The sequence below is a fragment of the Petromyzon marinus genome, chromosome 37 (assembly GCF_048934315.1).
Source record: "Petromyzon marinus isolate PM22_M1 ecotype Great Lakes invasive population chromosome 37, UKy_Petmar_22M1.pri1.0, whole genome shotgun sequence".
Taxonomy (NCBI): Eukaryota; Metazoa; Chordata; class Hyperoartia; order Petromyzontiformes; family Petromyzontidae; genus Petromyzon; species Petromyzon marinus.
The window spans coordinates 16,306,686-16,443,364 of record NC_133703.1 but is presented as its reverse complement, the minus strand read 5'-3'; the positions used below and the strand labels follow the sequence as shown (position 1 = coordinate 16,443,364).

The 136,679-nt window shown below is 48.1% G+C and overlaps 1 protein-coding gene across 2 annotated transcripts; it reads left to right on the top strand.

Moving 5' to 3' along the window:
- The first annotated feature begins 16,192 nt into the window (after positions 1-16,192).
- On the top strand, positions 16,193-109,382 carry LOC116949690 (axin-1). 2 transcript variants are annotated; one of them, XM_076072336.1, is made up of 12 exons: positions 16,193-19,641; positions 20,168-20,368; positions 48,684-49,742; positions 56,029-56,175; positions 73,933-74,029; positions 84,302-84,442; positions 88,681-89,282; positions 90,326-90,430; positions 91,167-91,469; positions 93,004-93,117; positions 96,705-96,908; positions 104,757-109,382. In XM_076072336.1, the coding sequence occupies exons 3-12, from the start codon at positions 48,805-48,807 to the stop codon at positions 104,881-104,883; spliced, it is 2,778 nt and encodes a 925-aa protein (XP_075928451.1). In that variant the 5' UTR covers positions 16,193-19,641; positions 20,168-20,368; positions 48,684-48,804; the 3' UTR covers positions 104,884-109,382. The 2 variants fall into 2 exon arrangements, with proteins under 2 accessions (XP_075928451.1, XP_032823165.2); XM_032967274.2 differs by lacking the exons at positions 16,193-19,641; positions 20,168-20,368 and adding exons at positions 41,541-41,634; positions 42,329-42,741.
- The last annotated feature ends 27,297 nt before the right edge of the window (positions 109,383-136,679 follow it).

Below are 136,679 nucleotides of genomic sequence, written 5' to 3'. Positions count from 1 at the left end.
AAGTCAAGGAACAACATTTTTTTTCGGCCGATTGAAGCTATCAATGAAGCAGCGTTCGTCTGTGTTATCTGAATTGGCCCTGAGCCAGTGGTGGCAATTCCGCATTCCCAGGGCAGCAGATGTCACTTTTTCCACAGGACAAACAATTTTGGCTTCCCGCAGAGTGGTACTAATTTCATTAAGCGACCATGATTTGAACTTGCGACCTTGTGATTGTGAGTCAAGTGCTTTAACCGATGAGCCACCTGGTTTGATAGCGCTACAGCGTTCTCCTAGTAACCCGTTGTGCTTAAGCAGGACTTTACATGACTTAACTGCATTAGAGAGGTTTTTGGAATGCTCAGAAATCATGTTCAGCTACTTCATAGAATTAATCAACTGCAAAGTGCTCCGTTTCGAGTATTCCCTCCTAAAGAGAGCTATGTAATTAAACAATCGGCAATGCACAGCTTACACTCGTTTCCTAAGTATCACCTGGGAGCTGTACCCGAAAATGTAAGTGATGCGAGATGCCGGCCTGTAAATGGGGCGGACACACTTTGTATTATTTAAAATAAGAGGTCTTCAAATGATGCTCAGGTGCCAGTTCACTGTCAGGACAAACGAAGCTTTGCCCATTTCGCAAATACATTACTGAAGCATCGTAGAGGTTCGCCGTACAAGGTGAAGCATTACAAAACAAGCGGCGTCGTTAAGCGTTTTGGGGATCGCCCTCCGCGTCTCAGATTCTCACTTGGTGTTGCAAGGCGTCTGCGGACCGCTGCTCTCATTTGCTCACGTGGTTTGTACGCGGGGCATTGCACACTGGTGTCATATCCATGGTTTAAGAATGTCTGGAGTATTAATGATTGTAACCGTCTCTCTAGGTGATCTCACCAAGGTCTGCTTTTTCAAAAAAATATATATATACCTAAGTGGTATTCTTAGTTATTTCGGTAAAGTCACGTTGAAGGGAAACAATAAAATAATAAACCGACACACCTGATGACGACCGTTTGTGTTATGGTCGAAACGTCGTGAGAATTTTTTTATAGTTTTATATATTTTTTATTATTTTATTGTTTCCCTTCAACGTGACTTTACCGAAAGAACTAAGAATATGAATTACTGCAGTCACGAAAGCTTTAAATCAAAATTTTTACCTAAGTGGTCTCTCGCAAAATCGGTTCAATAAATACACAAAACGCACATCAGCTGAACACGTTCGTCATTTACACCGCCTCCAAACAGACAAAACAACGAATGCAGTATTCCCTCGTTTTTCACGAACTTGCTCTCCGCGAATCGCATCCGGAACGCTACACGACTGCATCGAGAGAAAGTGATGAGGTAAAGTGATGAGATAAGGTGATGAGATAATGTGATGAGATAAGGTGATGAGAGGTAAAGTGATGAGATAAGGTGATGAGATAATGTGATGAGATAAAATGATGAGATAATGTGATGAGATAAGGTGATGAGATAAGGTGATGAGATAATGTGATGAGAGATAAGGTGATGAGATAATGTGATGAGATAAGGTGATGAGAGGTAAAGTGATGAGATAAGGTGATGAGATAATGTGATGAGATAATGTGATGAGATAATGTGATGAGATAATGTGATGAGATAAGGTGATGAGAGGTAAAGTGATGAGATAAGGTGATGAGATAATGTGATGAGATAAGGTGATGAGATAAGGTGATGAGATAATGTGATGAGATAATGTGATGAGATAAGGTGATGAGATAATGTGATGAGATAAGGTGATGAGATAATGTGTTGAGATAATGTGATGAGATAATGTGATGAGATAATGTGATGAGATAATGTGATGAGATAATGTGATGAGATAATGTGATGAGATAATGTGATGAGATAATGTGATGAGATAATGTGATGAGATAATGTGATGAGATAAGGTGATGAGATAATGTGATGAGATAATGTGATGAGATAATGTGATGAGATAAGGTGATGAGATAAGGTGATGAGATAAGGTGATGAGATAAGGTGATGAGATAAGGTGATTAGGTAAAGTGATGAGGTAATGTGATGAGATAATGTGATGAGATAAAGTGATGAGATAATGTGATGAGAGGTAAAGTGATGAGATAAGGTGATGAGATAATGTGATGAGATAATGTGATGAGATAAAGTTATGATGCATAGCATCATCATAATCTAAGGTAGGTTAATTTATGAACTTATTTAAAACGATAATAGTTATTTGTATTTACATTGTTGATTACAACCAATTTTTCGTGTTATGATACTTTTCATGTATTTAACAGCTTATTTACGTATTTATTTAAGGTATTTCATGAAAAATGCCAATATCGTACCCGCAAAATTTGCTCTTCATGAGCATCTCCGGAACGTAGGAGGTTTTCGCGACTAACATCATCCATAAATAGTTTTTTTGGGGGGTTAGATCGCATAAATAAATAAATGTGTCGTTAAAACCCGCCACCACCCGACACAGCCGACTAGTAAGGGTTGTCACGTAAAGAGAACGTGGCCAATTCGTCACTGGTACGGTTGGCACGGCTATTTTAATACACACAATGGACAGGAAGACAAGATCAAAGGGCTCGCATAATGCGCATGCATAATGTACGTTGACTCAGTAATCCCCCCCGTCACTTTGCACAAGAACGCAGAAGCGTGGTCACCACATCTACGCCTCTATGTAAGGAACGAAACAGGTGGACTTCTCCACGAATCTGGCCGTCGCCTGATGAAGCTGGTTGTAATTACTGGCGAAACGTCACGGTACTCAGATTGTAAACGCTGTGGCTTGCCTCTCCAACACACAACCGGCGTGCTGTACTCGTGACGAATTGTACCACGCTCTGACCCCCCCAAAAAAAACCCTCTATTATGGACGAGGGAACGCTGTACAGCGGGCCTGATGTGTCGGGGAGTTAACCTTCTACAGAGGAGAGCGCGAGTAGAGGGCCGAGAGATTCCCGTTTTGGTTGTCCCGAGATTTTAGTTTGCCGTCCTTCCCTCGCGCATCCGATTTGCACGTACGGTGCGAAAGAAGTGCAACATACAGACGTGCAACACAACTCGCTGACTCGACAGCGTCTGCGCCGCGGCGCACGCTGCTCCGTCATTTTACAGCGCAAATTCCGTTTCTCCGTTTAATTTTTTTTCTCATCGCGAAGAAACCCGCGTCGTCCTCCCCCCCCCCCCCCAAAAAAAAACAATATTCCCCCCACCCCCCGTCCTTTAATGAGAGCCTCTTCAACCAGACCCACGGCACGCCGTCTCCCACGCCGGAGTGCGTCTGCACCCGGGCGAGCGACCTCTAGTTGTCGTGCGTTTATTGAATATTTTATTCGCCACTCGTTGTCTCCATTGTTCCCACTTGCGGCCCCGCAGGTGGTCTCCTTGCAGAAGAGAGCAGCTGTTCTGCAGGAAGAGCTGTCACCCTGCCAGCTCAAAAGGTTTGTTGCAACTCCCGTTTAAAAATAATAGCGTAACACTGCTCCACCGTGAAATCCGTACAGTCAAGTTTTCAGCGCTATGATTGAAAACGCGTTGCCGTTTGGCAGACCCGAGTGGATGAGTGGATGGAACCGTCAATGTCACCACCACCACCACCACCACGACCACGACCACCAACATCCATTACAGACGCCATTATTACCACCGCTCTCAGCATCTCCTTGAGCATCATTCACGCAGTTTCAATGTGGATTTATAAAGCGGTTGAATGCAACCGCATCTCAAGATGCTGTACAGAAACTGAGAGGGCTTCATAGACAGAGAGGAAATAAGCAACGTCTTGAACCTGGATTCATTAAGGGCAGAGAGTCAACAGGCACGGATCACTTTTGGGGGGGGGGGTGGAAGGGAGCTTCCATATGATGTGGACAGCAGAAGAGAATGAGCAGTCTTCCTCCTGAACGGTACTTGGCTGGGGGGCTTCGATCGAAAGCCTTTATTACGGGAGTGGAGGGTGTGTGTAGAGGGGAGTAGAGTGAGATGAAAGGGAGAGGTGAAATGGGTCGAGTCCAGGGAGGGTCTTGATGATGGTGAGCACAATTTTTTTAAATTGATCCAGGATGGTATTGGGAGCCAATGGCGGGATTGGAGGGGGCCTGTGTTGGGGCGATGTGGGCTCACTTACGGACGCAGGTGAGAAATCTGGCAACAGAATGTTGGAACATCTGGAGGTTGTTGATGAGGGGTTTAGGGAGGCCGTGGAGGAGTTGGAGAACTCAAGTCAGGATGTGATGAAGGCAAGAATGAGCCAAGTCACATTTATTTTGTCTCGGTTTGTATTCGTTTTGTCTGGTTAACTCAATCTCGTTTGCTCCATCACCCTGAACGTAACACACAGGGACAGCATTTTCTCCTGACTTCCTGAAACGGTAGATAATGGATTTTCATACACACGAGCTCGAGAATAATTTTAAATTGCTAAGTCGATGCATTATTAAATGCCTATGTTTACCACCATTGTAGACATGATCACATGACACTGTTTATCTGCCATGGGCCAAATGCTGAAAATTGCCCCACAATTATTGAATTACTCGTAACCCTTGTGATTAGCAGGAAAGGGGGAAGTCACTGTGTTTTGGTCCAAACCTCCTTCAGGCAGTGCCTTTGTCTGCAGCAGAAGAAGAAGAAGACGACGACTTCGATGGTAATGATGATATAACACTTAGGGGTTCGGATCAAAGGCTGTCGCTGGCGAGAGAGACACACGGTGTTTTTTTTTTAACACCGGAATATTTCAGCATTCCACGCTTGATTGCAAGCACGTGTGAGGCCTCAGCAAACTCTGCTTCGGGCGCACAGGTGTAGGTGCAGGAACCTGCGTGTGTGTCTCTGTGCCATTTCAGCACCTGGACCCGCGATGTATTTATTGCAACGTGAAGGTTTAACTGCGCACTTTTTGACATCATCCAAGGGCTGTTGTTCATGACTCTCCACGGCTACGTACGGGATGAAAGAAGTTCAACATTCATACATATGTAGTGTACGTAAAACTACATCGGTGCAATATCTTGTATCTGCACATACCGCTTTACCAGTATTAATGCATATCTCTATTGATAAGTTGTGCCTGCTGCTTAGAAAGGTGTTAGGATTTAACATCGCCTCGCAGACATGAATACTAAGGCTCAATTCTAGATTTGAAGCTTTCGTGACTGCAAGGATTCATACTCTTTGGTTCTATTCGGTAAAGTCACGTAGGTAAATAGGTAGGTAATTATTTTTTACCTACGTGACTTTGCCGAATAGAACCAAAGAGTATAATACCAAGGCTTGCAGAGGCAGACTATGATACCATGAGGATTCCTGAGCCAGATCTAGGGCGCATTTAAGATTCTTAGGGTTTATTGTCAATGCCTGAGGCATAGTAATGGGGAATTATTTATTATCTGCATAACTCGCTTAACTGCTGTTTTAACACAATACAACGTACTATGGGTTCACGTAACATATGCAGTATATATTCTTAGTTTTTTCGGTAAAGTCACGTTGAAGAGAAACAACAAAATAATAAAATATATAATATATTTTATTATTTTAATATAATATATTATTATTTTGTTGTTTCTCTTCAACGTGACTTTACCAAAAAAACTAAGATTATGAATTACTGCAGTCACGAAAGCTTTAAATCAAAATATGCAGTATATATTTTCACTCCACAGTAAAGGCATATTCACAGCGGTGAGATGTGAATGCTGCGTGCTGTCGAAAAATGCCGTAGCACGATATAGCACACGACTGCATCTGCACTGGTCGTGTGGAGGAGCGCCGCACGTGGCACAGGAGCCTGCACGTTCGGCTCAAGGGCACAAGGGCACAAGGGCACAAGGGCATTCCCTAAACCTGGCACCAAGGCCTTGCGGAATTAATGAACTCGGCTGCATTTCAAGAAGCCAGAGGTCAAAGCATCTTCCAACTCAAACGGGCAATGGGGGCAGCACTGAACTTTCCTCGGCGGCTGTGAGCCAGTGGCGAATCCGCGGGGGGCCCAGTCGATGGACAGGATGAACGCTGGCGAGTTCCACCAGGACGGTGTTTGTGCGTGCGACGATGTGCTTTGGCGACACCCGACCTGCCATTGAAATCACAGCAGTACAACATACACACATGAAACACGGCGGCGAGTTTTAGCTCTTTTACTGCGGCGTCACCCAACTGGGTGATGGGAGTCGACCCGTGTTGCCCCGGTTTATATTTAGCGTGGTATTGAATGTGACGCACGGCCGCGGCGGAGGCAAGTTGTCACCGGATTGACGACCTTTTTGATGTGGAGTGTCTCCTCCCCCCCCCGCCGCCACGCGCACACTGAGGTGACAACCCCTGCCTCGCTCCCTCCCCGAAGTCGCTGTTAGCCCTCCACTGTAAAGACTGATCGGGCACCAATACCTGCTGCAGAACTACATTTAATAAATAAACTGCACTACTTTTGCACGGCAAGAAACTACCTGCCAGGGCGGCCTAAATGTCACGCATTGCGCGTGGATTTTGGCCCTGGGCTCTCTCGACTGCAATAAAGACACACAATCATAGATTGTGCGTCTAAGCACTACCCCTATAGGGTGTCGTTTTTGGATAGGGTATTGCGCTGAATTGTGAGGGGGTATATGGTAGTTTGCAGGGTTTGGCTTTAGTTTCCCCACTCAGGGCCCCCTCCAGTATTTCCAGCCTCCCGTAGTACTTGGAAACTGCGACTCGCAAGTCTGATCACTGAGCATTTAACGCGCTCATCGCTGAACCAGTTTACACAAAGCTAACGTTCCAATTCTTGGATCCGCCTTATAACGTTCAGCGGGGGATTATCAATTTGCACCGACTGTCACACAAGTGAATGCTGCAGAGATGTTTGACATTATTGTTAGATTATGCCACAGTGTGTCAGCGTGCCAGTCACAATCGTGCCCCCCATGATGAACACACGTTTGAACTCTCCAAATTGTGTTCCTCTGCCTTTGGAAGGTGTTCAGATAGCTGCTTCGTGAAGCCATATGCTTGATTCATTATGGAGTAATTAGCATTTATATTGGCTTTCAATATGGCCATCTATCTACAGGCCTCGTTCTTTTGTTGTGTGCATGTTCCCACATTCTTTGCCAGATAGTTTAATTGTACATTTTCTTGTACGATTTTCCACGGCTTGGGCTTCAGAGACATTTGCATGGCATGAATGTGTTATCATTTATGGTCAAAATATTGATGTAGCTGGTATGTTGCGTGATGTTATAAAATATTATTAAATGCTGAGAGTTTCGTGAGGGATTTAAAGCCATACAAATGCGAAATGCTCTCAAGGTGTTTCATAAAAGTCCTCAAGAAACCGAAGCTATTCACTCCCCCAATGTTTCCGCTTGCTAATTTAATTCCACGTTGCGCTGATGAAAGGCAGCGTAATGGAATGAGACACGAGTGGAATATTGGCCAACATATCCAGCACATACGCAATGTATCTCCCGTGGAACATTATGGCTTGTTGAAAAGTAAAGTTATCCGCGAGAACAGGTGTTCAGTTCTTTTACCGTCCGCTCGATCGCGGCTTTTAAAATTGTAACGTTTAAGCGCCACTGATGTGACGCGGTCCTCAACGCGATATTAAGTTTGTGCCTGACTGTGGAGTATTTCCATGGAACGCGATCCTTGGCGAGGTCAGTGTTTTATTTCATTTTTAAATCAACTACGGCTGCTCTTGTTATTGCTTCACCAAAAGCCATTGACGGCCTCGCAGTGAGGTGCACTGGCTCATAATTCACATCTTCCCTCCCCCCCCATTGGTCAATGTTTCCACTCGCATAAAAAGCGATCAGTTATTCAGCACGTGGGTTGTTAGTGTACTGCTGGCGTGGCCTGTTCGTTTGTGGCATTATAGGGTCGTCGAGAAGATTCGTGGTGATTCCTTTTGCAAAACTAAGGGCTTGCAATCATTTCAACTTGTAAAACGCCGCACAGTACGTACGTATAATAGAGGGTTTTTTTTGGGTTCGATCGCGTAAATATATAAATGTGTCGTTTAAAACCCGTCACCACCCGACACAGCCAACTAGTAAGGGTTGTCACGTAAACAGAACGTGCCAATTCGTCATTAGTACGGTTGGTACGGCTATTTACGGTTGGTACGGCTATTTTCATACACAATGGACAGGAAAAACAACATCAAAGGGCTCGCATAATGCGCATGCATAATGTACGTTGACTCAGTAATCCCCCCCCCCCCACTTTGCACAAGAGTGCAGAAGTGTGGTCACCACATCTACGCCTCTAGATAAGAAATTAGAAAGTTGGACTTCTCCACAAATCTGGCTGTCGCCTGATGAAGCTGGTTGTAATTACTGGCGAAACGTCGTACTCAGATTGTAAATGTTGTGGCTTGGCTCTCCAACACACCGGTGTGCTGTACTCGTGACGAATTGACCACGTTCTGTTTACGTGACAACCCTTACTTAGTTGGCTGTGTCGGGTGGTGGCGGGTTTTAACGACACATGTATATATTTACGCGATCTAACCCAAACGAAAAAACCTTATGGAAGATATTAGTCGCGAAAGCCTACGTGTTTAACTTGTATGTATGTATGTTGAACTTCTTTCGCACCGTACATAGCCAACCGTGCTAATCGGAGGTACAGGGGAAGGACAACAAACGAAAAAATATATATGCAAACAAAAAAGTATTCACTCATCCCCGAAGAGAGATTGACTCGCAGGCACGAAGAACCACAGACAAACGGGAAAGCCGTCTGGCAGCGAGCTGGCACCAACAATTGCCCGAACTTAGCGTTCCCCTATATACTAACATGTTTTCAGCCAATTAACGAGTGCTTACGTGTGGGAGGAAACTGAAACACATTATAAAACCCACGCGCGTGAGGTGGTAACACTCAGTATACGCATCAGTCACATTCAAGTGTTGTAACACTGGGGCCATAGGACAACGTTAAGCTTTGCTGGTGGCCGTGAGTCAGTGATAGAGATACAGCATTCCTCCGCCACAGACAAGTGTTTGTGTAGAATGTCTGATGGGATGAGTCAACTGTTAATTGTTTTTTTTAAACGTGCAGTTTTTTTTTTAAACGAAGAGTTCAATGCTCTCTCATAACATTGTCACCAAACCGAATATGATATAATATGCCATCCTGTAATGCTATACACCATATTTAAGTTAATAATGAACAGGCAGGAAGTTTGCCTCATGGCCTTACAGACTAATGTTGTACCAGCAGCATTTCTAGACAAACTCTGGACTGGTTTCAACTTTAATGAGCCTTATTCAGCAGAATCAGGCTTATTAATGGGGTCCATGCAGCGCAAGGACAGAAAAACTATAGGTTGGATGATCATCGGTAATTAATTTATAATCAAACAGGAAGTTAATTACCCAAGATCCTCTACAGCACGCAATGCGCTTCACAAAGTTATAATCCTTTATGCGTAAAGTATATTTAATATAGTTATCCCTGATTTCGCCTTCAATCATAAACAGTTAAACTTGAGGATTATGGATTGCAGATTATGGCTTGGATTAACGGTCTGTGGGTAGTGATAGAAGTAAAGTTAGAGGTTATGGTTAGAGGTTCAAATCGTAGCCAAAGGCCGAAGATAAAAAGCGAATTAGCCGATGGTTTACGCAAGTTATCCAATTTTCGAGGTGGCACGAGCGCGGTCACGATCCAGAATAAACGTTTGACATTCACGGCACGTGCCCGTACTGAAATGAAAGGCGCAAACTTTTTTTCTGGGTTTGCCGTGGCGACTTTCTAAATCTGCGTGGAATGACGTTTGACAGTTGGTGACTCGAGGCCCGTAGCTGTGTGCTCTTGCCAATCCTTGGTATGCTGTGAGCATTCCCCCCTTGCATTGCCTCCACCTCAACCTCACTCCCGCGCGCAGTGTTGGTGAGTTTTGCATTACTCTAAACAGATTACTGAGTTTGCAATCTCATTCCAACCACCACCCCGCGATTTCCAACCCCCCACCCCACGATGATGAACCCTTTCCCGTTTCAAGACCACTGCAAGTTGCAGGGAGGGGGTCCCCCGTTCACCACTGAATCTCGGAACGCGCAAGCGACTCAGCATTCATTTGATTTAGAGGGGCATAGCGCCGCTGTTTTTGAAGACGTTGTGCTCACCGCAGAAAACTATCGCGACACGACCGCACTCTTTGATAGCTGGCGCCAAAACATGCCACGCCCTCCCGCATGGCCTTATACTTCCGATTCCATTCCGATGACGTACACTTTGACCCAAGAATGGATACCTATTTATTATGTCGTTTTTTTTATTGTATCTCGTTTTTTTTTCGTTTGTAGATTTTTTTAATCTCGCTCCATTAGCCTGAATGTAATGTTATAATATAACTTCAGAATCGGAAGCTGTGTTTAGACTGCAGGAATCTGATGAGCTATAAAGCTCTTCACAGATATCCAGTCGGGGTGGGTCAGCATGTTATTTGTTTATAAGATTCTATTGTTTTCTGATGTAAGCTTCCGTGCATGTATCGTATGCATTATAATAGACTTTAATTTAATTGATACATTGTTAAAATTCCGATAAATTAACAAGGGCAAGTACTAGTAATCTCTTGGTATACTTTTGCAGAACTGTGTTTAGTGTTTAATCGCATTACCATTACTAAACGCTTGACAGTTTACGACTGTTTAACAATTACTTATTTTTAGAAAAAACTTTACACATTATCATTGTCTGCTGTCATCTATCCACTGCTGGATGAAGGCCTCCGCTAGCCATTGCCCATATCTCACCGTCTCGTGATGCAGCGATCCATCAAGCTCCTGTAACAGCAACACCGATTGCTCAGCTCCGTCTCCGTGGTGTCACGTCCTCTAGGGTGTTGGCATTCTCTCGACTTTGGCTGCCACTTTTTTCAGTTTTTTTTTTCCAGTTTATTTATTTTGGTATAGCCCTGTGAGCCATTCGGCTCTTGAATCGGGTGCAACCACAACAAACAAAAAAAAACAAAAACACGAACAGGAAAGCATCTTAAAGTGACTATGTGACTGCAAACAGAAAATCCATGAAAAAGACAGCAAAATATTCATGAAAAAAGCACCGTACACCAACGCTGTGTGCAAAAAATCCCAGTGGGATGCAAGTCAAACAACAACAACCACAAGAAAACTTAGATTAAGGCCATCAGTCTACAGTGACGGAAAAAAGCGCCTGATCCCCTGCCGACCCTGTACGCCTGCCCACTGACAAAGAAACGATCAGTCTACAATTCCAACGGTAGGTTCACTTGAACAGTGAGAGACGGAACAACAACAACAACAAAAATCCAGAAAAACGCACGTCAAAAATGCCACAAATTAATTTGCACTCCAATGAGGGAAACAAGTATCTGACCCCCCTCTCAATCAGAAAGTTTTCTGGCTCCCAGGTGTTTTTTTATAGAGGTAACGAGCCGAGACCAGGAGCACACCCTTAAAAGGGAGTGCTCCTAATCTCAGCTTCTTACCTTCGTCGGATGATTCCCCGAAATGAATAAGGGGGCGGGCATGGGGTTTGGAGGAAACGACGGTGCTAGCAGCTCTCGTTACTGTGACGACAGCAGCAGCAGCCTGGCTCAAACGAATAAGTGTAACATTTAATGGTTAACTAATCACATTACGTTATGATACAAATTATAAAATGGGTCATTACGTGACTAAAAAGTGCTGAGTGACTGAATATGGGTGGCCCACGTGACTGCTTTGCGTTTAGTATGTTGCCCTTCCCCGCACCTCCGATTCGCACGGCTGGCTACGTACGTTGCGAAAGAAGTTCAACGCATACGCAGGAGGTGATCAGTCTGCATTGTTAAGGTGTGGCTTTTAAAATGCATAGGCACCATTAATCGTGGCTTGGCGCCATAAATCACCACGATTATTTGCAGACGTTTTACCTAAAGGGACGCATGGCGGCTGATGAGCATGGAAGGCGTGTTTGTGTCTACGTGTGGCGGGAGCTGAACTCATGTCCCGAGGCTTGTAAGGCTAACACCTCGGTCCACCGAGTCGTCGTGCTCGTGCTGAGGAGGGAACGCGCAGCCCTTTTTTAAGGGCAGGTGAGAAAAGCCTCTTCTGAGACGATGCTTCTTTTGGGGCACATGGTTGCGTGCCCTGCACCTACCTCCCAGGCGTCCTTTGCCAGCTGCTTTTGAACTGGTAGTCAGGTCGCGAGCAAGCGAGATGCTTTTGAGAATATCGAAGCCGAACGGGCAGCATTATGAATGCCGGAAAATCCAACACGCGAGTAAGCGTGTTGGATTTTATATGAAATATGTGCGGTGTGTGTATGCTGTGTGTACAATAAGTACTGATACGAGTTCAAACCGTGCCCTTCACCATCTGTGTATAGAATTGTAGATACAGTACGTGTGTAGTTGCGTGTGCTGGATGAAGGTTTTCCCACCCCACAATTATGTTTTTATTGTATCACCGTTCTTCTCAATGCTGGTCAGTGTGGGTTGTGGAAGGGGTGGCCCAAGACTGGTTGAGATATCAGAATCAAACTCAGGTGCAATGTGCCAACCAATGTGCCTATCACTCCACGCACAGCTGTATATATGTGGAGTGTAGTAGTTAGCGCATTATGCTACAAACCCAACGACCTGGGTTCTATTCACTCTCACGGCCACTACCAGTGACGATTTTTTTAACCAGTCCTGGACTTCCCCTAGGTCGACTCAGCCTCAAACGAGTACCTGGTGTGATGTGTAAATATCGCCACTAGAAAGATAAAGGCGGCCGGGCGTGGGTGCTGGCCACCCCCCCCCCCTCCTTGTTTGCTGTGCCGGCCTTCATAGGTGCTCGCTAACAGCACTTGCCCCAACAGTCTGTTCAGGATATAAGGGGGATCTTTGTCTTTGTGTGTATACAATAGATATAAACATAAACTAGACTTGTGCTGTGTTTAGGTCAACTTGGCATGACATGAATATTGGCGAAGTGTGTAAACACTAGGGAGACAAAGATAGCCAGATGTGTGAGGCCCTACCTCATCATCATGTTATACGCTGGCCTTAATAGGTACTCGCAAACAACACCTCGCCAAACAGGGGATGACTGGCCAGTTGGCATTGCCGTTTTTAGCGATTGACTCACTATGGTAAGGTTGAGAGTCAAAAAGCAATTTACAGGGGCAACTCAGCCTATCGTCCTTTGAATGTCAATTAAATGAAAAATGAGCACCACAGTAAAATGAGTACCGAATAAAGACGGTCACTGCATCGCGTGCTTTCAGGCGCGCTTCTGCGGCCGTCTGGAACGCTCTTCCTTCCACTCTTCTTCTTTCGTATGGCATTTATGGGGACTGCAACAGGTTGCAAATTGATGTCGAGATTTGATATCCATTCGACTGCTTCAGGGGTAGCCGCATGGATTTGTTTCAGATCGCCGTTGAATGATCTGATTGGGGCAGTCGTTCACGATACGTTGCACGTTCTGAGATGTCGCACCATGGTCACGAACTGGACTCTCGTTAATTTTCCGTTCATGTAGAAAGTGTCCACATCTTCCACAGAGACACTATATTAGGAAGCGACTGGAGATATGCACTTTTGAATCGAGATTGAACACTCACACTCATTTTTGTGTTCACTTTGTTGTCCTTCCCCCGCACCTACGATTAGCACGGTTGCGAAAGAAGTTCAACATACATACATACACTTTGTGAGAAGTCGACATTGCTCAACCTATGGAGGGACTGACCACTGGCTTGGGAATATGGAATTTCACCGCCACTGGATCAGAGTTTCCAACGGGGATGAGCGTTGATCCACTGCTTGTTTGAGATGGGAGACACCGACTTGGTTCGCAGTGTACAGTGTTGGGAACAAATAATGAATTGTTTAAAAATACAAATGTTATGTATTTAAAATTCAAAGCATAGTTTAAGACTTTTGATCATGCGTCTATCCTCAGATGCACAGCTCAGCTGCCCACAAGTGTAGACTCTCAATAAGAGGCATTCCATTTTTTTGCGGGGGTGTTTGCATCCTTGATTGTGGAGTATTCTATTTGTTATTAGGAGTATTTATTGCATTCTTTTCCCGTCCAATGGTCGACATCTGGTAAATGCAGAATTTATGTATCAGCACATCAACTTGTAATTTATTTAATACAATCCTTGATCTGAGAATATGTTTTTTTTTTAGCAACCATTCATTATTTATTGTTTTATATTTGCATAGTACTCATTAAAAACGTTGCTCTAAAGTACGGCACGTTTTAAGAGCAGCTGCCCTAGAGTTGTATACACACCTTGGCAGTTCATTCGTTATATAAAAAAAAAATGTAAAGTGAACAAATTAAACTTAAAAAAGGGACGCTCAGAGGAGTGTGAGAATGAATCAAAGTGAGGGAGAGGGAGAAGCATTCAGTTTCCCACAGAAGAACCACACCGACGACGATATGCGGCGCCGTGAGAGAAGAGGAGGGAGCGAATACCCCACCCACGTGATTTCACTGCTGCCATTCTCTTTGTAGGCGCTTACAAACAAAACAAAATCCCCATCCAGGTAACGTCACTTTTCCTCCTTCCGTTATCTGGAGGCTAGGAGCCACTGGCAGAGTGCACTCTCTGCAGTCGCTTCTCTCCGGCACCCATCGCTTCGGCTGGATGTACGCCACACATGTTCGTCCACTTCTTCCCGTCGTCATCGAAACCACGTGGTTGTGGAGGCACTCGAGGAGGAGGAGGAGGATGATGACGAAGTGGTCTCAGGTGTGAAAAGCAGCAGAAATTTCGAGAACTCGGAGTGCGAGTATGTATGTATTACGTAGAACTTATTTTACACCCTACGTAGCCAACCGTCCTAATCGGAGGTGCGGGAGTGAGAGGAGTTGGGCGGGCGGGGGTAGGCCATGAAGGAGGAGTTTGGCGAGAAGAAGACTTTTTTTAGGCTGGGGATGATTTTATTGAAGTTGTGTATCGTGACAGACTGAGGGATGTCACGAGTTGGTGGTGGGGAAGACACGAGGACGGGCCGTCCGTCAGACACGAGAATGCCATTCGTGATTTTCACAACCTTTTCGTAGGGAGCGAGTTGTTCACACTCGGCAACTGATGGGAAGGTGGAGGAAGCTGGGTTCTCGGGGCCCAGGAGGGACTTTCACAGTTACTGACAATGGATTGAGTGAGGCTAAAATATAAAATCCCAACCGTGGATCTTCGCGTTATTGCCTTGTATGCTCACCCTGCACTGCAGTCAGTTTCTCATCCAGGTGAGCCATCACAACACGTCTCAATGGGTTTCCACCTGGTGGAATTAATTTATCGGTCATCGTCACAGTTTCGGCTGCAACCGCTTTTCCCGATCTTGAACTAAAACTTCTGCCGAGCGAGGGCATTGATTGGCAATGGGTCACCGAAGCAAAATCACGAAAGGGATGGAACGAATTGAATATTTAATTGGTATCTTAAACTTAGGACCTACTGTTTTGAGGATGCGAATAGCCCCGTGCCATTCCGGTGCATGGGAATGATATGTTGAAGTGGTGGGGTCGTATACAGATCCGGACTCGTGCCGAGTAGCCAAGGGAATGTGTGAAGGGTTTCAATTGAGAGGGCACAGCATATACCTTGTTGTTCTGTATCCAAAAAATTGGTTAGTAGCTCCCCTCCACGCGTTCTATGTTCCAAGGCGCATGGTTACCAATGTTGGGTTGATGTCCGGGCCCACGAAAAACACGTTAATGCTCAATAAATGTAACCTCTGGCCTTTACCAAACTTTCCACCTGCGCAATGACTAAAACACGTCTTCATCTCCCAGGGCTGAGCATCCATCGATCCAGCAGCATAAAGTGCCTTCGGAGTACATCCAAATAAATAAACACACATTCGTAATAAAAGCCGGGGGTTCATTTTTTAAACTAAAGGAAAATGTAATAAGGAAAGAAAGATGATTAATGGCTTTGTGCGGTGTAATTGTAAACTTGACGGCGTGGTTAGTAGCGAGCCAAAGCCGTCGGGTTCCAACCCCCCCGCGCGCGCGCGCGCGTGCGCATGCACGTCGCGACACGCTCGTGCACGTTGTGACGACGTGAACGCGGGTTTGATGTTGGAGCGGTTTGTCCGACACGCGCTCTCGGCGGAGGGTGCCGTGGGCGTTGGGAACGGTGGGAGGAGGAGGAGGAGGAGGTAGGGGTGCACGGGGAGGCTGGGTGGGGGTGGTGGTGGTAGGGGAAACCTGGGCCACTTTGCAAGGCATTGTTTCGTCCAGAAAACATTTTTTTTTTGCTGGTGAGCCGATGCCCGGACGCTCCCAAATCCTATTACCGGCCACATCAAAGTGGGAGGGGGTGGGGGGGCGGCGACACGCCTTAACAGCAAAGCTTCGTCAGCAACTAAGTTTTTGTTTACAGTACGCAGCTTAATCCAGTTTTAGTTGCTGCATCGGCGGGCCCTGCGGATGCATTTCCTTCGCAAGTGTGGGGGTGAGCGAGGGAATGAGGAGGTGTGATAAAGAGGATATTGTGCACTTCATCCTGTGTCGGTTAGATCAAAGTATAATGGTCGACTAGTGTGAAAGCTTTGCATGCGTCTAAGTGATCCTATATACATTTACGTGGTTAGCAAAATCAGTATGAACTTAAGAAGAGACAAAAAGGGGACCTCTCGCTCTGTTGAGCCTGTTCGTGTGCGTGTTGCAGCGACCTTGCTTTGAGCATTCGATTATTAAATGGTACGCATGCCGGAGGATGTGTCGGTTGTTTTATTTCTTTCTTTCTCCACAACCAAACCAATATGCCAGCGATTTAAGATCACTTCAAATGCATCAGTGTCTTTCATTAACAAGGATTCGTTTTTTTTTCACAACACGTATCATACACGACGGGGGTTTGATGTGCATTCTAGACTCCAGACACCTAATTACGGCTTGTTATCACTCAATCGTGGAGCTGAATTGGGTTACTCTTTTTCAATTACGGCGACTCGTTGGTTTTAAGCACGCCTTAGTCGATTGATTTTTTGCTTATTGCCTCTTTTTAGGCGTAATAGATTTCATGTTGCATATTTTATAAATAGGTCTCAATTATTACGCAGTGTAGTAATATTCAAGAAGCATTTTGTGTTGTGATGCTTGTTGGGCGGCGCTGCGTTTTATCCAAGTGTGTACAAGAACGCAGCGAATTCTGTATTCATGTTTACCCGACAAGCCATACACCGTTGTCCAATTTACAGGAGAGTTTTGTTATTTTCGTTTAATAAATAACAGCACAGGCGTCCAGGTTTATGTCCTCTGGCACAGTACTATGAACAGCACATTTTCGTTTTCAGGCTAAGTCGAACAATTGAAGTGCACACGTGCAAGGCATAATTCTGAATGTTACAAGACAATTGTCCGGTTTCATGTTGAATCATCTTAACAATGTTGGATTCATAATTGTCAAGTTAAAGTTTCGTAAGCTCAAAGAATGGTGGGACAGCACTCATTAACTAACAGTGTAAATATCACATCGTCACGTGGGCTATTGTTTATGCAGAATTACTTATAGCTGTTGACGTCGCACAAAGTGGTACTCACTTTGTCGACTGTAAATGGATGATGGGCTGTCAAACACCATCAGTATTTTAACTCGCACTCTTCTGATTTGTGGCCACATTTCCGCAAGTGGACTCATCCCGCGATGGCGAGATATTAACTACCTCGCCTGGTATACAGGAGGTCGTGGGTGCAATCCCGACCCTAACACTTGTGTATTTGTTGTTTGCATGTTCTCTCTGTGGTCAGTGCAGGATTAAGCTAGTGCGGGGCCTGTAGTATATGTTATAAAAGGTTCCCTAAATATTAAGAAAAACACACAAATATTAAAACACAAATTTAAAATTTCATAATAAAGTAATTGTATTTTTTCATTTGCTATATACAGCCAGATCAATACGAACAAAATCGCTAACCTTAAACACCCAGTCGTTCATAAATGTTGAAGGCAGTATAGTACTATAGTAATAGAGCAAGTGCAGAATCACTGAACCGGAATTGATAGCTTAAAAGCATTTAGCGCGGGGCCCGCAGCATATGTAGCTACTTTTGCTACTACGATAATCCGGCACTGCCTGTGGTCGTGTGGATTCTTCTCTGGGTCCTCCGGTTTTTCCCCTCCACATTTAGAAACATACATTTGTCTGATATAAGTTTACACATGATAAGCTACTACGTTGAGCTTTGGTTTGTGACCAGGGTCGCTTCTGCCAAAGAACTCTGTAGCTTGGTAGGCCTTACCTGGTAAAATAAAACACCGTTTAGTTTAATGCACACAGTACATAAGGTAGAAGTGCAGCTCTGTGGCCTCAACTAGAGAAGCACTATCAGAGGGTGTTTTGGCCTACTCTTCCACACTGGCCAGACATCTTGCAAGGGGTGGGAGTTACCCACACATTACCTCACCACGTGTGACCTACCCATCTCATACTACTGGGTGGACAGACGCACGGGGCGGGATTAAAAAAAAAACTTTCCCCATTGTTTCAACTGTCACGCCGGGAGATGGAATCCAACTGGTGACCTTTAGATCGTAAGTTCAGTGTGTTGCCTATTACACCAATGGCGGCATCCTCACTCGCAGTGCCACAGGTGTAATCAGATTGGTTAAATCTGCTGTAGCGCTGAGTGCATGATGAATCTCTCAAGAATTCTCTGTAATCTTGCGTCCATTGGAAAGGCCTTTGGAACACTAAACATATCCGTGACAGAAATTCCATCTTTAGTAACATGTGTTTCTGTGTCTGTTATAACTACATTAGTGAGCCATCGGTCTGGAGTGTGTAATATTGCGGACGTGTGGGTCACAAGTCTGTCCGTCTGAAAAGGATAAAGTTAAGGTCATTCATGGCCATACAAAGAGTGATTTTTCAGGTGACTTAAGAAGAACAAAGACAAAAGACATCCTGGCTCCACGGTACCAAGGACTGCACAAAAATCTTGGCCTATCTCCATAAGTATACGTGTATGCTTAAAACATATAAAAGCCATATATAGTCAGGGACTTGAAGGTCGCATGTTGACTGGAAGTAGCAGAAGGAAGACGCGATGGCAAGGTGTGGTTGTGTCAGTGACATTGGTTGTGACGACGACTCCGGCACCTTGACCTTTTTGCTTCGTTTGCAGCCTTCCAATTGGATATCCTTGGGTGAATCGTTGATGTCGGTGGAATGTGCGGGGATGTGGGGTTTGCACGAGAAGGCGCTGTCCTTTGTACCCTGCGCACTTTGAGACGGGTGCGCTGCGGAGGGCACTTTCCAAACAAACTAATCAATGGATGAACGTTGTTCTGGGTGGGGTGGCGGGCCCGCGACGCTTGCCGCTTGAATGCACCGCGGCGGCGGCGTCAGACGTGCAGGGCGAGCGACGGACAAGGCAACGGGTTGCCTCCTTTGGGGGCCACCGGCCCGCGGTGTGGCCCCAGTTCCTTACACGAGCAGCCCGGCACACCCCCGCTTCAGATGTCAGCCTGACTTTTAAAGTTTTCCGCGCACCAGCTCCAAATTACATTATTTGGCAGCTCGGCAATTACGAGGCGGCCGTGTCTGGGAAATCGGGCGCAAGCATCGCCCCTCGCGAGCTTGCGCGCACACGCCGAAACATGAGCTCATCGATCTCGCGGGCCACGCACGCCCGACACATCAAACACACTGGACTGCTTAAGCAACAGGTGAACCATCACAACACTCTTGGCCGTATTGTGTGCGCGCGCGCATGTGCGCGTTTGGCCTACAACACCTGGTATCGCCAGGTGGTCTCCCATCCAAGTACAGTACTAATCAGGCTCAATCCTGCACGGCGTATGAGTACAGGCGAGCTCCTTCGTGCGCCACGCCTTTATATGTGCTCGTTAAACAGCTCGCCGATAGCCCGTTTTAGGCTGTGTTAGGGGAACATTGTCTTTGCGCGTGTGTGTGTGTGTGGCCATGGCTGGCATCGGTGGCGTACATCTCACCCCTAGGCAGGACGGGCACAGTTCTTTCCACGCCACACCCTCGCGCTCTTTGTCGGCCTTGAAATGAGTACCTGGTGCGGTGTGTAAAGATCGCCACTAGAGGAGATAAAGGCAGCCGGGCGTGTTGCTGGCCACCCACCCCCTTGTGTGCCGTGCCGGCCTTCATAGGTACTCGCTAACAGCACTTGCTTCTACAGTCTGATAAGGCTATACGGGAGATCTTTGTCCTTGTGTGTTTTAGGTGAAGCCACTCATCAACACGGAGGATGAAGCCACTGCATCCGCAAGGGAATTGGAGATTCTGAAACGTCTGGCCTTTAACTTTACTTACACCTCAAGCCATGCATCGTTACTTCTCCTCCTCCTCCTCTCGCCGTCTCCTCTCAGTCAAAGGACCATGCACCCTCGAAACAAGCTGCAAGCCACGCCACACATCGCCAAGGTGATTTCGTCACTTCGGCCTCGGCTCCATCCTCCAACTGCACACTATGATTTGTGTTGTCTTCCCATTGGGATCATCACATCCTCGCTTTAATGTCGAACGCATTGATGTACACGGTTTTTTTTTACATGCAGCATTTCTCAACCACCGATATTAAAACAAATTAATATAAGAGGCTGTAAGTCATTTACTCTTGGCCAGGAAGCCAAGTGAGCTATTCGTAGAGCTTTACACAAGAGGAGCACACTGGGTTGAAAATACTGTTCCACATCATTGTGATTCTCTGTGTGCTTTATTGAAATGCATGTTACTCGATGTTGTTAAAAGCAAAGTCCCCGAAGATACGGATATCTCTGAACACTGGCTCAGCAATCCCTTCACAAAGTCACAAAGCGTCCCGCTGCTCAAACGAGCAACGTGGCAGGGATTATCTGCTTTGGTGGCCCTGAGCCATTGGTGGAAATTCCACATTCTCACAGCAGGTCCCGTTCGCTTGCTCCATGGGACGACTAATGTGGACTTCCTCATTCATCCGATCGTGAAGAGATGGCAGGCTAAGCTCACCTTCGACTGGGATTTGAACTCACAAAAAATTAGTCTGGTGCCCAAAGCACAGCACTGCCCGGCCTGATGTAAACAGTGCATTGAGAGCCTCCAGATATTGACTGTTGGTAGATTTATTCATAGCCTTGCCTGATAAATACAGACGTATAAAACAGGAAATGGTGCATGTGGTTGGGGACACATTTATCCTAATAATGTCGTTCACATAAAGAGGCCATTTTATTCAAATTAGCCATAGAATTGGAAATTGTCAATTAAGAAAAATGCTGTAAAATTTCTACTATTTTTACAGCAGCAATTGTTTATTTGAAAGTGCAAATCACGAGCTCTCATGCGCTTGACTAATATTTTGTGGTTTGCTATGCTCTGTTCCACTATGCAGCTGAAAATGGCCATTTAGCAGGAAGGCATGCAGTCAATTACACGCCAGCATGCTTGAGCAAGGGGTGGTTTGTTTTAATGGCGGTCCAATGTGCTCAGAGGTGCCGTAGAATTTCCAGTTATATATTTCCCAGCACATCTCGTTTGCTATACATACAGCCTGTATCTGGTGCACCGGCATATGACTGAAGCATGCCCTTATCCGCAAAGTCCATTTTCATTTCTCCAAAGAGAAAAAAAAACACGGCTGATGATGTAAACTGACCCATCACAATCCTAACTGGGTTCCGTTCACGTGGATTAAAGGAGGGCCTTGCCCAATGTACATCTCTCCGACTTCACCACTTGTCACACCCAAATCGGCTGCCCTTCTCTTCATTGACACTCGTGTTCTGAGCTTGAATTCCAACTTCATCAGCATCAAAAAGGCGTTTTGCGATGAAAGCCAATTGTGCCGAACCACAGCGTCCACATTGCACCGTGGACACTGTGTGCTATTTCGCATTACAGTACATCCAATTGTGTTGTAACGATGGGGATTTGTTCAGAGTATTCTGTATAGTGTCCGACTCAAAATTGACCAATGACGCTCCACCTATCTCCAGTGGCAGCCCGAAGCCAGTGGTGGAAATTCCTAATTCTCATGGCAGGTCCATAGGATGACCATTTGTTAACTTCTAACAAAGCGTGTCCAGCGTTCCGTCCGCAACACCCACCAAATAAAAATGCTTGCTCATGACCATAAGCATCACAGCAGCAACATTGTAGGCACATTTTAAATGTTTAAGTATCCAGGGGTATTGGGCTCCCACGTGAAAGAGTCTCGGATTGTTAAGCAAATGCCTTATATGTGACGTATCTCAGAGTGCAAATTCATACCTGTCAAAAATGCAATGCTCCGATCTAACACGGTCACATAATTGCAAGCACATTGTGTGTTACGTTTGAAATGTTTTCATCTAGCAGCCTGCATAGGCCGTGGTACGTTCAGCTCAACATGAATTTGTAGCTTTGGAGCTTGGACCAACCAAGAAGGGTAATTTCTATGGCATTTTTGGATCTTATCAGAACTCCTGCTGGAATGTTCAAAAATCGTAACCCTACCTGGGGCAGCTTGTGTTTATAAGTTACAGGGTTCATTGGTTGGAGGGGGTTTTTTTTGCACACATCTGTCTTGGAGTTTGTGGAGTGGTGGATTATCATAGGGCAAGAGCTGTGTGTGTGTTTGTCATTGTATGTTGGTGATTTGGCAGAGTGCACTACCCATCATCACAAGGACCTGGATTTCATTTCTGGTCATGAATATCAATGGGAAGTGGTGTGTAAACTTGTCCTAAGTCTGCCCTAGGTTGACAAAGCCTCCAATGACTGTTTACACACTGTCAAACACTGTTCAAAAATGAACTATGCAGTCGTTTTTATTCTACGGAGTGTACAAACATCACACAATGGGGAGACAAGAGGGCCAGATGCTGTGCTTGCCACGCCACACCAGCCTTAATAGGTGTTCGCTAATCGCATTTGTTCCTGCAAAGAAGGCAACTGGGGATTCAGCTGTGCAGAGTATCAGCAGAAAAGCACACACACATGCAGAAGGGTTCATCCAGCAATTGATAAGAGAATCGTTGCTTGTGGATGATGTTGTGTAAGGCACACGTACCAACACAATGCTGTCTGCGTGAAGGATGTATATTTATAGCCACAGATGTTGTACAATTTAAACCGATCACAGCGTCGACCGGCTCAAGCAATGGGAGCAGGGATTATCGCCGTGGTAATCCTGAACCAGTGGTAGAAATTCCACATTCTCTTGGCTGGTTAGAGTCTCTCCACAGGACATGTGCTGTTCACTTCCCAGAGAGTGATGTATGTTTCTTCAACATTGGATGGGTGAGGGGCTGAGTCGACCCCCGACAGAGATTTGAACTTTTTCACATTCCGGTGGTGGATGAATGGCTGAAACCAAAGTGTCAACCGCTGGACGACATCCAAGCACTGCATATTAAACAGCATTGGAACCTCGCGGTTCCGGAGATGTTGCACGAGTGTAGCGTACAGTTATGCCTGTATTACATCCATCTTTTTGACACTGATATATACTAACACATTTTTTGACAAATGTGTAGTTGGCACCTGCCTCTTAGGGATATGATGACTTACCCCTCCACCATTTGCCATCGAAGAAAGGTCACGATTCTACTCAAGAATTGTTTGTTTGACGGTGGTGAATGCTAGCAGCCTCCAGTGGCTGTAGGGATCACACAAATCCATGATCTAAAAAGATTAATTATCTCAAATATTTATAACAAAAAATCGACAGGAATCGATTAATCCAATGCATTGTTACACAAGTCAGAAAGTTGTCATTCTCTCCGTCCAAATTGCAGTGGCAAAGCGAACAACTCACGATGATGGGATGACTGAGTCTAATCTCGGGAAAGAATCGACACAGCCCATTATACTGAAGGGATAATCACCACTTTGTGAGAAGTCAGCAGTGGTCGTCCTATAGGTAGACCGGCATTTGTGATCGGAATGTGCAAATGATGCCAGTGAATTCGAACAACCAAGGAAGACGGGGATCGTCCCCATACTCTCCATACTCAATCGAACAGGAAAGGGAGACTTTAATTTTAAAGTGGCAACTCTTGTGCGGTGGTTGCAAAACACGTGTGCACGCGTGTCGAACTTCTTTTGCAACGCACGTAGCCATCCGTGCTAATCAACGTGAAGGAAAGTGCACGGCGCGTGAGTCGCCTCGCATGATACATAAACCTCCGATGAGCACAGTTGGCTACGTACGGTGCGAAAAAAGTTCAACACACAGACAAAACTGGCGTTGTGTTTTACTCAGAACAGGCAATGCATGTGTGTTGCAGAGCCGACCTGCTAAGCCTATTCGCATCAGAGCGGTGTGTGTAACCGGGCTCCGTGTTCTATCGACTCGTGTAAAATCAGCTCCGGCACTGTTAATGCCTCTTGGGATCTCAGGAATGCGTGACATTACGCAAAGGTGACATTAGCAGGTGTTTGCCGAGCGCGGGCTGCACGCATGAAGGTCACTCGCTGGCCCAGCGGCAGAAGCCAAGAGCAAAGCGTGGATTTCACTCGTATCTCTACACCATTGAATCATCATCATCGTGCAAGCACACGCATATTGTCATTTACATTGAACCGCACATAATACCACCCCAATCCATGCCTTGCTACGCTCACGCTCAAGAACCCATTATGTTTATGTATTCAATCGGTTGCATTTATTCATTTGAGCACAAAGGGGTCATTTGTTGTTGGTGTTAATGGACTTTTTTACGTGCTACTGTTTTAAAATGTACGATTTGTTTTTTTTTCATTTCTCTTATACGAATGTTTCACAGGACATCACAACGTGTTTTTGTTTACAGTATTTTTTTAAAATTTGGTTTGCATTCATTGACTTGTGTGATCGGTGTTAATGGCTGTCTCATTTGCGTGTACGCCTGGTGCTTGTGATTTCGACCTATAACCTCGTGAAGTTAATAAACCCCCGCCCATATAAAAAAAAAACGAGTGCACTCTTCCTGCACAATTGCAAGATGTTGCATTTGGAACATTCCATTCTGCACAGAAGGGGAGTGAAACTTTCATTTCGTATCAGGGCTCTGATGTCACATGCCCCGGTGTTCCATCCATGCATCTGTCGTCGTGATGTGGCGTGTGTTATTGTGCAGTTTTATATTATATGCTTGTTTTAAATGTGAAATCAAGGGTGTGTATTTTCCAAATGTGATCATTTTACCTATGTGAATGCAATGTTAATATTGCTTTGTGCAGATTTAATGGATATATATTTTTTGTAATGATTATATACGTTTTATTTAATTTCGATTAACATTCTCTATGTTGTATAATATTTCAGAGTTTGCTTAGTTGTGGCACAATCATTTCCGCTCATTTAAATTAAGAGCTTTGTCAAAAATGAACTGTAAAGTGTAACCACATGTCTGTTCATGCTGTTTTGTGCAATTTTAAAGGCCATTTTTTTTAAAACATCAGTTTTCTACCTTACATGAATGTCTGAGTATATGAATATATTGCTCATCGTGCATTTGCCAGGTGTGCGTTTTATTTAATTGTACAAAATCAATCATACGTTTCGCTAAATCATACATCAAATACACTGCCGTTTATATTTGACATCAGCGACAAAAAAAACTGACATTACCGCTGTAAAGTGTTAAAAAATGTAATCGTCTGCTGGATAAAATAAGCATTGAGTGGTGCTCACCTCCACTGGCAGGCCTGAGTCAGTGGTGGAAATTCCACATTTCCATGGTGGGGTCAATTTCCACATTGGCCAACAGCTGTTGATGTTGCACAAAGCGACCCTCATATAATCTATCCTCAAGGGACGATAGCCCGAGTTCAAATCCTGAATAGGATTGAATAGGATTTGAACTTGCAATCTTCTGATTAGGAGTCAAGTACCACAACCGCAGCACTAGCCCGCGGATGGAATGTACAATATATAATAACCAGCCATTATCAATCCACTGTTGAATGAACGCCTCCCAAGCTGCTGTCTCCATTTACTGTGGTCTTGCAAAGCAACAATCCATCGAGCAGCTGAATGAGCTGATTTCATCGCTCCATCCCGGCTGTTTGTTCTCTCCTTTTGCTGCCATTTCTTTATTCATCTCAACCATCAGCCACGTAAACTTAAGCAATGCTTTATTATTTTAAACTAAACTACTTGTTTATTTTACCTGGCAAGGTCCACTGAGCTATATAGCTCGTTTTCAGAAGAGACCTTGTCACAAATAGCTCAACGAAGTGGCTTATCACGTGGACATTTATAGCCACCAAAATGCTCGAAACGCGTATTGATCCTAAATTTGGAGAGAAAACCCGGAGGCTCTGAAGAAAAATCCACACGACCACAGAACATGCAAACTCCAAATAAACAGGCATCAGGCTCGGGATCGAACCCATGACCTCCTGTATACCAGGCGAGGTAGCTAACATCTCGCCACCACTTAATATTTTTCATTCAACTACCCTTTTCTGGAGTCAGTTTGATGTCTCATGTTCTGCAATCCATGTCTTGTCCTGTCTCTGTAATTATAAACACGTAATGCTCCATTATTCTTCCCGCACTTTCACGTTTTCATTCCGATTTTCCATATAATACATTGTACGCGTATTAAATTAGTAGATCGGCAGGTCACGTGGTGGGGTAAAGTGTGGGTACACCCACAAGTTGTCTGGCCAGTATGGAAGAGTTGGGGCAAAAATACCTTTGACTGGGGCCTCCCTGTAGTGGAAGCTCTTCTGCCAGCAGTGGCGTGACCAAAAAATTGCAGGGCTGCACCTTTATACATATACAATCCATGCCTTTTGGCCCAGTTGATTCCCCTTCAGCTCAACACTGGGACATCTATTCCCACAGGCATTCAGACAGGGACAATCTTGTAATTTAGTAATTGTCGGTGATTATCCAAATTTGACCATGACTTTGACATATAATGGCCTACTTTTGCAAACAAATGTCATGGCAACATTTATGTCTGTACACGCTAGCAGATGGGGGTTACTTATTGATAGTGTGTCTGTGGGAAAATTGTTACCCAAATGTTGTTACCCAGATTTCGTGCGAATGCCTACATGCTGAATTTGATTAGATTATTATAAACGAGTATAACAGGGCTAATATCTTCACATGACCACAGGCATCCCTCGTTTTAAGAACGTCCGGTAGACGAAATTTCGCGTTCACGCGATTGACAAATTATGGACACTTTTAGATTTACTAAATCGAATTTCCCCATTCACGAAATTTCACACGGCACGAAATCTTCAAACAAGAAGAACCCAGGGGGCTGCGTCATCCATCCTCGACAGCATCACGTTATCCCTGCAGTGCAATAGTAACGCCTTCACAACATCCAGTCATTCCAAAGAGCAGATGCGTCGGTGAGTTCCCTGAAAATGTCAATTATATTCGTATTTAATTATTATGCAATCTTTTAATATGTATGATCGTTTTTACTATGCTTGGATTGTAGAAAGTGATATAGGTGTATATTTTTTTTAGGTTAGGAGTTGGAATGACTGTCCAAAACATATCCTTAATCTTTAGTTTTAAATTAATGGGAAAAGCCACTCCGATTTATGAAATTTCGTATTTTTTTAAAAACGCATCCGTTTTGTGTAGTGTCTTTAAACATTCACACCGACACGTAACAAGTCAACTGCTTACACTTTATATTCTTGGTTCTTTCGGTAAAGTCATGTAGAAGGGAAACAATAAAATAATATTTTTTCTTGTTGTGGTTTTTACACCTGATGATGATTGCTTGTGTTGCAGTGGAAACGTGATCATTTTATTGTTTTATATATTTTTTATTTTATTGTTTTCCTTCTACGTGACTTTACCGAAAGAACCAAGAATATGAATCCCTGCAGTCACAAAAGCTTTAAATCTAAATGCTTACACTTTATTCACCTATTCTTGCACCAGTTGTAGGCACACCCATAATTATCTGTACGGTAACATATACTCAACTTCTCCCCGCTCCTATCCATTCTGCACCTCACTTATCCTGCACTCAGCAGCTCTCCTCTCAGCGACTCCGCACACAGCGTCTTCGCACTCAGCAACTCCGTACACAGCAACTTCGCACTCAGCAACTCTGTACACAGCGTCTTCGCACTCAGCAACTCTGCACACAGCGTCTTCGCACTCAACAACTCCGTACACAGCAACTTCGCACTCAGCAACTCTGTACACAGCAACTTCGCACTCAGCGACTCCGCACAGAGCGACTCCGCACACAGCGACTCCGCACACAGCGTCTTCGCACTGAGCGACTCTGTACACTGCGACTTCGCACTCAGCAACTCTGTACACAGCAACTTCGCACTCAGCGACTCCGCACACAGCGACTCCGCACAGAGCGACTCCGCACACAGCGACTCCGCACACAGCGTCTTCGCACTGTGCGACTGTACACAGCGACTCCGCACTCAGCAACTCTGCACACAGCAACTTCGCACTCAGCAACTCTGTACACAGCGACTCCGCACAGAGCGACTCCGCACACAGCGACTCCGCACACAGCGTCTTCGCACTGAGCGACACTGCACACAGCGACTTCGCACTCAGCAACTCTGTACACAGCAACTTCGCACTCAGCGACTCCGCACACAGCGACTCCGCACACAGCGACTCCGCACACAGCGACTCCGCACACAGCGCCTTCGCACTGAGCGACACTGCACACAGCGACTCCACACTCAGCGACTCCACACTCAGCGACTCCGCACTCAGCGATTCCGCACGCAGCAACTTCGCACTCAGCGACTCCGCACACAGCGTCTTCGCACTGAGCGACTCCGCACACAGCGTCTCTCACACAGCGACTCCGCACTCAGCGACTCCGCACTCAGCGACGTCGCACTCAGCGACGTCGCACACAGCGTCTCCGTACTCAGCGTCTCTTACACAGCGACTCCTCACTCAGCGACTCCGCACTCAGCGACTCCACACTCAGCGACTCCGCACTCAGCGACTCCGCACTCAGCGACTCCGCACTCAGCGACTCCGCACTCAGCGACTCCACACTCAGCGACTCCGCACTCAGCGACTCCACACTCAGTGACTCCGCACACAGCGACTCCGCACTCAGCAACTTCGCATCTCCACCGCTGCCCTCACCTACGCTCCCTCAGACCCGCTCACCCGGCTGTCTCGGGCAGGGGGTTCAGCCAACACCCGCCCGGCGACGTGTGAGGGTTGAGGTCCCGTTGACGGCTGGAGCGGCAGCGGCGAGATGTCTTCACTCTTCGTCCCCAGCAACAACTCCCGACTCTCACACCCACTCTCGCTTATAACCCCCTGCTCATCACGAGCTCTCACGTGCTTCCACTCAAGCCGCGCCAGGCCGATGCCAGTTGCCCAATTAATCTCTTGTCATCACCCGTCACCTGCCGTCTCCTAGGCGCCAACCGCCGGTCACATTCTAGCGTCTGTTCGACCTCGGTTGCACCCGCTTCTCCCCTTGATTATTGGCGGTTTATATGCTTGGTTCTTTCGGTAAAGTCACGTAGAAGGGAAACAATAAAATAATAAACATATAAAACAATAAAATTCCCACGACGTTTCGACTGCAACACAAGCAATCATCATCAGGTGTGAAAACCACAGCAATAAATTTATTGGCGGTTTGTCTGTGCAAACCTCATGTTGCCACACACGCCTCTCTGTTCGACCCCAGTTGCACCGCTTAACTTTACGCACCGCGCACTTCTCCCCTCGACACCTGTACAATGATGATGAAAGCCAAACTTATCAATAGGCCCTCTCGTACAGCAACACTGACATGGTGAAACACTGTTAAAATCATACCGGCATGTAGGCTTTTGGGTTGCTATTTCAGCTGCACTCACTGTCATGGTCAGCATAATGTCCAACGTGTGTTGGAGAGCCACGCCACAACATTTACAATCTGAGTACGACGTTTCGCCAGTAATTACAACAAGCTTCAGGCGACAGCCGAATGAAAACCTCTCATGGATGATATTGGTCACAAAAGCCTACGCGTTAAACAACAACAACAACAACGTGGCACAAACCCGAAAACACAAAGAACCGTTGCAATCAATCCACACAAACTGATGGAGTTCGACAATATTGTTTCCTGTTGAGCACAGAGAAGCTTCTCTTTGCTAGACCACAGAGGCTAAATAATGTATCGTGCTCTTGTGTTTCGTGACTTCTAAAATTGGCCCACAACCGCAGCTGCCTCGAGCGAGCTAACGCCGTTCGTTGTATTGTCCTCTTCACTGCGATAGAGGCTTCCACACACACACAGTATTGGTAATTACGTTGTTACGCTTCCTCGTGTGTCTTCGGCGGAGGTTGGCGCTATCAACTTTCAAGTTAACAATTTGCATCGCGTTGTTTTTGCCGCAACATTAAACAAACTAAAAGGCTCATCATCGGCGTGGGGCATTTGCCCGGGGTTCCCTTAATTGGACACGGCCGGTTGATCAAAGCGTTGCGGTTTGGGATGGGGCCGTGGGGTTAGTGGAGTAGAGAGGGGTGTGGGTGGGTGGTGGTGGTGGTGGGGGGTGGTGGGAAGGGAGAGAGAGAGAGAGGTGTGGGCCAGAGATGAGGGGCTACAATTTCCAGCTGCCATGGGTCGGATGTTGATTCTCCTGCCTTCCTTTTCAATGAGCAGTTATTGATCGCGGGACAATGCCTTAACAACAGTGTCATAAACGCGCTGCATAATACATCAAAGGACTTTGGGGAATCTGGGCGTAACATCGTTACATTAGCAAATAATAGCGCCAGAAGGGCTGCTTTGCCGAAGCCTCAAAGGAGATTCGACACAATGGGCGTGCGTGTGCGGCATCTGTCCCATCTTTGCAACAACAACAAAAAAAGTCAGATCGCTGTGTTGCCTGCACAGAACCCATCCATGTGCCAGCCGTCACACACGGAGAGATGAAAAGTACGGATGATTTGACTGTGTCAGTCACCGCCTGCAGATCAGCCAGCCCGAGACGCTCCGCTTTCTGTGATCTTTAAGGCCATAATTGCATAATTGAATTAAATGGATCGCTTGCTTTAGCGTGCGCCCTCCTCCCCCCCATTTTTTTTAACGTGTCACTGACCAGAGCGAGTTGGCTGGCTTCAAAGGCCGGGGAAGTAGGGGGTGGTTTATGTGGCCAGGACGCTGTGGGGGATACAGCAGGGTGAGTAAGCTGTAGTAAGGCTGTGACGCGTTGCGGGAGGTTGTGGTGAGCGTTTGAACTCGGGACGGCGGTGATGATGAGATTGCGGACAATGGGGGGAGGCGTTCCGTGGCTCGAGTTGTGTGAGACATTGGGGCTGTCTGCCTCGAGCGTTCGGCTGCGTCCGTTGCTGCTTAGATGTGTGGTTGGCTTGAGGTGCTGCGTCAAGCTGTGTAAGCTTACTACGGCTACTATACATGGCAGGTGTTCGTGCGCACATTTTAGTTAAATGAGATGATGGACTCCCCGGCCAGAATGGAAGGAGAAATTAGTTCATTATCTCGTTTCATCTGTACGTGAGTCGTCTCTCGTTTTGCGTGGCCAAACCCCTCACGAGTAAATTGCAAACATTTCCCATTCAGCTTCGATGGATTTTTGAGATCAGTTGTTGCCCATTAAGGCCTTCCTGCATGTCACACGAAGGGGTGGGTCATCTGTCCGTGTCTCCCCGGTGCAAATGTTAAGTGGTACTCATTTTAGGCTAAGTCAACCTAGGGGGAGGGAGTGGGTGGTGGTGGTGTGGTGGGGTATTCCCACTGATTTAATTCTAATTCTGTCTGGTGTTGTACAAAGCCAGGAATTGAGTCCAGGTCAACACCACCATCATCCACACGCGCACGCCACACAACTGAAGTCTTTGTTTGTTCTTTTAAGCAGGCGACACCCCCCCTCCGACACTCCATGCCCTCAACCCCCTCGTCTCCTTTGTTCACTCGCCACTCTCACAAACCCCTGCATGCTCACTTATCTGCGTGGCCTTTTATGTCTGTATGCACGTTGAACTTCTTTCGCACCGTACGTAGCCAACCGTGCTGATCGGAGGTGCAGGGGACACACACACACACAAACTAAACACAAAGCAGTTCTACAAGTTATATGAACTACAATATTGTCCCGAACTCCTAACCCGTAAAACCTCAAACCCGAACGCATACACTTTAACCGCTACCTCGAGTCATTATTTTGTTATTCGGGTTTGTTTGCTCAGGAAAGCCTCACTGCTTTCAGGAAGGTCCTGCCAAGTTCTCGTACTCGGGGGGGGGGGGCGATATTGTTGAATGTAATCTCATTTCAGTAAATCGTAGGTAATTTTTTTTCTGCATTGCGATGTGATGTCTGTGTCTGCCTCCCCGCTTTGCCTTAGAGGGCGGACGCCCGAGGAGGTTGCCAATCCATGATAGCGGTTTTCTGTTGCTGTTACATCGTGTCAATATAAATGTGTCGTTTCCCTACCACCACCCGACACAGGCAATTAGTAAGGTTTGTCACGTACACGAAACATCCCAATTAGTTGCTACTTCAGCGCACCGGTGTGTTGGAGACTAAGCCCACAACATTTTACAATTCGAGCACAATGTTTCGCTGGTGATTGCAACCAGCTTCACCAGGCGATTTGCCAGAATTGTGAAGCGGTCATCCAGTCTCGGTCTTACATAGACTCAAGGTGATGTCAACACTGTGAGCCTGTTTGGTGCGAAAACCATAGGGGGGTTAACGTAGTCATATAAATTACAATGCATTGTGCTAATCTAAGACTCTGTAGGCTGCGAATGTGTGAAAACCAAAACCCCCATTTGCTGATTGGAACGCCCTAACGTGTGTCGCCTGTTTGCCTCCGTCTTTTAAATGGTGCGTACACTATTTTATCTTGTTCACTATTGACTAAGCATCCCGTGTGCACTATAAATTGGTAAACAATTACATATTCACATTCTCGTCGCGTTCCCAATTACAGCCACTTCAACGTCTTCTTCATAATTACGATCATCATTAGGGCCGTGATTATTGTAAGCACTTTAATTGAAGCCTGCTGGCAGTCAGCATCGCAATATCGTGTTCGGTATTATACCCCCCCCCCCCCATGTTTGTTACCGCAGCCCTCGGTGTATATACATATACACATCTACACGGAGAATGTATTATCTCCCATGATAATCGCTCGTTCGTAAACACGATACAGCGGTGCCTGAATGCTCGAGTCGTATTGCATTTCCTTGCGAGTTCATAGAGCAACTCAAGAGTTATCTGTGCTCACATCTCGCACTGAAAACCGCAATATTCGTTTTGGAAGCCGCCTTGAATAGCAACGATTCGCGTCAAGTGGAAACCGATCTGACTCAGATGGGCAAAGGCATATGGCGTTGACACCGAGTGCCTACTCTCCTCGGCAACATGTGGATGACATATACATGGGTCGTGCAGTCTTTTGGCTTTCGCTTAGCAACAGATTTGAAGAATACGGAACTATCCCATGGGCCGCACGAATGGAATTTTTTGCCCCTGGGAGGTATTTCAGGAAGGAACGATTTTGTTGAAGCTCATTGAGCATATGCAGTAAAGTAAGCAAACTAAACTGCGCAAAGACTTTCTTACCCTTGGAAGTGATGTCACAGGCTCTCTCGGGAAACGCGAACGAATCTGCATCAAAACTTTACATGCACATAACCTACCTTCATATGCGCATACCAAACCAATTCCATTGGACACATCAACCGAAATGCATTTCGAAAGAAGGAGTTTGCCTGTTTAGTTGTCATCCGACAACAATGAAGCTATAGTAACTAATACTCGCTAACATTTCAACTAGTAACCCCCTCCAAAACGGCGCTGTTGTTATGCGCTGCAATGCATCGACTCTTGTTCGGTAAGCACTTCATTGTTAATTCGATACCCTTTGAGTCTTTCGGTAAAGTCACGTAGATAGAAAAATAATGAAATCATTAAAAAAAATCACGACGTTTCGACCGCAACACAAGCAATCGTCTTCAGGTGAAAAAAAATACAGCAGGCGGACTGCTGAGGCAGGAAGAAATTTAGCGTCGTGATTTATTATTATTAGTTTATTATTTTTCGATCAACGTGGCTTTAATTCGATGTTTGTCCATTGTCCGTGAATTCTAGCGTCGCAATCATGAAGACGAATGAATAACGTGTAAACATTACATGCGACGTGCAAGCATCGGGGAGGCAAAGGCGCTCCTGCGTGGTTTTGGCTACACGAACAGACCCCTTGGGCGAAGATTATCCGAACCGGTCCTGAGCCTCCCCTAGGTCGACTCAGCCTCAAATGAGTACCTGGTGCGATGTGTAAACATCGCCACTTGAGAGACAAAGGCGGCCAGACGCGGCGTTGGCCACACCACCACCTCGTGTGACGTGGCGCTAACAGCACTTGCTATTATAGTCTCTTCAAGCTGTACGGGGCATCTTTGTTTCTTCGGTGTGGAGAGTTCAGAAGGTCAGGATGTGGACTAGAGAACCCCCATGAAATATAGCAGCAGCAGCAGGCAGGCCGGAGCAGAGGATGAGGATGGGGATGATGAGGCGAGACGTTGCTCCCTGGCGAGCGACGCTCCTCGCTAATCTATAGCCGTATCTCTTCGGAGGCGGGGACATGAAAGCGCCGCTCACAATGCGATTATTTATACAGCCTCAGATATGGCCCGCCCGCGGGCCCTTTGTGGCCCCGTGGGGGGCAGAGGGGACGCGTTGCCCACTGAGAGCTGCCGAGTCTCGTGAGATTAAAGATGCACCGCTTCCCCATCCCCACCTCCACCCCCGTCACTCCAATGTTGCCTGCGGTGCCGTGTTGGATGATTGCCTGCTGCTCTGGAGGAATAGACTCGGGGGTGGGGGGGGGGTTAATGCTATTATTGTTGTTGTTATTATTGTGTTATTGTGGAGGGGGTGGATGCGTTATGCGTTTTGGCTTGGCTGGACAAGCAAATATGCTTGAGGCTGGTTTAAATCAAGGGAGCTGCTGAGGGACAGATGCTGTGCGGACAGCGGCCACGTGTCCAGGGGGTTGTGGTTCACAGTGCGAGGCTGAGATGGACAATCGTGAGTGTGTGTTATGAGTGCACGTGTGTGTGTGTGTGCGTGTTGAACTTCTTTCGCACCGTACGTAGCCAACCGTGCTCATCGGAGGTGCGGGGGAAGGACAGCAAACTAAACACACAAAAAGGCGGTTCTAAAAGAAATGAGTTTTCAGTCTAGATTTAAAAGTGCATAGCTCCAGTGGCTTTATAATATCGGAAGAGCGTTCTAGATGGCCGCAGAAGCGCATCTGAAAGTGTGCGATGCGGTGAACCGATTTTGTTCGATGTCCAGCCAAACGCCGCTGTATATGGGAGGGGTATATTCATATTCTGTGACTTTTGTGTGCGTTTTATTGTACCTTGGATGTATGTTGAACTTCTTTCGCGCCGTGGTGCGGGGAAGGACACCAAACTAAACACACAAAATAAGTTCTAAAGAAATTATTTTAAGTATAGGATGTACTGTAGTGTGTATACGGCGCGTTAGTGGTAAGATACACACTTTAAAAAGAGTAGACATTGCAGGGGTTTTCACAATACTAATAAATACGATGAAATACTATATAATATCAGGGGACCTTGTCTAGGAAATGCTGATGTTCAGTTTACCTGCTGCGTCTCGTGCTGTATAATCAATTCATAATGGTTAGGGGCAAATAATAAGGAACAACAGTTTGAAAGTACGTGCATTGATGTGGAGAGACGCACGCGTGGCGTTCTACTGAGAGCAAGCGAGGCACACTAGGATTCGAGAATATTTCACAGGTTCGAGAACATCGTTTTGACTGTTTAGAAAAATGTGCGTCCTTGGGCCTGGATACGTATCATCGCGGCTCGATGGGATGATGGCCGGTGATGGAGACTTGGTGATGGGACACAAGCACCGAAGAAGGCAAACATTTCATAGGCAATACCGGCGAGACAATGCGTGCGAGACATGCAGCGCAGACTAACAATACAAACGACAGACGAGGCAGGCAGTAACGGACGAGGCGTGCAGTTGACGAGACAGCACAAACATGACAGGTGAACTAGTGCAGACACTCCCCAGACACCCAGTATAAGTGAGGCAGTACAGACGACACGGGCAGTACAGGCGCCGATAACACGGCACACATGAAACGGTACAGACGACTAAAAACCCAATCGATTTTTTTTTGCCATCGATTGGTGACAATAGCATCTGGGCGTGGAAGCGGCTCGTGGCATTGCCCATTGTTATACGATTGCCTGCTGAGCTCCTCCGAGCGTGTGCTCGTTCGGGACTATAACGGGGCTTGCAAAGTGTATTCAGGTGCGAGGGTCATGTCTTTGTGTGAGCGTCTCAAAGGTTACGTAAATACAACCGAAGCCACGTGGCATCGTGACGCTCGCCCTGGCCATGCCACGCCACCGTATGCAACTGTTGCTTGAGGTCTGCACAGCCTTTGTGTATAGTTTGCGTGTAAACTCCTCGTGAACAAAAAAAAAATGAATCAGCTAATGATGACGACACGCTCTATCCACCGCTGGACGATGACCTCTTCGAATTTTTACAGCAGCCTCCGTTGTCTCGCTGGAGACCATCTCGCGTTAGGCGTGCGCTCCTCATGACTGCGCTGTTACATCTCTCTCCAATGTGTTTGGGCCCGTGGTCACTGAAAATGAATTGACCACGTAGCATTTTGGGACATCGGTTAGATTCCATGTAATACTGCAAGTCAAATCGCCCTCCCCACAGAGCCACGTCCGTACACCCGTGTATGTTTCGTGCGGTGTTTATAGTGTCCCGGTGTTTTTTTGCCGTAATGCCTGTGCGCGTACACGTGTTAAAATAGACTCGCACCGAGGGTTTCTATGTAAGCTATTGTCGGATCTTAACTTCCAGTTTGTAACCAGTTTTTCTTTCTCAGTAATACATGGCTGGGTGGGGTTTAAAAGCGTGCCATTATTGCCTCTGATCACACGAGTTTGAAAGAATAACACGTTTTAAATTGCGTCTCTTCCGACCTGCGTGGCTCACACGTTTCATCTTGAGTAAACTTAGACTGTAACCCCATTGTTACTTTCATTTTGCAAGCGACGAACAAGAAACGTGGATTTTCTGAGTGAACAGACGTGGGTGGACGTGCAATGAATGAGCATTATACTGCGTAACATCCAGCATTTAACACAGAACCCGATCCGGTGGACACGTCAGTTCTGTAGCATTCAATCGATAATTATTAATCGATTTACAATTACAACATACACCCAACCTATGCAAAGCAAGTAGGAACTATGCACCTGCAATAGGCAGTATGAAGATCCTCCGTACGTCCTTAACAGGCGGTTGGGAGCAAATTATGTGGGCGAGCACCTTTGAAGGCCGGCACGGGACACGAATGGAGTGCGTGGCCAACCACGACGCCCGACCGCCTTTGTCTCCCCAAGCGGTGATGTTTTACGTACAGCGCTATGCTCAGCACTCATTTAAGTCTGAGTCGACCTGCAACACACTCCGGGCGTGCGCAAGCTGTCTGAGGACAGAGAGAGAGAGATATGGAAAGAGAAACAACCCCCCACACACACAGAACGCAAACGCCCTGTTATTTCGGTTGTATTTAATAAGCGACACGTACGCACACGCCGGCCTGATCAAAGGCTCACAAGCCCGGGAGATCGTATCGCAGGCTCTTGCCCCGTGTTGCAAGCCAGAGAGGACTTTACGGCACTCCGGGAGGGGGGCTGGGGGGGGGGGCTCCAGTCATCTCGCGATAAAAGTTCGACCTGCGTGTAACTTTTAGATGCTTATTTTTTATTATTATTATTTATTCACATTGTAGGGGATAGTAGTGGGTGGGTGGGTGGTACAGACACTTTATTTACACCCAAGTGGCCCAAAGTATTTGCACATATTTTATACAGCATCGCACAAACAACCCCAGTTCTCCAGCAAGCGACACACACACCCCACTCCCCGCCGTTCCCTTTGATTTAGATTGTCATTTTAATCAGAAAGTGATAAAAGGAAAAGCAGAAGCCACTAACAATGTGTAAATATTGACCCGCGGGGGGGGGGGGGGGGCGTTTTATAGCCGCTGGGTGAATGTAAAATCCACTGCCAAACCGACAGTACTGTAGTTCATTGTTCAGTCGACAACTTACGTTCGCCAACCACACCATACATATCCCAATGAACATAGAACGTAGTTCCAACCACATGCCAATGTTGCATGTTTACCGGGTATTATTTCCCCCCTCTACGTCGGGAAGACACTTCAAAGCTAATCGGATATCTCCGGGATCAATACAGATTCTGATTCTGAATACCCTATGTGTCAACATTGCACACTATGAACGTCTGTGCTTGGTTCAAACGGGTACATCTTATGTTGCAAGCCAGCCATACTGCAGTAGAGCTTTCGTGCAAGTATATCATGAAATACATTCATACCACGGAGCGCTCGTGAAGTAATGCATACCAAAATGCATCATGCGCCTCCTATCAGTCAAATGTGGGGAAGGAGGCTTCCTGTGCACTTAGGTTAGGTAGTGCATACACACTTAGTGCAAGACTAGTGACAACAAACATAGCGTACCTTGCATACAGTACTTGCCTGTATTTCGTATATTACGTGCACCGGTATTGCCATTCGCATGCATGCGCCAGTATTTTGCAAGCGTTGCAATGGCAATGCTGTTGTATCTTGCCTGCTTTTTTTTTGCGCATATGCGTGTACAATACTTATTGTTCGACCATACTCGTCGTATCCACACGTATCTGCTGCAGATATCACGACATCGGTCTGTCTTGCGAGGGGCAGCGCGTCGAACAACTGCAACTGCAGTGTGCGAAGTGAGGCCCGCACGCAATGAATGCCTCGAATGAATGGGAGCACAATTTGATTAAATATAAAGCGTCATTTGCATATGCCTCCGACTGGCAACAGAACACAGAGGAGGAGGAGGGCTGGAGTGCTCGCATGGGAACCCCAGACTTGCCTTTCAATGGCATTCGCAGCATGTCAGCTCTTGTTCGTGTTACACAAGTCACCAACCTCAGGGGTCCGAGGTTTTTGCCCCAAAATATCTTTGTGTGGATCACACGAGAGTGTGTGTGTGTGGGGGGGGGGGGACGCATGTGTTTTACAAGTGGGATTGATTGACTCTTGAGAGTTGAGACTCATCGGCACTGCCCAGCCGATTCGAACAATTGTCATGCCGAATGTACGTTAGAGAGAAGGCACGATGGCCCTGTTTTACAAAACAATGCCGTATTGGGGGATCTTAGTAGCATCGCCGCACTGTGGGGACACTATCTCAGAAGCCGGTTGTGATAGGAGCAGCGTTGACCCACACGCGCCTTTATCAACACTGTGCATTGACCAGCGTGGTGAAGTATGGCCAAATAACCCTCATTACCGACACGGTGGGGTTTTTTTTGTTACAAAAGGTTGTAAACTATTATTTTAATACTATCCATAATGGAGGTTTTTGGGTTAGATCGCGTAAAGATAAAAAAATGTGTCGTTAAACCCGCCACCACCCGACACAGCCAATCATTAAGGTTTCTCACGTGAACATTACATGCCAATTCGTGACTCATTCAGTTAACCGGTGTGTTGGAGAGTAAACCCACATTTTTATTTTTATTTACGTGATCTAACCCAAAAATCTCTAATATAGATAATATTGGTCGCGAAAGGCTACGTGTTATTTTAATTCTGCACTGCGATTTATCAAGAAAACATTCGACATACATACCCACATTGTTTTGTTCTGCCAGTTAATTATTTTTTTTTGCTATTTTTGTTATTTCCCTCCATGTCAATTATCCGCGCACAGAAAAGCATGTCCATACACATGGAGGCCATATCAGAGTTAGGTCATATACGCGTGCACACACGTTTACACGTGTCGAAAAATGAACTTACATTCGGCCTTGAACACATACTGAAACGTGACAACCTGCACGACACGAATACACAACAGCAGCCTGGCTTGTCCAATTATTGTACAATGCGCAACATCACACACAGTCACCCACACGTGCTCACACAATCGTGGACACAACACATGCACATCGCGTACAATGTGTGTGTCAGGCTACGCGCCATGTACACAAAGAGCATGGAACGCACACAATTAATTTAAACTACTTCGCACCTTTGGGGAAGACACAATTCGCCAATCCACACACGTTTTCACGTTAACAAGAACGGCCGTTTCTGACCTCACCACGGCGCTTGTGCCAGGTTAGGTGCACCTTTTCAACTTACACACGCTAGCAAAACATATTGTGCGTAAAATAATATACATTTGTCTTGCTGCGTGTATATATACGGATATATCTCGCTGCATACAAACAAAATGTTGTACAAAATATATCTTGGTGTTGTTTAGAAACATGCGTTTAGAGTATTTGCCTGCTAAATAGTTCCACATGAAAAGCCACTTTAGCTTTCATTTGTGGCCAGGTCGCTTCTGAAAAATGAGCTACATAGCTCAGCGTGCCTTACCTGGTAAAATAAAAAAGTAGTGTTAGTATCAAACAAACACACCACCTTACACAAGCCACTGGATGGAGGTGGAGGGGGGGGGGTGCAAATATCATCCATTTGATCTCAAAACTTCACACATGCACGTGTTATCCGCCAGAGGGCGAACATTTAAAAAAAACACACACAGGCCCCACACACACACACAAAGGACACACAGACAGACACACAACAATAAGACGGCAGGCAATTGGCTACGCATAGCACAACCTCGACACGGGTTGGGAGATAAGAGCAGTGGGGGTGGGGGGTGTGGTGTTTGGTGGGAAGGCGGAGCAGAAAGTGTCGAGATGCGAGCAGAGGACGGGGACACACAGAGACACACACACACGGACAGAACCACAGGGGGTGGTGTTGGTGGTGGTGGTTGCTTGGTTAGGGGAGGAGGACACGGGGGAGCAGGGGGGGGTAGAGGACTCAGTAATCTTTGCGTCCATTGGCGCGGCTCGCTCAATGCGGCTTTGCTTCTCCAACTTTGCTGCTGCTGCTGCGAGTGGGAGCGGCGAGGTCTGAAGGCTTCTTCAAGCGCCGCCGCCGCCGATGCCGATGCCGCTGCCGCTTTCTGATCTCCGTGCGCCCCTTCTCGCCAGCACGCCGCCGCTGCCGCTGCTGCTCGCTGTCCGCCCAGTGGGGGCCGATCTCGTGTCCGCCGTGCACACAAAGGAGGAGGAGGAAGAGGAGGAGGAGAAGGAGGAGAGGGAGGAGGAGGAGAGGGAAGAGGAGAGGGAGGAGGAGAGGGAAGAGGAGGAGAGGGAGGAGGAGGAGAGGGAAGAGGAGGAGAGGGAGGAGGAGGAGAGGAAGGAGGAGGAGAGGGAGGAGGAGGAGAAGGAGGAGAGGGAGGAGGAGGAGAAGGAGGAGGAGAGGGAGGAGGAGAAGGAGAGGGAGGAGGAGGAGAGGGTTCGACTCGAGGCAGTGGCGGGGGCTGCTCTTTGAGAGAAGGGAGAGAGTTCACAGTGCCGGTGACGTTATTTTTAAACGCAACAAACACGCGCGGCTTGCGCTTTGTAGTTTTCAGTGGTGGGGGGCTGCGTGAGTGGCGTTGACTGATTTTATGCGAGGAATTTTTTTGGGGGGGGGGGGCCGGGGGCGGGGGGGCGGTTTTGGTCACAAATTTGGGAGCTGCTTTGTCAGGTGAACGCGCGTCTCGAGTGTGCCAACAACCACGAGGTGCTGGGTTGTTAAGTCGTGCGACACAACTAGTGAGGTTTGTGGAAGGGACTTTAACGTTAAGAAAAATATAAAATTCGGTTTAAATATAAATAGCGTTTGTTTATTTTGACATTTTTCTTCTCTAGAACACCTCCCCCCTTAGCCCCCCCTAGCCCCCCCTAGCCCCCCAGCCCCCCCCCCTCTAACACCCCCCTCTCTAACACCCCCCTAGCCCCCCCTAATACCCCCTAGCCCCCCCTAACACCCCCTCCCCCCCTAGCCCCCCACTAACACCCCCTCCCCCCTAGCCCCCCACTAACACCCCCTCCCCCCCTAGCCCCCCACTAACACCCCCTCCCCCCCTAGCCCCCCCACTAACACCCCCCTAGCCCCCCACTAACACCCCCTCCCCCCCTAGCCCCCCACTAACACCCCCCCTCCCCCCCTAGCCCCCCCACTAACACCCCCCTCCCCCCTAGCCCCCCCTCCCCTACCCATAGCCCCCCCCCTCCCCTACCCATAGCCCCTACCCATAGCCCCTCCCCTCAAGCCCGCGCGCGCCACCCCCTCCCTCCCCATCGGCTTTTGTGCGCGCGCGCGCGCATTGGAGCGCCGCCGTTTGCCTTTGATGTTTGGGGGCTGTGCACCACCCACCCCCACCACCCACCCCCACCACCCACCCCCACCACCCCACCCCCACCCACCCACTACCCCACCCCCCACCCACCCACTACCCCACCCCCCACCAGCACGGTCCACACCGACCGAGTGGCGACTGCTGCACGGATCGAGCCGCACAACACGCGGGCGAAGAGGTCGCTCGCGCTAGACGGGAACAAAGATTTGACTCTTAGCGTTACAGGCGGCGGCGGCGGCCTCTCGTAGCGAGTCGAGTGTCCGTCTGCTGTAGATAGACAGAGAGTGCCGGTGGTGGTGCTGCTGGTGGTGCTGGTGTGGAACGACGGCTTGCAACAACAACAACGACGACAACAACGACGACGACGACAAACAAAAACAGTCACCGTTGTTGGTCGCTACCGTCTACGTCCAACCTCGACCGTCTTCGCCGTGCCGGAGGAGCGCGCGAGAGGGGGAAGCCGTGGCGGAGACATGCGGCACAAAAGGAGTTGTTGCTGCTACTGCTGCTGTTGTGGTGAAGAACGTGAGTTCTGAGCACTTGGGTACACGTGTGTCGCCGTGCGTACACGTGCGTCGCGGTGGGTACACGTGCGCCGTCGTGGGTACACGTGCGTCGTGGTGCGTACACGTGCGTCGCGGTGGGTACACGTTCGTCGCGGTGGGTACACGTTCGTCGCGGTGGGTACACGTGCGTCGCGGTGCGTACACGTGTGTCGCCGTGCGTACACGTGTGTCGCGGTGGGTACACGTGCGCCGTCGTGGGTACACGTGCGCCGTCGTGGGTACACGTGGTACGTACACGTGCGTCGTGGTGGGTACACGTGGTACGTACACGTGCGTTGTGGTGCGTACACGTGCGTCGCCGTGGGTACACGTGCGTCGTGGTGGGTACACGTCCATCCCTCCATGTCTTTTGACATGTTGCGGCGTGTGTGTGTGTATGTATACACAGGCGCACACACACACAAACGTGAATCGTACGTTCGTGTTGATTAGCGGAGACATTGTTGGAGCCGTTCGGGGTTACTACTTCTGTGCTATCACGATTCTGTCATTCTATCATCATCAGCAGCAGCAGCATTGCCCAGAACGTAATGGTACACGTGGAGTTGCACATTGCTTGCGGGTGCACACGTGTGTACTGTGCATTTCATGATTACATTGTATATAACATGCTGCCCTTAAGGGTATCCATGTGTTCAGTTATAGTGGGTACAATACCCGGGGCATGGGTATGCATGTGCCGTTTGAGCACCCGATGTGCACCGTGTGTTTTATGTAGGTTATTAGATGCTGTGTGTGCATATTTATATTCCTACTAGTGCCGTGTCTTCATGCGTTCATATATCTCACCAGTATTAGTAAGGATACTGACACTGTGCATCGAGGCCACATGGTTGTACAGTGCTTGCTGTGCCGTGTGTGTGTATATACCGTGTTGAGTATACTATTACTACTACTAAAGTATATAATACAACACCTTGGTTGCACGTGTTATATTAAAGTAATGTTCTACAACAAGTTACTATAACTGCTTCATAATCCATTGAGGCCCAATGCTTAATAACAGTACATACAAAGGTTGTTCTGTACAGTGCGCGACTGTGTCCTTGTGTGTGTGTGTGCGCGCACGTGTGGTGCACTGTTTTACCACTATTTACTTTTAGAAGTACGTGATACTTTGTGTACATTCGTCTTCATCTTGTGTTGTATAAGCCTTTAGTATCATCTTTACGTGTGTGTGTGTGGTGTCTTTGTGCTATGTAGTCTGTCCCAATCGTGTCTTAAGAGTGTCTACAGACGTACCCTGAGTGTGTACACGCCTATGTCTTTTGCAAATACCTCTGTGCTATTTGAAGTGCAGCGTGTCCAGAAGTATGCGCATGTTGTATTTGTGCGTGGGTTATGTTTGACCATACTTCACCACGCTGGTCCTCGCCTGCTTGGTTGCGGGGGGGGGAGTGGTTGGCAAAGGACTGTAAACGACTACAGTATTATATTCTGGTACTAGTGTTCATTTTGTAAGCGATACACACGCGTATACCACGCAGTGCTGGATACTGTATCCTAAAGTACATGATACTAGTCGTCGTCGTTGACAAGTACCTGTACATACCGTGCCGTAGTAACGGTGTCCACGTGTATGTACTGTGCATTGACATCACAGTGTACCAGGGTACAACCCATGTAGCATTGCACGTGCATCTCTATAACCAAATGGTGTACACGTGCATGCCATGGTGTGCATGTATTTACCCCTGCGTGGTGTACTACAGCACCAGAGGCTCTGCACGAAGATCTACTAAACACACGTGCGAGCCTCGGTATTCTTCCGTGCGCTTCGAGTTTAGTGTGCAACTCGATCCAAACCCGCGTCGTGGGTTTACAGTGATGATGCTTGCATCGTCATCATCGTCGTCGTCGTCCCATGTTTTGTGCCAAAGAGGGAGCCTCCTCCTCCTTCCCATCTCTTCATCTCCTCTTCCTCGTCGTCGTAACCACCGCGGCAATGGGCCGAGTGTGTTGCGCGCTCTCTTAAGTGTTGCACATTCACAGCTCGCACCAGGCGACCGGGTATAGTAAGCCACGGGTGTTGTGCGTTAGTAGTCACCGTGCTGCTGTTGCTGCTGCTGGCTGATGGATGATGATGATGTTGGTGGTGTTGGGTGCCCCATGTGATCGACTTTATCCCATCATCCACACACACACACGCGCGCACCCTCATTGATTACGCTCGACCAAAGCGCACGCACGTGGCGAGCTTTGAAAGTGGCAGATCATCAATGCGGGCATGGTTTCCGTTTTTTTGCGTCGTGCCTTCTTCTTACACACGGTATTCATTGTACGGCTACGTACGGTGTTGATTATGCTTCATCTGAAAGGCACAGTCGTGCGAGTTATTGCTTACGGGTCAATACTGGATCGATGCCTTGTGGTATTTTTAAAGCAATGGGCCCATCGCGTGCGTCGGCGTTTTTCAAAAGCATATCCTAACGTTAGTAGCTGCGGCAACGAACGAATGCGTTTGCTAAATGGCCTCTGCTGTGGATGTTTCAAGTAGCAGCGTGTCAATGTTTTAAATTAACTGCAGTGCGTGTTGCTTGCCAAAGACTTGTCGTGCAACTGTACACGTGGTACAGTGGCGTTGAGCACGCACACAGATCACACACACACACGTGTCTGTTGCATGTCGTCGTTTCACAGATCACACACACGTGTGTGTGTGATCTGTGAAACGACGACGCACATCATTCCCTGATACGCAAGTGACAGTGTGCACGCAAATACTGTATACGCGAGTGCGTAATTGTCCATGCAATACACATTCATTCAAACGCGCGCAGGTCATGAAACGTACATCCACATGTACACATTATAATCATCACGCAAGCGGAAATACACATTACGAACGCATTTTTACACGGCGCATCCAAATAGGATGCTAAGACCGCACACAGATAGACACGAACACATAACCTACAAATACATTCACATTGTCTACACCCCAACAACACACCTCGTCCACACACACACACAGTTGCTGTACACACAGATGACAACCCAGGCACATCTACACACACACACGATGTGTATATACACACACGATGTGTATATACACACACGATGTGTACACACACACACGATGTGTACACACACACATACGATGTGTACACACACACGATGTGTACACACACACGTGTATACCAGATTACTGCATGGTGAATACAGTGTGCATGCAGGCTGCACACACACACACAGTTGCTGTACACACAGATGACAACCCAGGCACATCTACACACACACACGATGTGTTCACACACGATGTATTCAGACACACACACGATGTGTACACACATACACGGTGTACACACACACACGTGTATACCAGATTACTGTATGCTGAATGCAGTGTGCATGCAGGCTGCACACACACACGATGTGTAAACACACACGATGTGTTCACACACACACACGTGTATACCAGATTACTGTATGCTGAATTAAGTGTGCATGCAGGCTGCACACACACACACACACACGATGTGTACACACACACGTGTATACCAGATTACTGTATGCTGAATGCAGTGTGCATGCAGGCTGCACACACACACACAAGGCAGTGCTGTGTTAGCACTGTCGTGATTGAAGCCTGGCGGAGCCCGGGCCTAGTGAGGCTGCCTGTGATGATGATGATGATGGTGTTCATGTGTGTGGCCTAGGCAAATGTACACGTGTAGACACAGGGAGAGATGTCGTGGAGACACTGGGGGTGGTGGGGGGGGAGCAAGAGTATCCACGTGTCTGCTACTCGTGTCTGTATAGGCGTGGGGAGCGGCAGTGTAGTGGTTAGCATGCTTTGCTACGAGCCTGCTAGAACCCGAAGTTCTATTCCAGCTCACAGCTACCAGCACCAGTGACGATTATCTGAACGTGGTCTGGGCCTCCCCTAGGTCGACTCGGCCTCAAATGAGTACCTGGTTGCGGTGTGTAAACATCGCCACCGGGGGAGACAAAGGCGGCCGGGCGTGGTGCTGGCCACCCACCCCGCTAGTGTGCCACGGTGCCGGTCTTCGTAGCTGCTCGCTAACAGCACTTGCCCCTACAGTCTCTGTTACAGGCTATACGGGGGATCTTTGTCGCTGTATGTACAGTGCTGTGAGTGTGGCTATGTGTGTATCAGTGTTTGTTTCTAGCTACATTATGCATGCACGGGTGTGTGTGTGTGTACGTGCAGTCCATATATAGTATGTGTGTAGGATGTCACAGTATATGTGCGTTGTGTGTATTTTGCGCTGCATGTGTGTGTTTGTGTGTGTGTGTGCAGTAGGTCTCCTGTGTTATTACTGTGTAGACTTGTGGGCCTGGTTGTGTGCGGGCATTGTGTTCAGTGAGTCTGAGTCTACACACACACATACACATCGCGCATACACGTGTATATGTTCGTATTGTGTTATGTAATACACTGTGATATTATATTTGGGTGCTTTGTTTAAACTACAAACGCCTTTCCATGCCTCCCAACGTTGTGTTATGTACGGCCGGTCCGTGAATAGAGGCTCACATATTACTCCCCAAGCAGTCTTTATAAAGAATGTGCTAAATATGTGCTATGTACGTGTGTGTGTGTATTAATGCATAGAGAATAGGGGAATACATTGTGTTTGTGCGGTGCGTCCTGTGAACTCAAGTGCCTTTGTAGCTATGTGCTATGTATGTGTATGGTACTGTCTTTATCATGTGCATTTGACTGCGTTTTTGGGGGATAAAATTGCACCACACTCTGTGATTCTACGCTGCTGTAAAGTGTGCATGGTTTGTATGACACTTGAGAAGTTGCTGAGAGTTTATCTACACCCTTGGAGTGTTTCTGCTAGAGCCGTGTGCATGCCCGAGACCCCCACTGTCAGTACTACTCAATGCGCATATTCCTAGAACTCAAGTTTGTTATTACGTTATTCCTTTATAACAACATTGTTATGTGCTTCAAGTGTGTTATTGTTGGTCCCCTGTATGGGCTGCACCGTGGATTGTCTCAAAACTTGAAGGGTTGCCCCCTAAAAAGTAACCCGTTTCCTTGAACTGAAAAGAGGCAAATGCATTGCCTTTTGTGTGCTATGAAAACTAACGCGTGCTTAAACGCACAGCACAAATTACTTATTCTCTTCAGATGGTTTCCTTGTGTCTACTTTTCAAAGTAGGAGTGTGTGTGTGTGTTACACGATTGACCCGCCGTGAAGATGAGCTTCAAGCCACGTGCATTATTTGGATGTCTCAGCTGCAGGCTATCGGCGTATGTTCCATCTTGTGAAAAGCCATCGGTGGTTGCCCTATGGAAAGGCGAACTAACCCCTGCATAAAGTATCACAGAATTTCCACCACTGGCGTGGGACTGGCACACTAGTGTGGTGGATGAGAGCCACTCCGTTGCTTCTTGGAGCTGAGAAAATGCTATGATTTTCTAGATTATACAACGAGGCATTTTTGCACACGGGGCATCACATGATGGCCTAATGAAACGTTTTGGGAACAAGGTCACTCGGTTCTTGCGTGTACTGGAATCTGTGTCAAATTTGCTTCAACATAAGTGCCGTTTAAGTCGCGCGATTGGTACACCTCGTTTGGCACGGTCAGAAGTGTGCCCATGTACACAACAGGACCTTGGGATGGTCCTCATCTGTAATAGGCAGTGCTCGGCCAATGGTGAGACGCTCCCTCATTCCTCCGACAGGAACCACAATGCACAGCTTGGAGCTCAAAATAATCCCCACACTAAATTGGTATGAAATTTTTGTTCCAAAGAAAGGCCCATTTCTATGACCATCAATAGCCAGTTGTTGAGTTAGGTGCTTTGTGTACATTTTTCGAAGTTGCCTTAGTGCTGCTCTTGGCTGTTTTGGTGCTGCTCTTGTCTGTTTTGGTGCAATATCTGAGAGGCGCTTGTGTCTGCTTTTTTGTTCACAGGCAGAGCGTCCACAACGCTCGTCGTGTAGCCTGAATCTCCCCATCCCCTGCCCGCCTCACCGCTTTTTAGCCACCTAAATCAAAGACAGAGCCCAGGGAGCGCGCCCGCGCGATCCCAGCCATGGATATAAAAGCGAAGAACCTGGATGTTACGACGTACCTCCTGGACGCCGAGGGCAACTTCATGGAGGACACGCCGAGGCCTCCGGTGCCGGGCGAGGAGGACCAGGTGGTCGTGAGCAAGGCCGCGGCCCGCGCTGGCCAGAACCAGAGCCCTTACGTGGCCAAGGGCGATGCCTTGAAGGGCGAGGCGACCACCGCTACGCCACGCAGGGCCGACTATGACCTGGGTTACGAGCCCGAGGGCAGCGCGTCGCCCACGCCGCCGTACGTGCGTTGGGGCGAGTCGCTGCACTCGCTGTTGGACGACCGCGACGGCACGCACCTCTTCCGCACCTTCCTGGAGCAGGAGGAGCTGCCCGACATGCTGGACTTCTGGTTTGCGTGCAACGGCTTCCGCAACCTGCTCGCCAACAAGATGGGCAAGGCGGCGCGCCTCATCTACAAGCGCTACGTGAGCGACACGGCCGGCGTGGTGGCGGCGCACCTGAAGGCCGCCACGCGGGCGTACGTGCGCGACTGCGTGCTGGCGCGCGGCGTGGCCGACCCCACCGTCTTTGACCAGGCCCAGCTCGAAATCCAGCAGCAGATGGAGGAGAACAGCTACCCGGCATTCCTCAAGTCCGAACTCTACCTGGAGTATGCCCGTGCTGCCGGCTGCTGTGGCGAGGCCAGCCCCGGGCAGCTGCAGCAGCAGCAGCAGCAGTTGCAGCAGCAGAAGGGCGGCGAGCAGGGTTCCGGCTCGGGCTCCGGGTCGTGCAGCGCGGGCATGCCCGTCGGATACCTTCCCACCCTCAACGAGGATGAAGAGTGGCGGGGCGCCGAGGCCGGGCTACTCCTGATGGGCGAGCCCTTCGACGCGTTGGCGCTCGCCAGCGAGCTGGGCAACAAGCTACTGCTGGCCACCTGGGAGCCCGAGAATGATGCCAAAGAGTACTAGTGAGTGTTCTCCCGCACTTGGGCCACTTGTAGCCAAAGTGAATCACGACGTTGTTGCTGTGTGTTGTCGTGCACGAGTGGCATGTATGTATGTATGTGGTTATATGGATTTCTTTTCTATATATATAACACATCTCATCCATATCCTGCCGTGGTGTAATGGTTAGCATATTGGATTTGTAATTCAGAGGTCGCCCTTTCGATCTCCTGGCATGTTAGTTGGAACAATGGGCAAGTTTCTTCAATCTTTGTCCACCCAGCAGTATAATGAGGAATTTCCACCATTAATTCGGGTCCTAAGTAGAAATTAGTCTCATCCCGTGCTAGCTTCAGCATCTTATGGTGTTAGTATTCTCCTTGTGTGTCGGCCAGGGCCTGGTCAGGGCTGCTCGCTCAAAGTGTTGACCTTGGTGTCTTAGTAATTTTTTCTTCTCATTTATAGCATGGCCAAAATAACACTGATGCTGCAGCCAACTTTCATTAAAGTATTAACATTTTTTCCTGTAATCGCCAGGTAGTGCCAGCCAAGTTTTTGCCTCTCTTTACCCCCCCCCCACTCCTCTCAACCTTTCTCCTCTAAGCGTGCCTAAAACTTGCACTAACATGCCGCAGTAGCAGAGCTCCCTCGGCTTCGGCGCAAGCATTGCGATGCGGGAACGTATTTCAAAGTGTAAAAAAAAAAAACCCCACAGTTTTCCTGCCTCGCAAAAAAAGCGCTCGAAAGGATAGTGCACAACTTGGCTGTTGAACAAAGATTCCCACAAAACCAGAATACAAAGAGAGCCAAGAGAGAAATCGTAATGTTTCAGTCTGCATAGTTCTCCTTCGCTCCCTAAGATTGTTTGCAACAGGCCAGCACCATTTGAGAGTAGCACTTATTGCTTGTTTATGCCTGCCTTTTGGGGAATATCAGCTTTCGTCCCCACGTGGGAGCCTGTAATTCTGCGAGCGCTGTAACTCGCTGCTGGTTGATGCCGCACCATACTTTGTTGGAGCAGTGTGAACCAGGAAAGCCAGGGGGGAGTTTGAGACCAAGGTTAGGGAAGTGTAGTGGCATAAAAATAGCTCCTTTTTAAGTTCCAACGTTGTATTCTTGAATTACGCTCCTTTCAACCTGGAATTTGGAGACGTTAAAACAGCGGGGGCTCCTGGAGTTAATTTTTCCTTTTCAAAAGTGAAAAAAATAGCATGTGATATGTGGCAGTGCACAGCTCTGCAGCAGTTTTCAGATGTGAGATTAAAATCTCGTGCTTTATATTATAGGGGGGTCCAAATATCATCACGGTCCGCTGGTCATAATAGCGGCGCTAGAGTAATTTTTTTGTTTTTGATTAGGATCTGGAGAACTTTGCAATGACGCAATGGAAATGCTCGCCTCTTAACTAATACCGTACAAATTTTAGCGCTACATCTGCTTCTCGTAAGGGAATTGAATTTGCCACCCCTCAAGGGCCCGTTTTTGTCCCCGAAGCCTCAAAACGGGTGGTGTGTGCCTTGGTTTCTTAAACTCCGTGCATCCACAGAGCATCCCAAAGCATGGCAGTCCCTGACACGCAAGAGATGTCATCTTATCACTCTTATCTTTTCTGGCAGCAAGCCTTTCCCCCCCTCCCCCCCTCTCTGTTTTTGATTTATGATGGTGCCTTTAATTTTGTGAATATTCTAGTCTACCAGCATGGCTCTCGTGAAAGGGAATGCGAGAGTAATTCATTTTTAAAGCCCTGCTTTTACCACGCTCGGGTTGTGTTGCTTTGCATTCACTGCGGCTGCTGTGGGCTGGCTGCGCAATGAAAGGCGGTAAACAAAACTAAAAGGATAAAAAGCACGCACCCATGCGGTCACTTTTTTTTTTCTGGGGAGGTTCAGGGTCCTTGGGGTGGGGTGGCGGCCGTCATATAAATCGGCGTCGGGAGTCGAAGGAGGTTGGCAAATCACTACCTCATGCAAGATTCAGGCGTGACTACCTTTTGAAAGTAATCATGGTGATAGCCTTTAACCCAGGGAGCCTCGCTTGAGTCTTGAGACCTTTTTTTCCCTCGGGAGTCTTGCATTGGGATGTTTGACCCAATTCCTTTCCGTGCGTTTTTTAGTGTAGCCTATGGGATAAAAGCAGAGTAACCAGAGAAAACATGTGTATGTGAGGTGATAACACTCAAATGTCCGTGTAGAAATGTCAAAAACTCATTTGCTCTAATGCCAAATCCAAGCTGCCTCTCAGTTTCGCAGCACGCCACCTCTGCATGATCCGTCAATTCTGCCGCCAAAGCGCTGGGTTGCAGGAGCTCTCCCACGATAAACGCTGTCCACGGTTCACCTTTTTCTCTCTGTGACACTTGATGAGGTGGCTGTTATGAAAAGTGGGCAGCTGAGCTGAGAGGGCCAAACCAAAGGCCATAACGTGGCCCTGGGATGTGAGCAAAAGGGAGGGGGGGGAGGGGCTCCCCTTGAGCCAGTAGGGAGGGAGGGAGGGAGAGAGAGGAGCGTGCAAAAGGAGCAGAAATGCCATCACGACATGAAAACCAATAAAAGTGACACTGCTGCGGCGGCGGCAAGGTGGGTCCCCTTTCCAGCGACGTTCGCTCAGGCTAGGTAGGGGGGGGGTCCCCTTTGTAGATGGGCTTTCCGGAGGAAAAAAACACAACAACAATGCCTCTGCCTCTCAATGTGGGGCCTCAGCAGCTTTGCCTGCACATGCTGCTGCTGCTGCTGGATCAAGCATAACAAAAAATCAACAAGGATCAAACTGGAAATTAGTTTTTTGTGTATGTGTGCTGGTCACTCTGAACTCGTGGTGCTGTGTTTTTTTTATTTTTTTCCCGTTCCCTTCCTTTTATTTTTTTCATGGGGAGGAGGTAACCGCATTGATCTTTGGCTCCGCACGTTGGCAGAAGGGCCCGAACACGATTTGTGCTGGCGTAGGGTGGCTGACACTTCAAAAAAGGGAACGGGGAGAGACCATTCTCGCTTGATAGTGCGAGTAAATGCTAAGGTGTGCCGAGTTGGATGAGGAGCGGGGTGAGAGGCAGACAGATGCGCAGATGTGTAAGGTACCTGCGAGAGATGCTTTTATTTTGAATCCAATTAACTCCAGCAGAGTCTCTGTTTGCTCGCATTTACATTTTGAGATTGTATTTGTAAAATAGAATGTCCTGCAGACTCCAAGGCTTTTATCTCTTTGCAAGATCGTCCATTTATTTATTTACGAGTCCATAAGAAAGAAAGTGATGTAACGCCGTTAAAGATAAATATTGCATGTGCCACCACAGCCTGCGCTTGAGAATGCAGGCTTTGTACCAGTAGTCGGGGCAGTGAAGGAGACCAGTAATTCATCTTGATTTGAAGCAATGTGTGGGATATTATTGATAAAACATTGAGGATTTCAGTCTTGAAGACGGAGGTCAAGTCACAGCCGGGGTTTTAATTAGTACCATCATCAACCCTTTTTTGTGGGTTTGTAAAATGAATACCACTTCACGAGACCACACCATTTGGTGATCAACAGTTGGGACACTTTGGCTTTGAAAAATGTATTTTACCTTTTAATTTATTTTAATTTAAATGTTAATCTATTACTGATACTGAGATCTGTTTGTGTGGCTCTGCCCATTTATGCCTGTATCTTACATCTGGACTGCATTGTTTACAATAGGGTCCGGGTTTTCTCAATGACTTCAAAGGAAACTGTTTATTTAAACAAAAAAAAACGGGAGGCTTGGCCAAAATGAAAAACACATTTTTATTTCTATTCTAAACTATGCACAACGATTTCATCATGTGCTGTGGAAATGTACCACAGTGAAGAAGCAAAAAAAAAAGTCTTCCAAGGGGGCTGATGATTTGAGCAGTAAATGATATTTTCTATTGACGCTGGTAAAATGTTGTTTTGGGGAGATGCGTGCCAAGATAGCGCAGTCAGTTCCGCCAAAGCACAATGTAAATCTTTGGAGAAAACTTACACGTGGTGCATGGCAGACTTTGTACGTGACGATCCTAAAGGAACACCGCAGAGCAAGGCAAAACAAAGAGGGCCTTTGTTGTGTGCCCGCACAAACCTGGCCTGCAAGTGGACTGATAACCATCAGATTTATGGCGGTGGCTTCTCTCAGCCCCACTCCGCTAAAAGTTACAGCGTAAGCTGATTGCTGGCTTTAAAAAAAAAAAACTGATCAAAGCCCTGCGGACTCTCTCCCAAGCTTAGTGCGGTTTATGACTTTTAAGAGGGCACCGTTTTAGTTAATTGCCATGTCTTCAAATACCTTACTGTTTCCACCCCTCCCCCCTTTTATATTTAAATATATTCCCCCCCCCCCACCACCCCCCTCACCTTCCAATCCCGTAATGTGGTTACAAATTGACTTTGCAAACAGCAGGGAGCCCTCCTTTAGCCCCCTTCACCCGTGCCCCCCCCCTCCCCCCCGTGCCAAAAACGGTTGGTTCTAATTTATTGCGCAGATCAAGCGTAGAGAGGGCCGACACTACAAAAGGCCCCAGATGGCAAGTGAGGAAGGCTGGTCCTGCCCCCGGCTCGCGCGCGCGTTGTGCACCGTGGCACATGTGGGCTCACGTCCCGTGTGCGGCGTGGACAGCCCCAAATCCAGCTCCCCCAAATCCAGCTCCGGTCTTAAAAGGGGGGGGGGGGGTGGGTGGGAGGCTTTTAAGTAGCCATGGAGAGAGAGAGAGAGCTGGGGAGGAGGGGGTGATGGGGAGGGCTAGAGAGAGAGAGAGAAGAGACTGCCTTTTGACAACACAGCACACACGATCAGATTTCAAAAGTACAACCTCTTTGGCCTTGCCGTCAATAAAACAGGGGTGGGTTATTTTTTTTGATGAAGATTTCTATTTTGAAATTAAAGATGAACACAAAGACAGTTGCAATGACCCCAGCGAAATTAAAGAGCGTGTAGGTTATTTGTGTGTGTGTACGCGCGCGCACAAATTTGTAAGTGTGTTTGCAATGTCTATTGGCTTAACTCATCGCAGGATATTTCTGTTTTGAAACGTGTGAAAGAAGATGTGTTCATTTTTACATCCAAATTTGCACCTTAGGATTAGTCATTTGCACCTTTTAGGGACAGGCTTTCCGTTGAAGCGTTCACAGGCTCGCTCTTGCTCATTTGCCGATGCTTCCAATTAGTGCATTTCCTGTGAGAATTGTCCCTGCCCCGTCCCACATGTCGTCATTTGGTCAACACAACTCAATGGAAATGATGTGAAGAAACGAGTGTTGTGTGTGAATATCTCCCATGAAAACTCGGGGTTGTTAAAATTCTTCCCGCTCCCCTCGCAAAGTCAACGAATTGTCATGATTCAGATTGCCAGTGTGATTCCAAATGTTTTTTTTCTTTTTAACATTCTGGCAATGTGTAGTGACCATTATGGTAATGTAGTGATCTCTAGTACCTGGACAGGTTATACTGTGCGTGTATGTTTGGATAATGATACATTGATTCTCACAAATGCAATTTCAGGCATCGTGAGCGTAATAATCGATCTTAATCGAAGCATCGTTTCACCCCCTACTTAAAACACATGAACAAGCTTTGGTTTCATTTATAATTGTATTGGAAAAGAAAACGTTATGGGGGGGGGAATTTTGTTTCCTAGACTTTTCTCTATCAGCAGCTCTCCCGCTATATTTTTCACCTGATGACGATTGCTTGTGTTGCGATCGAAACGTCGTGATATTGTTGTAACTTTTATTATTTTATTATTTGTTCTATCTACGTGGCTTTACCGAAAGACCCAAAGAATACGAATATTTTCTCTATCCGTTACTATGTTTTTCTTCCATAAACCTGTCTTAATGTGTGCATTTTGTATGCGTGTTAAAGCAAGTGCACCTGGCCTGGCACAGGCATCATGGTGACGTAACCATCACTTAGTGGTGAATGGCGGGTATTGGTATTGGTTAAAACTAACGCACAGTGCTTTTCTGATGAATACATGTTGACTGCCTGTGACCACACGTATTAGCAGTGTAAAATGGTGCAGAAATCTAGCTCGTCCTTCTCCTAAGTTGGCTGGGCCAGAAATAAATATCCCGTCTGTCTTCTTGTGCTCTCTTTATCAACATTGGAAAAAACAAAGTTGGCTGGGCATGCGGATAGGGCTGGTCATGTAACACCCACCATATATTATACCTTTCTGGCTTTAATAGGTGCTCACTGACATGCATTAACCCCAACTTTTTACGCAACAAAGTGGTCACCGTTGCTTAAAATGCTTGTGTGTCTAATCGTGCGTGCCTGTGCGTGCTTCCCGTACCCCCGTGCTCGTCCTTTCCCAGCCCGACCTTGCAGTCCAAGCCCGTGCCGCCGTACCACGTGAACGCCGGCCACACCTGCGCGCCGGCCACGAGCGCCAACGACAGCGAGCAGAGCATATCGAGCGACGCCATGACGGACGACAGCATGTCCATGACCGACAGCAGCGTGTAAGTGAACCCACGGGACACCTGTCGCGCGTCCGCGCCACTAGCATCGCCGAGCGCACCAACGGGGGGAGAGACCCCTGACGTGGTAAATGTGTAGCTTTTGTGTCCAGCTTGGGGTGGTGACCTGGCCCGAGTGGTGGCGCGTTGGCCACACGTTGCAGAGGTTCACGGTTCGAACCCACTAGCGGCCGCCCGGGTTGACGCAGCGGTTGTGTCGACCGTAAATGCCACGCAGCCGTCTGCATTACACGGTGGAAATGTCTCGCCTTAGTTTCTTAACGGTAAAGTTTCCTCGAGTCAAACTTGTGGGGTCTAAAGTTGAAACCTTTGATATGGCAACCCTGTTGCGTGTGCGTGTACATTGCACGCACGCTCATTGCCACTTGGGTCCCGCCTCCCTCAGTGCGTGAGTTATGTCCTTTTGAAGATTATATATTGAATGCTTTGCCAACATATTTGAACCCACTCTCTAATTAGCTTCAACTTATTTAATCATGGATGATACATGTGCAGACGGCCTGTGTTTCCGGCACTCGCTTTGCCGGGTCGTTTTGAGCGCCGCAGTTTTGACCGTGGTGCCACAGCGGATATTGCCGTTGCCCTTGTCAGCAATGTCGCGCGTTCTTCAAAATGAATGAATATATAGACCACGGCAGGCAACAAGCACTTTGTGGATTCACTAAGTAAAATTTTGCCAGACGCGCGCAGGTATCAAATCTTTGACTGCGAAGGAAACTGTCCTAGGGGCCAGTGACGCTAACCTCTTGGCTTCCCGAAGCCACCCATCCAGACGCCACTTTAACATCTCATCTGAAAGACATCGCCCCTTGTGGATATCTGATGTTAGCCTAGCTGTGGTGTTGAGGGAGAAGTGGTTCTCGGGGGGGGGGGGGTGGGGGGGTGCAAACATCGCACTTTTATGTTTACCGCCCCCCCCCCCGGTTCAGTGGTCACACGCAGAAGGTGGGAAACAGACTGTGCCCAATTTGGCTTTCGAAATAAGGCGACGAGTCTTTTTTTTTTGATCCCGGCATTTTGCGATGCGTGTGTGCCCCGTGCCTTCAGAGTGTTTTGTGCAGTCTCGTCTTCTGTTTTCTGCGATCCAGCCGGCTGTTGGACGCTCTTACCGGAGCCGTAAGCACGTGCGATCTGGATGAGAGTGCGTGCGATGCATGGGCGGCGTTAGGTGGCACAATGATCTGTAAAACCCGGGGGCCCGCTGTCTTCAAACCGGTCCGCTTTCACTCGCCGCTCAGAAGGGGCGCCGCGGCTCTTCCGCCGCCCTCAGATTTCCCGCAGATCCCTGACTTTTTTTGCGGCCCGAAAAGGAAAGAAAACACTTAGCAAATCGACTCGCTTTTGAGGTTTCGGAGGCTGCCGTCGGGGCCCATTTGATCTCGGGCAGACGTTGCGCTGGTAACTGTGACGGAGCTGGGGGTAGAAAACAAGTCGAATGCTGCCAGGTTCTCTTACTTAAAACGCGAAAGAAATAATAAGTGCTCGGCGCAGAGCCTTTTTTTATTTTCTTTGACTCTAAGGGCACGGCCTAATGTTAAGCTGTGCTGGTGCAGAGCATTGGAGGCCATTGCCCAGTTAAAATATGAACTGTTTATTTTGACCCCCCCCCCACTCCCTCCCACTGTCTTAGCACATGTTTGTTTATTTGTTTTAGTTGGCCCAAGTTGATGAGAATTCACATGGTGTTGAGGGAAAAAAATAAACTTTTGCTTGCGTTCAAAAAAGAAAATTTGAAGTTGTGGCCAATACTTTGATGTAAAGCCAGTTATATTCTTGGTTCTTTCGGTAAAGTCACGTGGAAGGTAAACAATAAAATAATATAAATCAATAAAATTCTCACGACGTTTCGACTGCAACACAAGCAATCATCATCAGGTGTGAAAACCACAGCAAGAAAATTTGAAAAAGTGGCGTTTTTTGTTGTTCAAATTTTCTTGCTGTGGTTTTCACACCTGATGATGATTGCTTGTGTTGCAGTCGAAACGTCGTGAGAATTTGATTGTTTTATATTTTTATTATTTTATTGTTTCCCTTCTACGTGACTTTACCGAAAGAACCAAGAATAATGAATCCCTGCAGTCACGAAAGCTTTAAATCAAAATGTAAAGCCAGTTGTTTTGGCCTGAGGATCTATACAAACTTTTAAACTTGGCTGATTTTGTAGTGAGAGCTACGTTGTAAATTTGCCTTTTTTCTCTCTCCTTAAAGCATTTTAGTCGAGGTTTCATCCAAAACTAGAAGCTCACCAAGCCATGTAACATACAAAATAGCTGGTAAAGTCGTCATACTTTTGACTCCCCATTTGTTTAGTTTTCCTGCTGCTGTGGCCCCATTGCGCTGTCACCAGTAAAAAAAAAAAACACGAGGGATGAGAGACCCGCAGAGCAACCGGCAAAAAGATCCAGAAACCGACGGGAGATGAGACACGCGGAATAAACGCCCTTGGCGAAGGAGAGAATGAGATATACGTCACATATGGGGCTCCTTAATAACGAAAAATAAAGCAAACTCCGAAGTGGCGCAAGCGAGTCGGTGAGCACAACTATTAAGGTGGTAAAAGTTGGGACGCAGCGGGCTTTGTTGTGAAGGGTTGCGGGCGGGGAGGACGACAGCCAGAGGTCACAGGCAGCTGGGTGAAGGGCCGCTATACACAGAGGGCCTCTCCTCGCCGAGGGAAGAATGTAAACAGCGGCAGCAGCAGCAGCAGCAGCCTCGTAGCGCCAACCATTGTGGCCAACGGGGGCCCCCGTGCTCGTGTACGCATGATGCCACGATGGAAGGTCGCACGCAGCAGCGGCTCAAAGCAATGTGGTGCTTTGGGCGGCGGCGATATGTTTAAGTGGTAAAATGTGCATGAAAAGTGTAGAATCGGCCAGAGTTGCGGCTCGCGTTGTTTTCGCCAGGGGGTTCGTGTTTTAGTCGCGAGCCTCGGTTTGCTTTGTTGGAAAGATTTGTTGTGCGGCGCTAGAGCGTCCATTTTGCCTTTTGCTTTCGTAACGTTCGGTGCTCTCGGGACGCTTAACTCTAGTGCAACTTTTTCAAAGCTGAAAGTTGACCTATTGTGAACTCGGCCATCGTCGGAAGCGCAGATCCACAGATGGTTAAGTATGATTTGGTTGTTGGGAGGGTTGAAAAAGACTGCAAGTTGCGAACAGGTGAAAAGACAGGATGGGGGGGCGGGGGGGGTGATGAGTTCCAGAGTTCAGCAGCTCGTTCATTGAAGGATGAGGCTTAGTTTTTTTGTGCAGTGAGGTTGACAAGGAAACAATTCGCAGTGCGATATGGAGAGGGGTAGGTAGGTCAACAGATGGCAGGAATGATAGTCTACACAAGTGCACTGACCATAGACCTATCAGGAAACAGCGATGGTGAGATAGAGCGACAGCAGAGGCGGCGGATGAAGAAAGCACATTTGTATTACAAGTTGGACTGGAGCATCAATTCGCTTCTTATTGCATTGTATCAAGACATGTTAGTGTTGGCTTGGATACATAATTCTGGAGGTGTACGTCTGTATTATGGTGAACTTCTCTCGCGCCATACGTAGCCAACCGTGCTGATCGGAGGTGCGAGGAATTCCCAGTGGGTTGCGGTGTTGGAATTTGCTACCGCTAAACAGATTTCTTATGAAAAAAGAAACCCAGATTTCTTCGCGGTGTTCTTGGCAAAAACAGACACTGCATATGTTTAGAAGGTGGCTTACGAGAGGAGGTGACACCGATTTAACGAAGTTGAACAGCCGTGGATGATGTCCAGTCACGTAAATGTGGTCACGGCCGTGTGCGTGCTTTGCGTGTCGTCAGAAGTGAACGCCACTTCTCGATTGTAGTTCCCGAAGGAGGCGGAGAGAAGGTTTCCTTATCAGGCACCACGAGACCACCCAGTCGCTTTGTTTTTTTTTTCTTCATGAAATGTTTGTCAGATTTTTATCTTGTCCCCTCGCAATTGGCAAAATCGTGATTTTTGCGTGCACCGCCGCGGCTGCAAAAAACAAAAGAGAGGGCAGCCACTTGTTGCACACGTTGAATAATTTGTACCATTTATCGTGTTCTCTTTGTTTTTAGTGCAGGTTTATATTTGATTTCATTTGGTTGTGTAATGCTTGTCGGAAAAGAGAGCCCTTGATGTTGTTACATACTTGAAATTAGTTTCGGCAGCGAATAGCATCTGTTGGTATTTTTTGCTTTTACGCAACCGGGCCCTTTCTGTTGATTGAAGAAGATATTGTTTTTAACGCGTAGGGAGAGGGTGGATCAGCGCGATTTTTACAGCCGCGGTGAATTGGATTTGCGCTGGTGTGTAATGCAAAAGGCAGGGAAAGGGCACGGTAGCGAGCCCAAACTTGCCGATTGTTTTTTAAAAGGACACGGAGTTCAAATTCCAACGCAGTGCCGGTACGTTACCGCATTATGCCCAGCGCGCGGTAATTGCCGCAATAGCGGTGCATTGTGGCAGATTGCCATCGCTCTTGACTTTTTTCTTTCTTTCCAGAGTGTAGCGAAAGTAGCATCTTTGTTATTAGGGGCCAGTCAGAAGCTGTTTTCAGACTGGGAGACACTGTTGAAAAATTGTCAAGAGTCGTGCATTGTTTACTTTTGAGTTTCTTGCCTTTTTAGTGTTAGAATAATAACAATTAATGAACGTGCAACTGTACTTTGCATCTCGGAGATGAATTTCATTCATGTTCATGCATGGATGTAGATCCTCACCCAGTGGGTTCACGATACAATGTGTACCACTGGGTGAGCCTGCACTGCTCTATGTGATGACACCAGTCATTGCCCACTGGGGAGACTTGGATCCTGCCATATGAATGTGGAATTTTTTTCCCACTGATTTATCCCCCTGAAATGCGTACGCCTTGGTGCGTCTATGAACAGACACGTGCGTGTGCATCTCGCGAACAACTCGTCTGCCATTGGAGCGTGTGTGCTAGTTGAACTTCTTTCGCACCGTACGTAGCCAGCCGTGCTCATCGGAGGTGCTGTGATGCAGTGTGTGGGATCGCCTCACATTTGCCCCTTTTTGAGTCGGCTCACAGCCCGACCGTGCGTCGAGTCCACTCGTCCCTTTGAGCAATAACGTCGCAATAGACCCTCACGTTGTCACGGACGACGCTTCAAAGTCGTCCATTATTTCGGACCACCAAAAGTCACAAGCGGTAGCCTCCCCCCCCCCCCCGTACATTTTTTTTCCGGTTGCCCCAAGTCAAGCTGAAGCGGCTGTTTTGTACTGACATAGATCGCTGCCGGCCGCAAGCCCTCTCTAAAGCGCGCCAACTCGCGACGATTTTTTTGGCCTCTGTTAAAATACAGCCCGCCCCCCCCCCCGTGCGCCATGTGACAAAAAAATACTCAAGCAAAGCAAAGTAACCCCTCTCTGGCTCCTTGCCACCCCCTCCACCCCCACGGCAGCCCCCCCTTTGGGAATAACAAAAAAAAAGCCAGCACTAAGGTTACACCACGTGAGCGCGAATGCATGCGCGCTTACGGTGTGTGAGAGGGATGTCTCTCGGTTTAAAAAGAGAGAGAAAAAAAACGTTAAAGAGACCGAGAGGGGCGAGAGAGAGAGAGAGACATTGGTGGTGGTGGTGGGGAGGGGGAAACTGCTTGGCTCACAAACAGAGGTAGCTACAGAAGTCTGAACGCTTCCTGGATTTGCCTCTTTGATGTTGCCTTCCCCCATTTCCTGTTTGAGCAGATGCATCGCTTGGTTGCCCCTTATACGGCTTGGCAAACATTGGCTGCATTTTAAGGGCTCGCCAATGTGTGCGTGTATGCGTGGGACAGCTCCGCCGCCGGTGCGTGTGGGTGCCTTGGCTTGTGTGTGCATGTGTTTGTCTTTTTGAGAGAGAGAGAGAGTACGCGTGTATGTGTGCAGTGAGTTATGCGAGTAGCTGTGTTGTCCTTGTGAGTTTGGTCTGCCTTTCTGTCTGTGTCTGACCTTGTGAGTTTGTGTGTGTGTGTGTGTACGTATTTTTTGTGTGTGCATTGATTGGTCTTTGTGAGCATGAGCATCGGAGTAAGACCGTTGACGTGCCTCTGGGAATTCGTCTTCTTGTCTTTGTTTACGTGAATTCGTCTTGTGGTAGGTAGTCCGTCTCCGACTGTATGCTCGTGTCTGGGTAAACACGTGCGTTTGTTGGCCACGAGCTCGCCAACGGCACTTACCCCAAAAGTTTGTTGGGGCTGCCGCACGGTGGGGTCTTTGTCTTCGCGTGCATTGGTGGCCCATGCCAGTGCCTGTGTCGTGTGGCATAGCATTTTGGAAAGTCTTTGAAAGAAAAGTGTTTACATATTGCAAAGAGAGCATCCCGCTGTAATGTTTTTCATCGTCCCAATTTTGCGGTCGCACGTGTTTATACGTTACATTTATTTTTACATGGATAATATTGCATGAACACAACCGCACTATAGCCGTTAATGCACATGCTTATAGTTATCAAGTGCGCGTGATTAGTATGGCCAGAGAACAAAGGGACATATCGACACATTGATCAATTGATTGCAATCGATTTTCGTGCATTGAATCGTGAAAGAATATCTTGCTTTTGATTCGTATACCGTGGCTGGCTTTAATCGGTGTACATAACCTGCTGTGACGCATATCTAAAAAGACATTGATATGGGCAAAGGAATTGAGCATACAGCTGAACGGCGCGTGAATGAGCCGGAGAGGCATATGGCATGCATGGAATTACACCGAGAGACACAGGAAGAGGGACATGTGAGCTGTTAAGAAAAATAAGTAGGGGCAGGGCACGTCCCTGGAAAGGACGATGGGCTGTGTTCGAGACTATTGACTTGGTGGCAACCAACGGAGGGAACGTGCTTTAAAGGGTATTTTCTCCGCGGAGATCGAGTGATAAAATCAGTTTGTGTGCAGGTCCAAGATGGATCGTTTGCACTGAAAGACTGTGAGAGATCTTTGGGGGGAGGTCTCCATCCAGCAGTGGAGTTGTCATGGCCGATAATAATGATGACGCATGAGAAACGTCAATAACCTTTACAGAGTCGGGTCGGGGTTAATGTTGACTGGAAGGACCCAGTGACCTTATAGTACTGAGGATGAGTGATGTAAAATCTATGGCCTTTGGCCTAGGTCAAAAAAACCATGACCGAAAATGGTCATGCCAGTTACAATGGGTGGTGACGCTGCCTGGCAGACGAAGTGCGGTAATAATAAAAGTGACTGGGCGGTGGAGAACGAAATATCATGAGGCTTCTGGTCACCCATGCTTTGCAATATTATTTTACTACTTTATTTGATGTGAAGAAAAACAACACCCTCTCTGTCCCGTCAATCGGACTTCTTCTACGAGCTTGTTTATTTATCAAGGCGTTTTCTCCGCCCAGCAGCCACCATCACGACCCAATCTCCACAATGCCACCTGAAGCGACACCCTACCAGCCACGTGGGGGCCTTGCCCCACATTGTGTGTGGCTGGAAAACATTGAAGTGTGTGCTCGCTGCGCTTGTTGTGTCTCTGTCGACAGCAAAATAATAATAATAAGATATATTTTTTTGGAAGGGTAGAGGGGAAAAAACTCCAGCATATTGCTGTTTCCAGATTTATTATTTTATTGGCAGGGCTGTGCTGGCTCATCTTCAAGGATCATGAATGTGTGCCAGCATATGCAGCCCGTCTATTAAAAAAAAAAAGTATTATTAAGGCAGGATGTAGCTCGCATGGTGTGGCAGCAGGATTTCCGTTTGTGGGTTTCTGAGTAAAAATTCACCGTAGTTACGTCTGCCACCGCCATCATCATTGTCATCCTCACCCATTCATTATCAATCACCATTGCCATCCTTGTCCATGATTAGTATCACAGTCATCCCTACCGCCGAGAAGTGGCTGGACACGAGCAACCTCCATTGCGCATACCTACTATAATCACCCAGGAATGTCTCGTGACGTCGCTCCACATCGACCAGCCCCCCCTCATTAATATTCATGAGCAGATGACGTCCTCCAAATGGACACCCCCCCCCCACCCTTCATTAATAATCATGAGCGGGTGACGTCACTCAATATGGAATACTCCCCCCCCCCCAACTAATAATTAATCATGCGTAAGTGACGTCACTCCACGTCGAGCAGCCCCCCTCATTAACAATCATTAACAGGTTACGTCCTCCGCATGGACCCCCCCCCCCTCATTAATAATCATGAGCAGGTGACGTCACTCCACATCGAACAGCCCCCCTCAATAACAATTATAAGGTGACATCATCCAAATGGACACCCCCCCCTCCATTCATAATAATTTAGCGGCTAACATCACTCCACATGGGGGGGCGAGACACCTCCTCCCCCCTCCTCGGCGTCAACTCACAACCCTCACTACAAAGGCAGGACCCTCACGTCATCACGTGATCTCCGTGACGCTGTTGAGACATCAAAGTAAAAAGGACGTCATGATGAACAAGGGATTATAAACCTTAAAATGAAATAGGTCTGTGTCACCGCGCCCTTACGAATTGCACACGCATTGATGCAATGAATATCACGTCGCAGTCTGCTTTTCGCTCGCAAGTTTCAGATTTACTGCGATACACCCGTCTTTTGGACGGGCAAAAGGCTAGTTGATTAATATTTGACTGTCATGCTCACAATGCACGCATCACCGTGGTGGAGAATTTATTGATCTTTAATCAAATGATTACAATTAAACCTCGGGACTCATTGAATCGCCGGCGAATGCAAATGTTTAGAGCTCTACTCGGTACCGTCAGCAAAATGAAATTTGCGTCGATGGGTCGGGACCCCCAGCCGCAGATGGCCCCTGTCCAGTGTTCACCTGAGCATGGCGACGCGCTTTGGATGTGTCAGCCGGCTGTGCTATGAAGTAGTCAGGTGTGTGGGCACCCACGTGGCCATTGATCCTTAGCAACATAGAACAAAGTGGCCGGCAAGCATGATTACGCAAAAACAAAATGGGGGAAAAAAAAAAAGCAAAAGCCCACCTTCCCCACTCGTGAATCTTGGCGAACTGATCCTTTTCGTAGTACTCAAAACGTCAAAAGTGTCTCTCCCTGTTCAGTCAAGCATGGGCACAGCCCGTGGACTTGAAGCTGCTCGTAGTTTAGGGGAAGACTGGTCACTGCCGCAGGAACGTTGCCGTTTTCATCACAGGCTTTTTAGGGCCTTTGTTGATTACGAGTACTGTGTCAATATTTGCGAGTGAGCAGGCAGTTTGATCGGTTCATTAAATATTCAAATTCTTATGCATGGTTGGGGCCATACAAGATTGGGAGTTTATTAAGGAGTCGATGTTTTTTGCCACGGTGGACGACGCGCCGTGGCACATGTCCTGGTTGTGGAGCGCAAATCGGTTGGGTTATTTTAGTTTCGAACATTAAACGTGTGAGGGCCACGATTGAGAATATCTATCTTGGTGAGGCCTCTTATCATCGTAATTGACATCATTATAATAATCATCGCGGCCATCATTTACAACCTAATTGTCTTCCTTATCACCCATCACTTTCCTTTATTTATGGAGTTGTGTACACAGCAATTTTGAAATTAAAAATAAGCACTCATACTAAGGAAAATAAATTATTTCAAATTTTACTTTGTTCTTCATGGGTTCAACTTTACAGGGAGTTAAAGTGATTATCGCAAGCCGTGTATGTGTGTGACTGCATGCGCTGTGATTGTGTGCGTTTGTTCCCTAGCTCTAATTAACTCACATTTGTAAATAAAACCTCGGATTAATGCATCAATACGGAATATCGTTTACTTTTCGAAATGCATTTTTACACCGCAAAACGATCCAGTCCTTTTGGATGTAAAAAGAGATTCGCCTCCAACAAACGCCAAACACATGCAACTCCGCACGCTCGTGTGTACATACACACAGCACGCACGCACGCACGCACGTCCGCCGTTCTTTATTTAATTTCATAACCTCCACGATTAACAGTTCGCCATGGGATTCTTTTGCAAAGCACGGTTATTGCGAGCGGGTTAGATGCGTAGTGGGGGCGGGTGGGGTGCAGTCTATAACGCGCGCACCCACAGAACACACAACGCACACACAGACACACACACAGACGCACGTACGAGCACAAGCAAGCACACACGCGGACACACGCATATTTTTCCGCTTTCATCTCTTGCAGCCCGTGGGCTCAGCTCTTGACGCTGGGGAGTCAGGCCGGGCAGACGACTTCAAAGCGTAGCACATTGTGACTGGGCTGCATTTGATGTGGGGGCATTGCAGGACCCCAAGGGAGCACATGGGTGGGTAACGCTGTGCTCGCCGGGCTGGATTCGCTATGGGTGGGGCCTCCTTGCAGCCGCTGGCGCTGGTGATGGTTTCTCGTGTCTCCTATCTCGTGTCTTGTATCTCTTGTCCCCCCTTGTCTTGTGCATTCTGCGCCGTGTGCCAGTGTTCTGTGTCTTTGTGTTTTGCCGCTTTTTGTGTATTGATCGTGGCAGGTGTCACCTGTTCCTCGTGAGTCTTTGCGCTTGTGTTCATACTGTGCGAGCATTGAGGTGCCTGTGGCTTAAAACACCGCGTTGTGGTCAAACCTCGCGACGAGAGTTGAGTCACCGGCCCCGTAGTGCACATTGACACAAGTGACATTTGCTGTTTTAACCTTATGGTAGGCTCTCCTGGACGGTGACTTGTTCTAAAATTAGTACTTAGTACAATGTGTGAAGATCGGCAGTGGGAATGGAATGCGGAAGAGGAGGACGCAGGGCTTGCCATACCGCCACTGTGTGTGCTGTTGCCTGCCTTACGAGAGAACTCCCTAACAAAACTGGCACCAGCACGCGGGAACGTCTTCGCCTTTGTGTACACGTGTGTGCGCGCGCACGTGTGTACTATCCTCGGTTGAATGAAATCAAATTGTCCTCCTTGCTTGTTCGGGCAACCCATCTTCATTGAAGATGAGCCAATGATTATCCTTAAGGAAGACTTAATATCTCTGCCATATGAATGTGGCATTTTCTACCAGTGCCCCCCCCCCGTTGGAAAGGAGCACCATCCGTTGTTCGTCTGAGCCTTAAGGACAGTGCGGGGGGGGGGGTGTGGACACTTTGACTTTTTTCCCCGCTGCCGCTTGGAGCACGTCTTTTTTTGATCTTGCATCAAAATGAAGAGAAATGAAGTGGCGTACATACATTGTAATTATACGAAGAAAAAAAAATGTTTGCGCCACCGTACACGAGCCAGCGAAAGCGTGGGCTGCCTCGCAAACGGCATCAAAATCCCTGTCAAATAAAATTCAAACCGCGCCGGCCGCTCACGGCAAACTCCGATATGCGTGAATCGATGAGCACGTGAAAGTTGCAGGAGCCGAGGTGCGAGCGCGAACGTTGCGTCAAACGCAACAAGAGCGTGCTCCGCAGGCGCCGGCTGCCCCCCACGGACCCGCGCGGTGCGCTCTCTGCGGCCCGTGCGCATGTGTACGCACACGTGCGCGGCCACTTTTCTAGAAATCCACTGCTGGATGAAGGCCTCGTACTCGCGCGGTTGACTCATCCCGGTCTGAGGGTGCGAGCCCGTTGTTCCTTTTGCCTCGGGTCTCTCGGAATCTTCATTAATTGACTTAGAAAAGCGGGGGGGCGGTAATGCACTTGGCCGCAATGTTACGCACCTTGCTTATGAAGAGCGTTCCTTGGCAATTCAATGGGGGGCTAGTTGCGTAAAAAAAACAACATTTAATATTGTATTCAAATTCAAGTCGTCGTGGAAACTGGGTACATTCCAATACCGTGTTGCCAGCTTGCGTTTTGCACGTGTGACGTTCAAGCAACGTACCCTTTTGTGTGCTGTGCGCGTGTGTGTACGTGTGTAATTGTGTGTATTTGTGCATGTGTGTTTGGGTGTGGGGTCTTAATTGAGGTCAGGCATGTTGCAAGGCAGCACCCAACGCTTTGTGTTCGCTAATAACGCTTGCCCCAACAGTGTGCTGGACTATACGGCGGGTGGATCTTTGTGGTGTGGAGTGCTGGTACATGGACTACGTAACAAATGCAATGCACGTAGATTAGATTTCTGAACATGGATAAAATCGGTGGCAAGTGCCTTTTATGAACTTATTCTGGGCCCTCCCCAAGGTCTGCTTGGCCTTAAATTAAGGCGTTCTGGTGGGCTGTTTCTATCCACTTCCCCTTTTACTGTCTTCTTAAAATACACACCTCCACTCTTTTTACTGCCCTGAAAACCAAGACTGTTAGTAGTAGTAATGATGTACATCGTTAATGCTTTGCAACCGGTTGATTCAATGTAACACCTTCGGGGGAATATAGCATCATTTTAATTGGCCAGTTACAAGTATTGTTTTTCAGGGTTCTTCTCTTGTCTTCCGAGTTACTTTGCCGACCACTCAAGGCTACGTTTTAATAAGCCGCCCTTTTCTCTCACCCACAAGTCACGGATCTTAAAACACAACACAAGTGTTTCATGTTTCGGGGATGCAAGTGATGCTGCACTCGCATCTAAATGGCGTTGGTAACTGGGAGCGAATTGCTTTAAAACCCATTGCGTTTTGTTGCGTTGCTTGTTACATAAACCATACAGAAAGTGAAACGTTATTTGATGATTTTCCGCCGTGCGGTACGGTACAACGTCGCATATCCGGCTCAGTCGGGATCGAGCTATATACACGGCTAATGTGTCAAAAGGTCAGACATGTGAACTTGAACAGTAAATTGCTGTTACATAGGTTACTTGACGAAAATAAACGCAAACTACTGTAAACATTGGAAAATGACTTCACTGCTTTGGAAGTAAGCAGACGCACGTGGGATTGTATGTATGTATATTGAACTTCTTTCGCACCGTACGTAGCTAACCAGTGCTGTTCAGAAGATTAAGAATACATTACTGTGTGTGGAAAGGTCGAACTTATCAAAATGTATAGAAATTGACAGCTACACCATCATCGGCGGTTAATTTGGTCACGGTGGATAGATATGTGACGGCCGGATAGGAGACGTTGAACCGTGTTTACCGATCACTCCTGAGTTCAGCAGCCAGCCTTTATTTAATGACTCAATCGTCGTGTTTGGTGGGCGTGTACAGGCTCTTCTAACAACATCCACACCCAGGGCGACATATTTCACTCAAAGTGGCGTGCAAGGCAAGCCCCCCGCCACGAATAAATTACGAACGTTGCCGCACGCAAGTGTTTGGTGGTGCTTGGCAATTGCACGCACAGAAAATCGGTCAACACGATTAGCTTTTTTTTGTTGCCAAAGTCGAGTAACAGCTGATCTATCGAACAGTCATCCTCCCAGATATCAACGTATCCCAGTCGCGGTTGTGTATTAAATTAGACAAACCCTATATAGAAATAGGTTTTACCCTTTTAACTGGCACAAAAAACTGACACCTTTATTCACGGCATCATGTTTGCAATGATCACAACACAAGCAGTCAAAATGCAAACAAAAAGAGACAACTCTGACAATAATATTGGCACTGTCCTTGAATTTGATTGGTCCACACCCGAGACGGGCTTTTCTTAGATCCTAGTCTCCACTGGTGTTGGACCAGAAGACGCCAGTGGAGACTAGGCTCTAAGAAAAGCCGTCTCGGGTGTGGACCAATCAAATTCAAGGACAGTGCCAATATTATTATCAGAGTTGTCTCTTTTTGTTTGCATTTTGACTGCTTGTGTTGTGGTTATTGCAAACATGATGCCTTGAATAAAGGTGTCAGTTTTTGTGCCAGTTAAAAGGGTAAAACCTCTTTCCATATCTTGTTACTGGCAAAGGAGGTCTCATAATAGACAAACTCTCGCTGCTCTGGCTTTTGACTTCGCCGACATGTTTTATTGGACCTCACACTCGGGGCAGTGTTTTTTTTGTTGTCTCCAAATTTAAACGTAGAAAGTACGGCAAAAATGGGTCGTTGGTAAAAAGTCCACGAGGGTGTGGCAGGCTTTCCCCATGGTTTCCACGGCCACTTTGGTCCCCAGGACTGGCCCAGAACCGGCCCAGGTACAGCTCCAATGCATGGGTTCATGTCCCCATGTTTCACGAACCCCTTGGGCTTTGTAGGCTCTGCCCCCCCCCCCCTCCCCTTAATCCTCCCCAATCTCCATAGTCGTAAAGTCCACAGCCATAGAAGTCACGGATTGACCCCATTAAAAAAAATACTTTTTACATAGTTTAATATTGTGGTAGGGGTTAGAGTAAGTTGAACTTGTTTATGTCTTTTTACAATCTTCCACGGTGTTTTTTTTTTACACAAATACGGATGGGGACGTTGAACCGAGCGAGTGACGCTGGCCTGCACGTGTCGCTCGCATGTTGACCTCGTGACCTCTCAAATGGTTCCGGAGTCGCCGTCGTTCTTAAGCGTGTCCGGCTTGGGTCGATAATCCATCCTGGGGGCCCAGGTCTGGGATCTTGTTTTTCCTGGGCCAGACCGGGTAACATGGAAAGTAACTTTGACGCCAGTGCCACGCCAGCTTCGTTGCAGCTAGCCAGGGGCGATGAGGCTTAAGAACGTCACCGGTAGGCCGGGTTGAGTGGACCCCGGCCTGGTACCCGCGGGGCGGTCATTGCGCGCGGGGAGTTAATGACCGTGAGAGCAGTGGAGAGCGCTCGCAGTGGGTCGGCGGGTGGCTGCCAATGAGATGACAGATAAAGCAGGCGCAGTCATCTCCCTGGTGTGAGAAGGGGCACGGGGGAAGCGGGACCGTAGCAGATGGTGCGAGTGGACTGCGTGTCGAGCGGCGGTGGTGCGGCGGTTAGCGCGCTGCATTACAAAGCCAGCGACCCGAGTTCAATTCCCGTTCACGGCCAACACCAGTGACGATTATCTTAACCGGTCCTGGGCTTTCTCCTGCTAGGTCGACTCGGCCTCAAATGAGTACCTGGTGTGGTGTGCAAACATCACCACTGGGCAGACAAAGGCGGTCGGGCGTGGTGCTGGCCACCAACCCCCTCGTGTGCTGTGCTGGCCTTCATAGGCGCTCGCTTAACAGCACTTGCCCCAACAGTCTTTTAGAGCTATACGGGGGATCTTTGTCTTTGGAGCTAGCACGAGGTGCAAAGTGGGTAAAGACACGAGTCTCAAAAGGCGGGGTGGGGAGAAGAGGAGGAGGAGGGGGGGGGTTCAGGGAGAACAAATAAATAAATGTGCGGTGAGAGAGAGATAGAGATGAAAGACAAATCGATACCCGAATTGAAATATTGTCCTTGAGTGTAAATACTACAAAGAGGGGATAAAGACTGCCGCGTGAAAGGAATATCGAATTGTGCATTTTTACGGTTGACGTCGTCTTTCCAGAGGCGAAATTTCAGCAGAGAAGCGGGCGAAAGGTGCAGAGCCCGGGATTGCTGCGTGTTGCCGCGTCGATGTAGTTTTGGGCGGATCGCGTTATTTCGTCTCGCTTGAAGCTGCCGCGACCTTCATTTTACCCCGTCGTCTCCTCCCGTGAAACGGCTGTGGAGCGAGCGACGCGTGCCATCGCGAGATCGTTTTAAATCTCTGACCCGCTCTGACGATCGCGAAAGCGTATCATTTCGTGTGGTCCGAGCGCCCGGTTTTAAAAGTTAAATCGGTGGGAAAAGTGTGCGACGGGGCAGCGATATTTTAAGCCGAGCGATGAAGATGCGAGTGCCAGTCGGAACATCGGCACGCGTTCAAGTTGCCCAGGATTTTTTGTTTGACACACATATAAAGGGTATTTTCCCCGCGCTCGCTCGCTTTTGGGAACCTTTCTGCCCGTGCAGCTGAACTAAAACTGCTTGCTGGGCAAAACGTCACGTGGAGTCTGTGCCATTTACAGGGAGAGAGTGGCGAGTTGTAAACTACCTCGTCTAGTATACAGGAGGACGTGGGTTCAATCCCGACCCTTGACGCCTGTATATTTAGAGTTTGCATGTTCTCCCCTTGGTCGTGTGGATTTTTCTTCGGGTCCTCACGTTTTTCCCTCCACATTTAGAAAGATGCACTTAACAGTATTTGTTGCTGCTAGAAATGTCCACGTGGTAAGCCCACGTGAGCTATCACTTGTGGCCAGGTCGCTTCTGAGAAGGAGCTATTTCGCTCAATTGTCCTTCCCTGGTCAGATAAAAATAGCATGGCTCGTGGATTTTCTTCACGAGTTGTGCTCATTTTTTTTTATATTCGTGGACGATTGAGTCAATTCGGACAATACGGGAAAGCGCAGGAGAGCCAACGACTTTTTGGCGAGAGGGCGTTGTGAAATCTCTGAACATGGAACAATAAAGTGGGCTGCAGTGTAACGTCCGGGAGGATGGCGCATACCTATGTTATTTATTTGTACTGTTCTGGAAAATAAATCAGGGGTGTGTGTGTGTGTTGGTTGTGGGGGCGTGTTTCAGGGTAGGGCATTGGAACAGGAGAGGATCAGACTTTAGCGCCTCCTTGCCAGACGCAGCCACCGCACAAGCTTTGTGTACACGCGATAAGTCAAACTTTAAAACCGGTTTCGGGGGGGAAAAAATGCACGAATGAAAAAATTCCTGTTCCTAGGTGTGTGGGATTGAGTCACACGGAGCAAATGAATGAGCTCCCTTGATGATGCTGGAAGTAGCCCTCCACAATGTTCCGGTGCCACCAATTGACTGGATTTTTGAGCAAGGCAGACAGGATATCATCGCACGACGTGCTGTCTCTGTGTGGAGTGCTGGCTCAAAAAAAATAGAAGTGAAGAAACTTTATTCATAATCACATTCGTAAGGCCGATACGTTTGAGCTCTTTTGTAGATATTCACAGGTTGGTGTACTTTTTTTTTTTCCCTTGACAGCTTTAAAGCCCTGAGATGGGCATAACTTAGTCACCACACCGTGAGAAGTAAGGTGGCATGTGTCCTTTGGAGTGACCAGACCCTGCCCATAGAATGTGGAAGTTTCACCTCTGGACCGGGGGCCATAAATCTAAATAAGAATCGCCCTACACCCGTTTAAGCAACGTGAACAGCTCTGACTGCTCACTTTGATTTACGCATTTATTGTTTTTGAACTTTGCGGCCAGGAATTGATTTTTATTTCGAAGCCGGCTGCCGTTGGGCGACGCTCACGCCGGGCTGCTGAGCGAGCGCGCGGTCGTCGGCGGTGACGCGAGGTTGCTCTCGCGTCGTGCGTGACTCGTTGCGCAACGGCATTGAACGCGCAAAGGCGTTTGCGCGTCGGCTGAGGTCCTTTTTGTTTTGCTGCGCGAGCTCCCTCTGATCTCCACCGACCTCGCCGAGTCGCGCCCAGCGAGCATTAAGAACCGGTTTTACCCAAATGTCGCCTTCACTCAATGGCTAGCGTGTGTGTTCGCCTGTGTGTGTGTGTGTGTGTGCACGCTAACAGCGCTTGCCCCAAAACCGTCTGTTAAGGCTACGTTGGGGGTGATCTTTGCCTTTGCGCGCGCGTGCCCGCGTGTGTGCGTGCGGCGACCTGATTTCGATTCCCCCCTCTCGGCCAACACCAGTGACGATTATCTGAACCGGTCCTGGGCCTCCCCTAGGTCGGCACGGCCTCAAATTAGTACCTGGTGCGGTGTGTGGTGAACATCGTCACTGGGAAAACGGAGGCGGCCGGGCGTGGTGTTGCCCATCCACGCTCTTGTGTCCTGCCCAGGCCCCTCATAGGTGAACGCTAACGGTGCTTGCCCCAACAGGCTATTGCAGGCTGTACGGTGGGATCTTTGTCTTTATGTGCACGTGTGGATGTGCGAGTGCATGGTAGTGGGTGAGTGGGACAGGTGTCACGCGCCGTTAAAATGTCGCCCTGATCCTTCGTGTGCGCGCAGGGATGGGATTCCTCCATACCGCTTCAAGAAGCAGCAGCGGAGGGAGATGCACCGGAGCATCCGGGCGAATGGACGGGTGGCCCTGCCACACTTCCCTGTGAGTAGCCCAATGCCAGACCTGCACCGCCACTCCTCAACGTCCTATGGACCTGTTTAACGCGTGACAAGATAAATAAGCAGACACATCCATAGCTCCACATAACAAATACAAGTATTGCTTACACAACCCATTAGCCGCACGGCCGTTTGAGAAGAGCATAATGTTAGCAGCGATGATTTCAAGACAAGAAAACTCTGGACTGGTTTTGACATGCGAAGTCCGTCGGGCTTGCTTGGATCAATGCTTGCTTGTCAACTGCCAGTGGTACAGCTGCGGACGGGGACCCTATCTTCACGCTATGGGCTCCTAGTTCAATGCAAAATGATGTAGCCGTAATACATCACCAAAAATAATCATTCGTGTCATGATGGAAAATAAAAATAACCAAACGAATATAAATCACCGGATTTACAACACTAACGATTGTTTTGAGTAGTTTATTTTGTAGCTATTTCTGGTCCTATTGTCTCATTGTTTGCGCTGCATTTGCGTTGAAGGAGGTGTGCTCTGTTTATTGCAGGTGTTTGTAATGGTTGCAAAAAAATGTCACAATTGATCTGGGTCTTCTACGGTAAGCCCGTGCTGTATGAATGTGGAATTGACACTGCTAAAATTGAGCATCGCACTGCGACCTTGGCTTTTGAGTTCTTTTACAAATGACGAAACTTTCTTGACTGCTGATGACATTAAATCAAAGTGTCAAAGAATAACATAACCACCATAAATAATGGTGTAGACCAATAAGTTTCAAATACAATATTTGCATGTTCACCACAAGTACTGTGTGTGGTTAATGCGGACTTGATTCCTTGCAAAAGGTTTATATTTAGTGTTTGAACATCTTAACACCTCCTGTTGTATTGCCAGAAAGGGTAAAACCTTTTCTTAATTTTTCATACTTTGATACTGGCAAAAAAGGTCCCATTTTGTAGCTGCACACCCCGAGCTATGAATGCTCTGATAGTGGCATTGTCTTTGTACTGTTCCCCTTGTTGGCGTTCTGTGGACTGACACTGGTGAGACTAGGCCCTAAAGAAGGCTGTCTCTGGTGTAGGCCAATCAGTTTCAAAGACAATGGCCATAGATATGATCATTGCGTGTTTGTTTGCATGTTCACCACAAGTACTGCGTGTGGTTAATGCAGTAACTTGATTCCTTGCACAATCTTCTATTTGGTGTTTCAGCATCTTAACGCAACTGTTTCATTGCTAGCAAGCGTAAACACCTATTCTTATTTTGTCATGCTCATGGCATTGTTTGCGTCGGAAAAGTTAACGGGCGGCAAATCATGAAAACCCAGCAAGCATGTGGTGGCGTTGGAGAAAGAATGTTGAGTCGGATAAGCTCGACGCGGCCAACATCTAGCTGAGCATGACCTTGAGCGACGCTTGGTAGGGAATTGTGCATTTTCTGACTGCCGCGGGTGCCCTTTGTGGGCTGTAATGGGCGAGTGTGCGTTTGTTCCTGGCATCACTAAATGCGGTTACAGAAGGGCTGACAAGGAGCGTGTGCAAACGACACGCGGGCAAGACGTTGGGCATTGAATGTATGTATGTTGAGCGCACGTAGCCAACGGTGATAATCCAATTGAAGGCAAGGGACTAGGCCCCGGAGTTTTCTGCGCTGCCCTCCATTGCCCACAACGTAGCACCGCAGCGGGCCTACAAAGCACCCGTTTTTGTGCGTGGCGGTCGCTCGTCTCCGCCCTGTCCAGGCTCGAAGTTCTGCTTAGCTGAAGCGGAGATCTGTTGGGATCGAGCGCGCTCCAGGTGTTTTGGGGCCACGGTCGTCGTGTGTTCATCGAAGAAGGATAATTGCCTGGCGATGGCGGTTGTTTTAGTGCGGTGAGCGTAGTGGGCTGCAGCTTGGTCTTGGTTGTGCGTATTTACGCAAAATTTGTTGTTTCCAAAACTTGTAAAACACTCGGTGAAAGGGAACTGGCTGAGGTGCACATTGTGACACTCCCCTGAAAAAGTCACGCTTCCTAGGTGGATTCCACGGATGAAGGACGCGTCAGTATTATGATCTGAAGGAGGATTTGAGAAAGAGCAACGTGTTACTTTTGAATAACGGTGACTTCAAAGTGTATGAGAGAGTAAGTGATGTCACTCATCAACAGTTCGTCTTTTATTTTGGCAGCTTAAAAGTCAAGTGTCTTTTGCGTTGGGTCCACGGGTAAAAGTCAAATTTCACAAGGACTACTAAAGTCTCGGCTTGTGACTATCAATAGATTGGTTAGAATCAATTTGTGCTGTCAATGCTTTGAATTACCTTTGCGGTATGTGATGTTTGTAATGGGTTCACGTGAACCCCTGCAGACACCAGAGGAGCCACGTTCACCAGAATGCTAAAGTGAAAATAAAATCCATTCCTGAATTGAATCGTGACCTTGAATTGTGACACTTGCGTCAAGTTCGCGGTGTTCGTGAATTGTTTCACGCGTTGTCAAGACGGACGCATTTTCCCAATTAATAGACACATACATCTTGAGATGTTACGCCTGTGACAGTGGTACACACAAGTGGCACTCTTGCCAATAGATTCAACAGGGTCACTTTAATTCCCCACGAAACAGAAATACCTCCAGCGCCAGTTGGGAATTGAAACCGTGGCAGTAGGTTCAGTGTTGAGCGCGTCAATCTCTGGGTTCCTCGCCTACCTGGCTTGACAATGTATGCACACTTGAGACGGCCATCTGTCCCAACACACCTTCACTTGCCGTCTAGTTTCATGTTGCTTCGTTTGTGTGCGCAACAGCAGTGCACGCGACGGCAGTGTCCTCCAATAATCCACACGGGCTTAATGGTTGAAGATTAAAACGGCCTTGATTGTACTAATTGCACATATTAGTCATCTATTTTTTTGTTTCCTTTGATATTGTTTCGGTTAATAATAATATTAGTGTATAAATAAACAAATGAGCCGTTTACCCCCCCCCCCCATCCCCCCCCCCCTTCATAATCCCTACAACTAACGGTGTCTGCGTGAACGGGCGTAAAACGCCCGGGCCCCATTTCCATTCTCGATTGAACAAAAGCGGCTGCGTGGCCGGCATTCAAGGTGCATGAGTCGGACTGGTACTCGAGGAAAATCCTCCAGCGAGATGCTCGCACAACACAACTCCCCCCACCGCCTTCACGTGGGCCCAGCCGCCCTTGTGCCTCTTGCGACAGCGGTCCGGTGCGGTTATCGAGGGTCCGTGGTAGCGCGTGGGGAGTCTCGCCACAGCTTTGTTGCGCTCTCCGCCGCTGCATTTTCAGGGACTCTTAATTTTTTGCGCGCCCCCAACTCCGGCTTGATGTCTTTGTTGAGATTTACCGCTCTCTGACCAGGCCGCCGGCATGAAATGCTGGGTGGGTGGGTGGGGGAGGGGGATAGACTAAATGTTACCGACCATCTGAAGTTTAGTGTCAACTCGTATCTGAAAAAAAAATCTCACCATGTCTTAAAAGTTGTGAGAAAGAACCGTTTTTAAAATGCTTCATAGCTGTTAAAACTCGATGCGTGGTGGCAGCTGGTTCGGGGGTGGGGGGGGGGGGAGGGGTGCGTGGTCCGGGGGAGAAGTCAGGCTTGTGGTGGGCGGTTAAAAGACCTCCCCTCGTTTTTTTTGGGAAATAGCCCCGTCTTCGGGAGGTCGGTGCAGGATGAAGGGAAGGGATTGGGAAGTGAATTTGGGAGAAAATGAATGGAGCAGCTCGGCCACAGTCTGCGCTGAGCTGATAGGCGTGCGCGCGCCCAAGGTGTCTTGAAGCTCTCGGGGCAGATAGCCCCGGCGCGCCATCCCTCCAACTTAAACGGTGGCAATCCTTCCCGTAGACTCAGGCCCCCCCCCCCCATACCGTGGTGGGCCCAGACGGGGGCCTAATTTCCTCTCCGTTGACCACCCTTCATCAGTTCTGTAAGTAACGTTTTTTTTACAGATGAGCCCGATTCAGTTTATGTTTGGTGTGTTTTTACATAATAGTATATTCTTCTCAGGAGAAGCGTAATTGGTCCGCTGACATGGTTTGTTGAAGTTCTCCAGCTGATGGGGTGGAGGGGGGGGGGCGGCGCTCACTGGCTTTTTGGCTTTATGTTACAGCGCACGCTTCGCGCATTGGGTTTGTAGCCGTAGCAATTTACGTTTAGAGAAGCCCAAGAGGAGGGAAGCGATGGCCAGAAGTTTAGAAAAAATATATTCTGAAGGACATTTTTTGACGTTTCATTCCATCTTTGAAAAGACCAAGAAAAAAACCCAATCATTACTGCTTTCAGTTTGCTGGCCGCTTATGAAGTTGTGTGGCACACTCTTCCAATTTTTTTTTTATTCTGTTCCGAGGATTTTATTTCACAGATGTCTTGCTCGTCTGAGTACTGGAATGGCCACTGGCTCTTTCTCATGCCCCTTTTATTCCTTTAATGTTGGGTGCGAATGAGACAAGCGGCAAGTCTCGCTGTTTGCACACTTACTGGCCACAACTTGATTTCCTCGCCTTAACCTGCTAAGAGCTGCACTCACAATCACGCCCCGTAGTCTGGCCCAGTTTTTCAATTTTTCGTCTCAATCGCAAGTATTCGATTCTTCATTTATTACGATGTGGCATGTTTTGATTTATTATATATATTTTTTTGTATTAGCTCCCGAGCCTCGGAAGCAACTGCGGACTGAAACGGTAAACGCGCATGTGGTTTATGGGGAATAAAGCTCGCCCCATTGTAAAGCAGACCGTCACAAGTGCAGCAACACCTCCCCCACCCAGCCCGCCACTTGCCTTGCGAGCACTGCTAGGGTTAATGTTATCGTAATTAATGGGGGAAGTTTAATTTCAAGGCGGAGGGTGAACAGGCGGGAGAGAGTGTGGAAAAGGGGGAAAAGGAACGCTTCTCATCTTGCGCGATGTACCCTAACCAGTCGGCGGTCCCAACAGCCTTGGAAATAGAAGAAAATTAATATAGTTTGAAGTCTCTCTTAGAACCATCAAAACAGCAACCAGCTGAGTTTCCGCTATCAGAAGTAGTTGCGGATCGTGCCGAGTTAAAGATTAGTCCACCGATGTAAGCCTCTCTCCCTACAAATCACTTTTATTAAAGGGAATAATTCACAAGCCCGAAAAGATGCTCCGAGTGGGTCTTGTTGTGAGTTTTAAGAAAGGGGGGGGGGTGAGGCGGGGGATGACAACAAACCACCTTAATCTGGTGTCAGAACTAATTTTTATTCAAAGGCCCCGTGGTTCAAAAAGTGCCTCTGGCTCCCATTTCGGGGGGATTTTTTTCTCTTCTTTATGTTTTTTTTTGCTGCTGCCGTTCCTGCCGTTTTATCTTAGTCATCTCATGCCTCGCATTGAACCCACCGGGGTGGCTCAGAAGTATAAGGTGCCCTGTGTTAACACAGAAAGCGCCGTACAGCCGTCTGTGATCTGTGGGGGCTCAGTCACTGTTCCTCCTTTGCTCGCTGCGATGGCTCCCCCTTCATGTAGCCCACCGGGGGGGGGGGGGGGGGGGTGGGATTGTAACCTTTTTTTCTTTGCCTTATTGGCCACGTACGCCAACCCCCCCCCCCCCGCCCCCCCCCCCCCCCCGAGATTAGAACCGCTGCCCGACGTGTATTTGTTCAACGGTGATTAGCGCAATCCGTACGATCGGTCCTCATCATCGTAATTTCAAATTAATACGTGATTAATTATTCGTAGGAATTATATATGTATGTTAAAAAAAAAATAGTTGACAGCCCTTTGCCAATCCACTGCCGGGCAAAGGCACCGTCATGTATCGTCGGTCCTGGTTGGTTTGTTTGACCGTACTTCATCACGCTGGTCAATTTGGGCGCCGTGGGACCAAGGCACGTTCAGATGTGAGTGTGCCACTGATGTTGGTCCACGACAGGGAACCGAATTCACGTCTCTGGCTTCGTAGTGCAGTGCACTAACCACTGCAAACGACACCTCCTTCATCCCCCATCCACGCGCACACATTTGTATTATCTGTTTATAAAGTATATATATCTTTTTTTATTATAAATGAATGTACATAGTTGTTTATTGATCCGTTTTATTTGTCCCCCCACCCCCACCCCTGCTCGCTGTGGGGTTTGTTTTGAGTAGTTTTTTTGTTTTAATTTGAGCATTTGATTAGTATTATGTTTACGTATTTTTCTGGGTTTTTTTTCGGCTTTTGTCATTAGTTCGTCTCGGTGCGTTTCGTCTTTTGTGGCTGCTTCGTAGCACTTTTCTGTCGGCGAGAGCACTTGAAAGCGATGCACCATGGATCAAGCCATCAGAACGTGATACGTTGCACAGATAATTAGGACTAATTAAACGTCATCTGCGGTAAATTAAATGAAATCGGGAGCCCATAAACGTATGGCCATTATTTTTATCCTCGTAATGAGTGGAACAACTTTCTACCGCTATTATTTTTATATTATTTTTATGCCCTTCAGCGAGGATTTTATTTTTCTCGTGGCCTTTTTAGGGTATTGGCTTATACACGTGACGAACAATTGAAGCAACCCACGCAATAAATTTCACTTGTAGATACAGTGAGGGGAAAAAAGTATTTGATCCCCTGCTGATTTTGTACGTTTGCTCACTGACAACGAAATGATCAGTCTATAATTTTAATGGTAGGTTTATTTGAACAGTGAGAGACAGAATAACAACAACAAAAATCCAGAAAAACGCATGTCAAAAATGTTATTAATTGATTTGCATTTTAATGAGGGAAATAAGTATTTGACCCCTATGCAAAACATGAATTAGTACTTGGTGGCAAAACCCTTGTTGGCAATCACAGAGGTCAGACGTTTCTTGTAGTTGGCCACCAGGTTTGCACACATCTCAGGAGGGATTTTGTCCCACTCCTCTTTGCAGATCTTCTCCAAGTCATTAAGGTTTCGAGGCTGACGTTTGGCAACTCGAACCTTCAGCTCCCTCCATAGATTTTCTATGGGATTAAGGTCTGGAGACTGGCTAGGCTACTCCAGGACCTTAATGTGCTTCTTCTTGAGCCACTCCTTTGTTGTCTTGGCCGTGTGTTTTGGGTCATTGTCATGCTGGAATACCCATCCACGACCCATTTTCAATGCCCTGGCTGAGGGAAGGTGGTTCTCACCCAAGATTTGATGGTACATGGCCCCTGCATCGTCCCTTTGATGCGGTGAAGTTGTCCTGTCCCCTTAGCAGAAAAACACCCCCAAAGCATAATGTTTCCACCTCCATGTTTGACGGTGGGGATGGTGTTCTTGGGGTCATAGGCAGCATTCCTCCTCCTCCAAACACGGCGAGTTGAGGTGATGCCAAAGAGCTCCATTTTGATCTCATCTGACCACAACACTTTCACCCAGTTGTCCTCTGAATCATTCAGTTGTTCATTGGCAAACTTCAGACGGGCATGTATATGTGCTTTCTTGAGCAGGGGGACCTTGCGGGTGCTGCAAGATTTCAGTCCTTCACGGCGTAGTGTGTTACCAATTGTTTTCTTGGTGACGATGGTCCCAGCTGCCTTGAGATCATTGACAAGATCCTCCCGTGTAGTTCTGGGCTGATTCCTCACCGTTCTCATGATCATTGCAACTCCACGAGGTGAGATCTTGCATGGAGCCCCAGGCGGAGGGAGATTGGCAGTTCTTTTGTGTTTCTTCCATTTGCGAATAATCGCACCAACTGTTGTCACCTTCTCACCAAGCTGCTTGGCAATGGTCTTGTAGCCCATTCCAGCCTTGTGTAGGTCTACAATCTTGTCCCTGACATCCTTGGAGAGCTCTTTGGTCTTGGCCATGGTGGAGAGTTTGGAATCTGATTGATTGATTGCTTCTGATATTAGGAGCACTCCCTTTAAGAGTGTGCTCCAAATCTCAGCTCGTTACCTGTATAAAAGACACCTAGGAGCCAGAAATCTTTCTGATTGAGATGGGGTTGTTGTTATTCCGTCTCTCACTGTTCAAATACACCTACCATTAAAATTATAGACTGATCATTTCTTTGTCAGTGGGCAAACGTACAAAATCAGCAGGGGATCAAATACTTTTTTCCATCACTGTGAATCCTTCAGTCATATACCCAGGGTACCCCTCCTCTCAATCGTCTCTCTGTTGCTTTGCACATCACGTTTGTATGCGCTTGTGCGTGTGCATACGACCTATGGGTCCTGAGCTTCCCTTAGGTTGGCTCAGCCTCAAAATGAGTAGCTGGTGTGTAAACGTCGCCACTAAGGAGACAAAGGCGGTTGGGTGTGGTGCTGGCCACCAAACAACTCTTGTACCATGCCGGCTTTCATAGGTGCTCGCAAACAGCACTTGCCCCAAAACTCTGTTCGGTCGATGTCTTTTGTACGACCTATGGGTGGGCGCAGTTTGTAATACGTGTGAATTTGACATGCAAGTTTGTGTGGGGTTTGTTAGTGGCCAGTGTGCTTGTGTACGTGTGCCTGTTAAGGTTCAGTGTGTGCGTATACCTTTTCGAGTGTACACTCGTTTACTCTGTAAAATATCCATGCACTGCATATATATACACACACACACACGGACACAGACACACGCACGTGCGCACGCAAACACAAGCGTGCATCTTTCGCGTTTGTCTCCTTGGGTCTGTTTGATGTTCTCTGTGGTAGCTTTGAAATCGCGGGAGTTCAGAGAGGGTTGTCGTGTCCGGCCGCGTCTGTAAGTAGGAGAGGCTGCGCCCAGCAGAGTCGGTCGGATTCGGCTGGTGCATCATCGGGGGTGGTGGGGGGATGTCGAGTGGGGGGAGGGGGATGCGGGGGTCGGAGAGGGGGTGGGAGGGAGGGGGGTCATCCAAGGGTGTCCGCTGTCCGTGGGACATCCAGGGAGGATCGTCGTCCGTGCGCTCATCCGCTCGCTCACAAGCGCAGAGCAACCGAGCGAGCTCAGCGCGGTCCGTTACCCATCGCGTGAATCTTCCAGACGTAGCCTCTCAAGAACAATGGGGATTTAGTTGGGATTATTTTTTTGTGAATTAACATCACGTAGAGCCAGGTGAGAGCCCGGTGAAATTTTTGGTTCGGTTTTTTTTTGTTTCTTTTAGTTTTCATGCAGCAGCCTCATCAGTGAGAGCGGTAACTTATGAAATGGGTAAATTCCTTGCATGGCACCGGGCAGGAACTTTTTAGAGAACTATGATAAGTGTTTTTTTTTTTTTGCCAGAGGGCACACTTCTGTACGCCTAACATCTTCAGCAGGTAGCTTGATAATAACTTAATGAGCAGGGGGTGGGGGAAGAGACAAAAACTAATAAAAAAGCAACTTTCTCATGCATATTTATTCGCGTTGTATTAAAGCGGCGAATCATTTACCGTGCCGGTGTTTGTTTGTGGTGGGGGGGGGGGTTTTTGTAGAAGTAATCATTTTCAAGCGCAGTTCATCTAATTCCACCACCAGGAGCGGTGTCCGCGTTTAAAAGGCGGCGCTTTGCCCAGGCGGAGCGCCGGCTCTGCTGGTGGCTCCCTTATTATGGCGGTGCGACTCACGCGGTTTTTTGCGCGCGTTTGAATGTCCCCCAGGGCTCGTGTGGCGTGTGGCGTAGTTTACCAATTCCTTTCTACCTTCATCCCTTCGTCTCTCTCGCTAAAGATGAGAGCCAGCGGGGCGGTCGGCTCCCTTTTACTGGTTTGCATTTCCCAAGCAAATGTAGATTCACCTCGGGGAGCTCGGAAATACTGAGCACGAGAACAGCTTGCCACCGACTTTGGTGCCGGTTACGCGCGCAGTTTATTTTATTTATTTATGCCTCTATTAAAAACGCGAAAGCTTTGCGAGGCGCGTCTCAATCTCGCTTCCCCCGGCGAGCGAGAAGCGTGGCCGGGGGAAGCGCCGATTGCAGCACGCCGCTCGCGATTCCTCCTCCTCCTCCTTCCCCTGTGGGTGCCTGACGGAAACCGGTTCCTCGCCGCCATCACAGCCACCGCGGCCCCGCGAGCCTTTGTGAACGGCACCTGTCGCTCGAAAACGAACGCGAGAACACGGATGCTCCGCAGGTCGACGATTGGTTCGTCGTTTGGTGCCCGCGATCGTTTTTTTAATTCGTTATGATCATTGTTATTCTTCTTCTTCTTCTTCGTCTTCTTCTTCTTCTTCGTCTTCTTCTTGGTCTTCTTCTTCTTCGTCTTCTTCGTCTTCTTCTTCGTCTTCTTCGTCTTCTTCTTCTTCTCCTTCTCCTTCTTCAATTTATAACCCCCTGAGGAGACGACGAGGACGACGGCGGCGGCTTTGTTTGATGCCGGCGTTTAACGCAGTCTTTATCTTATTTCCTCCCCCTCCACCGCATGCACCGCCAGAGGACGAGTCGCCTGCCCAAGGAGATGGGACCCGTGGATCCGAAGAAGTTTGCGGCCGACCTGATCTCGCGCCTCGAGCTGGTGAAGCGGGAGCGCGACGCCCAGGAGGGCCTGGAGGAGCGGCTCCAGAGGCTGCGCGAGGTGAGGGTCTGCTGCGCCACGGTGTGACGAGCGGTGTCACGCACGCACACGCGCGTGTGTGTGCGTGTGTGCGTGTGTGTGCGCGGCTTCTCCCGGCCGTCACGACGAGACGACTCGTCCCCCCATGCGGTGGCCGTGTCCTTCTTCGCAGCTGCGCGAGCCGCCGTGGGAATTGAATGCCAGCCCGACTGGCACTTCTTTAATTGGCTGTCGGGAAAGTTGTACTTATGTACTTATGTTTGGTGTTGACAGTTTTCACAATGTGGAGGGGTTTTATTTTTGTATGCGCACGTGTGTGTGTGTGTGTGTGTGCGCGCGCGCGAAATATAAACTCTATTTTCGTCTTTGCAAACGAGCCCGTTATTCACAGCGAAATGTGCGGAATTTTTTTTTTTTGCCGGCTTATGAAGAGCGTTAATAAATGCCACCGTCACTTCCCGTCTCGCGTGACAAATCCGATGTGCACCACGCGGGAACCTGCTCCCGAGTGCGACGCGCGTCGCCAAAAAGTATCCTGGGTGCTCACTTTTTTTTTTTGTTGCGGCAAAACACATCGAGCGTTGCTTGTAGCGCCCGCTTTATTTACTCCATTCGCCATGGCACACCGCTTAAGCCACTGGGGACGGCTAAGCCTCGGCCGTATTCCGGGCGCCCGTGATTGCCTTAACGATTGTCCGGGCAGAGTTTATCCGCGGGGGGGGGAAAGTATCCTCGGCCTTATCTGCCGCCAGGCGGCCGCGTTTTTAACCCGGCGGCGTTGTGAGAGCACCTCCTCACCTTGAGTCGCCCCCGCCCCCCAGCCACTCCCCCCCCCCCCTGCCCCAATCCTCCCCCCCCAACTCTCCGCCCATCCCTCTCCCCCTCCGGACGAAAAAGCACTGCGCACACTTTAATGAGGGTGCCCGGAGAGCGGCGGTTTCTTGACACCGATGTCCCATCCACGTCCTAATGGGACGGTGAGTGGACCAGTTTGGTACTCTGCCGCTGCTGCTACCACAGTCGGGCTTCCGTCCACGGCCACCCCAGAACTGTCAGGTGCTCGGAAATATCCGGAGCTGCACTCTCCCTAGCCCACAACTGCTGATGGCCGTCGGTACCAGCAGCAGCGCCGCCGCTGATTGCGAGCTCACGTCTGGCTTTAGCGGAGTGCACAGCTCGCTAAGTTGTGATGCTTGGGGCTCCTCGTTGTGTTTTAATTGTGGGTCGGTGCAAACGTTAAGTTTTGTGGCTCCCCTAACGTTACATCGAGCTCTTTTAGGTTACCGCACATGTTTTTGCCGTAAATATGACGACTTGAGCGTTGAAATGTTAGCGAGCGAGACACCGTTTTTGCCTCTTTGCAATGAACGTGTGCTGCGAGCCACTTGAGAAGAGTGCCCTTGCAGGCCGAACTGAGAGAGAGAGAAGAGGCACTTGTGTAAACTGTAGGCAAATGAAAGCCCACGAGAGCATGAAAGATTTTGAAAGTTAGTCTTGTCCGGAGTTTTGTTGTTATCATTTGTACCATTTCTAAGCTGTATTGGCAGCGTCATACAATTCTCAGAGCCGTATTCTTATTAATAAGCGTAATGTGGCGATTTTTTTTTATTAGCTGGAGTAGGGGGGGGGGGAGGGAAAAATCTTACATGGCCTTTTAATAATGATAATAATAATAAAACAATTCTTTTGCTTTATGCTTCCAGATGGTCTTTTTCCTGTTGGAATCTGACTTAAAGAAAAAAAAACGAGTGAGAGAAAGGAAAACGGGGGGGGAGCCCCTTTGATATGTCTTCTCAAGCCCAGCGAAGGGTGCTCATTTAAATAGGTTTTTAAAGGGCCCTGGCTGAGAGGAGCGCCGGCGCACTGGCGAAGTCTCGGCCTTACCCCGCTGGCTTATGCAGATTACGGTGCGCCGTGCCGGACTCCCCGAGAGCCTTGAAAGCGAAGCCTTCCCCGCCGCCCTCTCCCTTGCAGCCCTGCTTTGATTGGACCGTCCCCGTCGAGGGACGCGGCGAGCGAGCGAGCGAGATGATCCTCGCTCCAGAAACAAACTTTCGCTGCATAATTAAAGACGGTCTCGTTGCCTGTCCGAGGGACGCGCACTCGCAGGGCGTGGAGGGAGAGCGGGAGAGGTGAAAACAACAACAACAACAACAAAAACACGCACAAAAAAGGACGGGAGACAAAAAGAAGGAGCGGCGTGGTTTCCCGCTCTTCGCCGCCCGCCCCGCTGTGCGTTTGCGGCTGCGCTTGGCGCCCGTGCTGGCGCTTGGCTCTGGGAACTCAAAAGCCCCGTCGCTCGGCGTGCACCTGTCAACATGAGTGGGACCCCAGCCCCACGCTGGCCTCTAGGACTGCGTGACTCACCTCCCGTTTTATTTATTCACTGCGAGAGGCTGGGGGGGGGGGGGTTGCTTTTTGTAGATTAATGTATTATGCACATGGCCGATGTGCGGTAAATAGCAATGCGAGGATCGCGGAACTTGGCTTATTTGTTTTTCGGGGGTCTTATCGTGGTCACTTTGGTTCGTTGCGTTTGTCGATCGTCATTTTAGCAATGACCAGCTGGGTGAAACGAGGCCAGGAGTCATCCACTCGCTTCACATTCGGCAGAGATATTTTACTGCTTACAAGGCATCGTCGTCATAGCGCCTTCTTGATAACTCCGCGTGCGAATACCAAGCGTGCTTAATAATCAGGCGGTTGCGATTTCAAACGCTGGCCAGTGGTTGACTTTGCCCGTCATTCCTCCGGGGGTTCAACAAAATGCGCACTCGTTTGTTTCGAGAACAATTACGGTCATCCAATTGAGTCTGCCGTTGCTGGTGCACGAATTTCCACTGCTGCCGGATGCTGAGCAGCAGCCTTGCGGGGCTACGCTAGGAGGGCCTGCACGTTGACCGACGTAATGTCTCGCGCGCAGCGTGTGCGCACAATGTGAGATGCCGTCGCAGTCTGTACAACAAGTCAAAGCATCTTCTTTGGTTCTTTCGGTAAAGTCACCACGTAGGATGAGAATAAATTAAAAAAATAAAATAACACGATAAAATCCTCCAGACTCATGGGCCGCAGCGCAAGCGGCCGTTTGCGTTGTGGCCGAAACGTCGTGAGGATTGCATTGTGTTGTTTTATTATTTTATTCTCATTCTACGTGGTGGTGACTTTACCGAAAGAACCAAAGAAGGTGAATCCTTGCAGTCACGAAAGCTTCAAATCGAAATTTAAGTCGAAGCATAACGGAGCGCAAATGAGCCCATTGGCGTATCGCTCGTGACCGGGTCGTAACCCCCCGTGGCAATAGTGGAAATTCCACGTTGCCATAGAGGCGGCGCAGTGTTGCCATCGGACTGATCGCCGGTGACTTGGGGACAGTGGGGGTACTCATTTTATCGACACTGCAGAGATGATGAGCATGAATCAATCCCTAACTTCTCATTGAGCTTTCCATCTTTTAGGAGTGAGCAGTGCATTCTATGCACAGCATCAGCCATAACATTGTTGCATATACAGGGTGGTCCCATAAGTCTGGAATCGTAGGAAAAATCATGCAAGAAAAGGCAATAGTAAAGCCTTTATTCACAGAACCTGCCCAATGTGTCCACCATTGTTCCTGATGCACAACTCCTCGCATCAGGTCCACTGCGTGGTTGATCTCGTGTGGATCCCGTTTCCCTAAACTTTGCAACAAGTTTGCCAAGACAGCTCTGTGTTGTTGGCTCTCTGTCTGGATGCAGCCTGTTAAATACAACGGCGTCCTCCCTCTGTCTCCGATTTCCGATGAGTAGAATTATCTGGACTCGTTGTTCCTTACGCGGAGACATCTTGGGCCTGCAGAAACATAACAAAATAAGCATTAGTTATTTTTCCCTTTGATTCCAGACTCATGGGACACCCTGTATAATCAGTGACACACGAAGTGCCTGTGTGTGGGTATGTATATGTAAATGTGGGGAGCGATGATGCAGTGATCCGTACAATGTGTTATGTAACAGCCACGGCAAACATTAGTGGTCCTGGGCCTTAAATTCGTACCTGGTGTCACGTAAACATCAGCACTGGGGAGACAGAAGGCTCGACGTGCTTCTGGCCGCATCACCATTTCATTGACTGAGCCAGCCTTAATACGTACTCGCTAAATAGCAGCACTTGTCCGTACGGCCATACGGGGAGGGGGGGGGTGGGGGCGATCTTTGTGGATTCAAATGTCCCATGTACGGCACTCCCCATTGACACTGAGCGCGTCCTCTGTCCACGCGCAGGAGGAGGAGAGCCTGACATCCGACGTCTCGGCGATGGGTGGCTGCGGCGGTCGGGAGCTGCTGCTTCCGCTCTCGCACCAGCTGCACCCCTTCGCGCTGCTCATGCGCGCCGGTGGCGTCGGTGGCGGCGGCGGCGGCGGCGGCGGCGCGGACGCGGTGGTGGCCGTGACGGCGGTCGCCCCCGAGGACGACCCCGAGTCGATCCTGGACGAGCACGTGTCACGCGTGATGGGCACGCCCGGCCAGCGCTCGCCGCTCCGGGGCCGTTCGCCCGAGCGCCGGCTCGTGCCCCGGCTGCAGTCCGTGTTCGGCACGCCGCTCCTCCCGGCGCTGAGCCCGCAGCAGCAGCAGCAGCAGCACCAGCAGCAGCAGCTGGCGCTGCAGGGACAGCTGGCGCCGGCGACGTCTCTCGCGGCGCCGGCCGCGGTCGGGTGCGGACGGCCGGGTCACAAGGCACACGTGCAAGTGCACCATCACCACGTGCACCACCACGGGCCCGAGGGCGACGCGGCCGCCCCCCCGAGGCCTCCGTACGCGTTTGCCGGCACCGCCGCGGAACCCTACGGTGGCGTGCGGACGAGCGGGCCCGACGCGTACGGCAGGTACGCCGCTTGCGAACGCCGAGGTTTTGCGCGCAAAATGTTCGGTTGGCACGCGTACCCGAGGAATCGATGTTTCGCCGACGTCTGGGCCCGGGTGAGGCTGCTGTGCTTGACTCGTAGTCGGAAGACCGCGAGTTGAAATCCTGGTCTGGGGTTGGCTAAAAGCTGTCATCGTCATCCATCATAATCAATTATCGTCGCTGTTCTGTGGGTCGGTAAAAGTAAGTACCGCTTTGTGGGAAGTCACCAGTGGTTTGCCCTGTTGATAGGCTGGTGTCTTTCATAGTAAAGCATCATTGCCACCACTGACCGTTAAGACCATCAGTTCACGACCCATTTTAATCAGGGGCTGCTGAAATAATCCGGAGCTACTGAAGCAGTGCCTCTCGCATGGCCATTATGAGCCACCTTCGCCACCAGCTACCTTCCACCATAGGAGGATTTTGCAGATGTCTCATGTTCGTATTGGGCAGTCTGACCTTGCTCAGCCATTGGCACGAAGGCAAGTTGGTGTCTGATGACGACGACGACGATGATGATGATGATGACAGTGATGCATCTTGTATTGGATTTGACAGCCACGGCTCCAGAGAGGTTCAACAAATTAATTTGTTGTCTCAATGAATCAGGAATATAAATGCGGTGAAAAGTGCGCCGTTTTCATCATGGATTATCATAATCCCTGTTGCCACATGGCCGCCTCTTCAATATAAAGCGGGTCCACCCAAAGCCATCTATTGTTTCTGGACTACACTTAGAGCGTCTTGAACGAAAGGTAGCAATGAATTGCTGATGCACATGACCAGAGACCGTTAATACTATACCGCTTGCAGATAAGACACGGTGATAATGACCATAATTATGTTCACAATGGCGATGATGTACAGAAAGGATTAATTAACAGAAAGCGGCAGGTAGATGCAACGATGATGATGATGATGATGGTAACAGTGATGATGATGATGAGCAGAGACTTAATTCAATGGCGATAATGATGACGACGACGACGACACTGTTAATGCAATCGCTCGTCCGTGCTGCAGTGGCAAAGGCATTCCGGCGGAAGAGGCTGACCGTGCTCGGCTCATCTGGAAGTGGATGATGGAGGGCGAAAGGGAGAGTGGCAAACACCACAAGTCCCCGCACAGGTACACACGCGAGGCCTCCGTGCATCCACGTCAGCCCCGCGGTAGCACGGCCCGCTTGAGACTCGCACAACTTGCCCTCGATAAAATAAAGACGACAGCAACACCAACCTTGCACTTATGATGCCCCCGCGTGATGCAACAAACGCGCGCTTTCAGATGCCCTTCTGCGGCCGTCTGGAACGCTCTTCCTTGCGATATTAGGAAGCTACTGGGAGCTATGAACTTTTAAATCTAGATAAAAAAAATAATTTCCTGCTTTTTGTGTTTAGTTTGCTGGCCTTCTCCCTCACCTCCGATTAGCACGGTTAGCCTTGTACGGTGCGAAAGGAGTTCGACATGGATACAAACATACAGATGTGCCGGAGCGCAGGGAAGGAAAGGAAGAGAGAGGAAGCAAGTAGGGAGATGCAAAATCACGGTTGCCAAGGAAGGTTTTTAGGAGACAGGCGAAAGCACAGATACAGGGGGACCAGGTCGAGTTGCCTGGGAATGAATTTCCAGAGGGTTCTGGGTGGAGGGGTAGTGGCTAAAAGAGCGGCCATCACTGGTCGAGCGGCGGGTCGTGGCAGCAAAGGAGGAGGGCAGAGTCCATGTGGTGGAGAGAGAGCGGGCTGGGACAAATAGGGGTGGAGAAGATCGCAGTCTACATTCGAACGCTCTTAATTTACTCGTGTTCTGTTTCCTTCTCTCGCTGCCCCGGGGTCTACCGCACGCCCGCCCGTCTTTCTCTGGGCAGTGTCGTCGTGGGGAAGAAGGCCCCTGTGTGCGACACGTCACGGGGGAGCTCGTCGGAGCGCGTGTGGGGTGGCGGCGGCGGCGGCTGCGGCGGCGGCGGTGCCGCCGGCAGCGCCGGCGCCGCCGGCGGTCACGGCACTGGCCCCCCCTACGCGCGCCGTGCCGTGCAACCCTCCCACCCGTTCCTGCAGGACCCGGCCATGCCGCCTCTGCCAGCGCCCAACACCACCGTGCAGCTCGAGGAGGCCAAGCGGCGCCTGGAAGAGGAGTGGCGCGCTGGGCGCACACATGCCGGCAAGCAGAGGTGGGCGGCGCGTTATCTTCATCATCCACGGGGGGCGGCCGGGAAAACGGAGAGAGGCTGAAGCTGTCGGTGGGGGAAGGTCGTGTGTTGGTGGTGTTGTGGTGGTGGTGGTGGGGGAGGGGTGGCGAGCGATGTGGGAGGAGGAGGGGGGGGGTGGTTGGTTGGGGAGGCGCGGCGTGGCGCTAGCGCGTTCCGGCCAACCGAACGCTGGCCCCGCTCGTAATTCAAAGAAAATTAGCCGACGAGCCCCCTAGCGCAGCGGTCGGCAACCTGCGTCTATGGAACCACGTGTGGCCCTTTAAGGAACTTCTTCGTGACGTTATTTATCAAGGACACGCACCGCGTTTCGTATTCACCGCATGCATTGTGGCTCCCGCAATATTTATTTATTTGTTTGTGGCTGCCGGTAAATACTATCCTTACCCTAACCCACTTGAGCAGACCAGCCTTTAGTACCGTTCCATCCCAGTGACCAACTTTGCAAGCAGCCTGTACTGCTACCCTTCCTGCTGACACTTAACTCTAAACCAAATCAGTTACTGGCACGAGTACTTCCCCTAACCTTAACAACCAGCTGGGCGACCAGCCTTTAGCAATAGACCTGCCTCTTAACAAAGCAACCAATTAGCTGCTTAGCCTGCACACAAAAAATAATACATGTTGTTCAATTAATTCTGCTTGGATCAGCCCTTGAGGCTAAATCTGATTAAAAACTAAATGTTGGAAGACTGCCACGTGGCCAGAAGGAGCCCCCGTCGAGTTTGTATTGAATCGACTCCAGGAGTGGTCCGCTGGTGTCATCTTCCGGGGCTGTTCTCCGATCATGCTTTGTAACAATATTTCCAGGATGTTGTTGTTTGTTTTGCATCCTGACATTTCTTAAATATTGGTAATAATGCACTCCCGTACACAAACACACACACGGACGTCTGCTGACACAATCGCGGAAGCACTCGGATGCTGTCGCGAGCACAAACCGCACGCATACTCCCATCGCACACCCGTACGGAAACACGGCACGCACTCGCGCGCGGCTCTCCGATGTGTTCTTCCGGTTGTACACCGCGTTTTTCGGCGTGACGTCCGCCGTTTGGCGCGGTTGGTCCACGTACGGTGTTAAAGAAGTTTCGCCACGTGTACACACACGCCTTCTTGAGGAACTGAAACGTCGTCCGTCGCGGCATTGCAAACCCGAAACGCGTGCCAGGGCTGCTCGGAGCGACCTGCGTGGAACCCTGTGCCCACTTGCGTGCTGCCTCCCGGCAAGTTGCGATATGCTCGACAATACGTGATTTGTTGCCAATTTTTTTCTTTATTTTGTATTTCTATTTCTCTTCCGACCTGTTATGTGCGTTGCGTTTGCCAGGGATACCGACGCTTTTTGTTGATGAAACCCAAATCAAGAGCTCTTTAGCTCAAAGGGTACTTTAAAAATACGAGCCAGCCTCGTGGGTCACCATCCCCCCCACTGACACTTGCCGGGCGATTGCCGCTCGCTCCGAGGCTGACGGCTGGCGCACGTGCTGCCCTGCAGGTACGCGCAGGAAGTGATGCAACGCGGCAGGAGCATGGGGCGACCGGGCGCTGTTCCCGTGCCTGGCATGGTGCCCGCCGTCTCGGACATGGACCTCTCGCAGCCCCCGCAAGAGTACGTAGTCATGAGCACCGAGGGCACGCACCTTCGTCGTCCACGATCGCCATCGCCGATGTGGCCATTTGGCGTCTTGGTGAACGTCACAATCTTTGCTGTCCTCAATTTGTCAGTGGGGCCCAAGATACAATCATAATTTGTAAGTAGTTCACGCTTGGTGCAGAGCAAAAGTGCTGCAAATCTGTTATAATATTTATATATATGGCCATTGTTATGCCCGTCAGTACTGCCTTGTTGAATCCAGAGGGGTTTCTTCATCCTCCAACCACAGTGCTCAATGTAAGAGTGCCAAGACCTATCAGGTGCTGACAAAGATACACTGCTTATGCAGTAATTAAGAGTGCTTTTTTTTCCCAAAGTTGGCCTATTATCAACCGCCGCTCTGAAGCCAGCGGTTGGTTAGCGTAGCATAACTCGGAACAGAAATGTTAAGTGCGAGTGGAGCACGCGGTTTCGCTGCCGGTAAAATTTCCGTAGAACCAAGCCGGTCGTAATACTGCGTCACATTTTTTTAATCTCCTCGATATCCCCCACTTGAGATCGCACACGATGTCTGCTAAATCACGGCTGACATCCTACGTCATTAGGCGTGATGCTACCTCTTACGTACTTGACCCCGAGGTGAGGCTGCTAGGATAGGTGTGATGTTCCCGTGACCTCGCGCAACGTTTGCTTGGTTTATAAGTGATCGGGCTACGACTTGTCGCCGTCATTTCGACGTCCGATTTTGCAGTCAAATGTTCGCGCAGGCGTTTTGATTCGGGCGCACGCTCACACGCGTCGGGAGAGCTCAAATCATCAGTCCCTAAATAAGCCCCCAGCGCGTGGAGCGATACGGCAGGCACGCCGAAACAGAGCGCGGTACGACCCGAAAACACGTGGAAGGCAGCGGGAAGGCGCTACCTCGGCAGTGGGAGGAACCGAGTGGGCTTTTTTTCTTTTGCCGCGGAAGTTCTTTCCGCGACCCGCATCGCCGAGTTTTGCTTGAAGGCGATATTTCCCGTCGCCCGCTGAAAACGCCGCCGCCGCCGCCGCCCCCAGGACGCGGGTGGCTCTCTCTCTCTCGCGCGCGCGCGTAAAGGCAACCGCCGTGTTTGTTTACACAGAGACGTCCCCCTTAATGCAGCTGCTGCGCCGGTGGTGGCCTTGACGGGCAGGGGTTTGCGGATCAACCCCGTCGCGAGGTCAAAAATAAAAACGCGTCCAAAGTTTGCGTCTCGGTGCTCGGACGAGCGCGGGACGACGGGCCGCGCTCGTGCTGAATGCCGGGCCAGAGGTGGAAATCTTTCCACCTTCTCACGACGAGGTCTCTTCGTAGGACGGGCCGCTGTTGGACTTCCCACGAAGTGTAGGGCGGCTTTATCCACCGTGAATGTGTGATGGGCCTAGTCGACCCACGAAGTCTGGAGCCTGGTGTCGAGTCCCGTTGTCCCGTCACGGTGCTGCCCAGCCGCAAATCTTGAATTGTAATTTTTCCGTAAATTTTTTTTTCATTGTTCAGACAACTTGGGGTCCACCCTGTTTGGGTTTATGGCCCTTTCTTTGTTTGCACGTCCAAATAAGTCCTCGATCTTGATCCACTCATTTTTCTCCATTGGTGTGTTGGAGTTCTACATCCCATCTCTTGCCTCTGAGGTCCATGTAAAAAACACACACACACACAATAAAAAGATTCGTCTGCCCTCTGCCACGTTTTGATGTTCATGCCATCCTTTAAAGCCTACAGAGAAAGGCATGTGATGTCCTGACTATTTAAAATAATGTGATATATATATACACAATGTGTTTTATCTTGGCCTTAGATGTGCTCAAGAGGTATGGGACTTTAAAACAAAATAAAAAATCATCTCACTTGTCCTTCAAAATTTTGGCCCTTCCTGTCCTGCCACGCTGGCAAGTGAATATTCTCAAAGAAAATATGGTAAGTAAAAAAAAAAATGTCAGTTTCCTTTTACTTTAATCATCAAAGTGCTTTCAAAAATATATACAAAGAAAAAAAAATGCGTGTTGTTCCCGGTGACAACATTTATGCTACAAATCCTACGGCCAACAAATAATCCTTGCCATTACAATTACTATTCATTGCTCCATTTCCAAGGTTTATTATCGACGAGCCTGGTCATTAAGATTCCATTCAAAGGAGCTGCGACAGCGAGGGAGATGTCTTATCTGCCGCTCCACTTTGGCAAAGCGGTCAATGCAGACATCAGTCGGCAGTCGGACGAGTGATTGAACGCGTCGTTTTTGATGCGAGCGTTTGATGCCCTGCTGGGACCCCGCGGTAATTGGCTGTACATTATACCCACGGCCGTGGTCCTTTGAAGGGTTCGCAGGTCGCGCCGAAAGCGCTTTGTAGGTTCACGATCTTATATCGCTTGTTCTCTCTTCACCCCGCTTATAGAGGCTGGCCGGCTCGATGTGCGTGCACACACACACACAGACAGACAGACACGTGCACGCACACAAAAAGACACTTAGTCTCCGCCCGAAAATGAAATGATTTGGTGGTGAAAGGATACCCTTTGGAACCACGTTTGAAGTACGACTCGTTTAATTCAGTGATTCAGTCCACACGCGCTTTTTGGCACCCTTTTTTTAATCTGCCAGCCTTCCTTTCAAGTTTTGTTTAATATCCTGCCTTTCATTGTGCACTGCGGGCTCCGCTGTTGACATTTCGGAGAGCCTTTGAAAGGCAAGGGGGGGGTCCTGTTTACCGCATAAACAGCTGACAAACAATGCCGCTTTTGTTAAGTGCCTTGACCTTCATTGCACCCACTTGCAGATTAAACGCGGTGCATTTAGCCGTGTCATGTCTGCACCCAATATTACCGTATTTACTCCCACAGGTGTGCTCTCCCGGGTGCAATCCATGTTTATTTGGATAATATGTTTCTGTTAATATTTGACATTTTGCAGTGACTGTTTTTGCGCAATCCCAGCGGGTTTTGGTTTTACGCCATGTATGTGAACGCAAATCTTACCCTTTTGAATTGTTTATGTGTTGTGGGATCATACGCATGATCTCGCGTTTGAAAATTTCCCGCCACTAAATTGAAAATTCGGTTACGCCTCGTTCTTCAAAGCATCGATGGTGCGGTACTCAGCGCAGTACGCCGCAAATCCATTGACCCGAGCCTGTTTGCTGTCCAACATTTAGTCGGCAGAGAGATGATGCACCCTATGTTTACTTGAGCACCATTATGCTCACAGGCCATTGAAATGACGTCCCTTAAACCAGCCACGTGGCCCTGCTGCCACTGATGTGCTCGGTCACACTGCTGGGTGGACAGTTACTTGGCAGGTCGCTCGTAGCGGAATAGTGTGTGGGTATTTCCTACGTTTCTCTCAGGATGTCTGACCAACATGGAAGAGTAGGCCAAGATGCCCCCTGGAGAGGCTGTCTCTCGAGAGCTTCTTCTAATAAGAGGCCCTTTCGGCCAGCAGTGGCGCGGGAGCCAACAAATCGCACCCTTACAGCAGCTGATTACACTCCGACCCAACGATGCTACAGGTGAGCGTGTAACCACGAGGCAAAGCGTTAACATCTCCTTCTCGGGTGTCCGTTCCCTCTCTGTGCGCCACAGCCGCAAGCCGGTGAAGAAGGCCGCGGGGTCGGCGTGCACGGCGCCGGAGGGCGGCGGCGGCGGCACCGGCGGCACCGGCGGCAGCAGCATCGTGGTGGCGTACTACTTCTGCGGAGAGCCCATCCCCTACCGCACCACGGTGAAGGGGCGCGTCCTCTCGCTCGGCCAATTCAAGGAGCTCCTCACCAAGAAGGGCAACTACAGGTGGGCGTCGAGGCGGAGGGTGGGCCCAGCGTGGGGCTACACGGGGCACCACGCACGCACCCCACGGGGGAGCGTGTGCCCGGGTGCCAATTGAGACTGTTGGGGCGATTGTTTGTTAGCGAGCGCCTATCAGCCAATTAGAGACTTGTGGGGTGATTGTTTGCGAGTGCCTGTCAGTGGATATAGATCGTTGGGGCATTTGTTTGTGTGCGAGCACCTATCGGCCAATAGAGACTGTTGGGGAAGCTGTTAGTGAGCGCCCATCAGCCACTATAACGAACAAAAAAACTCGACGCATTCATCAATAACATTGCCTTGAAAGAAAAAAAAAGTATACAATAGATAACGTTCCAGGAAATGGCCCTTCGTAGCACATGATGCTATTGACGAATGTGAGGTTTTTTTGTGTGTGTAATTGTGCTTGTGCAACCACTGCCATCAAGAGCATCACCAAATTAGTGAATTCGCCAATACAGACTGTTGTGGCAATTGCTGTGTCTACATGGGTGCGTCTCCGTGCTTGTGTGCATGGGCGTGTGACTCTGTGTGTCTGCGTGGCAAGTGGTCCTGCGCTACGAACCCAGCCGGCCCGAGTTTGATTCCCGCCAACACCAGTGATGATTATCTGAACCGGTCCTAAAATTTCCACTTCCTCGTGTGTCCTGTGCTTGCCTTCATTGGGCTCGCTAACAGCACTTGCCCCAAAAGCCTGTTAAGGCTAAAGGGGAGGTCTTTGTCTTTGTTATGGGTGTCTTTGTGTATGTATGTCTCTGTGTGCTTTTTTGGGTGTGCCTTTGTGTGTTTTTTTCCCTACTTGGGATAGGTGCTTTATTGGTTTGTCCATTGGCCTTCGATCATGGCCATCGCTATCATGAGTTTTGATCATCTGAACTGGGCCTGGGCATCCCCCCTAAGTAGCTAAAGCTTTTAAACGAATACCCGGTCTAATGTTTAAACACTAGTGCTAGGGAGACGAAGGCAGCTTGGCGTGGTGCTGTTCACACCACCTCCTCGTGTTGTGCTTAAGAGGTACTCGCTAACAGCAATTGCCCCCGACAGTTTATATTTGCTCCATGAGATGTATGTCTGGTCTTTGCTGTGTGCGCATCAGTAATAGGAAGGTTATTCAGAAGCACTGGTTAGGGAACAACCAATTCCACTTACGAGGTGGTACAGAGACAGCGTCTTGTTGTTTTTATTCTTACCGCCGCATCATTTACAGAAATCGTGCAGCAGCAGCAGCAGCAGGTAGTGGCTGTTTGCACAGGGCTTATGCAAAACACGGCTTTCTGCGGGCGCCGATGCACCTGGCGGGCGAGATGCGGAGGCAGATTGAGACGACGGTGCGCACGGCGTAAGTAGCAGGTGAAAGGTTGGCATGAAAGGTGTCTCAAGCGGAAGGGGGTTTTCTCATGGCTGCTGCGTGTCACGTAAACAGGCCTCGAAACACGGCGGCGTTTTTGTCGGATGTTGCGTTCCGTTTGCTTTCCGTCGTGGTTATTGGGCGGGCGGGCGGGCAAGGCCGCCTGTCCCGGTGGTTGGCGCGCTCTCACCGTCGAAACGGTTGGCGGTCGGCGGATTCGTTTGCCACAGCCGCTTGGGAATTTCATCGTACGAGTAGTTGTCCTCCAGTCTGCCTGGGGTGGCGCTGTGGGTTCACGTTTAAATCCCGGGTTGGGGGGATCGACTCGGCTCGTCATTTCCCCCAGAGGCGATAACGAGCGTCGTTTTGCGGGAAGTCAGCAGCGTTTGTTGTCCTCAAATGAGTTTTCCTCCTGCCATAGTTACGTGGAATTTCCACCGTTTGCTCAGGGCTGCCAATGGAGGCGAGTGCTTGCGTGCGGTGCTCCATTGAGTAGAACATCATTTTACTTTGAAATTATGAATATAGACTGTCCCCATGTGACCGAAGGTACCCAACGACATGAGTGCTTGAAATTTTGTCGATTTGTGATTTTACACTGGAACCTGCACCGGCCATGCTTGGTGAATTCTCGTCAAATAATCCACGCACTCTCCAGTGGTGGATTAACCCCCGCAGTCTGTACGTGAAATGCACTTGGTGGAAACAGCTGCTGAAGTGTGGAGTGTGCAACCCCAGCCCTGTAGTCGGAAGCACAAGTCGAGAGCCTGGGTTCTTGCATTTTCGAACTATACGCGACGCTCATTCGAAACTCCGCTGCCCTTTTGTGTTGGGCCAGCTGCATCCCCACACGTTTCCACGCAACGCTGTCCCCTTGACGCCCATCTGTCCGTGCCTCTCGTCACCGCCGTCATTTTGCTTTGGAGGCCTTTGCAGGCAATTGGGCCCACGCGATGCCACGCCACCACGAGCGCACGCAGCGCCTCTGTGATGGTTGGAATATCGCAGGCCGTGCTGTTTGTGGGTGCATTCGCTTTGGGTTTCCTGCAGGATTGTGCGGCAGATTCCTTATCAGTGGCCGAGTTACGTGTTTTTTTTTTTTAAGAGGCAGAAGGGTGGAGGGGATATCAATTGCTATCTACTCAACTATTTTTATTTTACCAGGTAAGGCCCACCGAGCTATACAGCTCTTTTTCAGAAGCGACCTGGCCACACATGATAGCTCAACGAAGTGGCTTATATGGAAATTTAGAGCAGGCAAATACTCTTAATGTGGAGGAAAGAACTGGAGGACCTGGAGAAAATTCTACTCGACTACGGGGAGAGACATGCAAATTCCAAATATGTCTGGGTCGGGATCGAACCCCCCCACGGCCTCTTGTATACTAGGCGAGGTAGTCAACATCTCACCACCGTCGGGCTTTAAAGCAGAGTGGCTAGTTCGTAAGTAAAGTTTCTCTTTTTTTACAACTACGACGTGCAATTAATTCGTAAGCGTGTAACTTTGGCGTTGTCTCGGTGTACGCTCGACGTTGCGGAGTCTCGCTGCATTACATAAACTTAACTCTAGATAAAGCCGCAGATAAGCGCGAGCTTAAACTTTGTTAAGCAGGGGCGCGTGGAATTTTTTTTGTTTGGTCCCGCTCCCTTTTCTTTTCTGCTTCCCTTTGTGTACGCTGCCTTGTGCTCCTTTATCTCTTGTTTTAAAAGATTCATAACTCGCACTGTTGTGTCTACGCTCTTTGATTTGTGCTTGTGACCTTGGCGCTCTCACAACAAGAGGCCTCATTGTGCACGTCCCCGTGTAAACGGGTTTGCTATACCAGCAGATAATCCGGCATTTTACAGATTTTTTTTTCCCCCCTCTTTCAATTTTTTCTCTCTCTCTCTCCCTCTCTTTAAGCTCGGTCTTCTTTTATCCTCCAAGCCCCTACTCCTTACCAGCTCCCCCCCCCCCCACTACCCCTAGTCGATTGTGCATTTTTAAACAATTGTTTTGTAGATGCATAACTAGAATTTGCCAGGCACGTACACACCTAAATGCGCTCGTTGACACACGCGCGCACACACGTACACACACACACACGTACACACACACATACAACTCGTACACCCAGAAATGTTTGGAATCCGGGCAGCTCGACGTTTGATCTTTGTCCAGCACCTGGAAATACATCCGCCAACGTCTATTCTTTGCCTCACTTCCTATTCTTACACACCTGTCTTTTCATCTTGACTACACGGTGACCTTTGCAAGTGAACTTTTTTTTCTTCCTACCATTGCCTTTTCGTGGTTTGTTTATTTATTTTAGGGCAGCACACACGCGGCGGAAGCACACTCGCGACTCGGTAGCAGCCGGAGCGCATTAGGTGGAATTTTATGACTGCGAGGGACACCGCAACGTCCAGCAAATAGAACGGTAACATTACGGTATTCCCTTGTTATTCGCAAGGGATACGTTCCGGAGATGCTCGTGAATAGCTACGATATTGGCCCCGACGAATTGACATGCATAAATACATAAATCAGCTATTTAATACGTGGCAATGATCATAACACAAAAAAAAAATAGGTTATAATAAATATTAAGTGAATAAAAATCGGAAAGTATTAACAAATAGTTTGAAAATGAACTTATCAAATATTAGGATGATGCTGTGCATCATGGCTTTAGCTCATCGCTTCACTTAATTCCTCTCTCGCATCACAATGTCTCTCGTCATTTTATCTCATCGCTCTCTCGGTGCGGCCGTGTCGAGTTCCAAACGCGATTCGCGTTGAGCCAGAATTGAGGATAGCAAGTTCGTGAGTAGCGAGGGAATGCTGCGCTCGAGTCAGAAGTATCTCCGCGTCCAAGTGAGCGATGGGGCAGCGCCTATCTCATTTGGCAGTCCTGAGCCAGTGGTGGAAATTCCCCGTTACCCATGATGAGAGCCAGGCATGCCCGCCCATAGGACGATCCACAAAGTGGTACTCGTATCAACGGAATCAGTGGGAGGCACGATGGGCCGAGTCTGCTTCTGACCAAAACTTATGTTGTAGACATTTTGATTGTTAGATGAGGACTGTTGACTTAGTGCTTCCGACATTTGTGATCATCATCATCATCACGATCCATGGGCAGATAGCCCGTAGGTGTCCACTGGCACATTTCGTCATTTTGCTTACACTTTCTTCCGTCTTGTGCCAATTTGCTCAAGTAGTGCACAACTTTTTTGGCACCGGCGAGACATCACCTGTACGAAAGAGGTGGGTTGCGTGCAAAGCTGTCCTTGGTAAAAAATTCCAAAACAAAAAAACATGGATCAGATCCTCGGATCGATGTGCACAATTTGTCTCGCTCCCTCAATCACAGAGCATAATTTGGCAAATATTCCTTGGTAGAGGTAGCAAGAGAAAGTGTCCCTTAGCAAGCAAAGCACCTCCTATAATCTTAGCTTTTTCGGTAAAGTCACGTCGAAGGGAAACAACAAAATAATAAAATATATATAAAACAATAAAAAAATCCTCACGACGTTTCGACCATAACTCAAACGGTCGTCTTCAGGTGTGTTGGTTTGCATAAATATTTATGAAAAAATATATAAATATTTATGCAAACCAACACACCTGAAGACGACCGTTTGAGTTATGGTCGAAACGTCGTGAGAATTTTTATATATATATTTTATTATTTTGTTGTTTCCCTTCGACGTGACTTTACCGAAAAAGCTAAGAATATGAATGACTGCAGTCACGAAAGCTTTAAATCAAAATTTAAAGCACCTCCTGCTGAGGCCAGTTTGACGCACGCGAAGGGGTTGGTGAGGCCAGCGCCGCCGCGTCTTGCCTTTCCACCGCCGGTGTTGGCACGCCGCTCCACGTACTTAGGTAAGGCTGCACAAGCCTTAGAGGGGCGAAGCCTTGGATAACCTTCACATACCACTCGCCACGCAGACGGAAATCGGACCGGGCCAAGGTCGCGGAAAGCTTCCGGGGAGTGCGGTGCGCCAACCTCTGGGAACGCTCGCGCTCGCAGAAATCGCAGCACCCTACGTCGCTTCCACCGCCCCGCGGCAGGTGCACGTGACGCATCGCCCACCCAGCAGCGGTCAATTTGTGTTTTTTTGTTTTTCCTGCGCATTTGGTCGCTCGCGCAGCCGAGCCCTAGCTCCGTCGCCAGAAAATTACAGATCCTCCGCCACGGGCGCGCACCATCAAAAGCATTTCTTTCATTTCCTGGCATCTCCACCACCCTCTATCCCCACTCCCTCCTTTCCTCACCGCCGCCGCCGCCGCCCCCACCCACCCACCCACCCACCCCGTCATGCCGAAGGGCAGGGGAGAGAGTTTTGGGCGGGCGAGTGGGCGAGACGCGCCGAGAATTTACAGCCAGTGCTGGGCGGGTCCCGCGATTTGGCCGTGGAAAAGGGGGTTAGTCGGCACTCGCTGTGCCGTTAAATGTACGACGCGTTGCACAAAAGGAGGCGGAGAGGGGGGGGGGGGGAGGATTGAGAACCGTCGGCAGGTGTTGAGCCCCGGCCCAAAGCTGCGACAGCCTGCGTCTGCATGCCGCAGCCTCCGCTAACCTCCCGCTGAAGTGTCGCAGTGTGTGTGTACCGCTCGATTGTTTGCCGTCCATTGACACCGAGCGAGCCCGGTTCATTATTCATGAGGTTTGCCGCTTTTGATCGCCGTTAATTCTCCCCCAAGATGCGTTTGTCCACGCGGACAGGGCCCCACTTGTTGTCGCTGGAGTTGTTTTGTTTTCTCTCTCTCTTTAAAAAAAAAAATGTATCCCGCCTCCTCGAGAAGCAGACGCGGCCGGGAACCTTGGGAGGATTTGACACTCGGCGGAAAAAGAGAACCACAGACAGTGAAATGTATAGGAGAGGGGCATTGATGAAAAGTGATCTCTCTCTTCCGATATTAGGGAGCCACTGGAGCCTGTGCCTTTTTCAATCAAGGTCGAAAACTCATTTCTTTGGAACTGCTTTTTGTGTTTGTCCTTCCCCCACACGTCCGATTGGTACGGTCAGCCGCGTACGGTTTCGAAAGAAGTTCATCGTATGTACAAACGAGCGCATTTACACATCGGCTTCTTATGAACTCGTTTATCCTTTCCCCTCCCGTTGGACGAGCATGCCTTTCGCTTTCAAATAGAGAACCTGTGAAGTTGAGTGTGCCATATTTTCTCATTTCACTCGCAGGATCTCACAGGGATGAAGGGCGTGTGGATTAAGCAGGTTGCACAACGGTGGAATGTACAGCGTTGCTTACCTTTGGTTCTATTCGGTAAAGTCACGTTGGTAAAAAATAAAACAACAAAAATCACGACGTTTCGGCCACAACACAAGCGGCCTTCATCAGGTGAAGGGATCAGGCTGTCTCGAGGACAGCGCTGGAGTGAGACAAGTTTGGTCCCTTCACCTGATGAAGGCCGCTTGTGTTGTGGCTGAAACGTCGTCATTTTTGTTGTTTTATTTTTTACCTACGTGACTTTACCGAATAGAACCAAAGAGTATGGATCCTTGCAGTCACGAAAGCTTCAAATCTAGAACTCTACAGTTATTTCTGTTTTAGCCGGTTTGCATAGCGGACATTAAACTTGGCGCGCAGGGACAGGTTTGTAACCGAAGGTGCACTGGGCACTGAAGGAGGCAAATTGACAGGAAATGTGTGACTGGGCTCTACCGTTTGATGTCTGTCCCCTTTGAACATTTCCATTCGAGTCATCGTGAGTGGCATTTGTTGAGTTTGCGTTTAATAGGTGCATATGTGATTACTTTAAATTATGATAAGCTGCTGATAAGCTCATTCTGGAATGGTAAAATTGAGCTACAATGGAAATCAAGTTGAGGGTACTCTCATTGATTTACAAATGTGGTGCTAGGTATCACAGTGGGCTCTGTTATAATAATCCTTCAGAGTTGGTGAACTCCACGCCTTCTCATGCAAAAAAAATATGTATTATTTGAAGGTCTCAAGTACACCAAAACAATGTAATTGTTCCGTTAAAAAAAATCAACACTCATTCTCGTTCAATATTTTGCCAAATTCTGCGAGTGGAAATCTGCACACCGACCTTCACCTCACAAACTTTAAGAAACAGATCGTGTCCATCCTACGTCCGGCTGAGTATGCTCTGCGATAGAATGCTTGAAACTTGTTCCCAGGTTATTTCCGTCGCCTGTCCATCCCCTCTGGAGGTAGATAAAAAAACGAGTTCCACTTTGTTGGAGGTCAGCAGGGTTGGGAAGTTGGCATCCTTTGGAGATGGGATTGTGGAATTGGCACCACTGGCTCTCAGGGCCACGTGGATGAATTGCTACTTCTGTATCCACTGCTGAAACTTCGGTCTGCCGCTCGGTGCTTGTTCTTGCTGTCCGCCGTCAATGGCTGCCGACCTCTTAATGCCGCTGCAGAAGCAGCTGCTGCGGCCGAGCGAGCCTCTAAGAGAAGTTCACCTTCTTAAGCTGGACCTCTTCCTCTCTGTGTCCGGCAGGTATTATTTCAAAAAAGCAAGCGACGAGTTCGAGTGCGGAGTCGTCTTCGAGGAGGTGCGGGAGGACAGCGCCGTTCTTCCCGTCTTCGAGGAGAAGATCATCGGCAAGGTGGAGAAGGTCGACTAATGGGGGGGAAAAAAAAAAAAAGCGCCCCCAGCGGCAAGGAGCCCCCCGCGGGATGGGTGGTGGAGGGGGTGGTGTGGGGGGGGGGAGTGGCAGGTCCATGACCGCGGTCCATCCATCCCACACCAGCGTCCGTTTGGCCGAGAGGAACGAACGTGGGCGTGATTCAGTTTGCCCCCCACCCCACCCCGGAGCCCGTCGTCCGCGCCCGTGCACCCCCCCCCCCACGCCCTCCCTGAGAGATGACCGGCGGATTTCTCCGCTCGCGGTCGCGTTGATGGGCGGGCGGCGGCGGCGGCGGCGACGCCGTAGGAGAGCTCTGTCGTTGAGGTTCCGTCTCAAGTTGCCGCTGTTTTTGCTGCTCAAGACGAAAGCGAGAGGCGCCGGAACGTTGGAAGACGGTGGCACATTTTTGTTTTCGGGAAAGACGTTTGCGGAACGGAACATCTGTGACTGGGGGGGGGGGGGGGGTGGGTGGTGGAGAAAGAAGATGTAAAAATAAAATGCTCCCTCTGCTGCTAAATACGACTGGGATGAACGAGGAAGATGAACATGTTTTTTGAAACTAATGTCCGCCACACTGCAAAGGGGGGCACATTGGCCACGGGCCATGGAGGAAAAACAAAGGTTGAGCTTAATTTAATGACATTCTCAAGAAGAGAGGCAATACGGTGCTTGTTTTAAGGCTTCCTTTTCAGTATCTGCCGTTGCATCGGTGCGTCAAGTTTGAGACTTATGCAAAAATGGATCAAAACTGTATGAGACATTGTGCGTGCGTGCGTGTGTGGCGCGTGTGGGAGAAAATGTTTAAACACGATGTTTTTTTTTAAGCATGTGAAATGAGAAACTGTTTACAGAAGCTGTGTAAGCTTTTATCGGATGATAATATGGGTTAAACCGAACACTGACTAACAGGGTTTGATTCAACTAAACCTGTACAGGCTTGATGTTTATTGTTATATATTTTTTATTCGTTTTCTTTCATGTGTGTGTGACTGCCAGATTCGTTGTTTTTATAGATGTGAAAGTCAGTGTGGTGTTCCTAGAGTAAAAAAAATATACTTTATCCGGCCCTCTGTACATTTAGTCTTCGAATTTTTAAGCCGTCAAATGCCGATTATGTTTTAATTACACTGGATTTGTGTGCGGCTTTGCCTGCTTTAGGCATTGCTGTGGACTGGCTATTAAACCGGGGTAATCTCTGGTCATTCAGTTGCACGTGAAATAATTTACGTTTTTTTTTGTGTGTGGCAGCCGTGTCTCGAAGGACCCCTTCCTCTGGCCATCTGTAAAGCAAGCTCTTTAAACGGAAACAAATTTGAGATTCGCCGCACAATTGGTAAATACGTGTGCGTGAAGGGTTAAATTAATTAATTGGGTGGGTCCCCGGGGGAGCGGGGTGGGGGGGGCGGGGGCGGGGATATTCAACGCTGAAGCTGGTTCACGTTGCAGCCGATTGGCCACCGAGAGGGCCGAGTAAGGAACTGCATCGTTCTGAGCGGAATTTAAAACCTTTGCGGTGTCGTGCCCGTAGCCGCGCAAGGCAGCAGCGGTGGCCTCGGAAGGCTGCATGCGTCTCGAGCCCACAAGATTGATTTCAAAGAGAGCAGTGAAAGCACCACGACCCGCCCCCCACCCACCTCTCCCGGTCTGCCTGCATCTTCTGTCTTGCTTGTTCTCGCTGGGTCCATAACGGCTGTTTGTGTGTGTGTGTGTGTCCGCAAATGGCCGACCCCACTGACACATGCACTGTGTGGTCCCGGCGAGTACCTCGATGAGTCCATCGCCTTGGTGAACCGAGGCCTTTTTTTGAGTTCACGCGCCCGCCCCTGCGTCTTTTATTTTTTTCAAGTTGGCCTGTTTCCGCGTTTGCGATGCAATGCGTACCCACAAGCCCATCGTAAGTGGCCCGCCACACAAATTCCTGTAATGGCACAACTGTCACCGCCCAACAGCCATGATCATTCCACTGCTGAATGAAGGTTACCCCACGCGGTTGCCGTTCTTCATGATCTTGCGACGCCATTGGTCTGTCTCACTCCTGAGCATTAGCTCGTATCATTGCATCCCATCTTTTCTGTACCTTCTTCCTTTTTGTTACATTTTGTCAGTGTCCCAAGTTGATCCATGTCATTGCAGGAAATATGCATATATTGAAAACTTTCCTCTGAAGATGAATCGGAATGTTGCTACTCATCGTCGGTTTACACAAAGCACTCCAGCCTGCCGTTGCTTGCCATTTTATTCCATCAAATTCATGCCGGTAAACCTTTCAACGCTATGCTCAAATCAAATTCCAATATGCCCGGCTTTTATAGTCAACGGGAATGCATTTGTTTCATTAATAATCTTTTTTTTTTAATATATATAAAAAGTTTGAATCGAAATGCGTGATGCGCTAACAGGCTGCTCAGGGGGAGGGACAGCGTGGAATACGCTGAAGCATGAAGCTGGGGAGAGATGCGGTCTCGCATACTTTCCAAAAAAATGGATCGGGGAAAATTGATAAATTGATAAACCCAGAATTTGCTGACTTACCACACAGCCACAATACACACCCAGTGAAAATTAGTTACAGGAAGCAATTGAACAACTTTCTGACACAACCGTGTAATCCATTTGGAAAAAAATCGGTCCGTTCACTGCACACGAGTGGGGTTCGACAGACGGTAATGGCCATACTAAAGCCCTGTGTTTCACTTGTCACAGTGCCAGGGTTTGTCCGAAAATATTGAACGCTGACCATGTTAGCACCGAAAAGCGAATTCGCAATGACTTTAAGCTCTTGTTTGTACAAAGTCTATGCTTGTGTGTGTGTGTGCGTGCGTACGTGCGTACGTGTGTGTGTGTACATCATTTTAAACGGCCACGTACTTTCTGCAAACTAAAAAGACGCTGAAGCAGCAGCCAGGAATACTGTCGTGTGAGCTAAGTTATTTTTGTTGTGTATATCCAATGTACAGCGCCGCCATTTCACACGCATTGTACAGAATGTGTTGAGGCAGCTATAGCTACTTTTTGGAAGCGTGTTGTTTGCAACATGGCAGTGTTTCCATGTATGTATTATTTTGCTAGGATTTTTCAGCCACTACTTAAGACGACAGAAAAAAAAACGCAAATTGCCCTCTGCCGCCCCTTATTGTACATGTGTGTATAGATGACTTGTAATTTAACACGCTATGTGGAATCGATGCATTGTGTAAAGGATTTTTTTGTATCACTATGAAAAGTGCAACTCCCCCCTCGCCTCTCTCTCACCAGTAATGTAAATGCAGTATTTCTTGCTCATGCTATCATGATTCATTGAATTATGAAACGGTTTTAAACTAATTTAACACGCATATAAGGCTCCACCGGTAGCGATTGGCAAAGCTAGGTTTTAAAACTGCGTTGCCACGAATGGACTTATTTCGTGAAGCCGGTACCGCTCGTACTCAATGCGGATTCTGGATATTTGTCTTTCTCTCACAATTACACCCCGGAGTGAATTGCCCCAATGTTTCATTAGCAGCCACAGCACATCTGTTTGAAATTGGTTAATCGGGTAAATGAATAATGCATCGTCATCATCACCATCATCATCGGAAAAATTAGGCCCCGTTAAATTGCGTCCATGGTGATATGGGTGCTAAAAATTTCCCTTGCATTTTTTTCCCGTTAACAATGGGAAGTAAAGTTGCTTCTAATCCATTGCTTCGCCTGATGTTGACATTCAGCGTGACGCAACGGGCAGTCGAAGCTCGCGGTCTCGTGAATGCATTTCATAATTGGAATTCGGTGAGTGCGCCACGTTTCAGATGATGCTACTAGCATGCTGAACAAACGGTGGGAGAGGAGGGGGTGTGTGTGTGCAGTCCACGTGGCCACCTTGCTCATCGTGACATTGATGAAGGGGTCTTATACTTAATGGCGTGAATTTAAACAGTAGACCTGATGACAATACCTTAACATTGACCAAAACAGAACGGTCATTAAGACCCTTTTTAAAAAAAAAAAACAACGGCAAGACATTGACATTTATTGTACGTACGAAAACATGTCGTCCACTTAACAAGAAAAGAAAATGCGCTGCAGTGCAGTTGGAATTGTTAACAAAATCGAGGGCTCGTGTAAAACGTTACATTGGCGGCGCAAAGCAGGATGTCTTGTTCAAAGGTTCGCTGTGTATTCGTTGACATTCTGTACACGGGTGACCCAAGTGCGTAACGTTGGGCATTTAAAGCCCTCTCTTGAAGTCCCCTCTGCGTTTGATGAAACGGCGCCTCTCGCTTGTTCGGGGGTGGGGGGCAGATCCTCAGACTGGGTTTGAGACCACATTTTTGTTAGGTTTCAGACCCTAAAGTTGTACTTTTTATTTAGGTATATTTGGATCATGTACATTTATTAATATTGTTCATTTCACCTTTTGACTCCCCCTGGCCCCAATGTGTAAGGTACAGTAAAGCTGTATGTGTAAAGATGTAGCATTCTATAAAATAAATATTATTTTTCCGAGTAAATGACGCGACTTTGTGCACTCGTGTTCTGTGGCCGTGCTTGCTCAAGTATCTTTAGTCACGGTTGGCTACTTACGGTGCGAAAGAAGTTGAACGTACATCACGTGTATATTTCATCATACATGTCAAACCCAAAGTGTTCCAGTCCGTGAGCACCTGACTGCACAACCCAAAAGAAACGGAGGCACAGAACCATTTAACGCTCATGCATGCACGGGCGATTCCACTTCTGCAGAAGATAGGGGGCTTAACCGAGTGATTTGCTTAGCACCAATTGGCTAACCGCTGTCAACCACTTCATGAATCACTCCCCCGCCGCCGCTCCCCAATTGTAAATGAAACCGTAATAATAATAACTTGCGTGAGTTATTAGATTCCCAATTGTTTTTCTCTCTCTCTCTCTCGTAAGACAAAACAAAAACACACGACCTGAAAGCATCGGGAAAGAGCTGCCTGTGAGGAGGCCGCAGTGAACAGGGCCGAGTGAGATGACACTTCACAGGTAAACATGCTGAGACGCGAGAGAATCCTTTGCCCAGGGCCGTGATGCGCTCAACGTCGCCATCACCGCGAGTCAACAACAACGACAACAACAACAACGGATGCGCACGCGGGCGGGGGAGGTGGCTTAATTTCTGACAATATGTTCCGGAAGCCTGCCAGGCTGGCTTCTGGAGTACCGGACTATCGGCGTAAGGAACGACAACGAGAGTGCAAGGATTGCGCCGACCCCATCGTACTACATTATTATACCACACGGTCCTATGATGGTACGAATAGAGGGCACATAATCATTGAGGACACTTGGGTGATAATGGATGGTGGCTTGCCAGAATAATTTCCGCAACAGGGGGTAATCCTTAAGTCTTGATGTGTATTCTGCACGTTTAAACCATTTGGTGTTGCATATACAGGGCGGGCCGTAAGTAACGACCTGATTTGAAATAGCCGGTATTTTGTGTTAAATGATTTTGTTTAAAATAATGGTTTTTTTTTTAAACAATAAAGTAGATGCCTGGGAGTTTATAATGAACCCGGTATACACCTCAGCAGCGCGCGAGAATAGTTGACATTTATCTCGGAAACAATTGTAAACAAAAAAAATGAAACACCGAGAGAACATCGCGGATATTTTCAGACCCGAAGGGGTCTCAAATCCGCACCGTATTCGGACGTTGATTTCCCGATTTAGGGACTCGGGAACAAACGGGGTGGATGCAAAGCTTTTTCAGGAAAATATTTTGCTGTTTTTTTTTGTCATGGATTTTCCGTTTGCACAGTCACATGGTCACTTTAAGATGTTTTTCTTGTTCATGTTTTTAGTTTTTGTTTGTTGTGGTTGCACCCGATTCAAGAGCCGAATGGCTCACAGGGCTATACCAAAATAAATCAATTGAAACTGTTGTTGGCAGACCTTGAACCAGTCGATCTTTCGACTTCGCTTGAGCAAAGGGGAGAGCGTCGATGAGAACGCCGACACCTCGACGGGGAGGACACACAGTCGCAGCGGCGAATCTTCGTACAGGACTTGCACCTTTTTTTGTTGTTACACGTTTTCTATTAACTGTCTGTCTGTTCTAGATTTGAAGCTTTCGTGACTGCAAGGATCTTTGGTTCTATTCGGTAAAGTCACGTAGGTAAAAAAAAAATTCCTTTGTCAAGGCGTTTTCTGTTTACCCCCTCACAGCTTAAAGGAGGCGACCTGCGCTTGACTTTCTTCACTCCAACGCTGTCCTCTGGACAGTTTGGTCCCTTCACCTGATGAAGGCCACTTGTGTTGTGGCCGAAACGTCGTGATTTTTTTGTTGTTTTATTTTTTACCTCCGTGACTTTACCGAATAGAACCAAAGAGTATGTCTGTCTGTTGTATCCTCAAATCTTGTAACTCAATTTTCACCCACTTACCAAATGTTGTATCGACTGAAAACTTGGTATACTTATGTCATACTGATGACAATACTATATTCTACCATTGAAAACAAATATTTTTAAACATTATGTTTTATATGTTATGTTTCGGCTTGGGTCTAATTGTCCACGCTCAACTGACGTTGGCTGTAAATCACCACGGCCCCCTTACGTTATGGCAAGCTTCGGGACCACTTCCTGGAGTCGTGGAGTTATGTCATTACTAGTAGGGTACATTTCATTAAAGCGTGTTTTTATTTTAAAAAAATATTACTTATTTTTCCCCAACGTAAGATTCAGCCGGTGCAAGAATTGCAGTCCCAGAGACCGTCAAAGCCGCCTCGAGTGCTCGTGTGCTCTCATTGAACTTGCAGACCAAGACGATGCTTTCGTTACAAATGTAACGTCACATTTTCACCTTAGCGGCTTTGTCAACGAACACAATTGCGTGTTCTGGGGGTTCGTGCATAATTACATCGAAGCTCCGTGAACTAAAGAATGTTATACCATTCAGAGTTTGTGTTCTTATTTCATTTTTCAAAAGTTATCGGCAAAACAAGTTCAGGTCGTTACTTATGGCCTGCTCTGCATAACCCATGCACGGCGGTGCATACCATCGCATTCCCCATGGATTCCTGCATACACACCCCCCCCCCACCCCCCACGTTAATTTCAACAATCATGGGCCAGTGTTGTGGTAATCTGCGCCCTCTAATTAAGAGCCAGATCTGCCGGCACTGATGATGGGATCCCAAGTGCCACTTTCCACTGCGGCTGCACGTGCAGTGGGAAGAATGCAGAGGGGCCTTCCCATCGGAGGGGAAATGTTGTAGATGTTGAAATTTGGTATTTTTTAAAAAAAAATTCTAATCATTGGTGCTCCGTATAAACAAACCGATACACAAGCAAGGCTTCAATTTCTGACGGTGTGTTTTCCGGAACGCTGCTCGGCTGGCCTGGAGTTGGGATTTTCGGCGTAAGGAACTACCACGAGAGTAATCCATTATTATACCATATAGTCCTATACTCGTACAAACAGAGGGCACATACAAATTGAGGACAATAAGGTGAGATGGACGCGGCTTGTCAAAATAATTTGGCGTTTAGGACTGTTCTGGCTGAAATTGAGCCTTGTGTATCATACATTGCGGCAACACAGAGCCACACGTTAATGGTATGTATGTAGAACTTCTTTTACACCGTACCTAGACAACCCTGCTTATCGGAGGTTATGGGGGAAGGAACTAAACACAAGCAGTAGTACATAAATGAGTTTTCAAACTAGATTTAAAGTGCCATAGCTCCCGTGGCTTCCTGATGCCGGAAGGAAGAGCGTTCCAGACGGCCGCAGAAGCGTATCCGAAAGCGCGTGATGCGGTGACCATCTTCGTTTGATGGCTGAGCCATCGTTATCGTATAAGCAGAGCGCGTCTATCAGAATCATTATTTTAGACTGGAGGAATCCGATGAGCTATGAAGCTCTTTTTCACAGATGTCCAGTATGAGCGAGTGAGCAAGTTACAACACCTACCCAGAAAATAGTTCACCTCGGAGCAAGTCAACATGGAATTCTCGGTGAGCGTCTTCTTGACGTTCATCCCAAAGCCCTTGAAATGAAACAAATCCATCCGAATGAAACCCTGCGTTGCAGTCTGCAAAATAATATTCATTCAAAAGATATATAAGTAAAAAAATAAAATATGAAACTAAGTGCACTATCAGATGAATACCCTAAAATAGTGCAAATAGGAAACACAACACCGCCAATGCCCGCTGTTTAGAGATTCATCAGCGAGTTTGTATGTCAGGTCCGTGCGGGTTAAAACAAAAATTCTTGGCGGATGTCAGCCACATGCCCTGGAAGGTGCTGTGGGCAAATGACAAGTTCTTGTACACCGCGGTGCTGGCAGTGATGCTGGGGGTGGTGGAACGATAATCAAACGAAATCTGTACCTTCTGTACGAACAATAATTATTTTTTTTCATTTCAAAATCTGCGAACGCAGCTGTTGTCTGGCTGCGCCGCGCGTCCGTTATTGAGGAGTCGCTGTGTGACCGGCGGGAGTGGAGAGGGACATTCATCGATCCAATTCGCTTTTCGCGGGGGGGGGGGCGGGGAGGGGAGGGGGGTGGGGACACCGGATCAAACGGAGCCGTCTCTCGCGCGTGGGTCCACTGGCCATGCGAAGCTGTCTGCTTTGCCGCCACCGCCGTCCGCTACACGACGGTGCCAGCACCCCCCCCCCCCCCCGCTACTTGTAGGGGAGCGGTGGTGTGGCGGTTAGCGCTACGCTGCGCTACGAACCTGGCGACCCGGGTTCGATACCCACTCACGGCCGACACCCAGTGACAATGATCTGAACCGGTTCCGGTCTTGGGCCTCCCCTAGGTCGACTCGGCCAACAAATGAATGCATGGTGCGATATGTAGACAACGCCACTGGGGAGACAAAGGCGGCCGGGCGTGGTGTTGGTCACCCACCCCCTCGTGTGCCGTGCCGGCCTTTAAAGGTGCTCGCTAACAGCACTCGCCCGGACAATCTGTTAAGGGTGTACGGGGGATCTTCGGAATTTTTAACGTGAGCGAGTGAGCGCTAGTGTATGGGAAGTGGTGGTGGAGCGGTTAGCGCGCTGCGCTACGAATCTGGCAACGCGAGTTCGATTCCTGCCCACGGCCAACACCAGTGACCACCCACCCCCTCGTGTACCGTTCTTGGCCTTGATAGGTGCTCGCAAACAGCACTTGCCCCAACAGCCTGTGTAGGCTATACGGCGTTGGGGATCTTTGTCTTTAAGATTATTTGCTCAAGCAAGGCTCAGGGAATGCCAGCTTGGAGGGTTGCTGGGTGGCTTCCATCGGAACGAGAACGGTTTTATTGGGAAAAAAAAGGTGAGTCTCCGAGCCATCTGTTGAGGCCGACAGACTTGCAGCTGCCGTTTGTAGTCCCATGTACACGGCACTACACGAAGTTCTGTTGGGTTTTTTTTTTCTACAGAACTGCTCGCATAAATAACAATGGATATTCAAAAGAGTCATTCGTTTGCTGTGTAGGTGAATATAAAAACAAACGCTCAATTATTTTAGAAGTGTATTTATCGCAATGGATAGCACACAGATATGAGCCTGGTGCCGTGAGCGCGATTCCCGGCCACGGATAACATCAGTGGCGAGTGATGTCTGAAACCGGTCCTCGGCGACTCCTTCATCAACCCGCACCTGACCGGCGTGGTGAAGTATGGTCAGGTGCGGGGTGAGGCCCTCATTCAGCAGTGGGTTCACAAAGAGAGCTGAAATGTTTTCTTCTCGTGGATGCAAGTGTAGACTGCTGGCATTTCATTGCCCACTAGACAGTCATATGGACATTAGTTATGCTTACATTTATCGATTTACGTTTCAATTTTAATGTCATTATGGGCAGAGGTGTTATATCTCAAGATGAAGATTTTTTTTCATAACCTGTACTCACGCGGAATGGTGATGCAACCTAAGGAGGTTGTTCAGCAGTGACTAACATATTTGATTATTTTTTTACCAGGTAAGGCCCACTGCTATAAACAGCCCTTTTTCAGAAGCGACCTGGCTATCGCAAATGATAGCTCAACGAAGTGGCTTATCACGTGGAAATGTAAAGCAGCCAAATACTCTAAACGCACGTTTCTAAATGTGAAAGGGGGGAAGCCGGAGGACCCGGAGATAAATCCACGCGACCACGGGGAGAGAGAGCATATACAGCGGGCGTCAGGGGTCGGGATCGATCTCACTACCTCCTGTATACCAGGCGAGGTAGTTGCCATCTCGCCACCGTAGGCGCAAAATGTGTTCACGACGTCTTGACAAGCACAAAGGGCCGAGTGAGGGTTAAATTGGCGTCTTGAAGAGGCTGGCTTTGTGTACATTCCGTTACCAAGGCTCCTGGACTCTACTGCCCTGGGATGGTGGCAACGCAACTCGGCGAAGATGATTTATGGAGAGCACAAGATAGCGGTGCATGACAGAACCTCTGTTTAAGTTTGCACTGGAGACGCCGTGGAATTCCCATCGCCTGCCGATATGCCCTTGTGCTAGCGCGATTGTTTTTGTTTATCAGACAGGATAGTAGCGCGGGGTGGCAGAGTTAGGTGGTGGCAGGGCTCGTTGCAGAGTTCCGAGGTCAATTTTTAGGTGCGGTGTGTCCCCTGTAACACACCATGCATTCCTGACCACATAGTGAGTTCAACGGAGTCCCCCACCCCCCTCTCTCCCAGCACTCATTAGGGTTGTCCATTGTCTCCCGATGTGTCGCCCTCAAAGTGAATCCCAGCTCTAATGAGCCCTTGGGCGATGTTTTATCTCCACGAGGGCTGCTCAGTGAGTCGTGTCGATTCTACATTTTTAAGGACAACTTTCCTATTGACTTTTTTTTTCCCGTTCATGGACTACGATAATTGAAAGATGCCACAAGTTAATTTCTTGTTAACTTTTTTTCCCCAACAGGAAGAATTTGTTGGGTGCGGCTCGGTTACAAATGACTTGGTGTTGTTGATATCTAACTCAATGGATGTTGTTGACATATAACTTGACCAACAACTTTATTATGACAATTATACAAGTTTCCCTCGCTTCATGCCTTAGATGCGTTCCAAAAATAGGGGCGCATGAAGCAAAACTGCAGAGACAGCTGCCCTGCCGAGACGCGCGAACAGTCGACCCAAACAATGTTGTTCCAATGTTGTCCCGCGTCTGACCGCATAGCCCCAGCCCGCACACGAGTGAATGCACACCGCATAAAGCGAATTTTTTTGGTAGAAATGTAAGCCGCTTAAACGCGAAATCGCACAAACCGACCCCGCACAAAGTAAGGGAACCTCTTTCAGTTTTAAAGAAAGTAGTTTTCAATCCAGATGATGATTTAAAAGTGCATAGCTCCAGTGGCTTCCTAACATCGGGAGGAAGAGCGTTCCAGACGGCCGCAAAAGCGTATCTGAAAGCGCACGATGTTCGATGGCCAGCCAAAAGCCACCGCTGCGAGGATGACCGCAGTTCGCGCAGACGATCCCTGCTCCTTGCCGAGATCAGCGAAGCTATTGCGATTTTCCATATCTAACCGGTCAACAAATCTGCGCATTGTTCCATCCACCCACCCACCCACCCACCACCACCGCACGCACTCATCAGCGTCGGAACAGAGAGCATCGCGTAGCGTGAAAGGGCTCGCACGCCTTGAGGAGTGCGAGCCGTCGGGAGGCAACCGACGAGTTGGAGTCCACTCCAATAGGGGTGGGTGGGGAGGACGGGGGGGAGGCCCTCTTGTAAATGCGCAGATGGCAGGAGGTGACCCTGGCGCTTTGGATCGGATGCATTCGCGTACGTAAATAAATAAATAAGTGCTGTTTCTACGGGGCGGGCGGGGGGGTGATGCACGGGACGCCGCAAGCGAGACGCAGCGTCAACGTAAATAAAGATAACGTCTTTCCACGCCTCCAAGCCGGAATGCACAACAGAAGCACGGCTTGATTGTTGTCTAAGTGACCGTCGTCGGTGTGCGTACTCGGAAGCAAAGACAGAGATGCCCACGACACACGAGGGAGTTGTGGGTGGCCAGCACCACGCCCGGCCGCGTTTGTCTCCCCGGTGCGGTGTTTACACACCGTGTTTACACACCGCACCAGATACTCATTTGAGGCTGAGTCGACCCAGGGGAGGCCCAGGACCGGTTCAGATCATCGTCACAAGTTACAGCACCACTCCCTGGAAGCAGGCGCACACACACACACACACACCCAGGTGTGGCATACGCAGCCCAATTGCTGATAACTTTGCGTGTGTGTGTGCAGATGACAAGTGCACCTAGCCTGGCACAAGGGCCGTGGTATCATTACCTCCACTTAGCGGTGAACGGCGGTTGTTGTTATTGTTGTTGTATGTGTTTATTTATTATATTTATATTAAAGTGTAGTGGTTGGGATCGCGTGCTTAGTTGTCACGGAAACGAGAAAAAAATACAACTTTTTTTTTAAAATCTTGGCCTTGACCACGGTTTGTTAGTCAAGGCCCCTAATCTGACATATGGCCGATGGCAGTGTCACATTTGTTCTGCGTGAGTTACGAAAGAATTCTTTCCCCCCCCCCCCTCTCATTCTCTCCCCCCCTCCACCCACCTCACCCCCAAGTGTTTAATATTTTGGATGATATTCACTGCTTCAGTGGCTCCTGATGGACATGAAGGGGCTCATGATGCAAGCATCACTGACACTCATCACGCGCGGATTCGGGGCTGCAAGTTGACTCTTTAAGCTCGTCCACCTGGTGACGGAAATAATGTAAAAAAAAAAAATACCCCACCATGCAATACAAACCCTGACAGAATGTTTTTTTGCTAGACACCAGCACACCTTACGCTTCTTCTAACACCCACAGATATCCATAGAAATGCTGTAATCCTCTGATCTCATACGACTTCACTTTTGTATATACTAGGCTCCTGGATTAATCTTCAACTCCCCCCCCCCCCCCCACCTCATTGAAGATGGTAGTGGTTTCTGTGGCATCGCTCCTGCAAGTGTAAGATATTAACTGGATTGTGCCACGTTATTATGGGGGTTTTGCGCTTTAGTTATCCTATTTGAGATGCTCCTGCCAGTCCATAGCCTCCAGTAAAAGTCAAAGGGCCTCCCTGTTCAAATGAGCAAATTGACGAAACGCGTGCATTTCGGTGGCCCGAAGCCATTAGTGGAAATTCCACAGTCCCATAGCAGGAGCTAGTCGCCGCATGGAACAACCACTCATGACATTTCCCAAATGGTATTTACATTATTCTCCTCTAGGGGAGTGATAAGCTAATGGATATATTTAGCTGCAATGTATTACTAGCTCTTGGAATGCTCTTTGTTTGGAGGTTACCAATGTAATAGCCATCATGCGGATAGAGGGAGAGAGAGAGAGACATATTCATGGGGAATAATACCACGACAAAAGACTTGGTAAACAAAATTCCGTGCACAGCAGTGGGAATTGACATTCGCATAATCATAGCAATCACGACGCACTCTCTTTACTCGGGAATACAGATCGTCTCATCGTAAGTGGTGAAACGTGATCGACGTGCACTTCAGCCGAGTTGGCCTTTTTAAAAAAAAAAGAGAAACAGCCACTCAGAGATACACTGACACATTGCCTTTTACAATTGTGCACCTTGGTGTCATGCGGTGACAATGCTGTAATTCATAAATGTGCCCCTCAATGCTGAGCCCCCTAATAGGAGAAGCTCTTCTGTATTTGATTAAAGTTATATTTGAAGTTCTGAGCATTAATCCCCCATATGCGCGATTTTTCTCCTCGTTCTCCGATTTCCGACCACGTGCCAAACAATCACGAATGGAATTGACGTCACGTGACAATGCGGGATTCTTCCTGAAGACGAATCTTGAAGAGTCATTGAGGCTATCCTGGAAAAAAATAAAGGACGCTGCTCGTGTTTATTTAGATGACATGCATTCGTCGTGCTGTATGGATAAAGCCAAATGTGGAGTCAAGTATGCCTAAATATGATATAAATTGTGCGATGCGCCAATGCGTGCGACACTGGATTGATTTTGAGCAAATGCAGTCGTTAAGAAGTGAACGATCTTACATTTCAGCGTCGACAGCGTTCGCGTGGAAAGAACGGCACAGACAAATATATGTCGTTGCTGTTGTTGCAGGAAGTAACAGTAGGCGATTTACAAGATGAGTCGCTCAAGGAAGCACGTGTTCTCGCCAAGGCAATGGCACATAGAAGCGTGCAGAGGTGTTTGCAGAGAATCGCGCCGAGAGACAAAGAGAGAGAGGGAGGGAGGAACACACGCAACAGAGAACACGGACTAGAGCGGTGGTTCTTCACCTGGGGTGCACGCACCCTTTGGGGGTACGAGAAGCCCTTTCTAGACGTGCGAGACAATTCCAGATTTTTTTTTGATGAATGACATGTTTATGAATGACACAGATTGAGCACGTGCACGTGAGTGAAACTATTTTTCGATTTAAAGCTTTCGTGACTGCAAGGATTCATCTTCTTTGGTTCTTTCGGTAAAGTCACGTAGAATGAGAATAAAATAATGAAATAAAATAACACAATAAAATTCTCACGACGTTTCGGCCACAACACAAGTAGCCTTCATCAGGCGACAGTTCTGTTCTTTCACCTGATGAAGGCTACTTGTGTTGTGGCCGAAACGTCGTGAGAATTTTATCGTGTTATTTTATTTTATTATTTTATTCTCATTCTACGTGACTTTACCGAAAGAACCAAAGAAGATGAAACTATTTTGCTTCATTTAACCCGTGTATTTATTAAAATTATAAATGAGTTTTTAAACGAATGAGAACAAAAAGGGGTGCAAGGCTGCATCAAAGGTTAAGAACAGCCAAGAGTACGAGCACTTCTAAGACGGAGCGATGAGGTCAGCTCATGTGCAAGATGCGAGATGGATTATGGAATGGTAGCACCATGACGGATGGCAACCACATGGATTGCTTTGGTTTATTTTGGCACGGATGAAACCCATTGGACCGATAAAATGTTCACTTTGAACGGGGGACTTTGGGAAGTCCTTCATCCAGCAGTGGAATGATCAATACGGTGATGATTATCATATATAGATATTCACAATGCATTTTGCGTTAACCACGAGCGTTTCATTCACTACATCGGAACCGACAACTTGAAATTAGAGAAATAAATAAATAAACGTACATGTCGATGGGGTTTTTTTTTCTTTCTCCTGTGCAAAAAAAAAAATCCTAATTTCTGTCAACAGGGATATTTTTTTTTGTTGTTGCGGCCCCGGGATCCAGCATGCTGGAACGCTGCTTGTCTATGAGCTGTCGCGATGATACAGTCACTCGAGGGGGCCCATTCTAGGAATGTGCCTCTGAGTGCTGCGGGTTGCATCAATATGCCACACTGTGTTTCTGTGGGTTCGTTTTTGTGCTGTTCCTTCCTTGGCGATGTTACGACGCAGAAAACGATCTCGCGCCCTCGCGGTTTTCCCCTCCCCCCCTCCCCTCCCCTCCCCCCACACGATGTACCGAGCGTTGTTCGGCTCGACTCCCGACGTTTCGCACCGCGTGGCTTGGAGGCCACGTGCGTGACACACGAAGAAGAACAACGCAAAAAAAAACCTCGACGCATTTCCGCACCTCCGATTGTCACGGTTGGCTACGTAGGGTACAAAAGAAGTTCAACACACATGCACAAAAAAAAAAAACAAATAACTGCCCCGATAACGAAAAGAAGCCAATTATTTTAACAGGTTACATTTTCGGGAAACATCTCTTTCTGCTATAAAGAAACAAACCATTGCCCGAAAAACATCGCTTATGATGCTTTCCTCTTTCGGGCAGTGTTATTGACAAAATGTGTTTGAGCCGCCTGGTTATCTTGTGCTCGTGTCCCACTGCCAACGCAGCAGCAACAGCAGAACCTTCTTTGGTTCTTTCGGTAAAGTCACCACCGCGTAGAATGAGAATAAAATAATAAATTGATAAAATAAAATAACGCAATAATATTCTCATGACGTTTCGGCCACAACACAAGCAGCCTTCATCAGGTGAAGGGACGAGACTGTCTGATGAAGGCCGCTTGTGTTGTGGCCGAAACGTCGTGATAATATTATTGTGTTATTTTATTTTATCAATTTATTATTTTATTCTCATTCTGCGTGACTTTACCGAAAGAACCAAAGAAGATGAATCCTTGCAGTCACGAAAGCTTTAAATCGAAATTTAACAGCAGAATCGCCAATAACAAACAAACAATTCCACGTTGTTCAACCCACGCTCACTCCAATGTTTTTTAAAAAATGTTTCAACCCCATTTGACTCTGTAAATCACGACGATTATGCTCATGACAAACGACGACTATATTAAAAACAACAACAACAAATAACTTCTGCATGCCACAGCCTGAGCTGATCAAAGTCCGAACAGATGGCCGGCGGAGATTTGCGCGTGCGATGATGCGTTCGGGGCTGACACGGACGACTAGATACTGTGTGTCACTTTGCTCACGCGTGAATGCGCCTCTGAGATTCGCGCGGAATCTGCCAAGAGGGACGAAATGATTCCATTGCAATGGCATCGGTGGGCTGTTATATTTTGCTCGTCTCGTAAACAGCCGGCAAACGATGATGCCCCAGTGGGGTTTTCGTAGATAAAGGGGGGGCATACAAAGCACGTGTTGTTAATGAGAAAAAAAAAACATTGATTCTCTTTTAATCCCGGGGGAGGAATCTGAAGAGCTATGAAGCTACAAAAACTCATACCTTTATTCAAGGCATCATGTTTGCAATAACCACAACACAAGCAGTCAAAATGCAAACAAAAGAGACAACTCTGATAATAATATGCACTGTCTTGTTACTGGCAAAGGAGGTCTCATAATGTAAATGCTCAACCCGAGCCCTCAATACTCTGATAGTGCGCTGTTTTTGAGTTGTACGCCTTTTGGCGTCTCTGGTCCAACACCAGTGGAGACTAGGCTCTAAGAAAAGCCGTCTCGGGTGTGGACCAATCAAATTCAAGGACAGTGCCAATATTATTATCATCAGAGTTGTCTCTTTTGTTTGCATTTTGACTGCTTGTGTTGTGGTCATTGCAAACATGATGCCTTGAATAAAGGTGTCAGTTTTTGTGCCAGTTAAAAGGGTAAAACCTATTACTATAGCTATGAAGCTCTTCTTCACAGATATCCAGTAGGGGCACGTGGTTACATCTCTATGGGTCTCTGTGTGGTGAGTCTGTGGGTCTCTGCGTGGTGAGTCTGTGAGTGGTGAGTCTGTGGGGTCTTTATAAATGTGTCTCTGTGTGGTGAGTCTGTGGGTCTATGTGTGGTGAGTCTGTGGGTCTATGTGTTGTGAGTCTGCGGGTCTCTGTGTGGTGAGTCTGTGGGTCTCTGCGTGGTGAGTCTGTGAGTGGTGAGTCTGTGGGGTCTTTATAAGTATATGTGTATCTGTGTGGTGAGTCTGTGGGTCTCTGTGTGGTGAGTCTGTGGGTCTCTGTGTGTGGTGAGTCTGTGGAGCTCTGTGTGGTATGAGTGAAACATTGTTAAAACAAGCAGAGGCACACGGGAAATCTGAATGAAAGAAGCAGAAAAAAGATGGACCAGATGGGTGGGATGGGCCCTTTCTCATTTCATTTCTCCGCGGCGTTTTCATGCCACGTGCCTCAATCTGTCAGCGATTGCTAATTACAATTAACGCAGAGTGCGTTGGGGTTGGGTGTGGGGGGGGTGCGTCAACGCCTGCTCAATGTCTCTGGAGGGGTTTTGGCTTTTCCACAAAAAACTACCGCAGCCGTGTTGCAGTGCTAGTGAGGCATGTTCATTGGGTGGTGGGGGGCACGGGGGTCCGGGCACGGGGGGGGGGGGGGCACGGGGAGGGGGGGTGAACGCCCCGCCCAAACTGGGCACATTTATCGCTAACCGCTACGCCACCGCTCCCCACACGGTGCTGCGTGCATACGATCGGTCAATCAAACTTGATTATTTAACACGGCGTCCTTTACAATACAATCGTCGCAGAGCGCTAATGCACGTAAACGCAACATTGCATCTATAACGTTTGAGATAGACGAAATAGTCAAAGGTGTACACACTTCAAAAGACATAAAGAGAGATTGTAAAATCTTTAGCCTGATTAAAAAAAACCCGCAAGACCTTCCACTTGAACATAGCGTCGATCAACACGATGTATCATGAACACCCTACACGCTGCACCACGAGGAGCTTCGTGGTGCGACTGACACAGAGACCCATAGACTTGTCACAGAGAGACCCATAGACTCACACAGAGACCCATAGACTTGTCACAGATGGACCCATAGACTCACACAGAGACCCATAGAATGATCACAACAGAGACCTAAAGACTTGTCACAGAGAGACCCATAGACTCACACAGAGACCCATAGAATGATCACAACAGAGACCTAAAGACTTGTCACAGAGAGACCCATAGACTCACATAGAAACCCACAGACTCAACACAACAGAGACCCATAGACTCATCACACAGAGACCCATAGACTCACATGGAAACCGACAGACTCAACACAATAGAGACCCATAGATAGACTCATCACACAGCGACCCATAGGCTCACACAGGGACCCACAGACTCATCACAACAGAGACCCATAGACTCACACAGGGACCCATAGACTCATCACAGCAGAGACCCATAGACTCATCACACAGAGACCCATAGACTCACACAGGGACCCACAGACTCATCACAGCAGAGACCCATAGACTCATCACACAGAGACCCATAGACTCACACAGGGACCCACAGACTCATCACAACAGAGACCCATGGACTCATCACACAGAGACCCATAGACTCACACGGTGACCCACAGACTCATCACAACAGAGACCCATAGACTCACACAGGGACCCACAGACTCATCACAACAGAGACTAATAGACTCATCACACAGAGGCCCATAGACTCACACGGAGACCCACAGACTCAACACAATAGAGACCCATAGATAGACTCATCACACAGAGACCTATAGACTCACACGGAGACCCACAGACTCAACACAACAGAGACCCATAGACTCACGCAGGGACCCACAGACTCAACACAACAGAGACCCATAGACTCAAACAGGGACCCACAGACTCATCACAACAGAGGCCAATAGACTCATCACACAGAGACCCATAGACTCAAACAGGGACCCACAGACTCATCACAACAGAGACTAATAGACTGATCACAACAGAGACCCATAGACTCACACAGGGACCCACAGACTCATCACAACAGAGACCCATAGACTCAAACAGGGACCCACAGACTCATTACAACAGAGGCCAATAGACTCACACAGAGACCCACAGACTCATCACAACAGAGACCCATAGACTCACACAGGGACCCACAGACTCATCACAATAGAGACCAATAGGCTCATCACACAGAGACCCATAGACTCACACGTAGAACCATAGTTTGCTGTCCTTCCCCCGCACCTCCGATTAGCACGGTTGGCTACGAACGGTGCGAAAGAATTTCAACACACATACACACGTACATTCGCCAACCCGCACTGACCCAGAAGCGTGGTGAAGTATGGTCAATCAACCCCACGTGACCGGCTCGATGCACGGAGGCCTTCACCCTTCAGTGGATTGACACAAGGCTGTGTACGCTAATGTTGACAATGTTGATGCACTATTTACGTGAGGACGATGGTGGTAATGACGGTTTACAATTGACTTTGGCGGCGCGTGATTCTGATTCACCGATTCAAAGGTGGGGTTGGTGAATCGTACAGAGATCGCCCAAATGCAACACACTCGCGTATGGGACAACGAGGTAGAATAGCAAGTGGGTTTGTGACTTGTCTTCACAGATCGTGAGTAGTTATTCCCTCACGTGCGTGGGCTGTTTCTAGGCACTGTACTACATTTACTCCCGTAATATATATATATATTTTTAATTATGATTTGCCAAACTTGCCACGCCAAGACTCATCACGCACAAAGTGATTGCGACAAATGGACCACAACACCTCGCTGATCTCGTCAAGGAACACGAACCAGCACGCCAACTCCGGTCATCCTCGCAGCAGCGACTTTTGGCTGCCCACTTGAACAAAAGGCGGCGGTCACCGCACCGCGCGCTTTCAGACGCGCTTCTTGCGGCCGTCTGGAACGCTCTTCCTTCCGATATCAGGAAGCCACTGGAATTATGCACCGTTAAATCTAGATTGAAAACTCATTTCTTTAGAACCGCTTTTTGTGTTTGGTTTGTTGTCCTTCCCCCGTATCTCCGATTAGCACGGTTGGCTAGGTACGGTGCAAAAGAAGTTCAACACAGTACATACATACAGGACCCTCATGAAAGAGAGTCTTGGGGCTTACTGGGACATTTCTGGCCATTGAAATACATGTTTGGCACGCTACGCTCGCACTAATTCCAAATATTTTCTCTCCATTGACAAATAATGCAACTATAATTGGGGCTCAATAAAAATAAGAATGGGCGAGCCAGCAGAATGTTGTTCATTTATTTATTTATTTTCTGGAGTGTTCTGTCTGCCGCTGCTCTCTCTCTCTCTTACGCCCGCGTTTCAAGGGCTTCATTGTCGGCGGTTGCAATTGTTTAACATTCCAACGCAACGCGACTGCGTTTAAGTCACGTAGCATGAGCCCCGCCGCTCTCACTCTGGCTGTACCCAGTTAAAAGTTGGATTCTTATCGGCAACACAGATTCTGAAGCTCAGCCGCATTTGATCAGATTGTTTTTTGTTTCCCTGGTCGTGTCGTGAATTTTTTTATAGCGATCGTTCACTGTTTGCACAAGTCACTTTTTCTACCTTCTGGTTTATATACCTCTTCAACTTTACCAGAACGAACGATATGATAGTACTGCACATTTTGCAGCGAAGGGAGTGTTTTTAAAAAAAATATTTTATTTCTAAGAGGATTTGCCGTAGTCGTACGCCGTTTTAAGAAGGTTGGACTGAATGGCATCTTTAAAGATCAAATTGTTGTTTTCGTTCTTGTGGCACGTGTGTTGTAGAATCAATTTGGCGGACGGCGGATAACATCGGACCAGCTCCTTAAGAGATATTCGTTTGATTTTGAAGGAATGCTTCACACAAGTGGGCCAAAGTAATAATAAAGCTCCCTCTTGGTGGCCCTCTTGAAATCTCAAAATTTAGCTAAGTCTTCAAAGATAACATCCCCCCCCCCACGATTTCCAGTACATGCTAACTATAGTTTGGCATTTATAATCTTGAGTTATGTCTTACAAAAATAGATATTGTTTTTAAGTTGCCGACTCAGCCTATCACACCGCTGCAAGGTTGATAAATAGGTACCACTTTGTGGGGAGTCAGTTGTGTTGTCCAATGGGTAAGACTGGCTCCCACTATGGAAATGTGGAATTTCCACTACTGGCGGATCAAGGCTGCCCCATTGCCCGTCGAAGCGAGGAGACACTTTGACCTTTGCTCTAATAACAATAATATCCACACTTTTAGCACCATCAGCAAATGTAATTCCATTATTGAACTCAGTGTCTCTGATCCGATTTTACTGTCATGTTTACTACTTTATTACGTGCCCTCAACGAATTACTCGTTGGGGCGCCACGGTGGAGAGATGTCAACTACCTCCCCTGATATGCAGGAGGACGTGGGTTCAATCCCAACCTTGACGCCTGCATAATTGGAGTGTGCATGTTTGTGCTCCCTGTGATCGCGTGGATTTTTCTCCAGGTTCCTCCGGTTTTTCTCTCCACAATTAGAAACGTGCCCTTCGAGTATTTGGCTGCTATGAATTTCCACACGACAATAAACCACTCCGTATCTGGCTGCTATGAATTTCCACACGACAATAAACCACTCCGTCGAGCGATCATTCGTGGCCAGGTCGCTTCCGCAAACGAGCTACGTAGCTCAGTGGACATTACCCGGTAAAATATATATAAAAATAGTTTCTTTTACTCCGATTTTCCTTTGTTTGACCCTTTGTACAACTTCTCTCCTGATCCATTTGTCATTAAAAAAAGGCTTCTAAAATGATCATTGAGATGGTCCTCATCTCATATTTACAGTCCTGAGTCAGTTGGTGGAAATTCCATATTTCTATAATGGGGGTGAGCCTATTTATAGGGCAACTGCTGACAAGCTTAGCAGTTCTAGATTTGAAGCTTTCGTGACTGCAAGGATCCATACTCTTTGGTGCTATTCGGTAAAGTCACCACGTAGGTAAAAAAATAAAACAACAAAAATCACGACGTTTCGGCCACAACACAAGCGGCCTTCATCAGGTGAAGGGACCAGACTGTCTCGAGGACAGCGCTGGAGTGAAACACAGCCAAGCTCAGACCGCGACCTTTAAGCTGTGTGAGAGTAATTAAGGTGCCTTGACAAAGGAATTAGCATAAAAATTTGCATTTTAATAGGCGGACTTAGCATGATGAAAGGTGGGGAGAGTGTTCATTAGGACACTGTCTTTCCGACAGTTCTGTTTCTTCACCCGAGGACGGCTGCTTGCGTTGTGGCCGAAACGTCGTGGGAATTTAATTTTTTTTAATTCTTATTATTTTATTATTTCCCTTCTACGTGACTTCACCGAAAGAGCCAAGAATATGAATAGGACAACTGCTGTTGACTTCCCCATAAAATGGTAATAATTGTATTGAATACGTGTGAATCATGGGCTGAGTTATTCCCCAACCAAGATTTGAACCAGCAACCTTCCGATTGCGAGCTGCTCGCTCCATTGCTGAGCCGCCACAAAAAGACATTATTTCCAGCAACGTGCCCTTAATAAACATATTCAAATCTCAGGAATTATTTTTAGTGGTTATCTAACTTATATATTTCCCTCACTGTTCCTTCCAAGTTATTCATTTTGAATGGCCACGCGTCTGATCCTCGTCTTATCTTACAAAGGTCTTCATCTTCAGACGCAATGTCATTCTTATCGTAACAGCGGGATTCATTTCCCCAGAATGCACTCCGTCTCGCTTTGATCCACCCCTTTATTTCATCAGTGTGGCCATGTTCCACTTTAAGAAGTTGCCCTTGATGTTGCAATTCAGTCAAATTCGCAAACTGTGTGTCTCTCCCGGCAATAATAGCTATTGACTTTCTCACTGACCGAACAGAATGTTAGCTCTGGGCCAATGCTGCCCTTTAATGTTTATTGATGGCCAGCAGTGGCCCCCACAATGATGGTTGGCTAACATTGTTGAACCAATCCAAAAAACAGCAAATCAAGGTCATAGATGATTTTGTACCCCACTGAAAACGTTCTGCAAACAACTTTAGTTCCGTAGTAACTTTCGTAGGACTGTTTGTCTTCCTGCCATGCACCCCTTTGGATTAACGCAATAATGTACTTGACGCTCCTCATCCACGTCCAAGGTGTTGTGATCAAGTGCCTATGATTGAATTCACCCAGAATGCAGGCCCGACCGTCCCTGCGTTGGGCCTGGGTGGTAAACACGAGGCGTCCACCGTCAGTCCCACGGTAGCTTGAGACTCGCACGACTCACGTCGAAATAAGTAATGTTAAAAAAAAAACTTTAATAAAAACACGCTTTAATGAAATGTACCGTACGAAGAACTCCACGACACCAGGAAGTGGCCCCGAAGCTTGCCACAACGTACGGGACCGTGGCCAATTACAGCCAACGTCAGTTGACCGTGGACAATTCGACCCAAGCTGAAACTTAACATAGAAAAAAGATTGTTAAAAATGTTGATTTTGTTTATTTTTTTATGATAGAATATAGTATTGCCATCAGTATGACATAAGTATACTAAGTTTGCAGTCGATCCAACATTGGGAAGTGGGTGAAAATTGAGTTACAAGATTTGAGGATACAACAACAACAGGAGTGAGTTAAGTAAAAGCGTGTAATAATAAAACAAATTTAACGCAGCAACGCCAACCTTGCACTTATAATGATGCAACAAACGCTCGCTTTCAGATGCGCTCCTGTGGCCGTCTGGAACGCTCTCCCTTCCGATATTAGGAAGCCACTGGAGGCTTATGCACTTTTAAAATCTTCTAGATTGAAAACTCATTTCTATAGAACTGTTTTTTTTGTTTAGTTGTCCCCCCCCCCCGTGCACCTCCGATGATCACGGTTGGCTACGTACGGTGCGAAAGAAGCTCAACATAATGTACATACAGATGAGTATCGGTATCTATGGGTCTCTGTGGGTTTCCGTGGGTCTCTGTGGTTAGACGAGTCTCAGGATCTTTGTGCGTCTCTATGGGTCTCTTCCTTCCGATATTAGTAAGCCACTTGCAGCGATGCACTTTTAAATCGTGCTAATCTCCCATTAACACTGCTGTTGCGCGCATATGCGGGGACGATGCTCTTATCTCTCTCCCTAATCTCTGACGCGCTTGCGTCCGGGGATGGAATTCCTTTCCAGCTCAGACCTCGCTTGCTTGCCCATCGCCACATATATAACACCTCTTGTTGTTGTAACAGCCCTCTCGCTGGTTCAGCAGTTGCACTGCTGGCTTGTTTGCTTGTGTTGCGATCGAAACGTCGCGATATTTTCTTTTTTATTTGATTTTTCTACCTACGTGACTTTACCGAAAGAACCAAAGAGTTAGAACTGATCATTTGTGTTTCATTTGCCCCCCCCCCCCCGTACCTCCGATGAGCACGGTTCAACATGCATACAGACCGCAGGGCCAAGTTATCAGCAGTGGGCAGGGCAGCAAGTAAAATTGTTGTCATGCACTTCTATGTTCCAATGTCTATGCTCGATTTCTTCGCTAACTAGCACCAACCAGTATAGTCACAGCTTATCCAGAAGTGGGATTACTGAAAGGGCTGTAGAAGCACTTGTTACGAAGGCGTCTAAAGCTGCATTGAATACACACGTACAGTACTATGACATAATAACAGAATAGATAAGCAACGTCAACCTGCATGTATCTGCCCCCCTGGACATACTAAAACAATAAAGTCGACTTTACACTTCCCGTCAAACCAGAGCGCCTTCTGAGAGTCGCACACTTTCTGCAGCATTGGTTCAGTACAAAGCGACATTCTGGACCGATCCTGCGACACGCGGCGCCCTAAAGCTGCAACGAAAGCAACCACGGGCTTTAGCAGAAATCAGTGCCGTGCGAGCTTCCAGATGTTCAAGGAAAAGGACCTCTCCCCCTACCCCCAGGCAGGCCAGCGCGGTGACGACGCGACCTTTGTGGCACGTGCTTGCTCTGCCCTCTGCTGGAATGTTTCGTTTGCTCGCTACCAGTTTTGGGACGAGATTGAGCAGAATTTAGCAACACAATGTCGCGTTATAATGTGTGCACGCCTGTATGCAGGACTTCCTTTGCACGGCACGTTGCCCACCGTGCTGAGGTGCGGCGGAAGAACGACAACAAACTGGACGCAAAAAAAGCAGTTCTGAAGAAATGAGATTTCAATCTTGATTTAAGAGTGCTTTAGATGCATCGATTAAGCGACGACTTATGGTTTCTTCAGCCTCAAGAAACATCCAGGAGAGCCCCTGTTTAACGCCAAGACATCGAAATGTTTCAATTAGTTTTTTTTTGTTGTTGTATGCATTTGTAATGACGACTTGATACGCTTCTCTTGAGATGGCAATTTATTGAAGACACGCTCACTTGACATCAGGCGGAGACCTCCCCCACTGTAACAGCCCCGAGTCTCCCACGCATCTCCCCCTTTTATACCAACACGAGGCCACGCCCCCTGCCCCCCTTCTCGAACCTTCTCGCTGACTCTGGACGCTCGCTCCACCGGCAGACTCAACCGTCGCCTGACCAAGCTCCCGTCTCGAACATTCCCGTAGCCACCAGTCCCTTCGCACTCACAACCGACTCCCCTGTCATTAGGGGCCGTCCATAAATGACGTCACGCACCTGGGGGGGGGCGGGGTCAGACATTTGTGACGATGTGTGACGAGGGGGGGGGGGTGTGTTTGAGAAATGTGACGTCACATCAAAATGCGCAACTTTAAATAAATATAGACAACACGTTCTACTTAATTAAATAGACTTTTTAATGAAATGTTTTCTCCTACAACATCAGAGTGCAGCGCCACATTAAATACGCACTACAATCACAATAGTTTAAAGCGATTTGAAGCATGTTTAATTTTTTTTGGGGGGGCAGAGCTTTGTGACGTCATATTTGAGGGGGGGGGGGTCTGACTTTTTGTGACGCCGTGTGACGAAGGGGAGGTTCAGCGAAGACAGTTAGTGTCTTGCACAGCACGAAATTAGCCATCACAGATATTTCGTGATGCTATGTAACAAAAAGTTTTGCTGGCTGGCTGGCTGACTGGAGGTCAGCGCGCAGACGGGAAGGGGCGCTCGAATTGTCCGGTACGCGGGTTGGGGGTGCGTGGTGGTGGGGGGGGGGGCATCCCAGGGGTGGGGAAGTGAAGACGCCTTGGGTATGGGGGAGAACCGTCGATCAACACCACATTCTCTCATCCCGTGTACGTATACAAAGAGTTTTGCTGGCTGCAAGGAAGGGAGAGACGGATGGAGAGTCACGTTAAAAAAAGTGACGCGCGGGCTTTGTTTGTCTATTAGCAAAACAAAATCCACCAATGCACTTGCGTGTCACAAGGGTTTTGACATACTTTCTCCAAGCGTACACTTCTCTGAATGCACTGCATCACTCGGAAACAAACCCTGGAAATGTCCTTCATATGCACGTTTGTGACTACACACACACACGCACCTGGTGGGTTTATTCAGCTTCTGGGCTCTGCAGTTGTCTGATAATAAGCGGCAAGAGACAATTTTGGAAAATCCCTCGACAGAAATGATTTAGCGGAGACATTACGTCAACGATCCAGCAGAGGGCAGCGCTGTCTAATTGATTTTTTTATTTCCATCCCCAATTTAAAAATACACAACACTCCTCCATCACACACACACGTGTCCCTCCACATACAACATCCCATCAGCCCCACACGACCTTCTGGGAGCTCATGCAAACAAACCCTGGACCAGTTTAGACATACAGTGTCTCGATCAGCAGAGGCAGGCTTGTCGCCTTTGCGTCGAGCTAAGACCAGAGCTGTCCCTAGGGTATAGCGAATCGGGGTGGCGGGGGAGGGCTTCGTCATCACTGTGTTAGATGTTGTTTGAAGGTGTGTGTGTGGGGGGGGTGCCCATACGGTGTGAGTTACCCCTGGCTCCACACCCCCAAATGGAAGGCCCTGACTAGGACCTACTTACAACAGAGAGGGTCCTTACCGAGAAACATCTGGCAGTTCAGTTCACTGCCCGAGTCCGCTGATGAGGCACTGCATTGTCGAAACCGGTCCAAACTTTTGCTTTTGTTGAACAAATCCTGCTGAATTTATGCACCATCACGAAGATGGTGTGAGTGACGGGATGTGTAAAACATGTATTTTATACTTATTATGTGGACGGACAGATATGTGAAGGTGGATGTATCGTCGGCTTAGTTCTTTTTTGTAGATTTAAAAGACGTTATTATTGTATAATCAGTATAGTAATAAACTAGCATTGTTGATATCACTGAAGCAATATAAAACATGCGAATCGAAACCATTTCTTTGGCCAACTACTCTAGACATAGACATATACGTGTTAATTTAGCGTTTGATCCAGCCACACGCACGAAAATTATTTACGGTGAGCCCTTCTGAATTGCAGCAAAGAGAGACAAGAGGCTTACATAATTGTCACTTGAAAGTTGGAGATGGCATTTCACAATTTGGCGTCTCAAAAAGATTAGAATGTGTTAATAAAAACCGCATTCGAATTGTCTGCCCAACATTACACGATCGCCAATAGTGGTTGTAATTTACAGCCGTGATTCAAGCCACTGCTGGATGAAAGTGTCTCTACGTCGTGTCGGTGATGAACAAGGGGCCGGCAACCAAACTAATAAGAAGAGACATTTTTGTCGAATTCGGTAAAAAAAAAATATAATCAATATTCCAAGAGAGCCGTTGACGGTGGTCCCTAATAAATAACGTCACAGTCCTTAAAGAGCCGCATGCGGCACTGGAGCTGCAGGTTTGCCGACTCGTTGGTTTAGGGCAGACATGGGCAAACTACGGCCCCCGGGCCGTATACGGGCCGCCGAACTTGTCCAAATATTATTATTAAATTAAATTTTACCTTTCTCCTCTAATGCCCCCATTTCCCCATTAGATGGCGCACTTTGACCAAAGAGTTACGACATGTTTTTGTATTGTTCATGTTCGTGCAATTTATTAAATTGTAAATAAATGCTTTGCTACCTGTTAAAGGCCAAATCCTTTAATGTAATGATTTTTACACATCATTTATATTAGTTCACACAAACACTCCATCCATCTGTTCCTGGCCCGGCCCCTCTGTCAAATTGTAGAACCCATTGTGGCCCGCGAGTCAACATTTTTTCCCACCCCTGGTTTAGGGGGTTAGTTGAGCAGACTTTACACTACGGTGGTCAGTATGGTTTGGGCTAGGAATCGTACTGAAGTTAATTTAAAACTTGCTAAAGCACGTTCCCCCCCCCCCCCATCTTCCCATTTAAGTCTTAATAAGTTAATGCCATTAAAATACTGATACATTACGTAGTTAAATATGTACAGATGTTCAGTGACTCAGATGTTTTTCAATTATTATCGAACATAATTGTTCGCCGCAATAATTGAACTATCCGAAAAAAGTATCACGGTAAATGAGAAAATAGACAACTTATTTAAAAATGCTAAATTCGTTTAAAAAAAAAATTCTGTACTTAGGTATGCATGTTGAACTTCTTTCGCACCGTGCACAGCCAACTGTGCTAAGCGGACGATCGGGGGAAGGACAACAAATTAAAGACACAAAAGGCAGTTCTAAAATAAATTAGTTTTCAATCTCGATTTAAAAGTGCATACTCTCAAATTGCTCGCTAATATCGAAAGGAAGAGCGTTCCAGACGGCCGCAGAAGCGCATCTGGAAACGCGCGACGCGGTGACCGTCTTTGTTCGGTGGCCAGTCAAAAGCCGCATTGCTATTCTGTGACGGCTTGTGTGTTTGTGTGTGTTTATTGTGCATTGCATGTATGTTGAACTTCTTTCGGACCGTACGTGTCCAACCTTGCTAAGCGGAGGTGCCGGGGAAGGGCAACAAACTAAACATGGAAAACAGTTCTATAGAAATTAGTTTTCAATCTCAACAAAAATTATATTTAATGCCCTCCCATTTCTTACCAGCCCGTCCACACGGCTGCCTTTCGATTAAACGTGCCTCGCAGTTCATGTGCCTCTCAGAAAGTGGTCACGAATAAGTCTGCTCTGTTTTCAAGTAACCACTCGGGGTGTTACAATTCACAGTTCAAGATCGCAATTATATCTTTAACGAACACATCTATTAACATTATTTTCCTGTTACATTGGAGGGCAGGGAAAGTGCTATGGATGAAGTGAGACAGGTCAAACTTGCACAGAGTCTTCGTGGCTCATGAGGTCAGTGACCCAGGCATCAAACTTTGAAACTTGGAGCAGAACTGGGCCGTTCTTGGGCATTCTGGGACCGGAAGTGCTCAGTACCGAGTGATTGTGGAAACGATTCACGAGCGCTTGGGCTTAAAAACCTCCAGCCACGTGCTTTTTTCCCTTCTCTCTCTTCACATTGCACAGAGGCACACCATGGCAATTTAATAATGAACACCGCCGGAGGTGCGATCTACACCAGCGGGAGATTGTACAGGGGGAAAAAAAAAATATATATACAGGCAGCAAATATTGCACAACATGTAACCATATTCACAAGAACAAAAAACAAGAGTTTTGTTTGCAAACTTGATTAGTTCGTCGATTCATGCAAGACTTGGGCAAAGGCAGCGGTGGTGCGCGAAGTCATTACACATCAGCCACAGGAAGCCCCGTGGAGCCTGCGGCCAGCCTGGTGCTTTGAGAATGGGGTGGAAGGTGATGCCGCTGGTGGGTGGTGGTGGTGTGTGTGTGTTACTTGAGGGCAGCAGCATTTATCAGGGATATTGCCCCTTTCCGTTCCCTCCCTCCCTCTCTTTCTCTCTCAAGGGACCTGCCCCCTTTTCCTAAAATAAACCCCCAAAGCCTCGTTCGTCGGCGGCGCTAACGCCTCAACATCCCTTCCTTGCAAGTTAAACTCTGCTGCGCACGCAGTCTCCTGGGTAGTCAAGTGGTCAATTCAATCTCCATTGCAAGTGTACGAAATCGTGGTGTAAATCTGAAATACTTTGGCGGATAGCGGGGACCTCCCCCCCCCCTACTTCACCCCCCCCATATCTGGAAGGATATCAAACACAGGCTTGGTGCGTAGCGGTGGTTGAGATTCGTCTTTGTGCTCGGGCGAGTGTGCGCGCGGTTGTCACTCATTGGATACAATTCCACGTTCACCGGCCGCTGTACAAAACTGCACCATTCAGTGAGAAACCGCTTATGGTGGCTCGTGTTGTCACGGGTGAGCGTTAGCATCGCGTCCGCCCTTGGTAATTTGACACCCACGACCTGGCTGACCGAATGACCTAACACGGTGACGGCGCCCGGGAAAACCACTGCGCAACGCTTTTGCTTTTAATGGACTGGCAGTCGTGCGCATCTCACAGAAAATAGGACGGGTGGGGGGTAGGGGCACAAACTCAGGTGGTGCAATGGAGATGCTGGGATGATGATGATGATGATTCATCAAATAAACGCCTGTTGGTTGCACCAAAGTCTGAAATTCCTGGATGACGTTGCCTGCCCCCTCCCCAAGCCCTCCCCAAACTAAATAGAGCGTCTGCAGTTTGCAGGTTGTTCACTTTAATCCTGCAAAAACAAACATTGAAAATCCAAAAAGGTCTCCGCCATGGAATCTTGGCCATCTCCAGAATGAAAGAAGCTGATAAATTAATCCTGCGCATGCGCGGACTGTGTCTGGGGGGAGGGGGCAGCGGGGGAGAGGGGGGGCAATGCCTCGCCCAATCTGGACACCTTCATTCGTTAATTTTCAGTAGTTTACAATTATACCCCTCGGTTCTTTCGGTAAAGTCACGTAGGAATAAAATAAAATCAATCACGACGTTTCGGGCGCGACACAAGCGTTTGTCGCTCGTGTTGCGCCCGAAATGTCGTGATCATATCGCGGAGTTTGACTTCTCATTTATTCATCCCATTAAAATGTTTTTCTTTCAAATATGCTCAAAATGTCCCCTCCCCCCCCAATATATTGCTATATATAATTTTTTTGCTATGCTATGTAAATAAAAACAACAATTTGCTAAACCTTGGCCACAATATCTGGGCTTGTCTTCATATAAATCAATGCATAGATTTATGTTTATATGATTGTGGTTATGGTTGTAATTTATTAATCCCTAATCTCTGCCATTACATACAATGAAACAAGAAATGGTAAAAAAGTAAAAAGAGAGCAATGTAATACAATAACACTATTAGACATTATTGTAAAAAAAAATGAAAAGTCCATCCCATGTGTTAGTGAATTTTAAAATATTTTAGGCAGGAAATGAGTTTTCAAATGTAGATATTTTTCTTGGTTGGGACCCCCAGACACCCTGGAAGATTTGGTCCCCCCCCAATGTTGAATCCATGGCTACGGCCTTGCTCTCCCTTACCCCCCCCCCTGCCCCCCACTTGGCGATGTCGGTTATACTTTTCCCGATCCAAGTTCACGGTTAAAGCGCTTACTTCCGTCTCTGTCGCGGTCAAACAAGTCATCGTTCACGCAGATGTTATGGTTGTTGTTGTTGCACTACATAAAGTGCCGGATTAAGATAGTGCGGGGTCTGTAGCATATGTTATGAAGAGGCCCTTAATAAAAAAAAGACGTAAATATTAAAACGCACATTTTTTTTTACTGGCATAGGAAAGTAATTGTATTTTTTCATTTGCTATACAGCCAG

Bases quoted from the DNA above. Each gene is read 5' to 3' on its own strand.
- LOC116949690 (XM_076072336.1), top strand. From the start codon at position 48,805: ATGGATATAAAAGCGAAGAACCTGGATGTTACGACGTACCTCCTGGAC. The intron at 49,743-56,028 runs GTGAGTGTTCTC...GTCCTTTCCCAG, and splicing joins AATGATGCCAAAGAGTACTA to CCCGACCTTGCAGTCCAAGC. The intron at 96,909-104,756 runs GTGGGCGTCGAG...TGTGTCCGGCAG, and splicing joins ACCAAGAAGGGCAACTACAG to GTATTATTTCAAAAAAGCAA.